The following is a 144,179-nucleotide window of genomic DNA, read 5'->3' as shown; positions in this document are numbered from 1 at the left end:
TATGGTCTGCTGATCATGGCCTCCCATGCTTAGGGTATTATATCAACATTCACTATAAAACAGGAAGACATAAATATATCTTAACATTCACCTCTAATCGGTAAACAGTGGCTATGATAAGGGGGTACAAACAGTAGAACTCTATATTATTGGTTAACTAAAGCAGATTTGGATTGACATGAGAAATAGAATAAAAACTATTATCAGACTGTATAGTCATCATACAAGTAGTGCAAATACACTCTTCCTGTCTAATTAGATGGGTCTATGTGTGTGGTAAAGTTGGACATTCTCTTCCGATATCAGCATATTCATATTCCCACGACATAACAGCCTAGGAACAAGAGATGCTACCCTCAACAAAGGGACAGAGAAGGTTCCAAAATCCTAAAATTTATAAGTGGTTACTTGTTTGTGTAACAATAAGAATCTAAGATTGTAAGGATCACTATAAATAATAGACAGAAATCTGGGGTTTTATACAAAATGTAACAATTTATATTGTAAAAATGTAACATATACAGATTAGAATAAAATCAAATACAATTTTGAGCTCATGCGGTTATATTTAAAATACTGAAAAAGCAAATTAAAAAGACATTAAATAAATACTTGCACAAAATATATGTTAAATGTGTATCGCACTGCAGTGGATATAATAAAGATAAGGTAAAAATATATGATACGACCTTAAAATAACCTTAAAATAAGGTGGTCACTAATATAGGCGGTTGATTGTCAAAAAGAGACAAGACTTGAAAGTGCCTTAAAAACACCTTATTTAAAAGTACCTTAAGAAGTAGTGGTTCTCAATACTACTTGGTAGAATCCATTTGAAGACAGTTGTATGGATATGCTATTAGTATTAGCTAAAAATCTTTGAAGTTTTTTGGAAGTTTCTTCGTGGGTTGCGGTTGTCTCAATACTATTTGTCAGTATGGACTACGGTTTGTTTGCAGGTATCTGGTTTCAGATAGAGGAGAGTTTCCTTAGCTGAGGGTCCTGGAAAAAACCTTGGAAATTTTGGTGTCCCAATACTCTCTATCAGTATGGACTTGTGTTCGCAGGTGAAGGAGAAATTCTTTGTGTTCCAATTGCAAGTTTTGCTCTGTTGCAAGGTACAGATCTCCTTATATTGTAATGTCCAATGGACTTCGTGGTAAGATGCAGAGATGAGAAATTCAGCAATGAGCAATCTCCAGTTTTAGCAATGTGCAGTCTCTAATTTCTTCTGTTAAGTGTGATCAGTCCACGGGTCATCATTACTTCTGGGATATTACTCCTCCCCAACAGGAAGTGCAAGAGGATTCACCCAGCAGAGCTGCATATAGCTCCTCCCCTCTACGTCACTCCCAGTCATTCTCTTGCACCCAACGACTAGATAGGATGTGTGAGAGGACTATGGTGATTATACTTAGTTTTATATCTTCAATCAAAAGTTTGTTATTTTAAAATAGCACCGGAGTGTGTTATTATCTCTCTGGCAGAGTTTGAAGAAGAATCTACCAGAGTTTTTGTTATGATTTTAGCCGGAGTAGTTAAGATCATATTGCTGTTTCTCGGCCATCTGAGGAGAGGTAAACTTCAGATCAGGGGACAGCGGGCAGATGAATCTGCATAGAGGTATGTAGCAGTTTTTATTTTCTGACAATGGAATTGATGAGAAAATCCTGCCATACCGATATAATGTCATGTATGTATACTTTACACTTCAGTATTCTGGGGAATGGTACTTCACTAGAATTACACTGTAAGAAATACATAAAGCTGTTTAATAACTAGAGATTATGTTTAACGTTTTTGCTGTAATGTAAAATCGTTTTCATTTACTGAGGTACTGAGTGAATAAATGTTTGGGCACTATTTTTCCACTTGGCAGTTGCTTAATCTGTTTTCTGACAGTTTCTGTTCTCCCTCACTGCTGTGTGTGAGGGGGAGGGGCCGTTTTTTGGCGCTTTTTCTACACATCAAATATTTCAGTCAGCAACTCATTGTATTCCCTGCATGATCCGGTTCATCTCTACAGAGCTCAGGGGTCTTCAAAACTTATTTTGAGGGAGGTAATTTCTCTCAGCAGAGCTGTGAGAATTATAGTTTGACTGAGATAAAAAACGTTTATTCTGTAATTTGTTTCCTGCTTTCAGAATTTGTTATCTTTGCTAATGGGATTAAACCTTTGCTAAAGTTGCGTTATTTACAAGGATTGAGGCTATAACTGTTTCAATTTATTAATTTTCAACTGTCATAGATCTTCTGTGCTCCTTAAAGGCACAGTACGTTTTAATATTATTCTAATTGAATTGTATTTCCAAGTTACAAGTTTATTTGCTAGTGTGTTAAACATGTCTGATTCAGAGGATGATACCTGTGTCATTTGTTGCAATGCCAAAGTGGAGCCCAATAGAAATTTATGTACTAACTGTATTGATGCTACTTTAAATAAAAGTCAATCTGTACAAATTGAACAAATTTCACCAAACAACGAGGGGAGAGTTATGCCGACTAACTCGCCTCACGTGTCAGTACCTACATCTCCCGCTCAGAGGGAGGTGCGTGATATTGTAGCGCCGAGTACATCTGGGCGGCCATTACAAATCACATTACAGGATATGGCTACTGTTATGACTGAGGTTTTGGCTAAATTACCAGAGCTAAGAGGTAAGCGTGATCACTCTGGGGTGAGAACAGAGTGCGCTGATAATATTAGGGCCATGTCAGACACTGCGTCACAGGTGGCAGAACATGAGGACGGAGAGCTTCATTCTGTGGGTGACGGTTCTGATCCAAACAGACTGGATTCAGATATTTCAAATTTTAAATTTAAACTGGAAAACCTCCGTGTATTACTAGGGGAGGTGTTAGCGGCTCTGAATGATTGTAACACAGTTGCAATACCAGAGAAAATGTGTAGGTTGGATAAATATTTTGCGGTACCGACGAGTACTGAGGTTTTTCCTATACCTAAGAGACTTACTGAAATTGTTACTAAGGAGTGGGATAGACCCGGTGTGCCGTTCTCACCCCCTCCGATATTTAGAAAAATGTTTCCAATAGACGCCACCACAAGGGACTTATGGCAAACGGTCCCTAAGGTGGAGGGAGCAGTTTCTACCTTAGCTAAGCGTACCACTATCCCGGTGGAGGATAGCTGTGCTTTTTCAGATCCAATGGATAAAAAATTAGAGGGTTACCTTAAGAAAATGTTTGTTCAACAAGGTTTTATATTGCAACCCCTTGCATGCATTGCGCCGATCACGGCTGCAGCGGCATTCTGGATTGAGTCTCTGGAAGAGAACATTGGTTCAGCTACTCTGGACGACATTACGGACAGGCTTAGAGTCCTTAAACTAGCTAATTCATTCATTTCGGAGGCCGTAGTACATCTTACTAAACTTACGGCGAAGAATTCAGGATTCGCCATTCAGGCACGCAGGGCGCTGTGGCTAAAATCCTGGTCAGCTGATGTTACTTCTAAGTCTAAATTGCTTAATATACCTTTCAAAGGGCAGACCTTATTCGGGCCCGGGTTGAAAGAGATTATCGCTGACATTACAGGAGGTAAAGGCCATGCCCTGCCTCAGGACAAAGCCAAAGCCAAGACTAGACAGTCTAATTTTCGTTCCTTTCGTAATTTCAAAGCAGGAGCAGCATCAACTTCCTCTGCACCAAAACAGGAAGGAGCTGTTGCTCGCTACAGACAAGGCTGGAAACCTAACCAGTCCTGGAACAAGGGCAAGCAGACTAGGAGACCTGCTGCTGCCCCTAAAACAGCATGAATTGAGGGCCCCCGATCCGGGATCGGATCTAGTGGGGGGCAGACTTTCTCTCTTCGCCCAGGCTTGGGCAAGAGATGTTCAGGATCCCTGGGCGCTAGAGATAATATCTCAGGGATACCTTCTGGACTTCAAATACTCTCCTCCAAGAGAGAGATTTCATCTGTCAAGATTGTCAACAATCCAGACAAAGAAAGAGGCGTTTCTACGCTGCGTACAAGAGCTCTTGTTAATGGGAGTAATCCATCCAGTTCCACGATCGGAACAGGGGTTTTACTCAAATCTGTTTGTGGTTCCCAAAAAAGAGGGAACTTTCAGACCAATCCTGGACTTAAAGATCCTAAACAAATTCCTAAGAGTTCCATCGTTCAAGATGGAGACTATTCGGACAATTTTACCTATGATCCAAGAGGGTCAGTACATGACCACTGTAGATTTAAAAGATGCTTACCTTCACATACCGATTCACAAAGATCATTATCGGTACCTAAGGTTTGCCTTCCTAGACAGGCATTACCAGTTTGTGGCTCTTCCATTCGGATTGGCTACAGCTCCAAGAATCTTCACAAAGGTTCTGGGTGCTCTTCTGGCGGTACTAAGACCGCGGGGAATCTCGGTAGCTCCATACCTAGACGACATTCTGATACAAGCTTCAAGCTTTCAAACTGCCAAGTCTCATGCAGAGTTAGTGCTGGCATTTCTAAGGTCACATGGATGGAAGGTGAACGAAAAGAAAAGTTCACTCGTTCCACTCACAAGAGTTCCCTTCCTGGGGACTCTTATAGATTCTGTAGAAATGAAGATTTACCTGACAGAGGACAGGCTAACAAGACTTCAAAGTGCTTGCCGCACCCTTCATTCCATTCAACACCCGTCAGTGGCTCAATGCATGGAGGTAATCGGCTTAATGGTAGCGGCAATGGACATAGTACCCTTTGCACGCTTACACCTCAGACCACTGCAACTGTGCATGCTAAGTCAGTGGAATGGGGATTACTCAGACTTATCCCCTTCTCTGAATCTGGATCAAGAGACCAGAAATTCTCTTCTATGGTGGCTTTCTCGGCCACATCTGTCCAGGGGGATGCCATTCAGCAGACCAGACTGGACAATTGTAACAACAGACGCCAGCCTTCTAGGTTGGGGTGCCGTCTGGAATTCTCTGAAGGCTCAGGGACAATGGAGTCAGGAGGAGAGTCTCCTGCCAATAAACATTCTGGAATTGAGAGCAGTTCTCAATGCCCTCCTGGCTTGGCCCCAGTTGACAACTCGGGGGTTCATCAGGTTTCAGTCGGACAACATCACGACTGTAGCTTACATCAACCATCAGGGAGGGACAAGAAGCTCCCTAGCTATGATGGAAGTATCAAAGATAATTCGCTGGGCAGAGTCTCACTCTTGCCACCTGTCAGCAATCCACATCCTGGGAGTGGAGAACTGGGAGGCGGATTTCTTAAGTCGTCAGACTTTTCATCCGGGGGAGTGGGAACTTCATCCGGAGGTCTTTGCCCAAATACTTCGACGTTGGGGCAAACCAGAGATAGATCTCATGGCGTCTCGACAGAACGCCAAGCTTCCTCGTTACGGGTCCAGATCCAGGGATCCAGGAGCAGTCCTGATAGATGCTCTGACAGCACCTTGGGACTTCAGGATGGCTTACGTGTTTCCACCCTTCCCGTTACTTCCTCGATTGATTGCCAGAATCAAACAAGAGAGAGCATCAGTGATTCTAATAGCACCTGCGTGGCCACGCAGGACTTGGTATGCAGACCTGGTGGACTTGTCATCCTGTCCACCTTGGTCTCTACCTCTGAAACAGGACCTTCTGATACAGGGTCCCTTCAAACATCAAAATCTAACTTCTCTGAAGCTGACTGCTTGGAAATTGAACGCTTGATTTTATCAAGACGTGGGTTTTCTGAGTCAGTTATTGATACCTTAATACAGGCTAGGAAACCTGTTACCAGAAAGATTTACCATAAGATATGGCGTAAATACCTATATTGGTGTGAATCCAAAGGTTACTCTTGGAGTAAGGTTAGGATTCCTAGGATATTGTCTTTTCTACAAGAAGGTTTAGAAAAGGGTTTATCTGCTAGTTCATTAAAGGGACAGATCTCAGCTCTGTCCATTCTGTTACACAAACGTCTGTCAGAAGTTCCTGACGTCCAGGCTTTTTGTCAGGCTTTGGCCAGGATTAAGCCTGTGTTTAAAACTGTTGCCCCACCATGGAGTTTAAATCTTGTTCTTAATGTTTTACAGGGCGTTCCGTTTGAACCCCTTCATTCTATTGATATAAAGTTGTTATCTTGGAAAGTTCTATTTTTAATGGCTATTTCCTCGGCTCGAAGAGTCTCTGAATTATCAGCCTTACATTGTGATTCTCCTTATTTGATTTTTCATTCGGATAAGGTAGTCCTGCGTACTAAACCTGGGTTCTTACCTAAGGTAGTTACTAACAGGAATATCAATCAAGAGATTGTTGTTCCTTCTTTATGCCCAAATCCTTCTTCAAAGAAGGAACGTCTACTGCACAACCTGGATGTAGTCCGTGCTCTAAAATTTTACTTACAGGCAACTAAGGAATTTCGACAAACGTCTTCTCTGTTTGTCATTTACTCTGGGCAGAGGAGAGGTCAAAAAGCTTCCGCTACCTCTCTTTCTTTTTGGCTTCGTAGCATAATTCGTTTAGCTTATGAGACTGCTGGACAGCAGCCTCCTGAAAGAATTACAGCTCATTCTACTAGAGCTGTGGCTTCCACTTGGGCCTTCAAGAATGAGGCCTCTGTTGAACAGATTTGCAAGGCTGCAACTTGGTCTTCGCTTCATACTTTTTCCAAATTTTACAAATTTGACACTTTTGCTTCATCGGAGGCTATTTTTGGGAGAAAGGTTCTTCAGGCAGTGGTTCCTTCTGTATAAAGAGCCTGCCTATCCCTCCCGTCATCCGTGTACTTTTGCTTTGGTATTGGTATCCCAGAAGTAATGATGACCCGTGGACTGATCACACTTAACAGAAGAAAACATAATTTATGCTTACCTGATAAATTCCTTTCTTCTGTAGTGTGATCAGTCCACGGCCCGCCCTGTTTTTAAGGCAGGTAAATATTTTTTAATTTATACTCCAGTCACCACTTCACCCTTGGCTTTTCCTTTCTCGTTGGTCCTTGGTCGAATGACTGGGAGTGACGTAGAGGGGAGGAGCTATATGCAGCTCTGCTGGGTGAATCCTCTTGCACTTCCTGTTGGGGAGGAGTAATATCCCAGAAGTAATGATGACCCGTGGACTGATCACACTACAGAAGAAAGGAATTTATCAGGTAAGCATAAATTATGTTTTTCGATCCTTTGCTAAACAAGTCTGGGCGATTTGTGTAGCGGCAGTTGGGTTCTACAGATCCGTTTGGCGGCAAAAGTAATTCAAAGTCTAGAGGACCGGCTTTTTTCAAACGAACCGGCTTTTTCAAAAGAACCAAAGAAAAAAGAAAGCAGCGCTTTACATACACCTTTACAATATTACCACAAGTCTTAGATACAGACTTCTCTTCTGTGGAGCAAAAAACGATACAGGTGATTCCACCCCCAATCAGTGTTCTAAGCCACTCGATCCTGATGCAGCCGCTCTCGTCCTGTGTCTCTCTCCCCACACTGGATATGGCGTGATCAAAAAATAGCTGTGAAGTAAGAACAGCGCAGGAGGACCGAGATTCAAGGTAGTAGTTTTATTGATACAAATACAAGACACACAACGATTCCTACTTACAAACGGTAGGTATTAAAAGAGCCTTTCACAATCTATGATGTGAACAATTCTTTAGTCCAGAAGCAAGGAAGACCACAGCCGGCAGGTATGTCTCACTTTTCGTCAAGTAGCTGCACACAGCTTAGGTCGCGGTGGGAAGCTTTTTTTCAATAACTTCTTTAAACCATATGGATAGCTCACAGCTATTTTCAAAAGAACCGGCTTTTTCAAAGTGACCGGCTTTTTTTCTCTTTAAATACACCCCAACATTCTACATTTTACTTAAAATCCACAAACACCTCACTAGACCCCCAGGCCGCCCCATCATATCAGGCATAGGATCACTCACATCCAACCTTTCCCAATATGTAGATTTCTTTTTACAAAATTATGTTTTATCCCTACCATCCTATCTTAAAGATTCAACTCAATTACTTAATATTTTAAAAAATCTGTCTTGGAAAGAAAACTATCTACTAGTCACTTGCGATGTCAATTCGCTATACACAAATATAGACCATCAAAAAGGATTAAGAGCAATAAAACATTACCTTGATAAAGATCCCCTTTTAAACTCAGATCAAAACCAATTTCTACTTGAATGCATAAACTTTATACTTCACAATAATTCTTTTCTCTTCAATGAAAATATATATCTGCAAGTCAAAGGAACAGCAATGGGCACAAGGTTCGCCCCCAGTTATGCCAACCTTTTTATGGGCCTCTTTGAAAACAATTTTATATATGAAGGACAATGAAGGGCGAACCTTGTGCACTACTACAGATACATAGATGATCTCTTCATCATTTGGAAGGGAGAACACGAACTTCTAGAACTATTCATAGAGGATATGAATACTAACCCAATGAATCTTAAATTTACACACGAATACAGCAGTAATTTAATTCATTTTTTGGACATAGAAATAGAAATCATTAACACAGAAATAAAGACAAGAACATATTTTAAAAAAACAGATGCAAATAATTATATTCACAATGACAGTTGCCACCTAACGAGATGGAAAACCAATATACCCAAAGGTCAATACTTAAGAATCCAAAAAAACTGTTCAGATATAAATCAATTTTCTAAACAGTCCGAAATTCTCACACAGAGATTTAAGGAAAAAGGTTATAACTCTCATATCATAGAAAAAGCTAAAAAAGAAGCTGAAGAAAAAAACAGAGAGTTAATATTAACTACATAATATCAGACAAAACATAAACAAAAACAGAGAACAGAAGACCCTTTTTTCATACCATTCATCACACAATATAGTTCTCAACACCATGAAATAAAAAAGATTCTCAATAAACATTGGCACTACATTAAACAAGATCATATATTAGGACCCAGAATAAAAAACCAGCCGGACATTATTTTTAAAAGAGAAAAAAATTTAAAAAACATTCTGTCACCCAGTGAATTTAAAAATAAAACAACTAACAACTTAGTAGATACAAATTTTGAAAAAGAAAAAATAGAAGGATTTTTTCCATGCATTTCATGCAAATCATGTAAACACAGTTCAAAAATCAAAACAATAAAATCAAATAATAATGAACAATACATAAATATAAAAGAAATCATACGCTGTTTAGATAAAAATGTAATCTATTGCATACAGTGTTCATGCGGCCTTCAATATTTTGGCCAAACGAGCCGCATGTTAAGAGATAGAATTAGAGAACACCTACACCATATAGAACACAAAGCTACCAATACCGAATTATACAAACATTTTACAGAATTTCACAATGGAAACACTAACAAATTAAAATACTGGGGAATTAAAAAAGTATTTCTTAGCCCCAGAGGAGGCAATATGGAACATTTTCTACTCAGAAAGGAAGCAGAATACATTTATGCATTTAAAACTCTTCATCCATATGGACTGAATATGGAATTTGACCTAAACTTCCTAATTTAAAATCAAATTAAAAGTCAAATTACAAGTAAAATCAAAAGTAAAATTAAAAATTAAAAGTAAATCAAAAGAAGATGCCCTCTATCAAAATATAACGATCCCCTAACAAAGTTCTCTAAATATAACTCTTCCTAATCGTCAAATCTAAACAAATAACAAAAAAATTTATACACAGCGATATCCACATTAGTTGATCAAACATACTAGTTTATTCTGCCCCCTCTCTTAATCTTAAGACTTATAAATAAACTACTTAGCAAGACCATCTCATGTTAAACGCAATAACTTTTAGAAATTAAAATTTGGTCTCTATTTCATAATTTAATAAAATAGTTTATTTTGCCCCTTTTTCACTTATCGCAAAAAATCTATTCCTTTAAAAAAACTAATATTTTGCATAGTGATCATAACATAAAGAATCACTATTCCTAAATAAAGATCAATATAAGATATGGAATAGTAATCAAGTACCTTATCTTTTAAAATTAAACCATTATCAAAATATTGTTTATTGTCTTAGGCAATATCTCTCAAATAAATGAGCATCTAGATCCATATTATCTTTTATTTATCCCCAAAAGATATATTCCACCACACTATTTATAGATAATCAGCTTTTTAATCACAAAGAAACCATATCCCTGTAATGTTCTTCAGACAATATCCCCTTTATTATTATATTTAATAACCAAATTATACACATCTTTTTCAGCACTAGCTTTACACCAATCTTGTTTACACAAATTGTAAATTTAATAACGGATCTGCCACATTGTTTTTTTTTTGTTTTTTTTTCTATGAACATTTCTATTGGTCAAAATTCATTTAGAAACACCCAATAGTAACATAGACTGCCCACCAATGATATCCAATAGCAATCAATCCTGCCCTTTATAAATGTCACACAGAGTGTTCATAGGCATCTTGATAAAGGCTACGGCCGAAACGCGTAGAGCTGCCTACACTCTGAACACTGTTTTAAGGAATAAAGGACCGACAGATACCTAACCTCAAACTCAGTCGGTATTTAAAGAGAAAAAAAGCCGGTCACTTTAAAAAAGCCGGTTCTTTTGAAAAAGTTGGTTCGTTTGAAAAAAGCCGGTCCTCTAGACTTTGAATTACTTTTGCCGCCAAACGGATCTGTAGAACCCAACTGCCGCTACACAAATCGCCCAGACTTGTTTAGCAAAGGATCGAAAATTAGAGACTGCACATTGCTAAAACTGGAGATTGCTCATTGCTGAATTTCTCATCTCTGCATCTTACCACAAAGTCCATTGGACATTACAATATAAGGAGATCTGTACCTTGCAACAGAGCAAAACTTGCAATTGGAACACAAAGAATTTCTCCTTCACCTGCGAACACAAGTCCATACTGATAGAGAGTATTGGGACACCAAAATTTCCAAGGTTTTTTCCAGGACCCTCAGCAAAGGAAACTCTCCTCTATCTGAAACCAGATACCTGCAAACAAACCGTAGTCCATACTGACAAAAAACTTCAAAGATTTTTAGCTATTACTAATAGCATATCCATACAACTGTCTTCAAACGGATTCTACCAAGTAGTATTGAGAGCCACTACTTCTTAAGGTACTTTTAAATAAGGTGTTTTTAAGGCACTTTCAAGTCTTGTCTCTTTTTGACAATCAACCGCCTATATTAGTGACCACCTTATTTTAAGGTTATTTTAAGGTCGTATCATATATTTTTACCTTATCTTTATTATATCCACTGCAGTGCGATACACATTTAACATATATTTTGTGCAAGTATTTATTTAATGTCTTTTTAATTTGCTTTTTCAGTATTTTAAATATAACCGCATGAGCTCAAAATTGTATTTGATTTTATTCTAATCTGTATATGTTACATTTTTACAATATAAATTGTTACTTTTGTATAAAACCCCAGATTTCTGTCTATTATTTATAGTGATCCTTACAATCTTAGGGCTAGATTTAGAGTTTGGCGGTAGCCGTGAAAACCAGCGTTAGAGGCTCCTAACGCTGGTTTTAGGCTACCGCCGGTATTTGGAGTCAGTGATTAAAGGGTCTAACGCTCACTTTTCAGCCGCGACTTTTCCATACCGCAGATCCCCTTACGTCAATTGCGTATCCTATCTTTTCAATGGGATCTTTCTAACGCCGGTATTTAGAGTCGTTTCTGAAGTGAGCGTTAGAGCTCTAACGACAAAACTCCAGCCGCCGTAAAAAAGCAGGAGTTAAGAGCTTTCTGGGCTAACGCCGGTTCATAAAGCTCTTAACTACTGTACTCTAAAGTACACTAACACCCATAAACTACCTATGTACCCCTAAACCGAGGTGCCCCCACATCGCCGCCACTCGATTAAAATTTTTTAACCCCTAATCTGCCGACCGCCACCTACGTTATACTTATGTACCCCTAATCTGCTGCCCCTAACCCCGCCGACCCCTGTATTACATTTATTAACCCCTAACCTGCCCCCCACAACGTCGCCGCCAGCTACTTACAATAATTAACCCCTAATCTGCCGACCGCAAAGCGCCACCACCTACGTTATCCTTATGTACCCCTAATCTGCTGCCCCTAACACCGCCGACCCCTATATTATATTTATTAACCCCTAATCTGCCCCCCTCAACGTCGCCGACACCTGCCTACACTTATTAACCCCTAATATGCCGAGCGGACCTGAGCGCTACTATAATAAAGTTATTAACCCCTAATCCGCCTCACTAACCCTATCATAAATAGTATTAACCCCTAATCTGCCCTCCCTAACATCGCCGACACCTAACTTCAATTATTAACCCCTAATCTGACGACCGGAGCTCACCGCTACTATAATAAATGGATTAACCCCTAAAGCTAAGTCTAACCCTAACACTAACACCCCCCTAAGTTAAATATAATTTAAATCTAACGAAATTAATTAACTCTTATTAAATAAATTATTCCTATTTAAAGCTAAATACTTACCTGTAAAATACATCCTAATATAGCTACAATATAAATTATAATTATATTGTAGCTATTTTAGGATTAATATTTATTTTACAGGCAACTTGGTAATTATTTTAACCAGGTACAATAGCTATTAAATAGTTAAGAACTATTTAATAGTTACCTAGTTAAAATAATTACAAAATTACCTGTAAAATAAGTCCTAACCTAAGTTATAATTAAACCTAACACTACCCTATCAATAAATTAATTAAATAAAATACCTACAATTACCTACAATTAACCTAACACTACACTATCAATAAATAAATTAAATACAATTGCTACAAATAACTACAATTACATAAACTAACTAAAGTACAAAAAATAAAAAAGAACTAAGTTACAAAAAATAAAAAAATATTTACAAACATAAGAAAAATATTACAACAATTTTAAACTAATTACACCTACTCTAAGCCCCCTAATAAAATAACAAAGACCCCCAAAATAAAAAATTCCCTACCCTATTCTAAATTAATAAATGTAAAAGCTCTTTTACCTTACCAGCCCTGAACAGGGCCCTTTGCGGGGCATGCCCCAAGAAAATCAGCTCTTTTGCCTGTAAAAAAAAACATACAATACCCCCCCCAACATTACAACCCACCACCCACATACCCCTAATCTAACCCAAACCCCCCTTAAATAAACCTAACACTAAGCCCCTGAAGATCTTCCTAACTTGTCTTCACCATCCAGGTATCACCGATCCGTCCTGGCATCCGGTGCTGAAGAGGTCCAGAAGAGGGTCCAAAGTCTTCCTCCTATCCGGCAAGAAGAGGACATCCGGACCGGCAAACATCTTCTCCAAGCGGCATCTTCGATCTTCTTCCATCCGGTGCGGAGCGGGTCCATCTTGAAGCAGCCGACGCGGATCCATCCTCTTCTTCCGGCGTCTCCCGACGAATGACGGTTCCTTTAAGGGACGTCATCCAAGATGGCGTCCCTCGAATTCCGATTGGCTGATAGGATTCTATCAGCCAATCGGAATTAAGGTAGGAATATTCTGATTGGTTGATGGAATCAGCCAATCAGAATCAAGTTCAATCCTATTGGCTGATCCAATCAGCCAATCAGATTGAGCTCGCATTCTATTGGCTGTTCCGATCAGAGGAGAGGTCAAAGAGCATCTGCTACCGCTCTCTCTTTTTGGCTTCGTAGCATAATACGTTTAGCCTATGAGACTGCTGGACAGCAGCCTCCTGAAAGAATTACAGCTCATTCTACGAGAGCTGTGGCTTCCACGTGGGCCTTTAAGAAGGAGGCCTCTGTTGAACAGATTTGCAAGGCTGCAACTTGGTCTTCTCTTCATACTTTTTCCAAATTTTACAAATTTGACACTTTTGCTTCTTCTGAGGCTGTTTTTGGGAGAAAGGTTCTTCAGGCAGTGGTTCCTTCTGTGTAAAGATCCTGCCTTTCCCTCCCGTCATCCGTGGTAGATCGGTGATACCTGGTGAGGTGAAGACAAGGTAGGATGATCTTCAGGGGCTTAGTGTTAGGTTTATTTAAGGGGGGTTTGGGTTAGATTAGGGGTATGTGGGTGGTGGGTTGTAATGTTGGAGGGGGTATTGTATGTTTTTTTTTACAGGAAAAAGAGCTGAACTTCTTGGGGCATGCCCCGCAAAGGGCCCTGTTCAGGGCTGGTAAGGTAAAAGAGCTTTGAACTTTAGTAATTTAGAATAGGGTAGGGCATTTTTTATTTTGGGGGTCTTTGTTATTTTATTAGGGGGCTTAGAGTAGGTGTAATTAGTTTAAAATTGTTGTAATATTTTTCTTATGTTTGTAAATATTTTTTTATTTTTTGTAACTTAGTTCTTTTTTATTTTTTGTACTTTAGTTAGTTTATTTCATTGTAGTTATTTGTAGATATTGTATTTAATTAATTTATTGATAGTGTAGTGTTAGGTTTAATTGTAGGTAATTGTAGGTATTTTATTTAATTAATTTAATGATAGTATAGTGTTAGGTTTAATTGTAACTTAGGTTAGGATTTATTTTACAGGTAATTTTGTAATTATTTTAACTAGGTAATTATTAAATAGTTCTTAACTATTTAATAGCTATTGTACATGGTCAAAATAATTACAAAGTTGCCTGTAAAATAAATATTAATCCTAAAATAGCTACAATATAATTATAATTTATATTGTAGCTATATTAGGATTTATTTTACAGGTAAGTATTTAGCTTTAAATAGGAATAATTTATTTAATAAGAGTTAATTAATTTCGTTAGATTAAAATTATATTTAATTTAGGGGGGTGTTAGTGTTAGGGTTAGAGTTAGCTTTAGGGGTTAATACATTTATTAGAATAGCGGTGAGCTCCGGTCGGCAGATTAGGGGTTAATGTTTGAAGTTAGGTGTCGGCGATGTTAGGGAGGGCAGATTAGGGGTTAATACTATTTATTATAGGGTTAGTGAGGCGGATTAGGGGTTAATAACTTTATTATAATAGTGGTGCGGTCCACTCGGCAGATTAGGGGTTAATAAGTGTAGGCAGGTGGAGGCGACGTTGTGGGTGGCAGATTAGGAGTTAATAAATATAATATAGGGGTCGGCGGTGTTAGGGGCAGCAGATTAGGGGTACATAGCTATAATGTAGGTGGCGGCGCTTTGCGGTCGGCAGATTAGGGGTTAATTATTGTAGGTAGTTGGCGGCGACGTTGTGGGGGGCAGATTAGGGGTTAATAAATATAATACAGGGGTCGGCGGTGTTAGGGGCAGCAGATTAGGGGTACATAAGTATAACGTAGGTGGCGGTCGTCAGATTAGGGGTTAAAAAATTTTAATCGAGTGGCGGCGATGTGGGGGGACCTCGGTTTAGGGGTACATAGGTAGTTTATGGGTGTTAGTGTACTTTAGAGCACAGTAGTTAAGAGCTTTATGAACCGGCGTTAGCCCAGAAAGCTCTTAACTACTGACTTTTTTCTGCGGCTGGAGTTTTGTCGTTAGAATTCTAACGCTCACTTCAGACACGACTCTAAATACCGGAGCTAGAAAGATCCCATTGAAAAGATACGCAATTGACGTAAGGCGATCTGCGGTATGGAAAAGTCGCGGCTGAAAAGTGAACGTTAGACCCTTTTTTGAGTGACTCCAAATACCGGAGGTAGCCTAAAACCAGCGTTAGGAGCCTCTAACGCTGGTTTTCACGGCTAACGCCAAACTCCAAATCTAGGCCTTAGTTAATAATAGAAATATTATTTAGATTTATTTAATTAATATTTAAGTTAGGGGGGTGTTAGGGTTAGTGTTAGACTTAGGTTTAGGGGTTAATAATTTTATTACAGTGGCGGCGGTGTAGTGGGGGGCAGGATAGGGGTTAATAAATTTATTATAGGTGGCGACGGTGTAGGGGGGCAGGATAGGGGTTAATAAATTTAATATAGGTTGCGGCAGGGTTAGGGAGCGGCGGTTTAGGGGTTAATAGGTATAGAGTAGCTTGCGGTGGGCTCCGGGAGCGGCGGTTTAGGGGTTAATACACTTATTATAGTTGCGGTGGGCTCCGGGAGCGGCGGTTTAGGGGTTAATATGTATAGAGTAGCTTGCGGTGAGCGGCGGTTTAGGGGTTAACATATTTATTATAGTGTTGGTGGGCTCCGGGAGTGGCGGTTTAGGGGGTAATAACTTTATTTAGTTGCGGCGGTGTAGGGGGGACAGATTAGGGGTATTTAGACTCGGGGTACATGTTAGGGTGTTAGGTGCAGACATCTCCCATAGAAATCAATGGGATGTCTGGCAGCAGCGAACTTGTACTTTCGCTATGGTCAGACTCCCATTGATTCCTATGGGATCCGCCGCCTCCAGGGTGGCGGATTGAAAACCAGGTACGCTGGGCCGTAAAAGTGCCGAGCGTACCTGCTAGTTTTTTGATAACTAGCAAAAGTAGTCATATTGTGCCGTACTTGTGTGCGGAACATCTGGAGTGACGTAAGAATCGATCTGTGTCTGACTGAGTCAGGCGGATCGAAGTTTACGTCACAAAATTCTACTTTTGCCGGTCTGTAGCCTTTGATAACTAAGGCGAATCAGCCTCGCCACAAATACGCTGCGGAATTCCAGCATATTTGAGGTTGACGGCTTGATAACTACCCCCCATGGTCTCATTTTTAAAAAAATGGGCGCCGCTCATAAAAACTCTACCACAACAGGAAAGGGATTATTTGATCTTCCCATTTAAAGACTCAGAGATCATCTTGTTAAACATATGGTAAAGAAGGTGGTAAGGATGCCTCCCCCCCCCATTTCCCCCTTCTTTTTTTTTTTTTTTCCTTCCTTCTCCTTCCCTTTGACCCTCCTGTGGGGGAGCTTGGGGGAGTGGGGTGACAACATGCCCAAGTTCTGGCTATTCATTAGTCTTATCGCTCATAAGTTCTCATTTTTGAAATTCACCAATTAGAGTGAATCAATAGAATGATTCAAGCAAATATTTGATTCTCCTTCTATTTATTGTTACTTTCTATTCTAGACAGAATTATTTTTGTGGGTCATGTAAAAGGGAGTTGTAAACTCTTAGTATAATTTGATAAGAAATATATCATAGGATGAAATTCTGACGTAAAAGAGGGGGGCACTAAGGCTAGTTTGTCACTGTTATTTGTTACCAAGAATTGTTGAGTGTAAAATATAAAAATTCCAAACGGTATACTAATACCACTTGAGGGAAAATGATTGAATTTTTAGTAGAATGTAATAGTCAGATTATTGGAATATGCATCTGATCAACATTGTTGTCTTTTTTTCTTTGGCCCTGCGTGGTACCATAACATGTAATCTGTTTTCTTGTATTCTTGTTTGGATATAAATAAATATTTAAAAAAAGAAAAAAAAGAAAACACACAAAGACATACACACACACAGAGACACCCACAGAAAGCACACAAAGACATACACACACAGAAAGACAACCACATAAAACACAGAAAAACATACATACACACACCCTCACTGAGACATCCACAGAAAACACATACCCTCACAGAGACATCCACAGAAAACACAGACATACATACATACACACACCCACACACACTCACAGAGACATCCACAGAAAACACAGAAATACACACCCACCCTCACAGAGGCATCCAGAAAAAATACACAAAGACAAACATACACAAACCCTCACAGAGACACCCATAGAAAAAGCTCAAATATATATGCACACACCCTCACAGACATCCACAGAAAATGCACAAAGACATGCACACCGACCCTCACAGAGAGACCCACAGAGAAAAAAATACATATACACTCATAGAGACACAAACCAAAACACAAAGACATAAACACAGACACCCACAGAAACACTCACAGGAGGAAACATTTATGCACCTTGCATCCCCTAAATCAACAGTGTGTGACATGCATGATAAAAAAAAATGCAGCAATTAAGAGATCACTTTTTAAAGAATCATATTTGTAAATGTGCAAACAAAAATAATTCTGTGAATTCAAAATTGAACATTAATGATCTGGGTAGATGGCTAGATGAAGAAAAGTACTTTAAAAGGTTGACATATGTTTGTTTGTTTTTTCCCCATTTTCCCCAACCAAGAGCACCACTTCAAATATAGTGTACAAATGTTCCCATCTGTCAGCTGTACTTATGGATTTTGAAAATACTGTACTCTATATGGTCTTGGTGGAACCATAAGCTGTGGTACTCATACCATTAGATCTGGTTAAATGCAGGATTTAGGCTTGTTGGTATGTATTTCAAAATTAAGTCAGTTGTAGTGTAAACTGAACAGTTTTAAGTTAACCTGTCTCATTTCAAACACTGAGCAATCTTAGTCTGAGAGTATAACATTTTATGCAGATGTAAAAATCTTAGATAAAATGCCTCCTTGCATCTGGAAAGTCCTTGCATAAAGGGGCAGTAAACTGGAATGTAATATATATATATATATATATATATATATATATATAAATGCATATCTGCCAAAAGGGCACCTACCATTTGTGTATTGAGGAGGAAACATTTCTGCATGGTTTTAAATATAGAATTTCTACAGCATTATCAAATCATCATAAATACACTGCTGCTAAAAAAAAATATTTTTATGGACCCCTGGCCCCACCATACAACTACTACCACACTGAAGTTACAATCCAAAATTGCACAAAGAAATAAAAAAACATTTGCTAAGTAAGTCCTTCCTCCTCTGCAAATGAAAGTTATCTACCGTCTTACTCAGGCACACACTGTACAAACAAAGTGCCAAGTCTCTCTCACACTGTGCATAGTGGTTTAGTGCACACTCAGAAATCCTCTCAAATGCTAATACTTTACTCCTTTTAATAACATTTCCCATGCTCAATTAGCACTCTGCTGTAGTACCCACTGGTGGCTGCCAAAATTTTAAATTTTTTTTTTTAGTTCTTGCCTCATGGGGCCCCCCTTGCTCATTGGGCCCCTGACAGGAGTCACCCCTGTCACCCCCTGATGGCGGCCCTGCCTAAAACTTACCTGTTGAAACGGCCAGTGAGCATTATCGGCCGAGAAACGCGTTGTATTTAGCTCCTAATAAATTCCCTTTTAATTATTTTTTCCTAACATTTTGTCCGCTGACTTCTTTTTTCCAGACTTGTGATGTTAAAATATTTTTTAGTTACTCATTTTTATTCTGTCACCAACAAATCAGAATAACAACTTGTATGCACTGTGTACGCTTTGAGCTTTCACTCAGCTCCAGGTGCATTATTTTGGTTTGTTTACGTCACATCTAGAGAATTTCCTCCCACCAGAGAACAGCTGAGCCACAGCCGTTGATCCAGTGCACACGCTGTGTGCAGAGGACAAGCCTAAGCCGATAACGGCTACAAACAATCAGCATACTGACTGCTGTATCAAGGTCAGCCTGCCTAAATGCACTACTTGCGAGTGCCAACTCCATTGTGAGTATACATCTTGCTGATACTGTGTCTTCTTCGTGTCCATCTGGGTTCAGACGATATTGCACCATTGTTTTTTTGTGTTTCCTTTCTATCATAACAGATCTCCGATACGATTTCCATACATTCAGCGTACTGACTGCTGTACAAAGGTCAGCCCGCCTGCATGCACTACTTGTGAGTGCCAATCTCTTTGTGAGTATTCACTTGGCAGATACTGTTTTTGTTTGTATCTATTTGGTCCCTGACGATATTACACCATTAGGCGCTCTCTCTTTTTGTGCTCTAAATTTTACAGATTACCCGACTTACCACCGGTTTGGAGTGGAGTAGCCTTCCAGAACTACAGATTCTGACAGCGTCTATTTCACTTATTTCCTATATACTCTGGACTTTACAGTGAATTCAAATTCGTTTGTATTTTTTATTTTTTATTTTAAATACTTAACATATTATCACCATTTTTTCACTTTTTCTTCATCATTTTTTGCACATTTAATTGGAAGTGTTTTTATTTTTCGAGTGCACTATATATCTTTGTGAGTATTTCATTTATTGATTTAGACATATTAGGTTTTTTTGAGTTACACAAAAGCACGTTTTTGCAAGGCTAAATTTTATTTTTTATTTTTCACAAAAGTGTCAACACAATGGTTTATATATTTTGTTCTGTCACAATTTGAACATTATATGACCACTAGCAGATTCACTACTTTTATTCATTTTTTGTAGACTTACAAGTATATAAAACACGTATTACTTTCATTGCATAATTTTGCGCACCCTATTGTATGATTTAATATCATACTTCTCTTTTATCAATAATAATAATGACCTCTAAAAATAATGGCACTTATCTATGCCTTAATTGTGCCAGCTGTAATTCTGTAATCAGAAGCAAGGAATTTGTCCACCCTCATACAGGTAAAAGATTTAAAATAAATGGCTTTTACACATGTGAATCCACACATGTAATATATTTAATAAAATGCCCATGTTCAAAAATATACTTAGGAGAGACGGTGAGAAAAATAAGAGACGGGCTTAGCCAACACAGGTCTAACATAAGGTGTGGTGATATGAAGGCCCCAGTGGCCTGTCATTTTCTTGAAGCTGGCCATAGTATATCACAGTTAAGGTGGCAAATTATTGACAGTGTGGGCAACCCTGAGAAGGGATGGCAATAGGGAACTCTTATTAAAGAGAAAGGAGTCCTTTTGGATTTATAAATTGGATATATTAGCCCCTAAGGGGATTAACAGGGAAATTGACATGTCAGTATTTCTGTGAGAAAAACTTGTAAAAGTTGAGTATTGAATATTGCAACATAAATTTCTCTGAAAAGGCTACATATAGCATGATTGTATCATATCATATAAGATAAATTTAAAGGTTATATGTATTAGCAGTTTTGTTTTTAACAGGGGGAATCAGTTTTTTGTATTAAACTGTGACCACTAGGTGGTAGTAAACTGTGTATTTTAACATATATTTTTTTAAATGGTTATGTAAGGGTTAAGGGATATGGTATTTAAGTAGCAGCATACAGGTGTCCTGTATTAGCATGATTAAGGGTGAACAACCGGAAACGTTGTTTTTTTGCTGCTGTGTGCCTACATGCTTTTTGTAAACTAAAAGTTAAATAAATGACATAAAGACAATAACTTTTCCTCGTTATTTGGTGTTGTGGACTCTTGCTGTTCTGTTTAATATACATGTATCTCACAAAAGTGAGTACACCCCTCACATTTTTGGAAATAGTTTATTATATCTTTTCATGTGACAACACTGAAGAAATGACACGATGTAAAGTAGTGAGTGTACAGCCTGTATAACAGTGTATATTTGCTGTTCCCTCAAAATAACTCATCACACAACCATTAATGTGTTGTCACATGAAAAGATATAATAAAATATTTACAAAAATGTGAGGGGTGTACTCACTTTTGTGAGATACTGTATATGCTTTTACCGTTGTCCTCTAATATAAGCTTTGTGGGCCGGTCAGGTAAATAATGGGTTGGAAGTAGAGTCAATGTTTATATTCAAATATTCAGGCAAAAAATTTGCTCTTGAGCAGGGGAGTGTTCAAAATAGCTTGGTTCGTAAGTCCATGATCTATCTCTCCTCCTGTCTTACACCCCATCTAAAAGAATAGAGATCATGGAATGATCTGACCAAACACAGGTGTGTATGTTGGAAGATAATAGTAGTGGCTGAAGTATCTGACTTATGTATATATAGTCTAATCTGCTGTATGTTTTATGAGCTGCTGAATAGTAGGTGGTATCAGATGTTATTCCATATAATGTTCTCCAGGTATCTATGAGAAAGTGGGGTACTAGGTGTTACTGTATTAGCTTAACTGTACAATTATGTCTCTGGGATTTTTTGGACACTTATTAAGTGTCGTTATAGGAGTCATGTTAATGTTAAAATCCCCCGCTAAGATAATTTTACTGTGGGATCATTGGGTCAGTAAGTGTGAGATGTGTCGAAAGAATATCTCTTGTTTCTCATTGGGAACATAGATGTTACAGAGGGTCACATCTGTGCTGTTAAGCTGTCCTCTCACTTTCAAATATCTGCCTTCATCGTGTGCTAATGTGGAATCCTAGGTAAAGTGACGAGTGGACCAATATAGATACCCCTCATTTCTTGGAGTGGGTTGTAACATGGTAGTGTTGTTGAAACAATCTGGACCAATACCTAGGGATTTGATCTTTAAGGAAGTGGGTCTCCTGTAAAAAGAGGATATTGGCATGTAATTGAGTGTATTGGGACATAGCCATTCGGTGCTTAAAAGGACAGTATACACCAATTTTCATATAACTGCATGTAATAGACACTACTATAAAGAATAATATGCAGAGATACTGATATAAAAATCCAGTATAAAACCGTTTAAAAACTTACGAGTTTTGCGGTATGAGTGAAAAAGCAGCGGTATGGCTCTTTTTCACTACCGCTGGTATTACGAGTCTTGCAGGTATATCTGTACCACACACTTTTTTGGTAAGGTGTTACACTGAGCGCCTGCTACTATGATGACCCTTAGCTCTAATAAATTGATCCCTAGCGGCCAAATAGAAGTGGAAAATCTGAAAAAATATATATCAAAGCGCCAAATAACAATGGCAGGGTCTGGAGAATATCAATTATGCAGTCAATTTTATTCAAACAGATGCATTTATATAAAAAATATTAAAACAATTTAACAATTAAAACAAATAATCAAGGATCCAAGATTTTACAAAAAGTTTAAAAGCCCAAATTCTTGGGAAATGACAAAGGTTCTCTTAAGATAAGATATAACTTGTGAGTAAAATGTCTTGCTATATTGTCAGTAAAAATAATCCTTGATAAAGGTCAGTGGATGACCGAAACGCGTCGACTGGTGAGTGACACTCTGGTAATATTATTCTTTTTAAACCATCTACACTATTATTTATTTTCTTTTTGGCAGAAGGAATTTTATCTGCAGCAAGTTGAATTTACTGCTTAGAAGACACATTGCACCCTAATTCTGGGAGGAAAACCACTACATATACATTATCTCAATCTGACATAACTCCTGGATATGTGACTGTTTCACACTATTCTGAACTAAATATTTTTCTTTTCTTTTCACTTGGATTTACTTTTATCTCTATCATTATGGATTATACTTCCTTTTTCTGAACACTGGATTGTATTTGTACAACTGTGAAGATCGCATTTCAACTGTTTAATAGTTATTAAGACAGATTGTTATCACATTATGCACTATTTTTGAATTTTTTATGTTTACACTGTTCTTTGCTTATCGTTTTAAAGTGCTGTTTTTTTACTATTTTTAAATTTTTGATTTTTGACACGCCATTGACTTTGACACAAATTATTTTTTACACAAAGTTTATTTTTCATTCAAACATCTTCACTTTTTCTCACACGCAATTTCTGTTGCAAACTTTTGGCAAAATATTTGGAGAAGACACACCAATTAATCACTTAGACATAAGGTTTAATTCAGAACAACAATTAAGACCACCGTCTCAACACGACCAAAGGTCCACACACTTTTTTGGCTGTCCAGGACCAGCGGCGACATCCAGCTCGTAACGGGACTTCCATAGCGCCGGTATTACGAGTTTGCCTGTCCGGCCAAAAAGTGAGCGGTACAGCCTACAACTACAAGATCCGTACCGTAAACTGAAAGTCAGTAGTTATGGGTTTTACGCTACAAAGCCGTAACATAAAACTCATAACTAAAGTGCTAAAAAGTACACTAACACCCATAAACTACCTATTAACCCCTAAACCGAGGCCCTCCCGCATCGCAAACACTAAAATAAAGTTATTAACCCCTAAACCCCCGCACTCCCGCATAGTAAACACTAGTTAAATATTATTAATCCCTAATCTGCTATCCCTATCATCGCTGCAACCTACATTACTGTTATGAACCCCTAATCTGCTGTCCCTAACATCGCCGCCACTATACTAAAGTTATTAACCCCTAAACTAGGGTTGCACCGATACCATTTTTTTAAGACCGAGTACAAGTACCGATACTTGTTTTCAAATATTCGCCGATACCAATTACCGATACTTTTTTATGTCATGTGATAGTTTACCAAGCACAATACAGACTAATTATTTAAGATTCCTTCTTTATAATTATGAAGGACTGTAGCTCAAAAGACATTATGAAATAATAAAACAGGTTTTATTTGTCACAAAGTTCACAGAACATGTTTATAAATAAAAATATTACAATAAAATATATTAATAACAACAATAAATAACAAAAATAAAATTGCAACCAACCAACAGTGCCATACAGTAAAAAATAGAACAGAATACTGTTTAATCATGGTGAACAACACTATGGGCTAGATTACATTTGACTGGTAAGCTTTACCAATGCTCTCATTACACGTCCTACTCCATTAAAGGCTATGGAGTTGGAAATGTGAACAGAGCATTGGTAAAGCTTACCAATCAAATGTAATCTAAATCTAGTCCTATAATTGCAGGATGAGTGTTCATTGGGATTAACTTAATTTTTCCTATGAGTACTCTTCCTGCAATTATATAAGCTAAGATGTTCCTCAGAGTACAGTATGTTTTGAACATAATTGTGCAAGATGAGAATTAGCAGTATAAAAGGCAATCTAGCAATTAGAATAATTTTTCAAAAGTTAGTGGCAAGTTCTTTTTAAGGAACAGAACAGAAGCATCTCTGCATGTTCAGCTATAAGTCTGTTTTTGCTATCAGTAAGGAGGTTCAACTTTCCACACTACTGCATGGGGCAGAAATATATTTTCGGGCCATTTTAGCCAGAGCTGAAAATCACAGTTTATTAACTGCCCAGTACGTCAGGGGTTTGTCTGAACACAGTACAGTGATCTCTTCTACAATAATACAAATAAGAGCAATTTGTATTGGCAGAACAGTAGTAAACAATTTTTAGTTTAGTCTCCACTCCAGCTTTAAATGAAATGGGAGCATGCAGTTTGAAAAAAAACACCACAAGATAGCATATGGGTAGTAAGTGGAGGTATCAGTTTAAGTATCGGTGCATTTGCACGAGTACAAGTACTCATGCAAGTACTTGGTATCGGTACCGATACTAGTATCGGTATTGGTGCAACCCTACCCTAAACCTAACCCTAAGTCTAACCCTAACACCCTTATCTTTAATATAATTAAAATAAATCTAAATAAAAATGACTATCCTTAACTAAATAATTCCTATTTAAAACTAAATACTTACCTGTAAAATAAACCCGAAGATAGCTACAATATAACTAATAGTTACATTGTATTTATCTTAGGTTTTATTTTTATTTCACAGGAGAGTTTGTATTTATTTTAACTAGGTAGACTAGTTAGTAAATAGTTATTAACTATTTACTAACTACCTAGCTAAAATAAATACAAATTTACCTGTAAAATAAAACCTAACCTGAGTTACTCTAACACCTAACCTTACACTACAATTAAATCAATTACATTAATTAAATACAATTAACTAAATTAAAAAAAACAAAAAAACACTAAATTACACAAAATAAAAAAGAAATTATCAAATATTTAAACTAATTACAACTAATCTAATAGCCCTATCAAAATAAAAAAGCCCCCCAAAATAGAAAGCCCTAGCCTAAACTAAACTGCCAATAGCTCTTAAAAGGCCCTTTTTCAGGGAATTGCCCCAAATAAATCAGCTCTCTTACCTGTAAAAAAAATAATACAAACAACCCCCCAACAGTAAAACCCACCAACCACACAACCAACCCCCCAAATAAAATCCTATCTAAATAAACCTAAGCTCCCCATTGCCCTGAAAAGGGCATTTGTATGGGCATTGCCCTTAAAAGGGCATTAAACTCTTTTTCTGCCCAAACCCTAAGCTAAAAGCGATCCATTCCGCACTCAAAAAATTACTTTTGAGTGCAGGAATTTCATACCGCTCTATTACAGGTTGTGCGGTCCGGCTAAAATGCTTGCGTTATAGTCTATACCACCCTGATCCATTCTGTGATCTGAAACCAGTAGTTATGGATGTAGCAAAACAAAAAAGTTTTACAAAACTCATAACTAAAATGTTACAAAGTACACTAACACCCATAAACTACCTATTAACCCCTAAACCTCCATCCTCCCGTATCGCAAATATTATATTAAACTAATTAACCCTTAATCTACCGCCCACCCACATAGCTAACACTATATAAAGCTATTAACCCCTAAACCGCTGGCTCCACACATCACTACTACTAAACTGAACCTATTTACCCCTAAACCCCCAGTCCTCACATCGCAAAAATAAAAATTACAAATTTATAAAATCCTAACATTACGAAAAAATAAATAAAATCTATCATTACCAAAAAATAAAAACGCTAAAATTAAGGAATATTAAAAAACACTAAGAATACAATAAATAATAAACAAAATTATCCAAAATAATAATAATTACACCTAATCTAATAGCTCTATAAAAACAAAAATCCACCCAAAAATAAAAACACCCCCTAACCTAACAATACACTACCAATAGCCCTTAAAAGGGCCTTTTGTAGGGCATTACCCTAAGTTAAACAGCTCTTTTACCTTAAAAAATTACTAAGTCCCCCTAAAAGTAAACCCCCCACCCAACCAACCCCCAAAATAAAAAAAACTAACTCTAAAAAATCCTAAGATAACCATTGCCCCTAAAGGGGCATTTGTATGGGCATTGGCCTTAAAAGGGCATTCAGCTCTTTGACTACCCATTAAAATAAAAAACCCTTAACTAAAAAATAAACCCACCCCCAAAAAAACTAACACTAACCCCAGGCAATCTACTCACAGTTCCTGAAGTCTGGACATCTATCTTCATCCAGGCGGCTACATCATCCTCCATCGTGGGGGCATCTTCTATCTTCATCCCGGGGGTGCGGAGCTGTGGGGGCCCGGAGCAGAGCTGTCCAGGACCAGCGGCGACATCCAGCTCAGACCGCCACACACTGAAGTTGGAATGCAAGGTACCCCTTTTATATTGGGGTACCATTGCATTCCTATTGGCTGAAAAATTCAAATCAGCCAATAGGATGAAAGCTGCTTAAATCCTATTGACTGATTTGAAAGAGCTGTTTAACTTAGGGCAATGCCCTACAAAAGGCCCTTTTAAGGGCTATTGGTAGTATATTGTTAGGTTTGGAGGTGTTTTTTGTTTTTATAGGGCTATTAGATTAGGTGTAATTTTTATTATTTTGGATAATTTTTTGTAATTTTAGTGTTTTTTTATTTTCTGTAATTTTAGCATTTTTATTTTTTGGTAATGTTAGGTTTTTTTTTTTTTTTTTGTAGCGTTAGGTGTTTTTAGATTTGTAATTTTTTTATTTTTCTTTCATAGTGTTAGTTTTTTTTAATCTTGTAATTTATTTATTTTTTATTTGTAGTTTATTTTATTTTCTTAAAATAGTTACGTTAGGTTTATTTATAGTTTAATCTTAGTTTTTTTATTTCACAGGTAAGATTTTATTTATTTTAAGATAGTTATATTGTAAATTCATTTTAAAGTTAAGGGGGTGTTAGGTTTAGGGGTTAATAGTTTAATTTAGTGTTTAGTGTAATTTAGGTTTAGTTTATTAGTAGCAATGTGGGGGGCCAGCGGTTTAGGGGTAATAGGTTTATTATAGTAGTAGTGATGTGGGGGCGGCGGTTTAGGGGTTAATAGGTTTACTATAGTGGTAGTGATGTGGGGGGCAGCGGTTTAGGGGTTAATAACTTTATTTAGTGTCTGCGATATCGGGGGGGCAGCGGATTAGGGTTATTTATACTAGTGGTGTTAGGGTGTTAGATTTTAACATAACTTTCTTTTCCCCATAGACATCAATGGGGATTGCGGTATTGCGATCACCATTCCGCAATCGCAGGTGTTAGTTTTTTTCTCATTGATGTCTATTGGGGAAAGCGTGCACGAGCATGTAAAGTCAGGCCTTGGGTTTTGTGCGGTATGGAGCTAATCGCACAAGAAGAGATTTTTTTGTAACTTGTAATTGCAGTGCTATGGAAAGTGTGATAACGCTTATTTTTTTACATTATTTACGCACCCGGTAAAGCGTAAAACTTGTAATCTTGGCGTGTGTGACCTGCTCACAAAAAATTATGGGATACCAGGGCTTCTTTATCTTTGGCATGAATATTGACTCTATGCTCAACAATGCAACCATGAACTCTACAGGTTGTCTCTCCTATGTAAATTTTACCACAAGGACTCTTGATAAGATAGATCACAAAATCTGTGTTACATGTAAAATACCCCTTAATCGGTTACTTCTTACCAGACATTGGATGAACAAAATGAGTCCCCTTAAAGGGACATATAAATGTTAGATAGAATGATGCATTTAACGAAAAGATTAGTCTGAGAATAACACATGTGTATATTTTTTTAAAGTTTCATTAGCTGTTTAAATGTTAACAAGTTATGAATAGGACAATCACTAGAGTGTGCAGCCAATGGCAGTGGGGAATATAACAGTGTTCTGCACTTTCATTTCTAACAGGATCTGAAAAGCTCACAATTTCAGAATGGAATTACAGAAAAAGGGGACAAAATAAATAATGAAGTATATTACAGAGGTTTTTTTTATATATACGATTTATCATTTTATATTACCATCTCAAAGTGTTTAAAGTCCCTTTAATGATACTACTATAGTTTACACAACCTAACACGGGATAACAACCCAAATTTTTCCTGTTTATATATCCTGTTCTATCTTTCAGCCAATATCTGCTCTAATAAAGTTATCTCTTAATGATGGCACACGTTTAGAAGCTATCATGGGAGTATCTTGAAAAGCATCAATACTAAGATTGCATTCTTTAACTATATACCATTCTTTTCTTATGATTTTAGTAATTAACTCACTCTGATATTGGGATATAAACAAAATAATTTTCGTATTTGTTTTTCTACTCTTAGATAGTGTCAATGTATCCCTCCTTTCCATCTTCAATACCTCCCACATATTGTCTCCACAAGCGTTTTGGGATAGCCCCTAGCTGTAAATTGGTTACCCAACTCTTCAAGCCTCATTTAAACCTTACTTTTATCTCATTCCATCCTTCAAACCCTAAGGCAAGTTTAATTTTGGCTTTTTTATCCCTTTTAGACATTTTATGCTGATGATGTGCAAATACAATGGCTTTAGGCAGATAGTTCTACCTTATAAGAGCAGGCTTTTAAAATAAGGTAATACTTTTTTATCCCTAAAATTATAAAATGTATCATTATGTTGTTAATGAGGGATGAGGAAATTAAACAGTTTTATTAAATCTGTGCAGTAAACGAGAAGTTTTTCAGGGCTGGCCTTTTGACTGCATCAGATTTTCTATTTAGCAGGATATTTAGTTTCATGAATATGAAAGAGTAAATAATCTACTGTCAAATAAGTGTGTCTCTAGCAGAGACTTTCGTGTTAGGATTGAGAAAAAATATAATGTAATGATAGCAGTATTAAATTATAGCCACTAGATGGCACAATAGACTATCATAGACAGTTCTATGTACAATGTCATATTTAACCCTTTAAGGACACAGCTTTCAGTTTGCTCAATTGTTTTATGACGGAAAATTCCGTCATATGTCCTTAAGAGGTTAAATATATTACATTTGAACACAAAGTACAAGCAAAGCAATTATTTTTACAGGGTAGATTGAGAGTATCCAAGATGTACAGTGTGATGAAGGTAACATATTAAATTAGCACTGACACTGTATGCGTAACCACTCGCACAATTAATAGTTGCAATCAAAAAATAAGGGTGCATTCTATTTACTGATGAATGTATTACAGGTTGCATGAACAGTAAAAGCCAACACAGAATTTTTTTTTTTTTTTTTATAAAGTAAATACATCAATCAAACAGAGAGGCGCCACATGTGCATATGAATCTACAAACACTGAGTGTGAATACTTCAGATGATGTCCCTATAAATATGCCTGATGAAATGGCTGTTTATAAGTCAAGAACGTTGCAAATGTATAGGGGTAGTCACATCACCCCTAGAGTGTACCTTTTTGGTTTTTAACCTTTTCTGGTTTTAATAAATTTCGGCTAGATTACGAGTTGTGCGTTAAGGTAAAAAAGCAGCGTTAAGAGGTTCTAACGCTGCTTTTTTACGCCTGCTGGTATTATGAGTCTTGAAGGTTTAGGGTCACCGCACACTTCTTTGGCCTTACCGCAAAACGACTAAGTAAACTTCGTAAAGTCTTTTTTCTATGGAACTTCCATAGCGCCGGTATAACAAGTCTGTCCTGGGAGGCCAAAAAGTGAGAGGTACACCCTACCCTGTCAAGAGTCCTAACGCATTTAAAAGTCAGTAGTTAAGAGTTTTATGGTAGAACGCCGTAACATAAAACTAAAGTGCTAAAAAGTACACTAACAACCATAAACTACCTATTAACCCCTAAACTGAGGCCCTCCCACATCGCAAACACTATAATACAATTTTTAACCCCTAATCTGCCGCTCCGGACACCGACGCCACCTACATTTATGAACCCCTAATCTGCTGCTCCCAATATCCATCGCCGACACCTACATTATATTTATCAACCCCTAATCTGCCGCCCCCAATGTCACCGCCACCTACCTACACTTATTAACCCCTAATCTGCCGCCCCCAACGTCGCTGCCACTATAATAAACATATTAACCCCTAAACCGCCACACTCTCACCTCCCAAACATTAGTTAAATATTATTAACCCCTTATCTGCCGTCTCTAACATAACCGCCACCTACCTACATTTATTAACCCCTAATCTGCCGCCCCCAACGTCGCCGCCACTATACTAAATGTATTAACCCCTAAACCTAAGTCTAACCCTAACCCTAACACCCCTAATTGAAATATAATTAAAATAAATCTAAATAAAATTACTATAATTAACTACATTATTCCTATTTAAAACTAAATACCTATAAAATAAACCCTAAGCTAGCTGCAATATAACTAATAGTTACATTGTAGCTAGCTTAGGGTTTATTTTTATTTTACAGGCAACTTTGTATTTATTTTAACTAGGTACAATAGTTATTAAATAGTTATTAACTATTTAATAACTACCTAGCTAAAATAAATACAAAAGTACCTGTAAAATAAAACCTAACCTAAGTTACACTAACACCTAACACTACACTATAATTAAATAAATTAACTAAATTAAATACAATTACCTAAATTAAATTAGCTAAAGTACAAAAAAGCAAACAAACACAAAATTACAGAAAATAATAAACAAATTACAAATTACACAATGTGAATTCCCAGCATGAGTCTAATAGCACACTAGGGTGCGTATTCCAAATGTGAGTACCCTGCATCATCTGAAGTATCCACACTCAGTGTTTGTAGATTGATACGCACATGTGGCACCTCTCTGTTTGATTGATGTATTTACAAAATGTGATTGCTATGAGTGAAAAGAAATGAGCAGCCGAAGAGTGACGGATAATAAGGATTATGTTAGCCCTGGTGACACTGTAGTCACAATTTTAAAAAAAGACAGGAGACGAGTATTTCTCCAACATTGGTGTGTCCGGTCCACGGCGTCATCCATAACTTGTGGGAATATTCTCTTCCCCAACAGGAAATGGCAAAGAGCACAGCAAAAGCTGTCCATATAGCCCCTCCCAGGCTCCGCCCCCCCAGTCATTCGCTTTGCCGCTCTGAACAAGTAGCATCTCCACGGAGATGGTGAAGAGTATGTGGTGTTTAGTTGTAGTTTTTTATTCTTCTATCAAGAGTTTGTTATTTTAAAATAGTGCTGGTATGTACTATTTACTCTGAAACAGAAAGAGATGAAGAGTTCTGTTTAAAAGAGGAGTATGATTTTAGCAGCAGTAACTAAAATCAATTGCTGTTCCCACGCAGGACTGTTGAGATGAGAGAACTTCAGTTGGGGGGAACAGTTTGCAGACTTTTCTGCTCAAGGTATGACTAGCCATTTTTCTAACAAGACTGTGTAATGCTGGAAGGCTGTCATATCTCCCCTCATGGGGATCGGTAAGCCATATTATTAGACTGAGAAAGTATAAAGGGCTTATTATGGGCTATTAACTGGTGGACACTCTTAAGGGCTAAATCGATTGTTTATTTGAGTTATATTTGAAAGTTTGAAGTAATTTTCACACTTTTATTGTTTGGGGGAACGTTTTTATCGCCAGGCACTAATTTAGACACCTTCCCAGTCAGGAAGGGCCTTCACTATAGTAGGCAGAGCCTCATTTTTGCGCCATTATTGCACAGTTACTTTTGAGTACAGTGCATGCAGCTGCATGTGTGAGGGTCTGGTATCCACTGAAAACGTTCCTAGAAGGCTTGAATTGGTATCGTATACCCCCCTGGGTTTGGTAAAGTCGCAACAAAGGCTATGGCTGGGACTGTAGTGGGGTTAAAATTACAAACGGCTCCGGTTTCCACATTTTAAGGGTTAACAACTTGAAATTTGGGGTGCAATACTTTGAATGCATTAAGACACTGTGGTGAAAATTTGGTAAAGATTGGATAATTCCTTCATAGTTTCTCACATATTCAGTAATAAAGTGTGCCCTGTTTAACATTTAAAGAGACAGTAACGGTTTTGTTTTAAAACGGTTTTTGTGCTTGATTAACCAGTTTAAGCCTGTTTAACATGTCTGTACCTTCAGATAGATCATGTTCTGTATGTATGGAGGCCAAGGTGGTCCCCCCTTCAGATGTATGTGATGATTGTGCCATAGCGTCCAAACAAAGTAAGGACAGTACTGTCACATTTAATAAGGTTGCCCAGGATGATTCCTCAGATGAAGGAAGTAAACATAGTTCTGCATCCTCTCCTTCTGTGTCTATACCAGTTAAGCCCATTCAGGCGTCCCCTAGTACTTCTAGTACGCCAATCCTTATTACTATGCAACAATTGACGGCAGTAATGGATAACTCCATAGCTAATATGTTATCTAAAATGCCAGGATTTCAGAGAAAGCGCGATTGCTCAGTTTTAAACACTGTAGAGCAGGAGGACGCTGATGATAATTTATCTGTCATACCCTCACACCAGTCTGAAGTGGCAGTGAGTGAGGGTTTGTCAGATGGAGAAATTTCTGATACAGGAAGAATTTCTCAGCAGGCAGAACCTGATGTTGTGACATTTAAATTTAAATTAGAGCATCTCCGGGCATTACTTAAGGAGGTGCTATCTACTCTGGATGATTGTGACAATCTGGTCATCCCAGAAAAATTGTGCAAGATGGACAAGTTCCTAGAGGTCCCGGTGCACCCTGATGCCTTTCCAATACCTAAAAGGGTGGCGGACATTGTAAATAAGGAGTGGGAGAAACCAGGCATACCCTTTGTCCCTCCTCCTATATTTAAGAAATTGTTCCCCATGGTCGACCCCAGGAAGGACACATGGCAAACAGTCCCTAAGGTCGAGGGGGCAGTTTCTACTCTAGCCAAACGCACAACCATTCCCATTGAGGTGCTTTTAAAGACCCTATGGATAAAAAATTGGAGGGTTTGCTTAAAAAGATTTTTGTACAGCAAGGATACCTTCTTCAACCTATTTCGTGCATTATTCCTGTCACTACAGCGGCGTGGTTCTGGTTCGAGGAACTGGAAAAGTCGCTCAGTAGAGAGTCTCCATATGAGGAGGTTATGGACAGAATTCACGCACTTAAGTTAGCTAATTCTTTTATTTTAGACGCCGCTTTGCAGTTAGCGAGATTAGCGGCGAAAAATTCAGGGTATTGCAATTGTGGCGCGTAGAGCGCTCTGGTTAAAATCTTGGTCGGCGGATGTATCTTCCAAGACAAAATTGCTTAATATCCCTTTCAAAGGTAAGACTCTTTTTGGGCCAGAATTGAAAGAAATTATTTCAGACATCACTGGGGGAAAGGGCCATGCCCTCCCACAAGATAGGCCTTTCAAGGCTAAGAATAAGTCCAATTTTCATTCCTTTCGCAATTTCAGGAACGGACCGGCTTCCAACTCGACAGCCTCTAGACAAGAGGGTAACGCTTCCCAGACTAAACCAGCCTGGAAACCAATGCAAGGCTGGAACAAGGGTAAACAGGCCAAGAAGCCTGCTGCTGCTACCAAAACAGCATGAAGGGGTAGCCCCCGATCCGGGACCGGATCTAGTAGGGGGCAGACTCTCTCTCTTTGCTCAGGCTTGGGCAAGAGATGTTCAGGATCCCTGGGCACTAGAAATAGTCTCTCAGGGTTATCTTCTAGAATTCAAGGAACTACCCCCAAGGGGAAGGTTCCACATGTCTCACTTATCTTCAAACCAAATAAAGAGACAGGCATTCTTACATTATGTAGAAGACCTGTTAAAGATGGGAGTGATACACCCAGTTCCAACTGTGGAACAAGGTCAGGGATTTTACTCAAATCTGTTTGTAGTTCCCAAAAAAGAGGGAACTTTCAGACCAATTCTGGATTTAAAAATTCTAAACAAATTTCTCAGAGTTCCATCGTTCAAAATGGAAACCATTCGAACAATTTTACCTACAATCCAGGAGGGTCAATATATGACTACCGTGGATTTAAAGGATGCGTACCTACATATTCCTATCCACAAAGATCATCATCAGTTCCTAAGGTTCGCCTTTCTGGACAAACATTACCAGTTCGTGGCTCTTCCATTCGGACTAGCCACTGCTCCCAGAATTTTCACAAAGGTGCTCGGGTCCCTTCTAGCGGTTCTAAGACCAAGGGGCATTGCTGTGGCACCTTATCTGGACGACATTCTAATTCAAGCGTCGTCCCTTTCCAAGGCAAAGGCTCATACAGACATTGCTCTAGCCTTTCTCAGATCTCACGGGTGGAAGGTGAACGTAGAAAAGAGTTCACTATCTCCATCGACAAGAGTTCCCTTTTTGGGGACAATAATAGATTCTTTAGAAATGAAGATCTTCTTGACAGAAGTCACAAAGTCAAAGCTTCTAAACGCTTGTCAAGTTCTTCTCTCTATTCTACAGCCTTCCATAGCTCAGTGCATGGAAGTAATAGGATTGATGGTTGCAGCAATGGACATAGTTCCTTTTGCTCGAATTCATCTAAGACCATTACAACTGTGCATGCTCAATCAGTGGAATGGGGACTATGCAGACTTGTCTCCTCAGATTCAAGTAGACCAGTTAACCAGGGACTCACTCCGTTGGTGGTTGACTCAGGATCACCTGTCACAGGGAATGAGTTTCCGCAGACCAGAATGGGTCATTGTCACGACCGACGCCAGTCTATTAGGCTGGGGTGCGGTCTGGGACTCCCTGAAAGCTCAGGGTCTATGGTCTTGGGAAGAGTCTCTTCTCCCGATAAACATCCTGGAACTGAGAGTGATATTCAATGCTCTCCAGGCTTGGCCTCAACTAGCGAAGGCCGGATTCATAAGATTCCAGTCGGACAACATGACGACTGTAGCTTACATCAATCATCACGGGGGAACAAAGAGTTCCTTGGCGATGACAGAGGCGATCATCAAATGGGCGGAGGATCACTCCTGCCACCTATCTGCAATTCACATCCCAGGAGTAGACAACTGGGAAGCGGATTATCTGAGTCGTCAGACTTTTCATCCGGGGGAGTGGGAACTCCACCCGGAGGTTTTTGCCCAGTTAACCCAATTATGGGGCATTCCAGACATGGATCTGATGGCGTCTCGTCAGAACTTCAAGGTTCCTTGTTACGGGTCCAGATCCAGGGATCCCAAGTCGACTCTAGTGGATGCATTAGTGGCGCCTTGGTCGTTCAACCTAGCTTATGCGTTTCCACCGTTCCCTCTCCTTCCTAGGCTCGTAGCCAGGATCAAACAGGAGAAGGCCTCTGTGATTCTGATAGCTCCTGCGTGGCCGCGCAGGACTTGGTATGCAGACCTGGTGAATATGTCATCGGCTCCACCATGGAAGCTACCTTTGAGACAGGATCTTCTAGTACAAGGTCCATTCGAACATCCAAATCTAGTTTCTCTGCAGCTGACTGCTTGGAAATTGAACGCTTGATTTTATCCAAGCGTGGGTTTTCAGATTCTGTGATAGATAATCTGGTCCAAGCCAGAAAACCTGTGACTAGAAAGATTTACCATAAGATACGGAAAAGATATATCTGCTGGTGTGAATCCAAGGGATTCTCCTGGAGTAAGATTAAAATTCCTAAGATCCTTTCCTTTCTCCAAGAAGGTTTGGATAAGGGATTGTCAGCGAGTTCTCTAAAAGGACAGATTTCTGCTTTATCTGTCTTGTTACACAAACGACTGGCAGCTGTGCCAGATGTACAAGCTTTTGTACAGGCTTTGGTCAGAATCAAGCCTGTTTACAGACCTTTGACTCCTCCCTGGAGTCTAAATTTAGTTCTTTCAGTTCTTCAAGGGGTTCCGTTTGAACCCCTGCATTCCATAGATATCAAGTTACTATCTTGGAAAGTTCTGTTTTTGGTTGCTATTTCTTCTGCTAGAAGAGTTTCTGAATTATCTGCTTTGCAGTGTGATCCACCCTATTTGGTATTCCATTTGGATAAGGTTGTTTTGCGTACCAAGCCTGGTTTTCTTCCAAAAGTTGTTTCCAACAAGAATATTAACCAGGAAATAGTTGTTCCTTCTTTGTGTCCGAACCCAGTTTCAAAGAAGGAACGTTTGTTACACAATTTAGATGTAGTCCGTGCTTTAAAGTTCTATTTAGAAGCAACAAAGGATTTCAGACAAACTTCTTCTTTGTTTGTCGTTTATTCTGGTAAGAGGAGAGGACAAAAAGCTACTGCTACCTCTCTTTCTTTCTGGCTGAAAAGCATCATCCGATTGGCTTATGAGACTGCCGGACAGCAGCCTCCTGAACGTATCACAGCTCACTCTACTAGGGCTGTGGCTTCCACATGGGCCTTCAAGAACGAGGCTTCTGTTGATCAGATATGTAAGGCAGCGACTTGGTCTTCTCTGCACACTTTTGCCAAATTCTACAAATTTGATACTTATGCTTCTTCGGAGGCTATTTTTGGGAGAAAGGTTTTGTAAGCCGTGGTGCCTTCTGTTTAGGTAACCTGATTTGCGCCCTCCCTTCATCCGTGTCCTAAAGCTTTGGTATTGGTTCCCACAAGTTATGGATGACGCCGTGGACCGGACACACCAATGTTGGAGAAAACAGAATTTATGCTTACCTGATAAATTACTTTCTCCAACGGTGTGTCCGGTCCACGGCCCGCCCTGGTTTTTTAATCAGGTTGAAAAACGTCTTTCTCTATACACTACAGTCACCACGGCACCCTATAGTTTCTCCTTTTTTCTCCTAACCGTCGGTCGAATGACTGGGGGGGCAGAGCCTGGGAGGGACTATATGGACAGCTTTTGCTGTGCTCTTTGCCATTTCCTGTTGGGGAAGAGAATATTCCCACAAGTTATGGATGACGCCGTGGACTGGACACACCGTTGGAGAAAGTAATTTATCAGGTAAGCATAAATTCTGTTTTTGCTTTAACTTCCTTTACTTCCTTAACTTCCTTTACTTAAACTCTCCAGCAGTAAAGAACATTGACAAGAGTAATAGAAACAATGAAATAAACTCTCAGCCACTCAGGGCTTAACATATAACTTAAGTTTATATTCTCCACTTTCTCTTCCTCTTTCTTTGCATAAACCAAACTGGAACCAAACAGAAAGAACTGGAACAATAAACTGGTGAATCAGCCAACAGTGATGAACAAACGTGTGGCGCCCCATCCAGGACAATAGGAACAACCATGAAGATCACAGAATTAACTAAAGCTAGTGACATAACCCATCTAATCCATCTAACCAGTGTTGGGGAATAAACCGATGGAAGGGTTGAACATAAGAAATAATAAGAGGTCCTGAAGAACCCCTTAAGGGTGTTGTACGTGATAAGTATTCTTTAAGACAAGATGCCTGACATAGTTGGGTATCTGTTTCTAGATAAGGATAACAGACCTCAGAAGAAAATGCGTTAGTCCCTCTATGCACAGAGAAATGCACTCCTTAAGAGGACCATCTTTATCTAAAAGTTGAATGTCAGAAACCCTGTGAAATTAAAGTAGGCAAGGAGGGTAGATAACTTTGCTGATAACTGTTTAAGGGACAATTGAGGGTTAGAATTTAAAAAAGTAAAAATTGAAGTGACGTCCCAACAAAGTTTATATCTAGACGAAGGAAGTCGTATGCCATGCATAAGATGACAAATCAAATGGTCCTTGCCTAAGGGAAAACCATTGACTGGCAAGTGGGCCATTGAAATGGCAGATTGGGAAAGGTTTATAGTCCTTACTCTGTTCATTTAAATGAGCCAGGAAATTAGCCATTATTACAGGAGGGGCTGAATAGGGATTAGAAGGTTCATCCATGCACCAGGCAAGTCAGACAGACCAGGCTGTAAGGTAAGTTTGTCTTGTTACTGGTGCTCAAGAGTCCCATAAGAGTCCATGAGCTGTTGGCGAAAGGCCTGAAGAGTCCCAGGAACCCCTAAAATCTTCCAGGCTAGAAGTTGAAGGCTGTTGTTCAACACAAGGGGTGAGGGGATCTGTGAGTTTCCAATAGGAGATCCAGAAAGGGATGAATTAACAGAGGCATCTGAACAGAAAGTTCATGGATTAAAAGTCGCATGAGGCCCCCAACCTAAAAGACTGGCGTCTGAATCTATGACAAAGTCTGGTAAGGAACCGAAAATGGCCCTGCCATTCCAGGCTTCCATATTGTGGGGCCATCATTAAATCTCTTGTTTGTAACAGGGTAATCATAGTTTGTAAGTGTAGGAGGAGGGTTCAGTCTTGCACAGGATAAGAATATCGTCAACATACAAAATGAGATGTATCCCTTTGGACCTGAGGAAAACTTGAGAAAGAGTGAATAATTCAGAATAGGAGGGATTGTGGTATAAGTGTGAATGTTTGAGCCATTGCATTGCTCTGTAATACAGGGGACCTAAAAATATGGCTTGGATAGATGACTATAAAAGACCTATAATTCTCACCAGTTGGCGTAAAGGGATGTGGGATTTCTTTAGAGTGGAAAAAAGAAAAAGCGTCCAGCACACAGTAATCCCAGAATGTGAGTACTCTCCAGGAGCAACTGCCAAACTCCCAAATGGCACTGTATACAAAGATGGAGATACTCCTCACAAGGTAAAAAGTTTAGTCTTTATTATAACACAGGATCAGACATAGAAAAACACGACGTTTCGGGGCCAATGCCCCTTAATCATGTGATAAAAAGCACACATACCCAATCTGTTTAAATAAGCTGCTAGACTAGGTATTAAACCCTTACAATCTAAACAATAAAGTCAATCATCTTAACAAATATCGCCCTCTTCAGGACATGTGTGAAATTATTCTGTATAAAAAGAGATACGAAGCCCCAAGGATATAGAGATGTTCAACGACACCTGTTTTTGCACAAAAATACATAGACTGTAGTAAAAAAAGGGGGGGGACAAGTACACAAAATAGCGCTGCTGGATAAGTAACAATGTTAAGAGTTAGCTCAAAATAGCAATATAACAGTTATAATATTGTTGCAAATAAAAACCTTATTAACAAAACCAAATAATGCTCTTACACAAACATTAATGTTAATAGCAGGTTATATCCAAAGGTAAAAGCTACAAAGAGTATCTTCATATGATGAAAGGAGATGGGAGAAAGGAGAGACTGCTTGAGTTGGAAAATTAACTATGTCTAATTGAAACCCCTGAACCATCTGGAGTACCCAGGAATCTGTTGTAATTTGTCTACAAGCATTGAAATAGAGAGCAAGTCTGCCTCCTAATTTGATAGGGAAAACAAATTGGGGAGAAATAGGACTCACCTTGATCATTTGATCTTTGTGTTTGTGTAGGTGGTTGTCTCTGAAGGAAAACAGTGGTCTGATTTGAGCCTCTAAAACTGGATCGGCTGGAGAGGCGACACTTAAACCTCCCAGCCCTGGCAAACCCCCCCCCCCCCCCCCCCCCTCCGTTATATAGAACCCTGTGACATTGGTTTGAGCCCTGTCTAGGGTGGTAAATGTAGCCACATATCCATGTAGTTCTCTAATAAATTGTTCCCCAAAAAGGAGACCCCCTAGCTGTTGAGCCCCCCTTAGATCGTGAAATATCTGCTAATTTTAGATCTATCTGAGATAGGGTTGCTCTGCAGCATTCCACAGACAATGCCACATTAGTATTACCTAATAAACAGATAGATCTCTGAATCCATTCCCGAACTTGTTGGGGATCTAAAGGTTGTGCAGTCAAGATTGTACTGTCGGCAGGTTGCAGGACATGTTAAAGGACCCACTAAGTCTAAAAGTTTATCTTGTGTGGCCTTTAAAGATTTAGCAAATGCCCCTTCTGGGGTCACAGCCATTTTTCGTCATTAAAGTTAAATTCTGGGATATTAGATTCTCTGTCTGGGAGGACAAGATGGGGACATTCAGAGTGTAATTTATTACATAACCATTGCTGTAGAAATGTTTCAATGTGCAGGGATGGAGACCACTCTGAAGATCTGGAATGCCTAATATGATCAGGGTTAAACATAGGTTGTCATATTGGGTCTAAAATAACATCTGCATCTAATTGTGTGTCTGGGATATAAGAAGGGTCTTCAATGTTGGCCTCGGGATCACAGTCCTCTGAGAGGTACCCTCCAGGATAAAAGTCTGTGGGTTGGACATTTGGGAGAGGTTTAGTTTAGGAGGTTGCCGGAGCCTGAGTAGAATGGCTCTCAAAAGAGGGTTCAACTTCCCTAATTATTACCCCAGGGGTGGGAGTTAAGGCAGGCTTTGATTTTTTGGAAGTGGGATTACACTCCAAATAATGTCTGGGTCCAGGGTTTTATGTATCATGTTTCTCCAACATTGGTGTGTCCGGTCCACGGCGTCATCCTTACTTGTGGGAATATCTCTTCCCCAACAGGAAATGGCAAAGAGTCCCAGCAAAGCTGGCCATATAGTCCCTCCTAGGCTCCGCCCACCCCAGTCATTCTCTTTGCCGTTGCACAGGCAACATCTCCACGGAGATGGTTAAGAGTTTGTGGTGTTTAGTTGTAGTTTTTTATTCTACTATCAAGAGTTTGTTATTTTAAAATAGTGCTGGTATGTACTATTTACTCTGAAACAGAAAAAGATGAAGAATTCTGTTTGTGAGAGGAAGATGATTTTAGCAGACAGTAACTAAAATCGATTGCTGTTTCCACATAGGACTGTTGAGATGAAGTAACTTCAGTTGGGGGAAACAGTTAGCAGACTTTTCTGCTTAAGGTATGACTAGCCATATTTCTAACAAGACTGTGTAATGCTGGAAGGCTGTCATTTCCCCTCATGGGGACCGGTAAGCCATTTTCTTAGTCTCAAACAGAATAAAGGGCTTAATATGGGCTATAAAACTGGTAGACACTTTTATGGGCTAAATCGATTGCTTTATTTGGACATTTTATACATGTTTATGCTGATAATTCACACTTATAAACTTGGGGAACGTTTTTTAACGTCAGGCACTATGTTAGACACCTTTTCCAGTCAGGAAGGGCCTTCCCAGTTGTAGGCTGAGCCTCAATTTCGCGCCATTACTGCGCAGTTGTTTTTGAGAGCAAGACATGCAGATGCATGTGTGAGGACCTGAAAGTAGTTGGAAAAGTTCCTAAAAGGCGTCATTTTGTATCGTATTCCCCTCTGGGCTTGGTAAAGTCACAGCAAAGGCTGTAGCTGGGACTGTATAGGGGTTATATCTGCTTTTAAGGGTTAAAGCTCTGAAAATTGGTGTGCAATACTTTTAATGCTTTAAGACACTGTGGTGAAATTTTGGTAAATTTTGAACAATTCCTTCATATTTTTTCACATATTCAGTAATAAAGTGTGCTCTGTTTAAAATTTAAAGAGACAGTAACGGTTTTGTTTTAAAACGGTTTTTGTGCTTTATTGACAAGTTTAAGCCTGTTTAACATGTCTGTGCCTTCAGATAAGCTATGTTCTATATGTATGAAAGCCAATGTGTCTCCCCCTTCAAAATTGTAAGGACAGTACTGCCACAGATAATGAAATTGCCCAAGATAATTCCTCAGATGAAGGGAGTAGACATGGTTCTACATCATCTCCTTCTGTGTCTACGCCAGTTTTGCCCACGCAGGAGGCCCCTAGTACTTCTAGCGCGCCAATGCTTATTACCATGCAACAATTGACGGCTGTAATGGATAACTCCATAGCAAATATTTTATCCAAAATGCCTGCATATCAGAGAAAGCGTGATTGCTCTGTTTTAAACACTGAAGAGCAGGAGGGCGCTGATGATAATTGTTCTGTCATACCCTCACACCAATCTGAAGGGGCCATGAGGGAGGTTTTGTCAGATGGGGAAATTTCAGATTCAGGAAAAATTTCCCAACAGGCTGAACCTGATGTTGTGACATTTAAATTTAAGTTAGAACATCTCCGCGCACTGCTTAAGGAGGTGTTATCTACTCTGGATGATTGTGACAACTTGGTCATTCCAGAAAAATTATGCAAGATGGACAAGTTCCTAGAGGTTCCGGTGCACCCCGACGCTTTTCCTATACCCAAGCGGGTGGCGGACATAGTGAATAAGGAGTGGGAGAAGCCCGGCATACCTTTTGTTCCCCCTCCTATATTTAAGAAATTATTTCCTATGGTCGACCCCAGAAAGGACTTATGGCAGACAGTCCCTAAGGTCGAGGGGGCAGTTTCTACTCTAAACAAGCGCACTACTATTCCTATCGAGGATAGTTGTGCTTTCACAGATCCTATGGATAAAAAATTGGAAGGTTTGCTTAAAAAGATTTTTGTACAGCAAGGTTACCTTCTACAACCCATTTCGTGCATTGTTCCTGTCACTTCAGCAGCGTGGTTCTGGTTCGAGGAACTAGAAAAGTCGCTCAGTAGAGAGACTCCATATGAGGAGGTTATGGACAGAGTTCACGCACTTAAGTTGGCTAACTCTTTTATTTTAGATGCTGCTTTGCAATTAGCTAGATTACCCGCGAAAAATTCAGGGTTTGCAATTGTGGCGCGCAGAGCGCTTTGGCTAAAGTCTTGGTCAGCGGATGTATCATCCAAGACAAAATTGCTTAACATCCCCATCAAGGCCAAGAATAAGTCTAATTTTCGTTCCTTTCGTAATTTCAGGAACGAACCGGACTCTAATTCTGCATCCTCTAAGCAAGAGGGTAATACCTCACAGTCCAAACCAGCCTGGAAACCGATGCAAGGCTGGAACAAGGGTAAGCAGGCCAAGAAGCCTGCCGCTGCTAACAAAACAGCATGAAGGAGTAGCCCCCGATCCGGGACCGGATCTAGTGGGGGGCAGACTCTCTCTTTGCTCAGGCTTGGGCAAGAGATGTTCAGGATCCCTGGACGCTAGAAATAGTTTCTCAGGGTTATCTTCTGGAATTCAAGGAACTACCCCCAAGGGGAAGGTTCCACATGTCTCACTTATCCTCAAACCAAATAAAGAGACAGGCGTTCTTACATTGTGTAGAAGACCTGTTAAAGATGGGAGTGATACACCCCGTTCCAATGACGGAACAAGGAATGGGATTTTACTCAAATCTGTTCGTAGTTCCCAAAAAAGAGGGAACCTTCAGACCAATTCTGGATTTAAAGATCCTAAACAAATTTCTCAGGGTACCATCGTTCAAAATGGAAACCATTCGAACGATTCTACCCACTATCCAGGAAGGTCAATTTATGACTACCGTGGATCTAAAGGATGCGTACCTACATATTCCTATCCACAAAGAACATCATCAGTTCCTAAGGTTCGCCTTTCTGGACAAACATTACCAGTTTGTGGCCCTCCCATTCGGATTAGTCACTGCTCCAAGGATTTTCACAAAGGTACTCGGGTCCCTTCTAGCGGTTCTAAGACCGAGGGGCATTGCAGTAGTACCATTCTTGGACGACATTCTAATACAAGCGTCGTCCCTTTCAAAATCAAAGGCTCATACAGACATTGTTCTGGCCTTTCTCAGATCTCACGGATGGAAGGTGAACATAGAAAAAAGTTCTCTGTCTCCGTCAACCAGAGTTCCCTTCTTGGGAACAATAATAGATTCCTTAGAAATGAAGATCTTTCTGACAGATGTCAGAAAGTCAAAACTTCTAAGCGCTTGTCAAGTTCTTCATTCTGTTCCACGTCCTTCCATAGCTCAGTGCATGGAAGTAGTAGGGTCGATGGTTGCGGCAATGGACATAGTTCCTTTTGCGCAAATTCATCTAAGACCATTACAACTGTGCATGCTGAAACAGTGGAATGGGGATTATACAGACTTGTCTCCAGTGATTCAAGTAGATCAGAAGACCAGAGACTCACTCCATTGGTGGCTAACCCAGGATCACCTATCCCAGGGAATGAGCTTCCGCAGTCCAGAGTGGGTCATCGTCACGACCGACGCCAGCCTAGTGGGTTGGGGCGCGGTCTGGGAATCCCTGAAAGCTCAGGGACTGTGGTCTCGGGAAGAGTCTCTTCTCCCGATAAACATTCTGGAACTAAGAGCGATATTCAATGCTCTCAGGGCTTGGCCTCAGCTTGCAAAGGCCAGATTCATAAGATTCCAATCAGACAACATGACGACTGTTGCGTATCTCAATCATCAGGGGGGAACAAGGAGTTCCCTGGCGATGAAAGAAGTGACCAAAATAATACAATGGGCGGAGAATCACTCCTGCCACCTATCTGCGATCCACATTCCAGGTGTGGAAAACTGGGAAGCGGATTATTTGAGTCGTCAGACATTCCATCCGGGGGAGTGGGAACTCCACCCGGAGATCTTTGCCCAGTTGACGCAACTATGGGGCATTCCAGACATGGATCTGATGGCGTCTCGTCAGAACTTCAAAGTTCCTTGCTACGGGTCCAGATCCAGGGATCCCAAGGCGACTCTAGTGGATGCACTAGTAGCGCCTTGGACCTTCAACCTAGCTTATGTTTTTCCACCGTTTCCTCTCATTCCCAGGCTGGTAGCCAGGATCAAACAGGAGAGGGCCTCAGTGATTTTGATAGCCCCTGTGTGGCCACGCAGGACTTGGTATGCAGACCTGGTGAATATGTCATCGGTTCCACCATGGAAGCTACCTTTGAGACAGGACCTTCTTGTTCAGGGTCCATTCGAACATCCAAATCTGGTCTCCCTCCAGCTGACGGCTTGGAGATTGAACGCTTGATTCTATCAAAGCGTGGGTTTTCAGATTCTGTGATTGATACTCAGGCCAGAAAACCAGTAACTAGAAAGATTTACCATAAGATATGGAAAAGATATATCTGCTGGTGTGAATCCAAGGGATTACCTTGGAATAAGATTAAAATTCCTAAGATTCTTTCCTTTCTGCAAGAAGGTTTGGATAAAGGATTATCTGCGAGTTCTCTAAAGGGACAGATTTCTGCTTTATCCGTCTTACTACACAAATGACTGCCAGCTATGCCAGATGTTCAAGCATTTGTTCAGGCTCTGGTTAGGATCAAGCCTGTTTACAGACCTTTGACTCCTCCCTGGAGTTTAAATTTAGTTCTTTCAGTTCTTCAAGGGGTTCCGTTTGAACCTCTACATTCCATAGATATTAAGTTGTTATCTTGGAAAGTTTTGTTTTTGGTTGCTATTTCTTCTGCTAGAAGAGTTTCAGAGTTATCTGCTCTGCAGTGTGCTCCGCCCTATCTGGTGTTCCATGCAGATAAGGTGGTTTTGCGTACTAAGCCTGGTTTTCTTCCAAAGGTTGTTTCTAACAAAAATATTAACCAGGAGATAGTTGTACCTTCTTTGTGTCTGAATCCAGTTTCAAAGAAGGAACGTTTGTTACACAATTTGGACGTAGTCCGTGCTCTAAAATTCTATTTAGAAGCTACAAAAGATTTCAGACAAACATCTTCTCTGTTTGTCGTCTATTCTGGTAAAAGGAGAGGTCAAAAAGCGACTTCTACCTCTCTTTCTCTTTGGCTTAAAAGCATCATCCGATTGGCTTACGAGACTGCCGGACGGCAGCCTCCTGAAAGAATCACAGCTCACTCCACTAGGGCTGTGGCTTCCACATGGGCCTTCAAGAACAAGGCTTCTGTTGATCAGATATGTAAGGCAGCGACTTGGTCCTCACTGCACACTTTTGCCAAATTTTACAAATTTGATACTTTTGCTTCTTCGGAGGCTATTTTTGGGAGAAAGGTTTTGCAAGCCGTGGTGCCTTCCGTTTAGGTGACCTGATTTGCTCCCTCCCTTCATCCGTGTCCTAAAGCTTTGGTATTGGTTCCCACAAGTAAGGATGACGCCGTGGACCGGACACACCAATGTTGGAGAAAACAGAATTTATGCTTACCTGATAAATTACTTTCTCCAACGGTGTGTCCGGTCCACGGCCCGCCCTGGTTTTTTAATCAGGTCTGATTAATTATTTTCTCTAACTACAGTCACCACGACACCCTATGGTTTCTCCTATTTTTTTCCTCCTGTACGTTGGTCGAATGACGGGTGGGCGGAGCCTAGGAGGGACTATATGGCCAGCTTTGCTGAGACTCTTTGCCATTTCCTGTTGGGGAAGAGATATTCCCACAAGTAAGGATGACGCCGTGGACCGGACACACTGTTGGAGAAAGTAATTTATCAGGTAAGCATAAATTCTGTTTTTTAACAAGTTGAGACATGTCTGCCATCATTGAGGTTACAGCCTTAGGCCACTGATGTTGCAATCAGGGATTGTAGATCAGGATTATCAGAGCTTTGCTCAGTATTAGACATTTTTGGAATATCTGATCTGTTGTTAAGAAAAGTTGATATATATATATAATGCCTTTCAGCTGCCGGGGTGCTATATACTTCATGCACTTATAAAAAACAATAAGCACTCTCTAGGATTGCAACATCTTGATATCTTTTAAAAAGAAAATGTTTTGTGTATGTATGTATGTGTGTGTATATATATATATACACAGGGAGTGCAGAATTATTAGGCAAATGAGTATTTTGACCACATCATCCTCTTTATGCATGTTGTCTTACTCCAAGCTGTATAAGCTCGAAAGCCTACTACCAATTAAGCATATTAGGTGATGTGCATCTCTGTAATGAGAATGGGTGTGGTCTAATGACATCAACACCCTATATCAGGTGTGCATAATTATTAGGCAACTTCCTTTCCTTTGGCAAAATGGGTCAAAAGAAGGACTTGACAGGCTCAGAAAAGTCAAAAATAGTGAGATATCTTGCAGAGGGATGCAGCACTCTTAAAATTGCAAAGCTTCTGAAGCGTGATCATCGAACAATCAAGCGTTTCATTCAAAATAGTCAACAGGGTCGCAAGAAGCGTGTGGAAAAACTAAGGCGCAAAATAAGTGCCCATGAACTGAGAAAAGTCAAGAGTGCAGCTGCCAAGATAACACTTGCCACCACTTTGCTCATATTTCAGAACTGCAACATCACTGGAGTGCCCAAAAGCACAAGGTGTGCAATACTCAGAGACATGGCCAAGGTAAGAAAGGCTGAAAGACGACCACCACTGAACAAGACACACAAGCTGAAATGTCAAGACTGGGCCAAGAAATATCTCAAGACTGATTTTTCTAAGGTTTTATGGACTGATGAAATGAGAGTGAGTCTTGATGGGCCAGATGGATGGGCCCGTGGCTGGATTGGTAAAGGGCAGAGAGCTCCAGTCCGACTCAGACGCCAGCAAGGTGGAGGTGGAGTACTGGTTTGGGCTGGTATCATCAAAGATGAGCTTGTGGGGCCTTTTCGGGTTGAGGATGGAGTCAAGCTCAACTCCCAGTCCTACTGCCAGTTTCTGGAAGACACCTTCTTCAAGCAGTGGTACAGGAAGAAGTCTGCATCCTTCAAGAAAAACATGATTTTCATGCAGGACAATGCTCCATCACACGCGTCCAAGTACTCCACAGCATGGCTGGCAAGAAAGGGTATAAAAGAAGAAAATCTAATGACATGGCCTCCTTGTTCACCTGATCTGAACCCCATTGAGAACCTGTGGTCTATCATCAAATGTGAGATTTACAAGGAGGGAAAACAGTACACCTCTCTGAACAGTGTCTGGGAGGCTGTGGTTGCTGCTGCACGCAATGTTGATGGTGAACAGATCAAAACACTGACAGAATCCATGGATGGCAGGCTTTTGAGTGTCCTTGCAAACAAAAGTGGCTATATTGGTCACTGATTTGTTTTTGTTTTGTTTTTGAATGTCAGAAATGTATATTTGTGAATGTTGAGATGTTATATTGGTTTCACTGGTAAAAATAAATAATTGAAATGGGTATATATTTGTTTTTTGTTAAGTTGCCTAATAATTATGCACAGTAATAGTCACCTGCACACACAGATATCCCCCTAAAATAGCTATAACTAAAAACAAACTAAAAACTACTTCCAAAACTATTCAGCTTTGATATTAATGAGTTTTTTGGGTTCATTGAGAACATGGTTGTTGTTCAATAATAAAATTAATCCTCAAAAATACAACTTGCCTAATAATTCTGCACTCCCTGTATACACATATATATATATATATATATATATATATATATATATATATATATATATATATATATACAGAGAGAAGTGCACTCACAGGAACGAACAACTGGCTCAATACCATTGTTAGCCTGTTCTATGGCGATTTACCACCTGGGTGCAACTTTTTAGCCCAGTAATGCTGTTCACAGAGTAGAACTTTCCTATAGTATATCAGTCTGATCCCGCCTATTACGGTCAGTCCAGCGCCAAAATACCAGGCAATTCTTCTCTGAACAAGGAACACAGCAACCCCAGACGATCATTTCTGCTTTCATTGGGCCTCGTCAGTGAGGTGTAGCCATATTCCTCTAATCACACTGAGCAAGGAGTCCACGTCTGGTTTCCCCTTTTTCCCCATAGGGAGACTAAATACATACAGAGAGAAGTGCACTCACAGGAACGAACAACTGGCTCAATATCATTGTTAGCCTGTTCTATGGCGATTTACTACCTGGGTGCAACTTTTTAGCCCAGTAATGCTGTTCACAGAGTAGAACTTTCCTATAGTATATCAGTCTGATCCCGCCTATTACGGTCAGTCCAGCGCCGAAATACCAGGCAATTCTTCTCTGAACAAGGAACACAGCAACCCCAGACGATCGTTTCATCCTTCATTGGGGCTCGTCAGTGAGGGGTAGCCATATTCCTCTAAGCACACTGAGCAATGAGTCCATGTCTGGTTTCCCCACGTCTGGTTTCTCTCTAGTCTCCCTATGTGAAAAAGGGTAACCCAGACGTGGACCCCTTTACTCAGTGTGCTTAGAGGAATACTGCTACACCTCACTGACGAGGCCCAATGAAGGCCGAAACGATTGTCTGGGGTTGCTGTGTTCCTTGTTCAGAGAGGAGTCGCCTGGTATTTCGGCGCTGGACTGGCCATAATGGGCAGGGTCAGGCTGATATACTACAGGAGAATTCTACTCTGTGAAAAGCATTCCTGGGCTAAAAGAAGTTGCACCCAGGTGGTGAATCGCCATAGAACAGGCTAACAATGATATTGAGCTGGTTGTTCGTTCCTGTGAGTGCATTTCTCTCTAGTCTCCCTATATATATATATATATATATATATATATATATATATATATACACACATATACATATACACACACATACAGTATATATATATATATATATATATATATATATGTCTCAATAGTATTTGTGGGAATAATTAGCCTGCAGCGGAGCTTTGATAGTACTGCAATATTATGTATAAAGTTTCTTAGAAAACAATATAAATGTAATAAAGGATATGAGGTATTCATTATCAATGTGATATATTTGCACAACAGTCAGGTAACAGGCACTTGAAGTTTTGATAATACCTGCCTCTGTACGCCAGTACAGGCTGTAAGTGTAACTACATGTTTGAGCTTGAAATATACTGAGCTATTAACACTTAATTTATCTACAGGGAGTGCAGAATTATTAGGCAAGTTGTATTTTTGAGGATTAATTTTATTATTGAACAACAACCATGTTCTCAATGAACCCAAAAAACTCATTAATATCAAAGCTGAATAGTTTTGGAAGTAGTTTTTAGTTTGTTTTTAGTTATAGCTATTTTAGGGGGATATCTGTGTGTGCAGGTGACTATTACTGTGCATAATTATTAGGCAACTTAACAAAAAACAAATATATACCCATTTCAATTATTTATTTTTACCAGTGAAACCAATATAACATCTCAACATTCACAAATATACATTTCTGACATTCAAAAACAAAACAAAAACAAATCAGTGACCAATATAGCCACCTTTCTTTGCAAGGACACTCAAAAGCCTGCCATCCATGGATTCTGTCAGTGTTTTGATCTGTTCACCATCAACATTGCGTGCAGCAGCAACCACAGCCTCCCAGACACTGTTCAGAGAGGTGTACTGTTTTCTCCAACATTGGTGTGTCCGGTCCACGGCGTCATCCTTACTTGTGGGAATATCTCTTCCCCAACAGGAAATGGCAAAGAGTCCCAGCAAAGCTGGCCATATAGTCCCTCCTAGGCTCCGCCCACCCCAGTCATTCTCTTTGCCGTTGCACAGGCAACATCTCCACGGAGATGGTTAAGAGTATGTGGTGTTTAGTTGTAGTTTTTTATTCTACTATCAAGAGTTTGTTATTTTAAAATGGTACTGGTATGTACTATTTACTCTGAAACAGAAAAAGATGAAGAATTCTGTTGTGAGAGGAAGATGATTTTAGCAGACAGTAACTAAAATCCTTTGCTGTTTCCACGAAGGACTGTTGAGATGAAGTAACTTCAGTTGGGGGAAACAGTTAGCAGACTTTTCTGCTTAAGGTATGACTAGCCATATTTCTAACAAGACTGTGTAATGCTGGAAGGCTGTCTTTTCCCCTCATGGGGACCGGTAAGCCATTTTCTTAGTCTCAAGCAGAATAAAGGGCTTAATATGGGCTATAAAACTGGTGGACACTTTTATGGGCAAAATCGATTGCTTTATTTGGGCATTTTATGCATGTTTATGCTGATATTTCACACTTATAAACTTGGGGAACGTTTTTTAACGTCAGGCACTATGTTAGATACCTTTTCCAGTCAGGAAGGGCCTTCCCAGTTGTAGGCTGAGCCTCATTTTCGCGCCATTATTGCGCAGTTGTTTTTGAGAGCAAGACATGCAGATGCATGTGTGAGGACCTGAAGATTGTTGGAAAAGTTCCTAGAAGGCGTCATTTGGTATCGTATTCCCCTCTGGGCTTGGTAAAGTCGCAGCAAAGGCTGTAGCTGGGACTGTAGAGGGGTTAAAACTGTAACCGGCTCCGGTTTCGTTATTTTAAGGGTTAAAGCTCTGAAAATTGGTGTGCAATACTTTTAATGCTTTAAGACACTGTGGTGAAATTTTGGTAAATTTTGAACAATTCCTTCATATTTTTTCACATATTCAGTAATAAAGAGTGCTCTGTTTAAAATTTAAAGAGACAGTAACGGTTTTGTTTTAAAACGGTTTTTGTGTTTTACTGACAAGTTTAAGCCTGTTTAACATGTCTGTGCCTTCAGATAAGCTATGTTCTATATGTATGAAAGTCAATGTGTCTCCCCCTTCTAAATTATGTGATAATTGTGCCAAAGCGTCCAAACAAAGTAAGGACAGTACTGTAACAGATAATGAAGTTGCCCAAGATGATTCATCAGATGAAGGGAGTAGACATGGTTCTACATCATCTCCTTCTGTGTCTACACCAGTTTTGCCCACGCAGGAGGCCCCTGGTACTTCTAGCGCGCCAATGCTTATTACCATGCAACAATTGACAGCTGTAATGGATAACTCCATAGCAAATATTTTATCCAAAATGCCTGCATATCAGAGAAAGCGCGATTGCTCTGTTTTAAACACTGAAGAGCAGGAGGGCGCTGATGATAATTGTTCTGTCATATCCTCACACCAATCTGAAGGGGCCATGAGGGAGGTTTTGTCAGATGGGGAAATTTCAGATTCAGGAAAAATTTCCCAACAGGCTGAACCTGATGTTGTGACATTTAAATTTAAATTAGAACATCTCCGCGCACTGCTTAAGGAGGTGTTATCTACTCTGGATGATTGTGACAACCTGGTCATTCCAGAAAAATTATGCAAGATGGACAAGTTCCTAGAGGTTCCGGTGCACCCCGACGCTTTTCCTATACCCAAGCGGGTGGCGGACATAGTGAATAAGGAATGGGAGAAGCCCGGCATACCTTTTGTTCCCCCTCCTATATTTAAGAAATTATTTCCTATGGTCGACCCCAGAAAGGACTTATGGCAGACAGTCCCTAAGGTCGAGGGGGCAGTTTCTACTCTAAACAAGAGCACTACTATTCCTATCGAGGATAATTGTGCTTTCAAAGATCCTATGGATAAAAAATTATAGGGTTTGCTTAAAAAAAAATTTGTACAGCAAGGTTACCTTCTTCAACCCATTTCGTGCATTGTTCCTGTCACTACAGCAGCGTGGTTCTGGTTCGAGGAACTAGAAAAGTCGCTCAGTAGAGAGACTCCGTATGAGGAGGTTATGGACAGAGTTCACGCACTTAAGTTGGCTAACTCTTTTATTTTAGATGCCGCTTTGCAAATAGCTAGATTAGCAGCGAAAAATTCAGGGTTTGTAATTGTGGCACGCAGAGCGCTTTGGCTAAAGTCTTGGTCAGCGGATATATCATCCAAGACAAATTGCTTAATATACCCTTCAAGGGTAAAACTCTCTTTGGGCCAGAATTGAAAGAGATTATCTCAGACATCACTGGGGGAAAGGGCCACGCCCTCCCACAAGATAGGCCTTTCAAAGCCAAGAATAAGTCTAATTTTCGTTCCTTTCGTAATTTCAGGAACGGACCGGGCTCTAATTCTGCATCCTCTAAGCAAGAGGGTAATACTTCACAGACCAAACCAGTCTGGAAACCGATGCAAGGCCGCCGCTGCTAACAAAACAGCATGAAGGAGTAGCCCCCGATCCGGGACTGGATCTAGTGGGGGGCAGACTCTCTCTCTTTGCTCAGGCTTGGGCAAGAGATGTTCAGGATCCCTAGACGCTAGAAATAGTTTCTCAGGGTTATCTTCTGGAATTCAAGGAACTACCCCCAAGGGGAAGGTTCCACATGTCTCACTTATCCTCAAACCAAATAAAGAGACAGGCATTCTTACATTGTGTAGAAGACCTGTTAAAGATGGGAGTGATACACCCAGTTCCAACGGCGGAACAAGGAATGGGATTTTACTCAAATCTGTTTGTAGTTCCCAAAAAAGAGGGAACTTTCAGACCAATCCTGGATTTAAAGATCCTAAACAAATTTCTCAGAGTACCATCGTTCAAGATGGAAACCATTCGAACGATTCTACCCACAATTCAGGAAGGTCAATTTATGACTACCGTGGATCTAAAGGATGCGTATCTACATATCCCTATCCACAAAGAACATCATCAGTTCCTAAGGTTCGCCTTTCTGGACAAACATTACCAGTTTGTGGCCCTCCCATTCGGGTTAGCCACTGCTCCAAGGATTTTCACAAAGGTACTCGGATCCCTTCTAGCGGTTCTAAGACCAAGGGGCATTGCAGTAGTACCGTACTTGGACGACATTCTAATACAAGCGTCGTCTCTTTCAAAGGCAAAGGCTCACTCAGACATCGTTCTGGCCTTTCTCAGATCTCACGGATGGAAGGTGAACATAGAAAAAAGTTCCCTGTCTCCGTCGACAAGAGTTCCCTTCTTGGGAACAATAATAGATTCCTTAGAAATGAGGATTTTCTTGACAGAAGTCAGAAAGTCAAAACTTCTAAACGCTTGTCAAGTTCTTCATTCTATTCCTCGTCCTTCCGTAGCTCAGTGCATGGAAGTAGTAGGATTGATGGTTGCTGCAATGGACATAGTTCCTTTTGCGCGAATTCATCTAAGACCATTACAACTGTGCATGCTGAAACAGTGGAATGGGGACTATACAGACTTGTCTCCAGTGATTCAAGTAGATCAGAAGACCAGAGACTCACTCCGTTGGTGGCTAACCCAGGATCACCTATCCCAGGGAATGAGCTTCCGCGGTCCAGAGTGGGTCATCGTCACGACCGACGCCAGCCTAGTGGGCTGGGGCGCGGTCTGGGAATCCCTGAAAGCTCAGGGACTGTGGTCTCGGGAAGAGTCTCTTCTCCCGATAAACATTCTGGAACTAAGAGCGATATTCAATGCTCTCAGGGCTTGGCCTCAGCTAGCAAAGGCAAGATTCATAAGATTCCAATCAGACAACATGACGACTGTTGCGTATCTCAATCATCAGGGGGGAACAAGGAGTTCCCTGGCGATGAAAGAAGTGACCAAAATAATACAATGGGCGGAGAATCACTCCTGCCACCTATCTGAAATCCACATTCCAGGTGTGGAAAACTGGGAAGCGGATTATTTGAGTCGTCAGACATTCCATCCGGGGGAGTGGGAACTCCACCCGGAGATCTTTGCCCAGTTGACGCAACTATGGGGCATTCCAGATATGGATCTGATGGCGTCTCGTCAGAACTTCAAGGTTCCTTGCTACGGGTCCAGATCCAGGGATCCCAAGGCGACTCTAGTGGATGCACTAGTCGCGCCTTGGACCTTCAACCTAGCTTATGTGTTTCCACCGTTTCCTCTCATCCCCAGGCTGGTAGCCAGGATCAAACAGGAGAGGGCCTCGGTGATCTTGATAGCTCCTGCGTGGCCACGCAGGACTTGGTATGCAGACCTGGTGAATATGTCATCGGTTCCACCATGGAAGCTACCTTTGAGACAGGACCTTCTTGTTCAGGGTCCATTCGAACATCCAAATCTGGTCTCCCTCCAGCTGACGGCTTGGAGATTGAACGCTTGATTCTATCAAAGCGTGGGTTTTCAGATTCCGTGATAGATACTCTGGTTCAAGCCAGAAAACCGGTAACTAGAAAGATTTACCATAAAATATGGAAAAGATATGTCTGCTGGTGTGAATCCAAGGGATTCCCATGGAATAAGATAAAGATTCCTAGGATTCTTTCCTTTCTACAAGAAGGTTTGGATAAAGGATTATCTGCGAGTTCTCTAAAGGGACAGATTTCTGCTTTATCTGTCCTACTACACAAATGACTGGCAGTTGTGCCAGATGTTCAAGCATTTGTTCAGGCTTTGGTTAGGATCAAGCCTGTTTACAGACCTTTGACTCCTCCCTGGAGTTTAAATCTAGTTCTTTCAGTTCTTCAAGGGGTTCCGTTTGAACCTTTACATTCCATAGATATTAAGTTGTTATCTTGGAAAGTTTTGTTTTTGGTTGCTATTTCTTCTGCTAGAAGAGTTTGAGTTATCTGCTCTACAGTGTACTCCAGCCTATCTGGTGTTCCATTCAGATAAGGTTGTTTTGCGTACTAAGCCTGGTTTTCTACCAAAGGTTGTCTCCAACAAAAATATTAATCAGGAGATAGTTGTACCTTCTTTGTGTCCGAATCCAGTTTAAATTACTTTCTCCAACGGTGTGTCCGGTCCACGGCCCGCCCTGGTTTTTTAATCAGGTCCGATGAATTATTTTCTATAACTACAGTCACCACGACACCCTATGGTTTCTCCTATTTTTTCCTCCTGTCCGTCGGTCGAATGACTGGGGTGGGCGGAGCCTAGGAGGGACTATATGGCCAGCGTTGCTGGGACACTTTGCCATTTCCTGTTGGGGAAGAGATATTCCCACAAGTAAGGATGACGCCGTGGACCGGACACACCGTTGGAGAAAGTAATTTATCAGGTAAGCATAAATTCTGTTTTCCCTCCTTGTAAATCTCAGATTTGATGATGGACCACAGGTTCTCAATGGGGTTCAGATCAGGTAAACAAGGAGGCCATGTCATTAGATTTTCTTCTTTTATACCCTTTCTTGCCAGCCACGCTGTGGAGTACTTGGACGCGTGTGATGGAGCATTGTCCTGCATGAAAATCATGTTTTTCTTGAAGGATGCAGACTTCTTCCTGTACCACTGCTTGAAGAAGGTGTCTTCCAGAAACTGGCAGTAGGACTGGGAGTTGAGCTTGACTCCATCCTCAACCCGAAATGGCCCCACAAGCTCATCTTTGATGATACCAGCCCAAACCAGTACTCCACCTCCACCTTGCTGGCGTCTGAGTCGGACTGGAGCTCTCTGCCCTTTACCAATCCAGCCACGGGCCCATCCATCTGGCCCATCAAGACTCACTCTCATTTCATCAGTCCATAAAACCTTAGAAAAATCAGTCTTGAGATATTTCTTGGCCCAGTCTTGACGTTTCAGCTTGTGTGTCTTGTTCAGTGGTGGTCGTCTTTCAGCCTTTCTTACCTTGGCCATGTCTCTGAGTATTGCACACCTTGTGCTTTTGGGCACTCCAGCTCTCAAACTGGTGGCAAGTGGCATCTTGGCAGCTGCACGCTTGACTTTTCTCAGTTCATGGGCAGTTATTTTGCGCCTTGGTTTTTCCACACGCTTCTTGCGACCCTGTTGACTATTTTGAATGAAACGCTTGATTGTTCGATGATCACGCTTCAGAAGCTTTGCAATTTTAAGAGTGCTGCATCCCTCTTCAAGATAGCTCACTATATTTTACTTTTCTGAGCCTGTCAAGTCCTTCTTTTGACCCATTTTGCCAAAGGAAAGGAAGTTGCCTAATAATTATGCACACCTGATAAAGGGTGTTGATGTCATTAGACCACACCCCTTCTCATTACAGAGATGCACATCACCTAATATGCATAATTGGTAGTAGGCTTTCGAGCCTATACAGCTTGGAGTAAGACAACATGCATAAAGAGGATGATGTGGTCAAAATACTAATTTGCCTAATAATTCTGCACTCCCTGTATACAGTATTACCCATGGTTATAGTTTAGTACACAGATTGCCATACTTCCTGCTCTATAGTTAGTAGTCAGGAACTCAATATTATGAACTGTGGCTATGCATTTTGTAAAACCCTTCTATAGAACTACCCCAGCTCTGCACAAACTGTACGTGGTACAGGTGTTCCCTTTACAGCATCAGCATTGACCACCACTATTGATCACCCTGTATAGCAGCAGTAGACAGGAATTCATAACACTGTATAACAGCAGCAGCAGACAGGCATTGAAGACCACTAGAGCTATCCGGTCTCACTCAGCAGCCGCTAGCGTTTGCCCCAGCTCTGTCACCTTTCTGGTCAGTAAAAGCAAGCGGAGGCAAGTGGACCACACTCATTCTACATTCTTCCACCAGCTTAATGTCAGCCATCCTTGAGAAGGAAACTACCACTTCGTCACTGGGGTAGTAAACTGTGATATACAACCCCTGCTGGATAGTGAAGTAACTGCAGTAGATTTTATGGAAAGTGAAGTTGGTTCTTTATATTTACACACTGGGACAATCCGGGACAGCTTATCTTAGCACTTGGGGACAAACTGCCCAAATTCAGGACTGTCCCTAAAAAATAGGGACGTCTGGTCACCTTAACTTTATACAGCAGTAAATGATCATTGTTTAATGGCACTTTCCCTGAACTGCCGGGCTCCTCTGTTGCTGTTTCTTCACATTCTTTGATATGTCTTTGAAACATTATTTTCCTATTGAGGGATAAAATAGATAATCCCTTTATTACCCATTCCCCAGTTTTGCATAACCAACACAGTTATATTAATACACTTTTTACCTCTGTGATTACCTTGTATCTAAGTCTCTGTGAAAAGAACTGAAATAAGGGGCAGTTTGCAGACTTGCATTTTAGCCAATCAGTGCTGACTCCTAGGTAACTCTCGGTGTGTGAGCTCAATGTTATCTATATGGTACACGTGAACTAACGCCCTCTAGTGGTGAAAAAATGTCAAAATGTATTTAGATAAGAGGGCTGGCCTTCAAGGTCTAAGAAATTAGCAAATGAGCCTCCTAGGTTTAGTTTTCAACTAAGAATACCAAGAGAACAAAGCAAAATTGGTGATAAAAGTAAATTGGAAGGTTGTTAAAAATCACATACCCTATCTGAATCATGAAAGATTTTTTGGACTAGACTGTCCCTTTAAAGAGACACTGAACCCAATTTTTTTCTTTTGTGATTCAGATAGAGCATGCAATTTTAAGCAACTTTCTAATTTACTCCTATTATCAATTTTTCTTTGTTCACTTGCAATCTTTATTTGAAAAAGAAGGCATCTAAGCTTTTTGGTTCAGTACTCTGGGCAGCACTTTTATACTGGTAGATGAATGTATCCACCAATCAGCAAGAATAACCCAGGTTATTCACCAAAAATGGGCCGGCATCTAAACTTACATTCTTGCATTTCAAATAAAGATACCAAGAGAATGAAGAAATTTTGATAATAGGAGTAAATTAGAAAGTTGCATGCTCTATCTAAATCACTTAAGACAAAATTTTGGTTCAGTGTCCCTTTAACTATTTTTCCCTACTTCTCAAATGTTTAATGTAAACTGACAATGTGAAAATTTCTTAAGTCAAAAGCCTAAATAACAATCAATTGCCATGAAAATCTGCACAACCAAAGTTTCTCTGTCAAGTATATTGTTGAAGTTTCATGAGTTTTGGATTCCCACACTGCAAATAAGAAATATTAAACAGGCCAAAAAAATGTGCTTAATGTGATTTAACAAACACAAATGTCCTTTAATATCACTCAATTGACAATATATTTTTAACAATAAAATATTCCAAAAACACACGTGCACAGAAAATTTCACACCTTTAGGTGAAACACACTCAAAATGATACACATAAAACTATTTTTCCCACTTCTGAAAAAGCGCATAATGAGCGAAAAATTTCTAAACATTAATCAATTGTCTCAAATCTTTTGCAGATTTTCGTGGAAATTGATTGTTATTTAGGCATTTTTTGGCTCATTATGTGCTTTTTCATTATGTACTTTTTCAGAATTGGGAAAAATAGTTCAATGTGTACAATTTTGAGGTGTTTCACCTAAAGGTCTGAAATTTTCTGTGCACATGTGTATTATTATTATCAGGTATTTGTAGAGAGCCAACAGATTCCGCAGCTCTAATAGAATATTGTATTGTTTAAAATATGTTGTCAATTGAGTGATATTAAAGGTCATTTGTGTATGTTAAACATTAAAGGGACAGTCTAGGCCAAAATATACTTTTATGATTCAGATAGGGCATGTAATTTTAAACAATTTTCCAATTTACTTTTATCACCAATTTTGCTTTGTTCTCTTGGTATTCTTAGTTGAAAGCTTAACCTAGGAGGTTCATATGCTAATTTCTTAGACCTTGAAGACCACCTCTTTTCAGAATGCATTTTAACAGTTTTTCACCACTAGAGGGTGTTAGTTCACATATTTCATATAGATAATACTGTTCTTGTGCAAGTGAGGTTATCTGGGAGCAGGCACTGATTGGCTAAACTGCAAGTCTGTCAAAAGAACTGAAATAAAGGGGAAGTTTGCAGAGGCTTAGATGCAAGATAATCACAGAGGTTAAAAGTATATTAATATAACTGCGTTGGTTATGCAAAACTGGGGAATGGGTAATAAAGGGATTATCTATCTTTTAAAACAATAAAAATTCTGGTGTAGACCGTCCCTTTAAGCAACACGAAACAAAAAGCTTAATGGGATTTATTTTCAGTGTGGGAATTGAAGACTCATGGATATTTCTAGAATAGGCTTGGGCAGGAATGAACTTTGCTTAGCAGGATTTTCGTGGGAGTTGATTGTTATTTAGGCATTTTTGGTTCATTAAAGCTAGGATTGACTATTGAAACATATAAAGGGGACTTTCATTCATTAAGTATAAGATACTACAGCAGCCCACGGCAAAAAAAAAAAAAATTGCTAAAAAGGTGACGTTTTCACCTCTTAGCCAATAGTCGTGTGGCAAATCCAGCTCCCAAGAGCGCCAAGCCGGATTTGCCGCACAGATATTGGCTAACGGGTGAAAACGTCACCCCTTACCAAAAAAGCTGTGGGCTGCTTTAGCCGCTAAGAATGGCGATCGATTGAAACAAATAAAGGAGCTTTCTACATGAAGTATCTTATACTTTATTAATGAAAGTCCCCTTTATTTCTTTAAATAGTCAGTCCTAGCGTTTGTACAACGCTAGGATTGACTTTCACTTTGAGCGCTTGCGCTTTCACATTAAACATTTTAGAATTGGCAAAATGAGTTAAATGTGTATAATTGTGATTGTGTTTCAGCTTTTTGTATGTTAAGCAACACTAAGCAGCCCATAAAATGTGCTTAACGCAATTTATTTGCAGTGTGGGAATCCAAAACTCAAGAAACTTCTAGAATACGCTTGGGCAGGGATAAACTTTGATTGTGCAAAGTTTTGTGGCAATTGATTAATCTTTAGGCACATGTTCGCAGGTTAAGCAACATAAAGCAATTTCCACATTAAACATTTTAGGAAGCCTGCATAGATTTTAATGTACTTCTTTGTTATTCTAACCATATACATTTACAACATGAAAGTGATCTATACTTAAGCGTGGCCGGACTTTTAGCTGACAGACATTTGGCCGACGGACATTTGGCCGAAACACAAGTGGCTGTCAGATAACAGTCCGGCCACGAGATAGATAGATTTGATAGATACATAGATTAGATAGATCAATAGATAAATTTGATAGATAGATAGATAATTTCCCAGACAGAGAATTACAAGACGTGCGGGCTGGGACCCATGGTAAGGTTCCCAGAGGCAGTTGCGGCGCCCGAGGCTCTGATTAGAACAGAGCACTCTGGAACGTATCTGCCCTCGGCCGAAATCGGAACATTCTTCGGCATTCTGTCCGTCGGCCAAATGTCCTTCTGCATTTTGTCAGAGCACCATACTTAAGTCAGTAGAGACAAAATATGTTCTAAAAAACAGGACTTAAACAATTTCCCCTTCTTTATTGAGGTTACAAATAGCCCAATTAAGGCAATTTATACAGTTTTAATACAAAACATTATTTATTTTTGTTAATATCGCACTCAATAGTAAAAATGTCTTACTCCTCTGGGATTAGTGGAAGTTGAATAATATATCTGGGATTGGTTGATGGCTGTCACATGATATAGGGATCAGGTAAATCAAAATCAACTTTGCAATTTATCATTAAAAAAAAAAACTGCTCGTTTGAGATTCAGCGTGTTATGTACAAGATGTGTTCATTTCTACAGCCTAGAGCAGTTGGTATCCACTTCTAGCTGGTCGGCAGGAGACTATACAGATGCTTATTAAACCAAGTAACTGCAAGAAAAAACAAAAACAGAGTAGATTAATAGATTTATTACGTATGGTCATTTGTGAAAGTGACAGAATAAAATTAAATATCCCTTTAAATCACAAACGCTATGTAAACTCTGTGTATGAGGTTTGTTTTACCTTGAACAAAATCTAGACAGAGCCAAATTATCTATATGTCACTGAATGGGACATGAAAAACCTAGCCAGCAAAAAAAAAGGAGCGCACTTTTACATTAAAGGGACATGAAATCCAAAAAAATATCTATTGATTTAGATAGAGCATACAATTTTAAACAACTTCCCAAATTACTTCATTCACTTGGTATTTTTTGTTGAAGGAGCAGCAATGCACTACTGGGAGCTAGCTGAACACATTCAGTAAGCCAATGAGAAGAGGCATATATGTGCCACCACCAATCAGTACCTAGCTCCCAGTAGTTAATTGCTGCTACTAAGTCTACCTAGGTGTGCTTTTCATCAAAGGATACCAAGATAATGAAGCAAATTAGATAAAGAACTACATTGGAAAGTTGTTTAAAATTGAATGAATTGCACATCTGAATAATGAAAGAAAAAATGTGGGTTTCATTTCCTTTTAAATATTGCGACCAATACAAATCAGATTACACAGTATCTTACAATCGCCTCTATTTTCATATGCATGGTTTTCTATTAGGCTAATAAGTATTTTGCGTATTTTGATACAATTTTTCATTCTGTTAGTTTGTGAGATAAAACAGGGAGATCTGCAGGGGAAATGTTTAGAAAATATGCTGAAACCTGTCAGATCTACGCCCATTGAATGCCCCTGTTCAGCTCACTATCAGAGGTGGGGAAACTTATTTTACTATAAGAAAAACAATGCACTATGTACATAGAAGTTTGAATTTCACTCCTTTTTTTGCCTCTGCAGTGTAGTTTTATTATGATTTCTACTGTTTGCATGAAAACATTTTCCTGCATAATTTCAATACAAATTTTATTTTTCCTATAAAATACGGTATTTGCAGAACAATTTTGTTGTGATTTTTATTGCAGTTTTACAATACTGTTGTTTGTTGCATATTTTATTTCAATACCTCTTTTATGCATTCCATACTATTTTTAAATAAAAATAAAAATTGTGAGCCCTGTTGTAATATATATGCATTATCTTCACGTACTTAAATATACTAAAGCTAATTTTCCAAATTGTGCAGTCTTTTTGTGAGGAACTCGTTCCTACTGAGCATGTGCAAGAGTTCACAGTATAAATGGATGCGTCTGTGATTGGCTGATGGCCGTCACATGACACAGGGGCAAGCAAATTGCCAGAAAAAAAACTTACTAAATTTAAGATTCAAAGTAAGTGATATTGCATTGCATTTTATTATGCATTGTACTATAATTAATGGTACTTTAAAAGGCAAGGAACAATAAGTTGCAAGTGCTAGGGAATTCATAGTATTGACAACATTCTTTAGAAAATATTACGAGCCCAGGAACCTTTAAATAATTGAGCCCCAAGCATGAAAAACATCAAGGCATAAACATTGCTACATGTAAAGACTTAAGGCATTAAAGAGGTTAAATAAACATTTATTTTAAAACGTTTAATCTCATCACCTGGGGGGGGGGGATTACCCATAATCTCAATCACAAATCTGAATCAGCAAGAGAGAGACCTCACAAAGGACATTTTAGCTAAAATTGTAATCCACATGGATACATTTCAGTTTTGGATAGGGGCGTTTTTTGTAATATACATCTACTAGCAAAAATGCTTCTAATAAAAGCTATAGCTGTTTCAAAAGTGTATTTAACCAGCATTTTAAACACAGCACTTGCTCAGAGAGTCTAAAGGTGCTTGTACCATCATAATGTTAATTATTGACATGATACAAGCCCCACTGGTGCTCTGAGCAGCTGCAGTATTTAAAATGTTGCTGCACTGAGAATATCTAGTTATGCGTCACATGCACAGAAAAATGTTAACACTAAAACAGTGATAACTTTTACTAGAAGCATTTTTGCCATTACATGGATATTGTAAATATGTTTATATTCACAGATGTTATTCATCTATGTGCATTTAAATTTTGACTAGAGTTTACCTTTAACTCTGCCTCCTTTCTATCTAGAGGGGCCTCTCCCAGTAATATGAGAATGAAACAGACATTAAACACCGAGATTGTACTATAAAATGTTTGATTATATGTAGTAAAACAACTTCTGTAGGATTTCCAATGCTTGCTAAAGGTGAAAGACTTAGCACTGCCCCAAACTGACCTCATGAAAGAAGGATATAGATGTTACAACATGGTTGCTTTATGGACAAACTATTTTGTAATATTTACACCTCTGCATATTATACTGTCTCAGTCCTATCTAGCATTTAGTTAGTGTTGTATGTCCTTATAAATGTGCTTTTAGGTAGTCAGTGGAGCTGTATATAGAATTCTTTAATACAAACCTCAATGATAGCAAATGCCAACACGACAAGCAGCGCATAGCTTAGTACTCTCTGTATTATGGTCTCCAACTTTGTGCCGCAACCCTTGGGACAAAAGAAATGATCAAATTACTGTGAAACATTCTCATTACACACATTCTACTTTACAGTGTTACAACTTAACATATTTAAACAAATAACAGCGTTACCTCTTTGTTAATTTCCTTCAGATCTTTGAAGTCCACATTACACTGTGTGCTTGTGCTGTTCTTCATGCAGCAGCTGACAGGCACAGAAGTATTACTTTTCTGTCTCCATGCCCAGGTGTTATTCATCCAATCAGTGTAATTGCTAACTCCGCAGCATTGTATCTGTAGAGACAGAATACCGTGTAGGTTACTCCCATCTCTTGATAGGCTCAGTTTAGCCATTCGTTCCAGTTTAGGAATTAAAGGGACAGTAAAGTCAAAATTAAACTTTCATTTTTCAGGTATAGCATGCAATTGTAAACAAATGACCAATTTACTTCTATCATCAAATGTGCTTTGTTCTCTTTATATCCTTTATTGAAGACTAAACCTAGGTAGGCTGATAGGAACGTGCATGTGTCTTAAGCAGTCTATGGCAGCAATGTTTGCAACTATGTAGAACATTACTATAAACAATGTTGCAAACACTGCTACCAGATGTCTTAAGACACGTGCATGCTCCTTATCTCACTAGGATTACTCTTTAAGAAAGGATAGCAAGTAAACTAAGCAAAATTGATAATATCAGTACATTGGAAAGTTGTTTAAAACATCATTATCTATCCAATAAATTTAAGTTTAATTTTGACTTTACTCTCCCTTTAAGGCAGTATTTTTCAAGACTCTTGTCTGTACTATGAGGTTCGGCCAATAATTTTATTAAGGTACTTTTTAGCGTGAGAGCAGTGTCTCTTGCTATGCAGGGCTCTGGATATGGAGGAGAGATACCTACACTACAATATAATGCTTTAAAAAAAAATAAAAAAAAAATAGAATATTTTGTGTAATTTCTCTCCATGTCGGCGATTCTAGGGCCCCCTAGTCTGTAATGACTTATCTACAGGTCCCTCTCTAGAAAGGGAAGAAAGCCAAGGGATATGAACAATAGCAAAGATATAAGAGTCAGAACAAAAACTATAGCGGCCCAGCAGCTTAAAGGTTAAAATAGTGTGATAGGACAATTGTTGGGGGGGGGGGGGGGAATATTGTTTTGTTTTTTATTCTTTTTGTATTCCCGCGCTAGACATTGTGCTCGAGTAAACTACCTGTTCTTTATTATAACGCTCACAAAATGATCACATGGACCTTCCTTGTTATCAGTTAAATTAATAATTTGGCCCAACCCATTTTTTTAGGGTTCTAAGAAATGTAATAAGTTGATGTTCTATATAGGCACTGACAAGATAAATATAAAGACAAGCATTGTCTAATGTAGACTCCCATTATGCATTGCTTGGATAAATGTCACTTTTTATTCAGTTCCAGAATGACCCCTTCACTTGGCACTCACAAGATAAATATACACTGTGTATGTAATCTATATTGTGACTATAACCCATACCATGCATGCACTACTACTTGGGTAAATGTCTCTTCCAGTTTCTAGTATATCCATTTCCAAAGCACTCACTTTTTTGGGGAATCCATTAATTTTGTTTGATTGATAATAAACTACTTTGTTTGTGGTAGTGCAGTGTAAACTGTTATAATAAATAGCTCAAGACACAATAACATTAACCAACTGTAATGGGTGCACAAATATACAATCATTTTGGGGTGTTAATTTCACTTATCACTAATGCTACCGTTTTTTATTTTTTATAACAGAATGTCTCAGATAAGCCAGAGCACATCCTGCATACTTGAGAACCCTGACTCCAACCAAGTAATCCCTGTATCGAATGTTAGTGTATAAGCTCATTTATATCTGTCTGTAATAGGCTAGAGCAGAGGAGAGAATATAAACAATCAAAAAGCCTTTTAAGGGGTGTGTCCATTCACTGTAAAATAATGCACATTTTGCTAACAAAGAAAGAATAGGGATTTTAAATGTATGTACCAATAACTATGGAACCACAGAACTATTCACAAAGCAACTACATTTGTGCAACAGAATAGTTTTCCTGAAGAGGTTCTGTGATAGCCCTGAATGTTTAAGGCTAACAAGAGTTTAGCTGATGATACATTATTGCCCTCTTTGGCATTTAAATGGTTAAACTATTTATCAATACTACATGTTAAAACCCAATCAGACTGCAAACATTACACAGATTATCATGGAAAACCCCAGAGTAGTGTTCCATATTCTTATGAAAAAGGTGCCTCACATAATACACAAAGGTTGGCTATACATAAATAATTATAATCCATTACCTCTTTTTGCAAAAAATCAACAGCTGTACTTTCTAATCCCTTCCCATCATCCTTCTGGAAAAGGACCTGCATGTTTGCTTGCAACGTAGGATTTAGCTGGAAATAAAATGCAGAATGTGAAAAAAAGTACAATAAAAAAAATGAAATTAAATCCTTCATTCTTATAATTAACTTTTAGGATTATGAAAGGGAATTAAATATCTAGTTATCCACATGAATTAATTCTGCATAAGCTTATAAGACATAAATACACAAAAAATAAAGGCTCTCATGTGCATTTTATTATTACACAAGCAATAATGTTACTCCTGCAAACTGAACGTGAGCTCCAGAGCATCAGTGCAGTGCTGGGAGCTAGCTGATCTGGTGAGCCAATGACAAGACACAAATGTGTGTAGCCACCAAATCAGCAGTGTATAATGTCCCTTTAAGTAAAAAGAAAAAAATATTTCCATATATTTAAATCATACAAGTGCAAACCACACTATATCCTATACATGTATGTGCAAGTATTCATGTTACCATTTGGAGTATGTTGACATTAAAATAAATAAGCCGGTACTAATTACACTTCATGATCTAATTGTATTAAATTTTTAACCCCAATGACTCGCCTATTCAGAGCTGCAGAATATTGCGGCACTTTACAAATAATAAGAAACAACATATATACATACAGTGATTAACTCCCAGATTCTTAAAGTGAATGTAAACTTTCACGAATAAGTGACCGTTTTTTTAAAATACTATTAAAAACAGGGGCACTTTCATTCATGAAAGTTTAAATTTCAACGGTTTTGTTAAAATACTTACCGTTGCTTCTTGCAAGCCAGAGCAGTGATTCCACCCCGCCCCGCCGCTCGTCTCTTCATACGTCAGCAATGAAGAATCTGGCTGATTGGAGGAAGCCGGATTCATCATTGCTGACGTATGAAAACCGGTGAAATGTAAACTTTCATGAATGTAAGTGCCCCTGTTTTTAATAGTATTTTTACTTTACTTCACTTTAACTACTAACATTTCAAGGCTTCTACACTTTTAAAGATTTTTCCAACCTTAAAAAGGGTTTTTAAACTCTAAATTTAAATTCCCTAAAACAAATTCTAATTAAGAAAAACAAAAAACAAAGTGTTGCTATATACATTATTTATTCTACCATCTAGGGCTCCATTAGAAATGCGGTGTTGCCCCCAAAAGCCGGCAATGCTGGTTTTTACGTGGTTTTGTTATCCTATATACAGTGCTGCCGCAAGTTTTACTCCCATAAGCTAACATGGGGCCGCATCGCAAATTGGTATCCAATATTCAGCGCAAGGACTTACGTGGCTAAAATGGAGAAATCTAACTCCATTTTCACCTCTCCACAAAAGGCAGCCGCAGCAAGCCTTGCTCTTAGTATGGGAGCACTGTAACTCCCAAAAATGCCTTAAAAAATAAACACCTAACGCATGCGCAATATCTATCTACCTGTCAACCGCAATCCCCCACCGCAATAATTAATAAAATGTATTAGCCCATATATCTGCCCTCAAACCCACATCAGAACTAATAAAAGTATTAACCCATAAACCGACAACCCCCCACAACGCAATATGCCTAATTAAACTATTAACCCCTATATCCGCCATCAAACCCACACCACAAGTAATAACTAAATTATTAACCCCTAAATCCGCCAACATCGCAAACTACCTATTAAAAACTATTAACCCCTAATCCGCCAATAACCCACAACGCAAACTACCTATCAAAGTATTAACCCCTAAACCGCCGAACCCCACAACGCAATAAACCTATCAAAGTATTAACCGCCAAAGCCCACGACGCAAATAAATAATTAAATTACTAAGCCCTCTAACCTAACACCCATTACATTAACCTAAATTACAAAATACTAAAGTTACTATTAAAATAAAAAAACTAACACTACTTTAACCCCTTAATGACCACAGAACTTTTCCATTTTCTGTCCGTTTGGGACCAAGGCTATTTTTACATTTTTGCGATGTTTGAGTTTAGCTGTAATTTTCCTCTTACCGATTTACTGTACCCACACATATTATATAAAGTTTTTCTCTCATTAAATGGACTTTCTAAAGATACCATTATTTTCGTCATATCTTACAATTTACTATAACAAAAATATAAAATATGAGGAAAAAATTGAAAAAACACACTTTTTCTAACTTTGACCCCCAAAATCTGTTACACATCTACAACCACCAAAAAACACCCATGCTAAATAATTTCTAAATTTTGTCCTGAGTTTAGAAATACCCAATTTTTACATGTTCTTTGCTTTTTTGCAAGTTATAGGGCAATAAATACAAGTAGCACTTTGCTATTTCCAAACCACTTTTTTTCAAAATTAGCGCTAGTTACATTGGAACACTGATATCTTTCAGGAATCCCTGAATATTCCTTGACATGTATATATTTTTTTAGAAGACATCCCAAAGTATTGATCTAGGCCCATTTTGGTATATTTCATGCCACCATTTCACTGCAAAATGCGATCAAATAAAAAAAAATTGTTCACTATTTCACAATTTTTTACACAAACTTTAGGTTTCTCATGGAAATTGTTCACAAACAACTTGTGCAATTATGGCTTAAATGGTTGTAAATGCTTCTCTGGGGTCCCCTTTGTTCAGAAACAGTAGACATATGGCTTTGGCGTTGCTTTTTGGTAATTAGAAGGCCACTAAATGCCGCTGCGCACTACGCGTGTATTATGCCCAGCAGTGAAGGGGTTAATTAGGGAGCTTGTAGGGTTAATTTTAGCTTTTGTGTAGTAGACAACCCAAAGTATTGATCTAGGCCTATTTTGGTATATTTCATGCCACCATTTCACCGCCAAATGCGATCAAATAAAAAAAATCATTCACTTTTTCACAAACTTTAGGTTTCTCACTGAATTATTTTTACAAACAGCTTGTGCAATTATGGCACAAATGTTTGTAAATGCTTCTCTGGGATCCCCTTTGTTCAGAAATAGCAGACATATATAGCTTTGGCGTTGCTTTTTGGTAATTAGAAGGCCGCTGCACATCACATGTGTATTATGTCTAGCAATGAAGGGGTTAATTAGGTAGCTTGTAGGGAGCTTGCAGGGTTAATTTTAGCTTTAGTGTAGAGATCAGCCTCCCGCGTGACACATCACACCCCCCTGATCCCTCCCAAACAGCTCTCTTCCCTCCCCCACCCCACAATTGTCCCCGCCATCTTAAGTACTGGCAGAAAGTCTGCCAGTTCTAAAATAAAAGTTTTTATTTTTTTTAAATAATAATTCTACTGTGTAGGATCCCCCCTTAGCCCCCAACCTCCCTGATCCCCCCCCCCAAAACAGCTCTCTAACCCCCCTCTGCCTTATTGCGTGCCATATTGGGTACTAGCAGCTGTCTGCCAGTACCCAGTTTGAAATCAAATATGTTTTTTTTTTTTTTTTAAAACACGATTTTCTGTAGTGTAGCTGCCCCTTCAACACCCAACCCCCCACCCTCTCCCAGATCGCTTAATATTTTTTATTCCCACCCTCTCTCCCACCGAGTCCCACCTTGTCCCTCCTTAAACTTGTTCCATAGTGTAGGGTTCCCACACGCACGCACGCGCAGGCTCCAGTGCACGCACGCGCACCTGCGCATGCACCCACACGCGATCCAGCCACCCTCCTCCACCGATGGACGCCCACCCGCCTCCCTGGATCATCTCTCAACCACCAACGAACATAGCCATCGATGGGTGATGCAGAGAGGGCCACAAAATGTCTCTCTCTGCATCGGACTGCTAAAAAGTGTTATTGCAGGATGCCTCAATATAGAGGCATCACTGCAATAACAGGAAAGCGCCTGGAAGCGATCAGGATCGCTTCCACCGCTTTCAAAGACCAACAGCGTACAATTTAAAAAAAAAAACTAAGTCTAACTCCCAGGTTGATACTCACCATTCCTGAAGTCCGGCGGAGAAGGTCCTGTTCCATGCGGTGAAGTCTTCTTCCAAGCGGCGACCTCTTCTTCCAGGAACAATTCAGTGTGGAGGACGGAGCTGAAGACCGGCGATCCTGGAGCCATGGAGCATGGAGGATCCTCTTCGTACGATCGGTGCCGTACACTGGATAGTGAATTCAAGGTATGCGATTAAAAATGGCGTCCCTTGAATTCCTATTGGCTGATTTGATTCTTCAAATTCAAATCAGCCAATAGGATGAAAGCTACTCAAATCCTATTGGCTGTTGATTTGAATAGCCAATAGAATTTCAGTAGCTCTCATCCTATTGGCTGATTTGAACAGCCAATAGGATTTGAGTAGCTTTCATCCTATTGGCTGATTTGAATTTTTTATTCCCACCCTCACTGCGCGCCGGTTTGTTCCTAGAAGAAGAGGTCGCCGCTTGGGAGAAGACTTCACCGCATGGGATAGGACCTTCTCCGCCGGACTTCAGGAATGGTGAGTATCAACCTGTGGGTTAGAATTGGGTTTTAAAAAAAAATATATTTTTTTTTTTATTTAGATTAGGGTGGGCAAATTGCAAAAGAGCTAAATGCCCTTTTAAAGGACAATGCTCAACAAATGCCCTTTTCAGGGCAATGGGTAGTTTAGGTTTTTTAGTGTTAGGTCCTTTAATTTTGGGGGGTTTGGTGGGTGGGGGGTTTATTTTTAGGGGGGACTTTGTGTATTTTGATGTAAAAAAGAGCTGATTATCTTGGGGCAATGCCCTGCAAAAAGCCCCTGTAAGGGCTACTGGTAGTTTATTCTTAGAGTAGCGCATTTTTATTTTGGGGGGGCTTTTTTATTTTCATAAGGATTAGGTACAATTAATAAAAATTTGGTAATTTTGTTTTTTATTTTATGTAATCTTAGATTTTTTTATTTTCTGTAAGTGTAGCTTAAATGGACAGTCTACACCAGAATTTTAATTTTGACTAGACTGTCCCTTTAAAAATAAAAATAAACTAAGTATAAATTAAAGAAGTGAAGCTTTTTTATTTTAATAGTAACTTTAGTATTTTGTAATTTGGGTTAATTTAATGGGTGTTAGGTTAAGGGGCTTAGAAATTTAATTATTTATTTGCGTTGTGGGCTTTGGCGGTTTAGGGGTTAATACTTTAATAGGTAGTTTGCGATGTTGGGGTTGGCAGATTTAGGGGTTAATAATTTAGTTATTACTTGCGGTGTGGGTTTGAAGGTGGATATAGGGGTTAATAGTTTAATTAGGCGTTAGACATTGCGTTGTAGGGGGTTGTCGGTTTAGGGGTTAATACATTTATTATTATTTGTGAAGGGGGATTGTGGATATAGGGGTTTTACGTGTCCGGCTTATTTTTGGAAGGCGTGTTAGTCTTTTACGGTAGATTAGATGTTTTTTTTTTTTTTTTTTTACTTTTCTTAGGTGCCGGCAGTTTCTAAAGTGCCGTAAGTCACTAGCGACTCCAGAAATTTGTATTTACGCTCATTTCTAAGCATCGCTAGTTTATCAGACTTACGGCACTTAATGAACTGCCGGCGCCATATATGCGATTCCCCGATGTGGGAGGTAAAATTACGGGGGCGGCGTAGGTTGCAGTGCTTGCTCTGAAGCCTGCGCCGTATATGTAATCTCGCCCCTAGTGCTCTTGCTAATATATAGCATTGCTGCAAAACTGCTGCCATATAGTGCTGCAGGCACGTGCACACTCCAGACCTTACCTTCTTGCTTTTCAACAAAGGATAATTTCAGTCTAGATGTCTTAGATCAGGTCACAAGCTCATTTACATATGTCCCTAATTAGCAACATGAAAGGAGACCAGGCAAATTAATTCTACCAGGCTTTTCAGGAGGTTTATCCTTGAACTACTCTTGATTTGACAAACTTGTAAATTGTACTAACAAAATTCTAAAACTGTTTTGCAATCCAGGGTTAAATTGAGGATATTTGCTATGAGTTTACTGTCACTCATTACATAATATCATAGGAGCATTTCTGATTTTAAATAAAACTCAACCTTTATTAGTTCTTCTTAAGGGGTCATTAAATCACACCTATTATTTTTTCCATTTAAAAAGTTAGCTTTTTCCCCATGATCCCCAGAGAGGCCAAAAAGCAAAATCTGTGACCTTGGTTTTCAAAATGATGCAAATTGCCTAAACCATCTGCAGTATTTGTAGGATACAGAATTAGTTTTTTGGCCTCTTCACACACTCTAATACATCTGTCAGCAAAGGACACAATGAACATGGATTCCACTAGGTTTTTAAGTGAACCTTGTGAATTTTTATCTTTATCTAAATTTGATCTATGATATGCGTTAACCCCTTGCGCCAATTGGACGTAGGTACAATGTTACATAGTACTTTGCCCAGTGTATTGTATTTATGTAGTACCTACGTCCAAAACAGAGGCACGTGCTGCGGTCCCCACTGTCGGCTTAGACAGCAGAGACAACATCTGGGAGCAGAAGAGATCTGCCTTCATATGGTAAGGGAGCAGAGATGAAGGCAGATCACCAGATCATTACAGAGAGGGACATGCATGTCTGCGGTTTCCGAACAAAGGGGATCCCAGGGGAGCTTTTACAACCATTTGACTTCTGACTGCAGTAGATGTGTGTAAATAATTTCAGTAGAGAAACAAATAGTGGCATCAAATATACCAAAGTGGGCCTAGATCAACACCTTGGGTTGTCTACTGTGAAAATAAATAGTGTTTCTGTGTAAGGAGTAATAGCAAATATGCTAAACTTACTTCGACAATTTGGGCAATTTTTTCTTTAGTAGCAAAGCGGTTAACATCAATTTAAAAAAAAAAAAAATCACAGAGATCATATATCACGTGGTGTAAAATTAAAGTTGGTGTAAGTGATAAAAATCAGGGATGGAGCAGTTTTGGTGGCACTATACATAGATGTGTGCAGATTGTGTACAATACTAATGCAGGGGATAATTTTATTAGTGTAGGTTGTCTATATATCCTCAAAATCATTATACTACTGAGTTAGCTGGGGGTGGGAATGCTTTATGGCCCTCTGTTAAGTAGGTCTGTCCACTACTGATACAAATGTTTTAATTAAGTCTCTATTCAATACTGTGATACTTAAAGGTATATGAAACCCAAAAAAAATTATTTTGTGATTCAGACATACAATTTAAAAAAAGTTTCCAATTTACTTCTATAATCAACTTTGCTTCCTTCCCATGACATTCTGTTGAAATTGTGCTGCCATCTAGTGCTCTTGCAAATGGATAATATTATTGCAAAACTGCTGCCATCTAGTGCTCTTGCAAATGGATAATATTATTGCAAAACTGCTGCCATCTAGTGCTCTTGCAAATGGATAATATTATTGCAAAACTGCTGCCATCTAGTGCTCTTGCAAATGGATAATATTATTGCAAAACTGCTGCCATCTAGTGCTCTTGCAAATGGATAACATTCTTACAAAACTGCTGCCATCTAGTGCTCTTGCAAATGGATAACATTCTTACAAAACTGCTGCCATCTAGTGCTCTTGCAAATGGATAACATTCTGCAAAACTGCTGCCATCTAGTGCTCTTGCAAATGGATAACATTCTTACAAAACTGCTGCCATCTAGTGCTCTTGCAAATGGATAACATTCTTACAAAACTGCTGCCATCTAGTGCTCTTGCAAATGGATAAGATTCTAGCAAAACTGCTGCCATCTAGTGCTCTTGCAAATGGATAACATTCTTACAAAACTGCTGCCATCTAGTGCTCTTGCAAATGGATAACATTCTTGTAAAACTGCTGCCATCTAGTGCTCTTGCAAATGGATAATATTATTGCAAAACTGCTGCCATCTAGTGCTCTTGCAAATGGATAATATTATTGCAAAACTGCTGCCATCTAGTGATCTTGCAAATGGATAACATTCTTGCACAACTGCTGCCATCTAGTGCTCTTGCAAATGGATAACATTCTTGCACAACTGCTGCCATCTAGTGCTCTTGCAAATGGATAACATTCTTACAAAACTGCTGCCATCTAGTGCTCTTGCAAATGGATAACATTCTTACAAAACTGCTGCCATCTAGTGCTCTTGCAAATGGATAACATTCTGCAAAACTGCTGCCATCTAGTGCTCTTGCAAATGGATAACATTCTTACAAAACTGCTGCCATCTAGTGCTCTTGCAAATGAATAACATTCTTACAAAACTGCTGCCATCTAGTGCTCTTGCAAATGGATAACATTCTTACAAAACTGCTGCCATCTAGTGCTCTTGCAAATGGATAACATTCTTACAAAACTGCTGCCATCTAGTGCTCTTGCAAATGGATAATATTATTACAAAACTGCTGCCATCTAGTGCTCTTGCAAATGGATAACATTCTTACAAAACTGCTGCCATCTAGTGCTCTTGCAAATGGATAATATTATTACAAAACTGCTGCCATCTAGTGATCTTGCAAATGGATAACATTCTTACAAAACTGCTGCCCTCTAGTGCTCTTGCAAATGGATAACATTCTTACAAAACTGCTGCCCTCTAGTGCTCTTGCAAATGGATAACCTTCTTACAAAACTGCTGCCATCTAGTGATCTTGCAAATGGATAACATTCTTACAAAACTGCTGCCCTCTAGTGCTCTTGCAAATGGATAATATTATTACAAAACTGCTGCCATCTAGTGCTCTTGCAAATGGATAATATTATTACAAAACTGCTGCCATCTAGTGCTCTTGCAAATGGATAATATTATTACAAAACTGCTGCCATCTAGTGCTCCAAAAATGGGCCAGTTCCTGAACTTATGTGCCTGCTTTTCAACAAAAGATACCAAGAGAACTCTGATGGTATAAAATCATAATTAATCTTGATTATCGTCTCTGAGGTTGGAATTTAGTAGTGGCTACTTTCAATTAATATTATTTTATTTTTTTGTCTTGAGGAGTATTCCAAATGTATTTTTTAGCATAGTATCAACAACCAGAACGCATTCCTCTAGCGCCATTTAAGAAATGTAATGCTTATTTTTAAATTAATTTAACTAAACTTTAGATGCAGTGCACATGCGTGTTACAAAATAAGTGTCATTATAGGAAATAAGAGAACAAATATATACTTTGCACTTATATATTTACAATTGGCGGTTTCTTTAATTTTGCCTTCCTTAATCTTAAAACGGAGCAATGTAACACACTCACCTTGTCTTTGTACACAAGTCCCAAAACTAAGGCGGCTACTGCTGCTGCAAATATTATGGAGATCAAACCTAGGAACTGAAAGTTGTAATAAAACAAAACAATAGATTAAACGTGATTAGTCAATTTGTTACATGCTTACTAAAAATAACTAAAATAATATTTAAAAAAAAATAAATAGCAAATTATATGATCAAGCCAACCTCCCTTACAAAGTTCAGAAAGGACCTCAAAACCGGGCTCTTCGACTGAATGCCCATCCCCTCCCCCCTCCTATCCGCTCCCCTTAACGCCTTGAGACACTCACGGGTGATTAGTTCTCGCTCTAAAAGTACCCAATAGATAGACCTGTCTGTAAGAGCAGTTAATTTCTATATACCTTATAAAAACATCCCATTTATTATATAACCATTAACTAGCACCTTTATCAAATTGATATATTTGATATTTTTTCTCCACAAATGTCATAGTTTTAATGCTATGTTTTATTAAAGGGACACTAAACCCAATTTTTTTCTTTCATGATTCAGATAGAGCATGCAATTTTAAGCAACTTTCTAATTTACTCCTACTATCAATTTTTCTTTGTTCTCTTGCTATCTTTATTTAAAAAGCAGGAGTTTAAAGCTTAGGAGCCGGCCCATTTTAGGTTCAGCACCCTGTATAGTGCTTGCTTATTGGTGGCTACATTTAGCAAACCAATAAGCAAGCATAACCCAGGTTCTCAGCCAAAAATGGTCCGGATCTTAAGCTTTGCTGCTCTATGTGAATCATTAAAGAAAAAAATTTGGGTTTAGTGTCATTTTAACCTTTTTTTAATCCAGTGTGTGAGTTTATATATTTTTGATATTTTGTTATTTAGCACACTGGTGATTATCCAATGGTTATAGTGAGTGCACATCCTGTCACTGTATTTAAAAGAAAGTATTGAATGTGAATGAGCATTTAAAAAAAGAAATGGAAAAACGTCATGCTATAATACGCATAGGGTGAAACCTTCAAATTGACTTAAAATTGTAAGAAAGAAAGTTAAAAACAGGAAGTTAATACTAAGTGAGACAACAATGTGCAAAAGCCCTTTTAGAGTGGGAGAGTTCCAGTTCACAAGAAAATAAACTGTGTACATGCAATACAAAAATGTAATCAACCCTATCACCCATCTGATTGACAGCTGTGATGCCACCATTCAACAACACACATACAATAAACAGTTTTCTAATATCTGTCAAATCAGTTTTAAAATATATCAGAGTTAGTTTCATATTTTCAGATCATCAACAGTGTTTTGCTTGTGATTAGGTAAAATCAAAGGATTTAAGTTGGCTTCAATTCAAGGAAATTATAACCAGAGGACGACTGCCTGGTATTTTTAGCAGGGGCCATTGGTTTTAGGTGGGATCAGACTTATATATATATATATATATATATATAGCACAAATGGGCTAAAAGAGGCTGGTGGTTCTCCAAAGAACAAGCTACTGAGCCATTGTTTGTTCCTGGTTGAGTGATTCCTGTAGTGTATTATGACCCTGGAAAATGTCTTTCTAAGGGTGAGGGAGAAAATGACTGCACCTCAATGACGAGGCTCACAGGAGACCAAAATCAATCATCTGAGGGTGCCATGTTCCTCAATAAGGAGGAGGATTTTCTGGAATTTTTGGTCTGGACCATCATTTTTACGCAAGATCAGACTAATATTCTTCAGGAAAGTACTTCAGGAAAAGTCCAATTGGGCTAAAAGAAACTGCTCCCAGGTGCTGACTTGCCAAAAAACAAGTTACTGAACCGTCGATCAGTCTTGGTTAAGAGTGCTTCTTTCTTTCTGTATAATGGAAACTTATAGTGAATGAAAAATGATTAGATTCTAAAAATGTGATATATTGTTGTAGCCTATGTAACGGCAGATTCATTTGAAGAATTTAAAGCTATTTGGTTCCATCGAGAGGGGGTTTAAACAAAATACTCTTTTTATATAAAATGTATTTATGTAAACTACACAAGAATATATAGCATACACACAACATTATACATATCTCTCAAACACAAACCATCTTTTATTCACAAATACACATTTTTTATAACTGCAATGCTTAGGAAACACGTTTGTAGAAGAATTTAAATGTTTGTAATGGTAAAATATTGATGTCTGTTTTATTATGGTAAATAAATCTCACTAGATAGAATTAAAGCTCCAGGGTGTTCTATAGTTGTGTGTATTTTATACCTAAGCTGAATATTGCGCTTGAGAAAATATAAATTATGCTTACCCAATATCTTCTTTTCCATCAAGGAGAGGAGAGTCCACGGCTTCATTCATTACTATTGGAAATTAAGAACCTGGCCACCAGGAGGAGGCAAAGACACCCCAGCCAAAGACTTAAATACCTCCCCCACTTACCTCATCCCCCAGTCATTCTGCCGAGGGAACTAGGAACAGTAGGAGAAATAGAGTATAAAAAGGTGCCAGAAGATAAATACATTTAGGTCCGCCCCACAGAGATACGAACAGGAGCTGTGGACTCTCCTCCCCTCGATGGAAATGAAATTATCAGGTAAGCATAATTTATGTTTTCGATCTAAAGAGGAGGAGAGTCCACGGCTTCATTCATTACTATTGGGAACATATACCCAAGCTCTATAGGACACTGAATGAAACCGGGAGGGTAAAAGGCGGACCCTAATCTGAGGGCACTACAGCCTGCAAAACCTTTCTCCCAAAAACAGCTTTCGCAGAAGCAAAAATGTAAAATTTGTAAAACTTTGTTAAAAAGTGTGTAAGGAGGACCAGGTAGCCACCTTACAAATTTGTTTCATAGAGGCCTCATTCTTGAAGGCCCAAGACGAAGCCACAACTCTAGTTGAATGAGCTGTGATCCTCTGAGTGGGCTTATGACCCGCCGTCTCATAAGCCAAACGAATCAAACTCCTCAAACAAAAAGACAAAGAAGAAGCAGAGGCCCTTTGTCCCTTGCGCTTCCCAGAATACACCACAAAAAGAAATGTAGACTGTCTGAAATCCTTTGTAGCCTGAAAATAGAACTTCAAGGCACGAACGACATCCAGGTTATGAAGTAACCTCTCCTTTGAAGAAGAAGGGTTCGGACAAAAAGGAGGAACAACTGTTTCCTGATTGATGTTACGGTTAGACACCACCTTGGGGAGAAACCCCAGCCCAGTGCGAAGTACAGCCTTATCCGCATGAAACATCAGATAAGGAGGATCACATTGCAAGGCAGCTAGTTCAGATACTCTGCCTGCCGATGCAATAGCCAACAGGAAGAGAACCTTCCAGGACAGAATCTTAATGTCAATGGAATGCATAGGTTCAAACGGAACCCTCTGCAAAACCTTAAGGGCTAAGTTTAAGCTCCAAGGCGGAGCCGACTGTCTAAAGACAGGCCTGATTCTAGACAGAGCCTGAACAAAAGATTGGATGTCAGGGAGCTCAGCGAGTTTCCTATGCAACAAAACTGATAATGCCAAAATCTGTACCTTTAAAAAACTAGCGGCAAGACCCTTCTCCAAACCATCTTGGAGAAAGGCCAGAATCCTGGATACCTTCACTTTATGCAAAGGATATCCATGCTTCTCACACCAGGACAAGCATGTTCTCCACACCTTATGGTAGATGCAACGAGCGACTGGCTTCCTTGCCTGAATTAGAGTATCAATCACACTTTCAGAAAAGCATCTCTTGGCTAAGACTAGGCGTTCAATCTCCACGCAGTCAGCCTCCACTTCATGGCCGTGGAGGCTCCACGGCCTCCACGGCGGAGAGGATGACATCCCCACCAGATCCGCAAACCACGTCCTCCATGGCCATGAAGGAGCAATCAGAATGGCAGAGGCCCGCTCCTGTTTGATGCGTGCCACTACTCGAGGCAGAAGTGGAAGCGGTGGAAAAATATAAGCTAGGCTGAATCCCCAAGGAACCACTAAGGCATCTATCAGCTCTGGCTGGGGATCCCTGGATCTCGACCCATATTGAGGTAGCTTGCAATTGTGTCTGGACGCCATGAGATCTATCTCTGGCGTTCCCCATTTGTGACAAATCTCCGCAAAACACCTCTGAGTGAAGAGATCATTCCCCTAGATGGAAGAATTGTCTGCTGAGGAAGTCTGCTTCCCAGTTGTCCACACCTGGAATGTGAATCGCTTAGAGTGAGCAGTCGTGGGACTCCACCCACTCCAGAGTCCGAGACACCTCCCTCATTGTGAGGAAACTCCTTGTACCCCCCTGATGGTTGATGTAAGTCACCGAGGTAATGTTGTCGGTCTGGAATCTGATGAAACTGACTGACTCCAGAGAAGGCCAAGCTTTCAGAGCATTGTAAATCGCTCATAGTTCTAGGATGTTGATCAGAAGGAGAGACTCCTCCCTGGACCACTTTCCTTGTGCCATCCTAGCACCCCAAAAAGCTCCACATCCAGTCAGACTGGCATTCGTGGTCACAATCTCCCAGGACAGTCTCAAGAAGCATGTCCCCATGGACAGTTGCTCCGGATGGATCCACCAAGAGAGGGAGTTCCGAGTCCGAGCATCCATGGATATCATTTGTGATAGATCTGAATGATCGCTGTTCCACTGTCTCAACATGCACAATTGAAGAGGTCTGAGATGGAACCTGGCAAATGGGATGACATCTATGCTTGACACCATGAGACCTATCACCTCCATACATTGAGTCACCGACGGGCTTGTGGAGGACTGAAGGGCAAGACATGAGGACGCGAGTTTCCGGTGCCGCTGGTCCGTGAGAATTATCTTCTCCACCCCTTCTATTAACAAAAATCTATGCTATTTCCCTCCTGTAACAGAGGAAGAAGTCTCTGCACTCCTATCCTCGGCTCATCTCACAACCTGCCCACTTGACCCTATTCCTTCACGACTTATTCCCCTTCTCTCTGCTTCACTAACCCCTACCCTAACTTATCTCTTTAACCAATCCCTCACTGCTGGCACATTTCCTGACACATTCAAGCATGCGACAATCATACCAATCCTAAAAAAGCCCTCGCTTGACCCCTCCACGCCTTCTAACTATCGACCAGTCTCCTTACTTCCCTTTGCTTCAAAATTATTGGAACGACTAGTCTATAATCGGCTAACTCAATTTCTCACAACTAACTCCTTACTTGATCCACTACAATCTGGTTTCCGCCCTAAACACTCAACAGAAACCGCTCTTGCTAAAGTAACAAATGACCTGTTATCAGCCAAAGCAAAAGGCCATTACTCATTACTAATTCTTCTTGACCTGTCCGCAGCTTTTGACACAGTTGACCATCCTCTCCTCCTAAAAATACTACATTCATTTGGCATCCGAGACACAGCCCTCTCCTGGTTTGCATCATATCTTTCAAACTGCTCGTTTTCAGTTTCCTTTAACAACACATCTTGTGATCCTATGCCTCTCTCAGTTGGAGTACCGCAAGGCTCTGTCTTGGGTCCCTTGCTTTTCTCTCTTTATACATCCTGCCTTGGAAAACTTATAGCCTCCTTTGGATTCCAGTACCACCTATATGCTGATGATACCCAAATCTATCTTTCCTCTCCTGATATCTCTCCCTCTTTACTCAACCAGATTTCTGACTGCCTCTCTGCAATTTTCTCTTGGATGTCTTCACACTACCTCCAACTCAATCTGTCCAAAACTGAGCTGCTTCTTATTCCCCCCTCTTCGAGACATCCGATACCTGAGATTTCTCTGATGGTTGGAGACTCTATTCTCAACACCTCACCCCAGTTCCGCTGCTTTGGGGTCACACTAGACTCAGAACTCACATTCAACCCACATATACAAACGCTTACCAAATCCTGCCGTTCACACCTACGCAACATTTCCAGAATTCGTCCCTTCCTTACTCAAAACACTACAAAAATACTTATTCATTCCCTCATCCTGTCACGCATTGATTATTGCAATCTACTCTTAAATGGCCTTCCAAAACACCGCCTCTCCTCCCTCCAATCTATTATGAATGCTTCTGCTAGACTCATCCACCTAAGTCGACGATCTACATCAGCTGCTCCGCTCTGCCAGTCTCTACACTGGCTCCCCATACACTCCAGAATACAGTTTAAAGTATTAACCCTAACTTACAAAGCACTCAACAGTCTAACTCCCAACTATATCTCCTCTCTCATCGTGAAATACTCCCCATCCCGTCCTCTTCGATCAAACTCTGACCTACGTCTCTACACTCCTGTTATCTCTACATCCCACTCCCGCCTCCAAGACTTCGCACGTGCTGCTCCTGTCCTCTGGAACTCTCTACCCCGCTCCATCAGACTGTCTCCAACCTTGTATAGCTTCAGAAGATCCCACCTATTCAGAGAGGCTTACCATCTCTCCTCCATCCCGCATCCGAACCAAGCTAATACATGTACATGAACTGCCTGACTCACTGCTGCAAATACAACCGATGTAACAAGCTACCCCAACCTTATGTCTCTGCACCCTAAACCTATAGACTGTGAGCTCTCCGGAGCAGGGCCCTCTTCATCCTGTGCTAGATTTGTTTAGTCTTGTTATGTTTTGTATTGTATCACAGATCTTTGTCATTGTATACCCCCATCATTGTACCCAGCGCTATGGAATTTGGCGGCGCTATACAAATAAATGATAATAATAATAGAGTCTATTATTGTGCCCAGGAACTTAACCCTGTTGCTGGGAACCAGGGAACTCTTTCCTAAGTTGATCTTCCAACCGTGAGATTGAAGCAAAAGAAGAAGAGCCCTCGAATGATCCTCTGTGAGGCTGAGCGACGGGGCCTGAATTAGGATGTCGTCCAGGTAAGGCTCCACCACAATGCCCCTGGATCTGGCCACTGCAAGCAGCGCCCCCAGAACCTTCGTGAAGACTTTTGGGGCCGTAGCCAGACCAAAAGGAAGGGCCACAAACTGGAAGTGTTGGTCCAGAAATGCAAATCTTAGGAACTTGAAGTGAATTGGCACATGAAGGTAAGCATCCTTCATGTCTATACTCGTCATGAACTGTCCCTCTTGAACTAGGGGCAGAATAGATCTGATTGTTTCCATTTTGAATGATGGAACACTCAGAAACTTGTTTAAAAACATTTTAGGTCCAGAATCATGCGGAAAGTGCCCTCCTTCTTTGGAACCACAAAAAGGTTGGAATAGTACCCTAGACCCCGTTCTGCTAGGGGTACTGGTATGATAACCCCGAGAGAGGCGAGATCTCACACACTCTAGGAAAGCCTCTCTCTTCTCTGGTCTTGAAGACAGGTTTGACAGGAGGAATCTGCCCTCGGGCGGATGGGATCTGAACCTTATCCTGTAAGACAATTTCTAGAACCCAAGGGTCCTGAACGTCCTGCAACCATGTGTCTGAGAAGAGAGATAATCTGCCCCCTACGTGATCCGGAGAACGGTCGGGGGCCGCCCCTACATGCCGATTTAGTGTCAGCGGGCCAAGATTGAGCCAGCTTCCAAGAACCTTTGGACTGATCCGCTTTTGTGGAGGCCTGCTGGCGCTGGGCCTTGTCCGCACGAAAGGGACAAAAAGTAGATCCCTTGGGCTTAGCCTTCTTATCCTGCGGTAAGAAAGCTCCCTTGCCTCCCATAACCGTGGATATGATCGAATCCAATCCTGGACTAAACAGGATCTTTCCTTGAAAGGGCAGAGACAACAGCCTCGACTTGGAGGTCATGTCCGCAAACCAAGATTTTAGCCACAAAGTCTTGCGCGTTAAAACAGAAAAACCTGACACCTTAGCATTCAGGCAAATCATTAGCATATTGGCATCACAGATGAAAGAATTGACAACCTTCAGCACCTCAATCTTCTCCTGTATCTCGTCGATGGATGTCTCCCCTTCGACCATTTCACACAGGGAGTCACACCAATATGTCTCAGCTCTGGTGACCATCACAATGGCCGCTGCTGGCTGAAAAAACAAACCCTGTGTGCTGAAACATCTTTCTCAACATGTTTACCAGCTTTTTATCCAAGGGCTCTTTAAACAACAAACTATCTTCAAGGGGAATAGTTGTCCGCTTTGCGAGCATAGAGATAGCCCCATCCACCTTGGGAATGGTCCCCCACAGCTCAAGCTTAGAGTCCGCAATGGGGAACAGTTTTTTAAAAGAAGAAGGGGAAAAGGATGAAGCCAAACGCTCCCATTCATTCTTAAAAGGACCAGTCAATACAGTAGATTTGCATAATCAACAAATGCATGATAAGAAGACAATGGAATAGCACTTAGTCTGAACTTCAAATGAGAAGTAGATTTTTGTTAAATAAATTATGTCTATTTCCACTCCCCCTGTATCATTTGACAGCCATCAGCCAATCACAAATGCATATACGCATATGCTGTGAATTCTTGCACATGCTCAGTAGGAGTTGCTGACTCAAAAAGTGTAAATATAAAAAGACTGTGCACATTTTGTTAATGGAAGTAAATTGGAAAGTTGTTTAAATTTGCATGCTCTATCTGAATAATGAAGTTTAATTTTGACCTGAGTGTCCCTTTAATAATATTTGCCATCTTAAAGGGACACTCATGTTTTATTAAATTTTCATTATTCAGATACAGCATGTAATTTTAAACAACTTTCCAATTTACTTCCATTAAAAAAAATATGCACAGTCTTTTATATTTACACTTTTTTTGAGTCACCAGCTCCTACTGAGCATGTGCAAGAACTCAGACTATACGTATATGCATTTGTGATTGGCTGATTGCTATCACATGGTACAGGGGGAGTGGAAATATACATAACTTTGAAATGTGTTAGAAAAGAATCTACTACACATTTGAAATTCAGAGTAAATGCTATTGTATTGTCTTGCATTTATTGATTATGCAAATCTACTGTGTTTACTGGTCCTTTAACGGGAACCGGGAAAGTCTGAGGCACTACCCTGTCCTCGTATACCTTGTAGCAGGTTCCTCCAGGATCTTAGGTTCCGGAACCTCCAGAGTAGCAAACACGTGCCACAGCAGAAAATGCAAATTTTCCATCCTAAACCTATAACCAGGCTCCTCCGCAGCCGGAGGTTTAGATGACACGGACTCCGACCCAGAAGGGGCCTCCTCCAAAGAGTCGCAGTGGGCCTCGTCATCGTATAGAACCTCTGGATAAACCATTGGCGAAGACAAACCCTGGGCCGGGCCGCCATGATACACATTACGCTTGCGCTTAGCAGAACGTGGTAAGGCATGGATCACTTTTGAAACCGCCGATTCCAGTTGGTCCACAAAGTCTGACGGCCAACGAATCTCTCCCGAAGGAGTAACTGTTGGACCCAAGGCACTGCATGTGCAATCAGAGATTAATGCAGGGAATGCACCTCACGGGATGAAGAACCCTCAGAGATGGACGGCTCAGTAGTACTAGACATCCGTTTACATTTAGATGTTGTGACTTTATCAAGGCATGTGGAACATAGTTGAGCAGGTTGATCTACCAGAACCTCCTCACAATAAACACAGGAATGAGACTTTGTTAAAGAGGGAGAGCCCTCTAACACATCAGAGTCCTCCATAGCTTGCGCTGTTGATAGACTAACTTAATTTACAAAAGGTCACCCTTATACCGCCAATGGCCGGGGCACTCACCACCTCCTAGGAACCGGACTCCAGAAACCGTTCCGTCTCCTTGCGTCACATTTCAACAGAAGAGAGATAGCCACACCCAGTCACATGGCGTGCCTTGCAGGACCGCCCCTGCACTAGGGAAAACGTGCCAAAAAATGGCCATGTAAATTTCCCGCCAGTAACCCGAAAGTTCCACACATTGCCTGAGCCTCATCTCGCACATAACGCAGCAATGATACAATAAACAATATCATGTATAAACCCCTCCCCTGTTCAATAATCCCCTTACCAGGAATATTAACCATTGATTCTGTAAAGATAAAAAGGGGCCACACTGTGACCCTGTCTTCTATGTTATCATATTAATAGAAAATGAAACAATCTTACCAGAATCTATGCCGTGGAACAGGAACACGGCCCTTCAAGTGTGACAGGTTAGTAGCCTCGCTCCTGACATGGACTCGAGTGTAGAAAGCAGGCAGCGAAACTAGTCAACGCTGATTGCTTGTGAAGCTGTTAATATGAGTCGGGATGGTTTTGCAGAAAGACTCTCCCCCTGCATCTCCCAAGGCTCTCACTTAAAGGCTGACAAGACTATTTAAAACTCTGATCCCAATGCGAAGAGTACTACCCTGCATAAGAGACTACTCCGAAACTCCGGCACTTCTCTGCCATCCTCCTGTGACGAAAGGCAACAAATGACTGGGGGATGAGGGAAGTGGGGGAGGTATTTAAGCCTTTGGCTGGGGTGTCTTTGCCTCCTCCTGGTGGCCAGGTTCTTAATTCCCAATAGTAATGAATTAAGCCGTGGACTCTCCTCCCCTTTAGATTGAAATCTCGTCTCACAGTTCTGTCTCGCTATTTCAAAGCTGATAAAGTTGCCTCATTTTTACTTTTTTATTTGTCTTTAACCATTTTCAAGAATGGTTTTATCAAGGGAGTGTTTTTTTTTTTTTAAATTACTTTGTTCTGTGACATTTTGAAAGTTTTTTTGATGTTGGTTTTCCCTCAGAGTGAAATGTGCAGAATTGAACGGTTACCAGGCAGCTGCTGCTCCATTCATAAAAATGTAGAGTGCAAGTTGCGGATGTGTAAAGGGGCATGTACAAATCTTTATGAATTTTGCAAATTTTTATGTTGTGTCCTTGCAGTGAGATATTAGTTTCACAGGTTTTATTGAATCTAGGAAGGAAGTGATACAATAAGCCATAGGAAAGATTAAAAAGGTTAGAAGAGAGAGTGATTGTTAGGTGCTGATCATCATATGGGGAGAATATTGTAAAGCATCGCCTGAATATTTGAAAAGTAGGTGAGAAAAGGGAGCAGTGTTTTCAAACGTTCTACACGCGCACAAAATCATCAAAAAGAAGACAGCACTGTGATCATGATCAGCCAATCATATTTATTTACAGATGTTTCACGCTGTACATTTTAGCTTTTTGTAGTACGTTATAGCTTAGGGCAGGCACAAGTAGTTTTTTTAATGTTTTTAGAAGACCCATTGGGGGGTGTATGTATTTGCTTTACTATATATATATATATATATATCTCTCAAATCATGTCCCCCCCTACATCGCTAAATGCCGACAGCATTGCACAAGCATTTCTAGTGAAATGCTAGAGAACCCTGAATGAAAACCTTGAAGTAAGGGTTCGTGACCCCATGTAGACCAAGTGGAGGGGTCATCTTAAGACCAGTAGGCTGGAATACATGAAAATAGGTTGAGGAGGAGAGCGGAAGTGAGGTACATTTCAAGACCGGAATGTGCAAGGAGAAGCTCCCGCCATTCCTCCCCTTTTTTCTTTTCTAGGGTTTGTTTAATGTCGCAGCTTGGGGGTGCTGGCAGGGGAGCTTGCCTATTTTCTGGTGGCTTTGATGAGAATGGGGATTGTTGGTACCTCCTGATTGATTGGTAGGGGAGAATTTGGATTAAGGGGCGTGCTCTTCTCAGTAGTATGGAAGGATACGTTTTGTGGCTGGGCAAGCACCCTGGGGTTTTATGGAAATGTTTAATGGTTTATTATTTGGCAATTATATGGCTATTTTATTTATTGTGTTCAATAAAGAAAGCTGCAGACTTTATAACCCATATTCTTGTGTCACGTATTTATTTAAGCAGAACGTAGTGCCTAATATGGGGGTTATGTGCAATGCCGTCCCCTGCACATTTGCGGCCAATCAGCCGCTAGCTGGGGGTGTCAATCATCCTAATCATATCTGATCGGGATGATTGCAGTCCGCCACCTCAAGAGGTGGTGGATGAGTTAAGGAGCAGCGGTCTTAAGACCGCTTGCTTCTTAACTCCTGTTTCCGGCGAGCCCGAAGAATCGCATGGAATAAACAGCATCCGCTGCTTAATAAATCAGCACCTTTGTATTTAGTAAAATTGTACACATAACAATCCAGTTGTTTTCCTAATAAGTAGAAAATAATAATTATACAAAATGCCCACCTATTCATTTGTGAAGCGCAATCTTCACTTCATTTGTGAAGCGAAATCTTTGATGACCGAATTTTCTAAGGCTGCCAGAGGATTCCCGAGATAACTCAATGATTTCTTCCAACGCATCATCCTCACATGACTAAACCCTACATAATACTGTTAGGTCATAAATAAATATTTTATAAGAAAAGTTGTTTTTTTGTTTGTTTTTTAGCTTAAAAGAAATGGCAATGACAGTTTTTGTAAATTGTACAAACTCCTTCTGTAAAACTCAGATGTCTTAATCCAACCTTTCCCAAAAACAGCTTATCTGTATAATAGTGCCGGTCATTAAAACCTAATCTGAGCTAAAGAATCGGATGAATAAGGAACTTGGGTACCGCCTGTTTGTTTGATGCAACCTGTAACTTGGACACAACACATCACATGAGAGTCCCAAAAGCAAGTCATGTGATCATCAGAAGACACCTGTGCTCGTGCATTAGTACAGCTTCAGACAGAATACTCACACATCCCATGCCAAAGCAGGATTCCTTAAGGGTGGCACAGCAGCCAAGGATCCCAATAATGAAAGTAACAGCAGCTACTCCTAGAATAATCACTGCAGGTAGCATCACATACGTGTTCGACAGGAAGTCTTCATAGCTTCTGTAAGTTGCAATAAGAGTTGCACCAACATAGCACAATGCAGCAGCAGCAGCCTGAAAAACAAATATGTGCATCAACATATTAATCAATAGCAACAAACGTAATGACGAATTATGTGCATTTACTAGTTTACCGTGGAGTTAAATAGCGGTTTATGGCTAAAAGCAGTTTGTTCCTCTTCTTTAAATATATTTAGTTACATTTGAAAACCAACGTAGAGAAAAAAAAAAAAAAATTTGTTGTGTCCCTTTTGTAACTTTCACCTAGATTACGAGTTTTGAGCACTATAGGGAAAATAAGGAACGCAACAAAAGTGGAGTTATTTAACCCCGTATAGCGCTGCCATTACAAGTTTTGAAAAACACTGCTTGCGCATGCAATATGGAGATTGTAAGCTCCATACCGCACACAAAACAAGCACTGTGTTTGACGTGCTCGTGAACGCTTTCCCCATAGACATCAATGGGGAGAGCCGACAAAAAAAAAAGTCTAACACCTGCGATCGCAGAAACAAAAGCTCCGTAACGCAGCCCCATTGATGTCTATGGGAAAAAAGAAGAGACAGTTTAAACCTAACACCCTAACATAAACCCCGAGTCTAAACACCCCTAATGTGCTGCCCCTGACATCGCCTGCCAACAGTTATTAACCTCTAATCTGCCGATCCCGATATTGCCGCCACCTAAATAAAGGTATTAACCCCTAATCTGCCACCACTATACTAAAGTTATTAACCCCTTATCCGCTGCACCCGAACATCTCTGCAACGATATTAAAGTTATTAACCCCTATTCTGCCACTCCCAATATCGCCGCCACCTAAATAAAGATATTAACCCCTAAACCTCTGACCTCCCACATCACTACCACTAAATAAAACTATTAACCCCCACATTGCAAAACAACCTAAATTAAACTATTAACCCCTAACATTAACGTAACCCTAACACCCCCTAACTTTAACATAATTAAAATAGATCTAAATTAAACTTACAATTATTAACTAAATAAACCTATTAACCCCTAAACCACCAGCCCCCCACATCGCAACAACCTAAATTAAACTATATTAATCCCTAACCCTAACACCCTCTAACACAAACATAATGAAATTAGATCTAAATTAAAAGTTACTATTATTAACTAAATAATACCCATTTAAACTAAATACATACCTGTGAAATAAAGCCTAAGCTAGCTACAATATAACTAATAGTTACATTGTAGCTAGTTTAGGTTTTATTTTTATTTCACAGGCAAGTTTGTATTTATTTTAACTAGGTAGACTAGTTAGTAAATAGTTATTAACTATTTACTAACTACCTAGCTAAAATAAATACAAACTTACCTGTGAAATAAAACCTAAGCTACCTTACACTAAAACCTAACATTACAAAAATAAAAAAAAAACACTAAAATCACAAAAAAATAAAAAAACGAAATTATCCAAAAAAAAAATAAAGATTATTACTATTCTAATGCCCTTTATAAAAAAAAAAGCCTAATCTAGAATAAACTACCAAGGGCCCTTAAAAGGAAATTTGTGGATGTAGATTGACCTTTGAAAAACAGTTGCAGCAAACAAGATGCAGGTTCTGCTGATAAGTTAATCTTTTAAAGTTCTACAGACACATTTAGCTTTGTCACACACTGAGTCATATGACTCCCAGCATATATTGTCACATATTTCCTGTTTTAATGTCTAAGGGTAGTTAACAGGTCAGAAGGGATTATTTTTCACTATTGGAAGATACAAATCAAGGATACATTGAGGAAGGGTTGGGGGAAGTCACGTAAGAATGTTTGGTAAGGGAGGGGGTACAAAATCATAGTGTGGAATTCTGTACAAACTGTCAGTACAAGAGGGGAAGCACATCAATGTGGATGTAGATTGACCTTTGAAAAACAGTTGCAGCAAACAAGATGCAGGTTCTGCTGATAAGTTAATCTTTTAAAGTTCTACAGACACATTTAGCTTTGTCACACACTGAGTCATATGACTCCCAGCATATATTGTCACATATTTCCTGTTTTAATGTCTAAGGGTAGTTAACAGGTCAGAAGGGATTATTTTTCACTATTGGAAGATACAAATCAAGGATACATTGAGGAAGGGTTGGGGGAAGTCACGTAAGAATGTTTGGTAAGGGAGGGGGTACAAAATCATAGTGTGGAATTCTGTACAAACTGTCAGTACAAGAGGGGAAGCACATCAATAAAGCATAAAATGTGTAGACTAAATAATATATGATTTATCTCTACTAGAAAACAAAACCATTCAGCCTTTGAAGAAGGGAAAATAAAATAATGTACTACTTACTTTTAAAGAAAATCTGACAAACACCCCAAAAAATATAAACACAAGCTTAAATAACCCATATAATATATAAAACGAATGTAAAACAGTATCGTGGATCCGACCAAATATGGCTCACAAAACTCCCCCCCGTGGTTCCAGATACTCACAAGCGGAGCGGCACGAGTTGCGTGCCTCTATCAGCAGATCGGGACTGTTCTGAGTCGCCCGACAGACACGCTAGGGCTGGTATACATCACACGGTGACCTCCAATCGGCAGCGGGTAGTTCCGTTAGGCTCCGACTAGCAAAAATCCGCTGTGGGTACTGGTGGCAGAAATCGAAGTAGGAAACAGGATTTCCCACTGCACTGTCAGATCCCGGGCTTTTAGCAGCCGTCGTCTACCTAAAGGAAGCGTAGTCAAAACTCGTTCGCTTCCTTTAGGTAGACGGCGGCTGCTAAAAGCCCGGGGTCTGACAGTGCAGTGGGAAATCCTGTTTCCTACTTTGATTTCTGCCACCAGTACCGACAGCGGATTTTTGCTAGTCAGAGCCTAACGGAACTACCCGCTGCCGATTGGAGGTCACCGTGTGACATGTACCAGCCCTGGTGTGTCTGTTGGGCGACTCAGAACAGTCCCGATCTGCTGATAGAGGCACGCAACTCGTGCCGCTCCGCTTGTATCTGGAACCACGGGGGGGGGGGGGGGGGAGTTTTGTGAGCCATATTTGGTCGGATCCACGATACTGTTTTATGTTTGGTGCCTCTCTCTTTTCTCCCTTCTCTACAGCCAAGAATCCATCTGGATTACTTTCGGGAGTGCTGCCATCAAGTTCGGCGTCTCAGAACTGTATTTAATATCTAAGCACCAGCGCACCCTCTGGGGATTGTTGATCCTATTTTTCATAAAACGAATGTAGCAGAACAAAATTGCAGTGATCAATCATTATTTGTTTTGCAATATCAAAGTCCTGACAATTTTGCATGCTTTTGTGGGAAGATTTTGTGCAGTGAAGTACTTAAAGGAATATTTTTCTGTCATGATTCAGACAGAACATATCATTTTCCATTTTACTTCTATTATCAAATGTGTTTAATTCTCTAGGTATCCTTTATTGAAGGAGCAGCAATGCACTACTGGGAGCTAGCTGAACACATTTGGTGAACCAATAACAAGAATCATATATATGCAGCCAACAATTAGCAGCTAACTCCCAGTAGTGCATTGCTGTTTCTGAGCCTACCTGGGTATGCTTTTCAACAAAGGATACCAAAAGAACAAAGAAAATAAGATAATGAAAGTAAAATTTAAAAAAAAAAACTGTTGAAAATTATCTGAGTCATGAACGTTTAATTTTGACTTTACTGGCCTTTAAAATGGGAATACTATGCTAACAGAATATCAAGAATAAATGTAAACATTTCAGTTCCTAGTACAAATAAACCATGGCACAAGATAAGTGACTAGGTGTGAGCATGAAAAGTAACATTATGCTTTGTCTAAGCCAACATGCTTCAGGTACAGTGAGATGTCAGGGCCCAAATAAACCCATATACCTGCAACATCTAGAACCCACCAGGCACCAGCCTGCTCACACACAACACTGGGAAGTTGTCTATGCCTTTTTGAACCAAACTATGATCTTCAACAAAAAATACTAAGAGAACAAAGCAAACAATAGATAAAAAGTAGTAAAATGGAAAGTTGTTTAAAATAAAAGTGAAAAAATGTGTTGGGTTTCACATCCCTTTAAGTTTTACCTTATTTATGTAACAAAACTATATACTTTCTGTGTGATACTCTTAACTCCTGTATTGGCTTCTTTGAAGGCCGCCTCTTATCTTAATGCATTTCATAGTTTTTTTACAGCTAGAGGGCATTAGTTCATGTGTAACATAGAAAACATTGTGCTCATGCCCGTGGAGTTATTTATGAGAGGGCACTGATTGAATAAAATGCAAGTCTGTCAAAAGAACTGAAATAAGGGGGTAGTCTGCAGAGGCTTAGATACAAAGTAATCACAGAGGTAAAAAGTGTATTAATATAACCTTGTTGGTTATGCAAAACTGGAGATTGGGCAATAAAAGGATTATCTAACCCTTTAAAAAATAAAAATTCTGGAGTAGACTGTCCCTTTAACTTGGTGGGTTTGTCTTGATTAAAGGCACATAACAGTAAACATTAAAATGTGCATGAATGCATTTGAGGTTTGAACACAAACATGTTTGCAATATACAGTATATTTGCATTAACAAAAACATTTCTACAGTAAAAGATTTTAATGGTTCAGGGGCATATGCACATTTCCAGTCAACATTACTGGCACCCTTGAATATTTTGTACAATATCTTTAGAAATAATTTAAATGTATCTACTTTGTATTATAAAAATGCATTAATTGGATTTTCAAAGCTATTCAACAAAAAAAGAAGATGCTTTTTCAACTAACATGTCTTGGTTCTTTTGTGAAATCTCTACATGGCCTGGACATCATTTAAAGGCACCCTCCCCGGACATTTGGTTGTACAACCCATGGCAACAACAACAGCCTCCAAATATTTCTTACAGCCATCTAGGGTTGCCACCTTTTCCTCAAAAAAGTACCGGCCATGGGTGAGCGCGGAGCCACTAAAGGGCGGAGCCAAAAAAAGATCACTTAATGTGCACACTTTTTTTAGGCATCAGCTCCTACTTAGCAGCTTTTTTTTTTCAAATTGCATCCTCTTGGTACTATGGGATTCTCCAGGACTCAGTGTGCAGTAGGCAGTGAGATATGTAATAAAGAGTCAGTAGGAGCTGCAGTACAGGGTAATAGGATTTCTATAGGAGCACTATATAGGGTATAGCAAGATTAGTAATAGTCAGTAGCAGCTGCAGGACAGGGTAATAGGATTTCTATAGGAGCACTACCCAAGGATTGGCGTAAAGCTAATGTGGTGCCACTCTTCAAAAAGGGAAGTAGGGATGATCCAGGAAGCTATAGACCAGTTAGTCTGACATCAATAGTGGGGAAGATATTTGAAGGGATTATAAAGGATTATATTGATGAGCATATTCGTGTAAACAAGATTAGGAGTTCTAATCAGCATGGTTTTATGAGAAATAGATCATGTCAAACTGATCTAATTAGATTCTATGAGGAAGTAAGTAAAAATATAGATAAAGGGGAAGCAGTTGATGTGATATACTTAGATTTTGCAAAGGCATTTGATACAGTGCCACATGAGAGATTAATGCACAAAATTAAGGGACTGGGAGTAGCTGAAAATGTTAGTTTGTGGATAAATAACTGGATAAAAGATAGGGAGCAACGAGTAGTAGTAAATGGATCATACTCCAATTGGACAAAGGTAATCAGTGGAGTACCCCAGGGATCAGTGCTGGGCCCTATTGTTTTTAATATTTTTATAAATGACTTGGAGCTAGGATTAAATAGCGACATCTCTATTTTTGCAGATGATACTAAGTTAAGTAAGGTCATTAGATCAGAGTAGGATAAACTTTCGTTACAAAGGGACCTGCAAAACTTAGAAGTAAGGGCAAGTAAATGGAAAATGAGATTTAATACGGGAAAATGCAAGGTTCTACATTTTGGAAGTAAAAATAAGCAGGCAACGTATTATTTAAATGGGACAAGACTTAGCCAAACACAGGAGGAAAGGGATTAAGGGGTAGTAATAGATAATAAGCTAAAGATGGGTGCACAATGCAGGGCAGCAGCTTCAAAGGCTAATAAGATACTAGCATGTATTAAAAGAGGCATTGATTCAAGGGAGGAAAATAACACCCTACAGCCGCCAATTTTAGCCACCAAAAACTACTAAGTGCAGTTACTTTATTACAAAATAAAGATGCGACTATCTTTATTTTTTAATAAAGTATATTACACTTGATTTTGGGGGCATTTGGTGGACATTTTTTAAAATTAAGCAGGAGATCTGATCTCTGGTTAATTTTATCAGCACTAATTGCTACCACGAGTTCCAAGTAGCAATAACCAGCCACTTGCAAATTTGCCCGTTTGTGGGAGCACAACAAATTAGCGCTACACTTGTGATCTAGGCCAATATAGAGAAGTAGTCAATTGTTGACATCTCAGTACTATTACTTTCACATTGATACACAGCCAAATTAGTTCCTCTAGTTGCACAAAACAAGAAAAAGGGAAACAAATCCATTTTGTCCTTTATAGCAACAACTACAAGAATATCTCGAAGTCTAAAAAGGGAACATCTGACAGTAAATGAGCACGATATAGAAAATCTGCAGGGAGGTGGTCCAGTTTGTGTCCCTATTGCTTATGCCAGGGTCACCAAGTTACATTTATCAAAGGCAAATGTAATATACTTGGTGATTATTTTGGATTATCCAGTACAGACACAAAGTTTACTGCACGGATCGCATGGAACTTCATGACTATTGTGCATGTAGCAAAGAAATGGCCACCTGCTGTTTTGTTTCTTTTTTCTCTTTTATAAAAAAAAAACAGTGATATGGGTAAAGGCCCCATGCTTAGGTACCCATGCCAGCGAGAGTTGCCAACCCTCACGTTTTTCCCAGGTTATCCTGTAAATGTACCCATATTTTTTGTATTTATTTGCTATAATTTGACGTTTCTCCCAAGTCCCGGCATGACGCTCAGACTGATTGACTAAGTTGTTTTTTTAAGCCTCTTCCTTCTCTCTCCTGAGTTCCCACTCTGAATACCTAAGGATTTCCTGCAAGGCTATTGGCTAAGAGGTGTAAATGTCACCTCTCAGCCAAATATCGAAGATAGCGTTCTGCCGGTGGGCAGACTTAGCAGCTCAGTGCAGGGATTGCTTGGAATAAATGAAGGACGGAGCTTTCAGCATGAAGTACTTTATACTTCATGAATGAAAGTCCCCTTTATTTGTTCCAATGGTAAATCCTAGCATTTCAAAAACGCTAGGATTTACCATCACTTTAAGTGGTTGCGAAGATTGCCCATAACTTTTAACTACATTGTACAATAGATTTTTCGTTGCATAAATGTTTTGTAGATGATCCATTTATATTGCCCATCAGAGGGTTTTTATAAAAAATGTATAGTTTTGCTTATTTTTAAATAACATTGCACTGATGTTCAGACTCCTAACCAAGCCCCAAAGCTTTGGATGTATAATGAAGTCTACAGACTCCTTGTTGTGTATTGGGTCTTTTTGTATGCAGGGCAGGGGGGGGGGGGTAACTGCTCTTTTTGCTTTGCCAGCCCCTTTTAGTGGGTGTCCCAGCCTAACCTCATCAGCAATGCTAAACTGGGAGCTTCTAAGTAAGTTTTTAAAAGGTTTTATACTGGATTTTTAGATCAGTATCTGTGCATATTATTCTTTATAGTAGTGTCTATAACAGCAGATAAGTTACAATTGGTGTATACTGTCCCTTTAAGCTGCCTGCCATTGCATTATATAGTTTATATTTGCAAACTTTAGGGGAATTTGTGACTGCTTTTAAATATTTTGCAGTGCCTTTTTGTAGGTAGAGGAGGGTCACTCAGTAGTCAGTATGTAAAACATATTTATTCTTGTGTAGTCAAACTTGTAACAACACTGTGGGACTGATATATGAAAAACAAAGTTTTTCTTTCATGATTCAAAGCATGAAATTGTAAACAACTTTACAATTTACCTCTTATCAAATTTGCTTTGTTCTTTTTCTATTCTTTGTTGCAATACCTAGATAGGTTAAGGAGAAGTAAGCATTACTGGGAGCTAGCTGCACATATATCTCTTGTCATTGGCTCATAGACCCCAGTATTACACGGCTCCTCTGGAGCAAACTTTGACTATGTGTTGCTGGTAAAAGTGCAATGATAAAATTGATTGATTGTGAATTGCAGAAGATTATGTAGATTTCACTTAGAAATTTTATCTGATCTTCTTGTCTTATAATAGAAAAAAACAAGCAAAGAAAACTGAAGTTTTTCTGTGCATTGGTCGGATCGCATCCTACGATTCTAAATGTTATCAAAGTACGGATTCCAGAGCAGCTTAGGTGGATTATACCGTCATGCTCTGCAGAAGCTCTATCTGGTACATTTCAGGTAAGAGAAAGTTCAGTGGTTTCTAATTGTTTGTTTGCTGCATCACAGAATATGAAAAAACAACTCAGATGTTGCCAAAGTCATGGCCAAAAATATGTACCCCTGCACCACTTTGCGCTTGCAATTACAAATGTTTACGCTTCTCATGTTGATTTCTTTTGTTTGTATTGAAATGACACAAAAAAAGTGGAGAAAAAAAGCCAAATCTGACACATTCCACGCAAAACTCAAAAAATGGACTTGACAAAATTATTGGCACCTTCTCAAAATTGTAAGAAATAATTACATTCTAAGTTTGTGATGATCCTGTAATTTGTAATTAAACTCACCTGTATCAATTAACAGGCGCTGACAATATAGAAATCACAAATGTTCCAGCGGGTGCAAAAAAGACCTTTTATTGTGCAAACAGGGATATGATAAAGCAACGTTTCAGGCTTGAGAAAGGGCCAATTGTGGGCCTGAAACGTTGCTTTATCATATCCCTGTTTGCACAATAAAAGGTCTTTTTTGCACCCGCTGGAACATTTCTGTTTTCTTCATACTGATGCTGGGTTTGGTGAACCTGTTCCTGGCTGTGCAGTGAGTGCTGTGTTTCATACTACATTGTTGCAATATAGAAATCACACCGGCAACCAGTTAAAATGGTGAAAAATGTACTCAACCTTTCTGTTGTTTGTCTCTGTGTGCCACGCCTGAGCATGGAGAAGAGAAAGAGCAGCAAAGAATTGTCTGAGGATTTAAGAACAAAAATTGTAGAAAAGCATGGATAATCTCAAGGTTACAAGTCCATCTCCAGAGATCTTGATGTTCCTGTGTCCACAACGTTGTCAAGAAGTTTGTAGCTCATGGCACTGTAGCTAATCTCCCTGAACGCGGACGAAAGAGAAAAATTGATCATAGATTGCATGGAAGGATTGTTCGAATGGTGGATAAAGAACCTTGATTAACTTTCAGACACATTCAAGCTGACCTTCAGACACAGGGTACAAATGTGTCAGCTCGCACTATACATAGAACTTGCAAGTCCTGAACTGGCCAGCAATGAGTCCAGGGGTTATATTTATAAAAGCATTAATCTCAGTGCATTCGGCGGCGTCAATACGCTCGCCAGACATCGCTGACGCGGATCTGAATACAATACCCTTATTTATCAAAAAAGCCGTCAAAAACACGTGCGTCAAGTACGGTGCGAAAAGCATCGCACTGTTGTTCACTAACAGTCATCAATGTTGCGGTTATTCAGTTTTTTCCCAACTTTATTTATACCATTTCATTACTGTCCATGAACAAGCACATTTCTCTAAAGCTAATCTTATTTTTCCACTGTTAATGTCCAAGAAATAGCTACATTTATACCTCAACAAACAATATCTCATGGAAACTTATTTTTATACTTATTTGTTATACAAAAAAAATCTGTTATATGATACTTTCACATAAATTAATGTGTATTTGTATTTCTAGAAGTCATGATATGCTTTTATTTTATAAATGATTATTAATACTTGAATTTGTACATATATCTTTGCACGTGTGTGAGTTTGTGAGTGAGTGAGTGAGTGAGTGAGAGAGAGAACCTTTACAAAAAAAAGGAGAAAAAGTGTATGTGTACCTATCTATCAAAGTGTAAAGATACTTATTGGTGGGTTGGACCAGTGTAGTCTAATAAATACAAAATAAAATGCTTCATCTGCAATTGTGAATTCAGTATTGTACATGGTGGAAAAATGAATGTGAACAAAATTCGCAAACTGCAGTTAAAATATTAGTTATACATTTGTTTATGTGAGAGACACATGCTATAATTTGTTTTTTTAATTATAAGTTTAACTAAAAGTGACAGTCTACACCTTGGTTATTGTCACAAAAGGCTCACTAGGTCGGTGGATTCAACAGAGTGCCTAGATGCAGCCCAGATCGTGATGTCATCAGTGGGAGGAGCTTTGCAGCCATTTTAATGTGGCTAGAACTATATTCCTTTTAAAATAAACTTTTTACTGTTCCTGCTGCATAATATAGAAAGGGGTACCGTACAGGGGCTATTTGCAGCTTAATCTAAGGTAAGACTTTAAAATGACTAAGTTGAAGACTGTAATCGTCTCTTTGATTTCTTTTAGGTCACAAGACCAAAGAGCAGGACGCCAAAAATTCACCTACAATCTACAATCTTAAATTTTTTCCATTCTCCTAAACCAGGGCTGGCTCAAGACATTGTGCTGCCTGGGTCCAATAATAAAATGTTGCCTCCCAGCTCTCTACACACTACAGTCTAAACCCAACCAAATGCAGTTGTATCATAGATTAAAGTTCAGCAGATTAAAAATTAACATGAAGCCAAGCAGTTGGACACTATATCAATTTAATGTCTCTTTAAAAAACACTAATATCCAGAATATGCTTTCCCCATGTGCTGCCCCTGACATGTGCTGCCTGGGATCCATTGTCCCATCTGGTCCAATTATAGAGCCAGCCATACTCCTAACTTTAAAGGGACACCGTACCCAAACATTTTCTTTCGCGATTCAGATTGAGCATGAAAGTTTAAGCAACTTTCTAATTTACTCCTATTATCGAATTTTCTTCATTCTCTTGGTATCTTTATTTGAAATGCAAGAATGTAAGTTTAAATGCCGGCCCATTTTTGGTGAACAACCTGGGTTGTCCTTGCTGATTGGTGGATAAATTCATCCACCAATAAAAAAGTGCTGTCCAGAGTACTGAAACAAAAAAAAAAAGCTTAGATGCCTTCTTTTTCAAATAATGATAGCAAGAGAACAAAGAAAAATTGATAATAGGAGTAAATGAGAAAGTTGCTTAAAATTGCATGCTCTTTCTGAATTACAAAAGAAAAAATTTGGGTACAGTGTCCCTTTAATATAAATAGCATAGAAAGGAAGGCTGTAGCTGGAGAGCTTGCACTTGTTTGCCTACTGTGAAACATAACCTAAGCTATAGCACCATGGAATGTGGCATTAAACTTTCAAAGGGGATGTCTGGCGACTGATGCTTCTAAAAGATGTCTTGTGGGCAAACAAAACCAAAATTATAGTAAAGAATGTTTTGGCACAAAGGAGTGTAAAAGATTGTGTTTGCATTTTAAAGGGACATTGAAGCCAAAAAATATTTTTTTCGTACATCAGATAGAGCATGCAATTTTAAGCAACTTTCTAATTTACTCCTATTATCAGATTTTCTTCGTTCTCTTGCTTTTTTTATTTGAAAGAGAAGGCATCTAAGTTATTTTTTGGGTTCAGAAATATGGAAAGCACTTTTTTATTGGTGGATGAATTTATCCACCAATCAGCAAGAACAACCCTGGTTGTTCACCAAAAATGGGCCGGCATCTAAACTTACATTCTTGCATTTCAAATAAAGATACCAAGAGAATGAAGACAATTTGATAATAAGAGTAAATTAGAAAGTTGTTTAAAATTGCATGCTCTATTTGAATCCCAAAAGAAAAAAATTGGGTTCAGTGTCCCTTTAAGTAATCCCCTTAAAAATTGTATACTTTTCTTTAGCACTAGATTCTTTCAATCACAAAAATAGAAAAATGTTTCCAATTGTAATAAGATACTTTGACCTTGACCACTTCAATGGAATCCAAAACAAATTGTTGGATTTTATTGAACAGGAAAATGAAACTGCAAAAGGTGTCCATAGTTTGTTACAAATTCACACAATTTGAGTATAAAGAATAAATCTGCATAGTGCGCCGATAGTGCTAATGTGAATTATGTATGGGAAGCATTGTCCTGTTATGAAACTGCTCAATGATAGCAATGAAAGAATTCTTCAGGCCAATTGTTAAAATCTTGTTATTCATAATGCCATAAAACATGAATGTGAAGTTTTAGATATAGATATTGAAGTGTTGGTACTGAAATCGTATATCCATTTTTCAGTTTCTGCTAAAAGAAGACAGAGAATGTAACTTTTTGAATTTGTTGATGTGGAATGGACTGAAATTCTTCTGCATGTGCCTACAATATGGTTCTCTCTAACGCCAGCTGTAGAAAGGCTCTTAAAAAACTGGGATTAAAAAGCTAATTTTAAGAGTATAGATGATTGTCCAAAATATTTAAAAAAATATTTGTGTGATGAAAATTTACAAATGGAAATTACAATTGAGGCATATCTTAGCTTTTTTAATGTAAACCTGTCCTGGCAACATGTCATATGTATTAAACTAACTAAAATAAATTGTTACCGATTGTTGTTTAATGCAGTGTACATGTGTATTTTATTTTTGGCTAATGTCATTTTAACTTGTGGAACTTATGTGACAAAACATAAAATATTGAATAAAGCGGGTTTTATTAACTAATTCAGTTACAGGTAGATTACGAGTTGTGCATTCGTCTTTTAACGCTGAAAATATAGCCATTTTAGCGTTAAAACAGCAACACAGCCATTACGAGTCTTGTCAGTATAGCTGTACCGCAAGCCTTTTAGCCTGTAAAGCAACGTCAGTCCCGCATTCGTAAAAATTACATTTTTTCATGGGACTTCCATAGCGCTGACATTATGAGTTTTGCGATGAGGCTAAAAAAAACTTGCGTTACACCCTATAACGACACGATCCGTACTGCCATCTGAGAGCAGTAGTTATGAGTTTTACGCAACAAAACTGTTACATAAAAGTTTTCATAACTAAAGTGTTACAAAGTACACTAACACCCATAAACTACCTATTAACCCCTAAACCGAGGCCCTCCCGTATCACAAACACTATATTAAAGTTATTAACCCCTAATCTGCCGCACCCAACATCGCCGCCACTAATAAAATGTATTAACCCCTATTCTGCCGCTCCCCGACATTGTCACCACTATAATAAAGTTATTAACTCCTAAACCGCCGCCCTTCCATATCACAAACACAATTTAAATATTATTAACCCCTAATCTGCCGTCCACCCACATCGCCCCACTATACTAAAGTTATTAACCCCTACACCACCACCACTATAATAAACCTATTAACCCCTAAACCACAAGCCCCCTCAATGAAATATACTAAATTAAACTATTAACCCCTAAACTGAAAGCCCCCCACATCACAATAAACTAATTTAAACTAGTAACCCCTAAACCTAACGCCCCCTAACTTTAGATTAAAATTACAATTTCCCGATCTTAAATTAAATCTTACCTGTCAAATTAAAAAAAACTAAGTTTAAAACCAACAATTAAACTAATATAACTATTAAACTAAAATTAAACTACCAATAAAAGAAAACTAAAATACACATTAAAAAAATCCTAACGCTACTATAAAAATTACAAAGTATTTAATTACAAAAAATAAAAAATACTAAATTACAAAAAATAAATGAAATTATCACAAAAAAAAAAGAATTACACCTAATCTAATAGCCCTATAAAAATAAAAAGCGCACCCAAAATAAAATTAAAACCCTAGCCTACAATAAACAACCAATAGCCCTTAAAAACGGGCCTTTTGTAGGTCATTGCCCTAAGTTAAACAGCTCTTTTACCTGTAAAAAAAAAAAAATACAAAGACCCCCCCAACAGTAAAACCCACCACCCAACCAACCCCCCAAATTAAAAAAAACCTAACAAAAACCTAAACTACCCATTGCCCTGAAAAGGGCATTTGTATGAACTGCTGGTGCAATGACAAATGCTGACAGCGTATGCTGTCGGCATTTATCGATGTACGGCAGACATGATCCACTATTTCAGATCATGTCCGTCCGCACATTAATAAATGGACCCCACATAGTTAAACTGAAGAAGAAAAAACTCGGCAACTTTAGACTTTAAGTGGCTCAGGGCTAACTTGATGAAAAGGGATATGAAACCCACATTTTTCTTTAATGATTCAGATAGGCAACTTTCTAATTTACTCCTATTATCATTTTTTTTTTTCGGTTTCTTCGTATTTTTATTGAAAAAGCAGGAATGCAAGTTTAGGTAGTTCAGCACCCTGGGTAGAGCTTGCTGATTGGTGGCTACATTAAGCTTACATTTCTGCTTTTTTAAATAAAAATACCAAGAGAACAAAGAAAAATTGATAACAGGAGTAAATTAGAAAGTTGCTTAAAATTGCATGCTCTATCTGAATCATGAAAGAAAAAAAACTATTTGGGTTTCATATCCCTTTAAGCTGCAATCTACTCAGTGATTGGTTAGATCAGGAGGAAAGCTCATGTACTCAACACTAACTGGCCACAACAAAAGTAACCAAGCAGGTTTTTCAGGGAGTAGATCACTCAATTGGCCTTGATTTACAAAACTTTGTAACTGGTGCTGACAAACAAATAGTGTTGAATTATTTTATAACACTTTTGCAATGCAGTGCTTTGTACTTTGGAACTACAGGCCAGTCTTTGTGATCAGAAAGGGGCTTGATGTGCACTATATTTATCTGATCTCAGTCTGATTACCTTCCTGTATAACATCACTGTTTGCTTCCCATTGTCAATACATTGCTAACTTTCATTACAAAAGGACCCTATAGAGCGGGCTCATTAATTCTAAATAAAACACCTTTGATCAGGTAAGGAGATCCTAAACATTTGCACAGTCACAGTGCTCTGAGCACAGGTTCATTGCTTCAATCAGAAATGGCATATTAAAAAGGGACAACCCAATTTTTTTTTCTTTCATGGATTCAGATATACAGCATGTAATTTTAAACAAATCTATTTAAATTTGCTTTGTTCTCTTGATATTCTTTGTAAAAAAAAAAGCATACCTAGTAGGCTTAGGAGCGGCAATAAACTACTGGGAGCTAGCTGCTTATTGGTGGCTGACCATATTTGCCAATTGTCATTACTTCACCAACTGTGATCAGCTAGCTCCCAGTAGTGCATTGCTGCTCATTGAACAAATGATACCAAGAAAATGAAGCAAGTTTGTTAATAGAAGTAAATTTGAAAGCGGTTTAAAATGATATGTTCTATTTGAATCACAAAAGAAAAATGTTGTGTTTCATGTTCCATTAAAAGGGACACTGAACCCAAATGTTTTCTTTCATGATTTAGATAGAGCATGCAATTTCTTCTGTTAAGTGTGATCAGTCCACGGGTCATCATTACTTGTGGGATATTAACTGCTCCCCTACAGGAAGTGCAAGAGGATTCACCCAGCAGAGTTGCTATATAGCTCCTCCCCTCTACGTCACCTCCAGTCATTCTCTTGCACCCAACGACTAGATAGGATGTGTGAGAGGACTATGGTGATATATTTAGTTTTTATATCTTCAATCAAAAGTTTGTTATTTTATAATAGCACCGGAGTGTGTTATTCCTTCTCTGGTAGAATTTGAAGAAGAATCTACCTGAGTTTTTCTATGATTTTAGCCGGAGTAGTTAAGATCATATTGCTGTTTCTCGGCCATCTGAGGAGAGGTAAACTTCAGATCAGGGGACAGCAGGCAGATTAATCTGCAAAGAGGTATGTAGCAGTTTATTATTTTCTGACATGGAATTGATGAGAAAATCCTGCCATACCGTTATAATGTAAACTCAGCCTTGAATGCAGTAGATGTAGCTGATATCAGGCTGTCATGTATGTATATTTTACACTTCAGTTTTCTGGGAAATGGTACTTCTCTGGCTTTTAAACTGTATACATAGACTTAACCTATTTTGCAGGGACTTGCAATAGGTTTTAAATGACAATTAATTATTGAGGTAAAACGTTTTTTTGCTGGCATGTAAAAACGTTTTTTTCTCTGAGGTACTGGGTGAAAAAATGTTTTGGGCACTTTTTTTCCACTTGGCAATAGTTTTGATTTAAATTAGAGCAGTTCACTGATCCCTCTCACTGTTATGTGTGTGGGGGAGGGGCCATTTTTGGCACTTTTACTATGCATCAGAAAAACTCAGTCAGAGGTTCATTTTCTTCCTGCATGATCCGGTTCATCTCTACAGAGTTCAGGGATCTCAAGAGTCTTTTTTGAGGGAAGTAATCATTACAGCAGAGCTGTGCTGATTGTATTGACTGTGATATAAAAAACGTTTATTTGTGTATTTTTTTCTGCTGCCTGGGTTAGTTATCATTTGCTGAGGGGAACAATCCTTTGCTAAAACTGTATATTCTGACAAAGATTGATGCTATAACTTAATTATTTTATCTGTTATAATATTTTCTGTGCTTCTTAAAGGCACAGTTCGTTTTCATATTATTTGTAAATTACTTTGAAAAGTATTTCCAAGTTGCTGTTTATTTGCTAGTGTGTTAAACATGTCTGATTCAGAGGAATATCTCTGTGCTATATGTGTTAATGCCAAAGTGGAGCCCAATAGAAATTTATGTACTAAATGTATTGATGCTACTTTAAAAAATAGTCAATCTGTACAAATTGAACATATTTCACCAAACAACGAGGGGAGAGTTATGCCGACTAACTCGCCTCACGTGTCAGTACCTGCATCTCCCGCTCAGGAGGTGCGTGATATTGTAGCGCCGAGTGCATCTGGGCGGCCATTACAAATCACATTACAAGATATGGCTACTGTTATGACTGAAGTTTTGGCTAAACTACCAGAACTAAGAGGTAAACGTGATCACTCTGGGATGAGAACAGAGTGCGCTGATAATGCAAGGGCCATGTCTGATACTGCGTCACAGTTTGCAGAACGTGAAGACGGAGAGCTTCATTCTGTGGGTGACGGTTCTGATCCAAATAAACTGGACTCAGACATTTCAAATTTTAAATTTAAGCTTGAGAACCTCCGTGTGTTACTAGGGGAGGTATTAGCGGCTCTGAATGATTGTAACACAGTTGCAATCCCAGAAAAAATGTGTAGGTTGGATAAATATTTTGCGGTACCGACGAGTACTGACGTTTTCCTATACCTAAGAGACTTACTGACATTGTTACTAAGGAGTGGGATAGACCCGGTGTGCCTTTCTCACCCCCTCCTATATTCAGAAAAATGTTTCCAATAGACGCCGCCACACGGGACTTATGGCAAATGGTCCCTAAGGTGGAGGGAGCAGTTTCTACTTTAGCTAAGCGTACCACTATCCCAGTGGAGGATAGCTGTGCTTTTTCAGATCCAATGGATAAAAAATTAGAGGGTTACCTTAAGAAAATGTTTGTTCAACAAGGGTTTATATTGCAACCTCTTGCATGTATTGCGCCTGTCACGGCTGCAGCAGCATTTTGGTTTGAGTCTCTGGAAGAGACACTTCAATCATCCACACTAGATGACATCACACACAAACTTAAATTCCTTAAGTTAGCTAATTCATTTATTTCAGATGCCGTAGTACATTTAACTAAACTTGCGGCTAAAAATTCAGGATTCGCCATTCAGGCACGCAGAGCTCTGTGGCTAAAATCCTGGTCAGCTGATGTTACGTCTAAATCTAAATTGCTTAATATTCCTTTCAAAGGGCAGACCTTATTCGGGCCCGGCTTGAAAGAGATTATTGATGACATTACAGGAGGTAAAGGTCATGCCCTGCCTCAGGACAAGGCCAAAGCCAAGGCTAGACAGTCCAATTTTCGTTCCTTTCGTAATTTCAAAGCAGGAGCAGCATCAACTTCCTCTGCACCAAAACAGGAAGGAGCTGTTGCTCGCTACAGACAAGGCTGGAAACCTAACCAGTCCTGGAACAGGGGCAAACAGGCCAGAAAACCTGCTGCTCCTAAGACAGCATGAATTGAGGGCCCCCGATCCGGGACCGGATCTAGTGGGGGGCAGACTTTCCCTCTTCGCCCAGGCTTGGGCAAGAGATGTTCAGGATCCCTGGGCGTTAGAGATCATATCTCAGGGATACCTTCTGGACTTCAAATCCTCTCCCCCAAGAGGGAGATTTCATCTGTCAAGGTTGTCAACAAACCTAACAAAGAAGGAAGCGTTTCTACGCTGCGTACAAGATCTTTTATTAATGGGAGTGATCCATCCAGTTCCGCGGTTGGAACAAGGACAAGGGTTTTACTCAAATCTGTTTGTAGTTCCCAAAAAAGAGGGAACCTTCAGGCCAATCTTGGATTTAAAGATCCTAAACAAATTCCTAAGAGTTCCATCGTTCAAGATGGAAACTATTCGAACAATTTTGCCCATGATCCAAGAGGGTCAGTACTTGACCACAGTGGATTTAAAGGATGCTTACCTTCACATACCGATTCACAGAAGTCATTACCGGTATCTAAGGTTTGCCTTTTTAGACAGGCATTACCAGTTTGTAGCTCTTCCATTCGGACTGGCTACGGCTCCAAGAATCTTCACAAAGGTTCTGGGCACTCTTCTGGCGGTACTAAGACCGTGAGGAATTTCAGTAGCTCCGTACTTAGACGACATACTGATACAAGCTTCAAGCTTTCAAACTGCCAAATCTCATACAGAGATAGTACTGGCATTTCTAAGGTCGCATGGATGGAAAGTGAACGAAGAGAAAAGTTCTCTCTTTCCACTCACAAGAGTTCCCTTCCTGGGGACTCTGATAGATTCTGTAGAAATGAAGATTTACCTGACAGAGGACAGGTTAACAAAACTTCAAAATGCATGCCGTGTCCTTCATTCCATTCAAGAGACCAGAAATTCTCTTCTATGGTGGCTTTATCGGCCACATCTGTCCAGGGGAATGCCATTCAGCAGGCCAGACTGGTCAATTGTAACAACAGACGCCAGCCTACTAGGTTGGGGCGCTGTCTGGAATTCTCTGAAGGCTCAGGGACTATGGAATCAGGAGGAGAGTCTTCTTCCAATAAACATTCTGGAATTGAGAGCAGTCCTCAATGCTCTTCTGGCTTGGCCCCAGTTAGCAACTCGGGGGTTCATCAGGTTCCAGTCGGACAACATCACGACTGTAGCTTATATCAACCATCAGGGAGGGACAAGAAGCTCCCTAGCAATGATGGAAGTATCGAAGATAATTCGCTGGGCAGAGTCTCACTCTTGCCACCTGTCTGCAATCCACATCCCGTGGAGAACTGGGAGGCGGATTTCTTAAATCGTCAGACTTTTCATCCGGGGGAGTGGGAACTTCATCCAGAGGTCTTTGCCCAAATACTTCCACGTTGGGGCAAACCAGAGATAGATCTCATGGCGTCTCGACAGAACGCCAAGCTTCCGCGCTACGGGTCCAGATCCAGGGATCCGGGAGCGGTCCTGATAGATGCCTTGACAGCACCATGGACCTTCAGGATGGCTTATGTGTTTCCACCTTTCCCGATGCTTCCTCGATTGATTGCCAGAATCAAACAGGAGAAAGCATCAGTGATTCTAATAGCGCCTGCATGGCCACGCAGGACTTGGTATACAGATCTGGTGGACATGTCATTCTGTCCACCTTGGTCGTTACCTCTGAAACAGGACCTTCTGATTCAGGGTCCTTTCAAACATCAAAATCTAACTTCTCTGAAGCTGACTGCTTGGAAATTGAACGCTTGATCTTATCAAAGCGTGGTTTTTCTGAGTCAGTTATTGATACCTTAATACAGGCTAGGAAGCCTGTCACCAGAAAGATTTACCATAAAATATGGCATAAATACCTATATTGGTGCGAATCCAAAGGTTACTCTTGGAGTAAGGTTAGGATTCCTAGGATATTGTCTTTTCTACAAGAAGGTTTAGAAAAGGGGTTATCCGCTAGTTCCTTAAAGGGACAGATCTCAGCTCTGTCCATTCTGTTACACAAGCGTCTGTCAGAAGTTCCAGACGTTCAGGCTTTTTGTCAGGCTTTGGCCAGGATTAAACCTGTGTTTAAAGCTGTGGCTCCACCATGGAGTTTAAACCTTGTTCTTAACGTTTTACAGGGTGTTCCGTTTGAACCCCTTCATTCCATTGATATAAAGTTGTTATCTTGGAAAGTTCTATTTTTAATGGCTATTTCCTCGGCTCGAAGAGTCTCTGAGTTATCAGCCTTACATTGTGATTCTCCTTATTTGATTTTTCACTCGGATAAGGTAGTTCTGCGTACTAAGCCTGGGTTCTTACCTAAGGTAGTCACTAACAGGAATATCAATCAGGAGATTGTTGTTCCATCCTTGTGCCCAAATCCTTCTTCGAGGAAGGAACGTCTTTTGCACAATCTGGATGTAGTTCGTGCCCTTAAATTTTATTTACAGGCAACTAAAGATTTTCGACAAACGTCTTCCCTGTTTGTCGTTTACTCTGGTCAGAGGAGAGGTCAAAAAGCTTCTGCTACCTCTCTCTCTTTTTGGCTTCGTAGCATAATTCGTTTAGCTTATGAGACTGCTGGACAGCAGCCTCCTGAAAGAATTACAGCTCATTCCACTAGAGCTGTGGCTTCCACTTGGGCCTTTAAGAATGAGGCCTCTGTTGAACAGATTTGCAAGGCTGCAACTTGGTCTTCGCTTCATACTTTTTCCAAATTTTACACTTTTGCTTCCTCGGAGGCTATTTTTGGGAGAAAGGATCATCAGGCAGTGGTTCCTTCTGTATAAAGAGCCTGCCTATCCCTCCCGTCATCCGTGTACTTTTGCTTTGGTATTGGTATCCCACAAGTAATGATGACCCGTGGACTGATCACACTTAACAGAAGAAAACATAATTTATGCTTACCTGATAAATTCCTTTCTTCTGTAGTGTGATCAGTCCACGGCCCGCCCTGTTTTTTAAGGCAGGTAAATATTTTTTAAATTATACTCCAGTCACCACTACACCCTTGGCTTCTCCTTTCTCGTTGGTCCTTGGTCGAATGACTGGAGGTGACGTAGAGGGGAGGAGCTATATAGCAACTCTGCTGGGTGAATCCTCTTGCACTTCCTGTAGGGGAGCAGTTAATATCCCACAAGTAATGATGACCCGTGGACTGATCACACTACAGAAGAAAGGAATTTATCAGGTAAGCATAAATTATGTTTTTAAGCAACTTTCCTCCTATTATCAAATTGTCTTCTTTCTCTTGGTATCTTTATTTGAAAAAAAAAAATGTAAGTTTAGATGCCGGACCATTTTTGGTGAACAACCTGGGTTGTTCTTGCTGATTGGTGGATACATTCACCCACCAATAAACTGTCCAGGGTTCTATACCAAAAAATAGCTTAGATGCCTTATTTTTTAAATAAAGATAGCAAGAGAACAAAGAAAAATTGATAATAGTCAAAGAATAAATTAGAAAGTTGCTTAAAATTGCATGCACTATATGAATCACGAAAGAAAAAAAATTGGGTTCTGTGTCACTTTAATTTAAGAATCACTTTAAGAGAGCTGATGTAGAATTTATTTCAGAACCGCATAGCTGAAGTGCTTTTTATAGTTTTACCATTGTTTATATCTGTTACGTTCATCGTCATCTGTAAAAATGTAAAAGAAATTCACAATATAAATCTATGTATCCATCTTCTATTGGCATAACACTCTTTTTAGCTTTAGTTAATATTCTTCAATTTTTCTCCAAATTATTTTAGCAAAAACAAGACCAGTGTGCTTTTCACAGAGGAAAACTTTCCTGAAGTATATCAGTCTGATCCCGCCAAGTAAGGTCAGTCCATCCCCGAAATACCAGGCAATTCTCCTCTGAACAAGGAACATGACAACCTCAGACGATCGTTTCTGCCTCCTATGGGCCTTGTCAGTAAGGTGCAGCCACATTACTCTAAGCACACTGGGCAAGGAGTCCACGTTGGGTTTCCCCATCACCCATAGGGAGACTTCCCCAGGGTCATATTAATTTGAATAATGACCCTTGGGAAGTAGAGCGCTTCTCTCTTTGTATGCATATTAATATGACCCTGGGGAAGTCTCCCTTTGGGTGATGGGGGAAACCAGACGTGGACTCCTTGCCCAGTGTGCTTAGAGGAATATGGCTGAACCTCACTGACGAGACCCATAGGAGGCAGGATTTGTATTAACTTACTTGGCGGGATCAGACTGATATACTTCAGGAAAGTTTTCCTCTGTGAAAAGCACACTAGTCTAAAAGAGGCTGTTCCTGGGTGGTAAATCACCATAGATCTATATATATACATACATACATACATACATATATATATATATATATATATATATACACATATATATATATACACACACATACATACACAGGTGGCCCTCGTTTTACAACGGTTCAATTTACACCGTTTCAGAATAACAACCTTTTTTTCCAGTAATGTGACTGCTATTGAAAAGCATTGAGAAGCAGTGCATTTATTAAAATAGCCAGTAGGTGAAGCTGTCTGCTTGTGTTGCAGCAAAGCCAAGCAAGCTGAAATTAATCAGTTTAACCAGACCTGAGCTATTGAGCAGATTTCAAAGGAACAAGATCTTCCTGTCTATAACTCAGTCCAGATTGGAATGCAAAGAAAGAACTGTTTTCAGAAAAATGCAAGTGAAGTCTGTGTTGTGTAATTATTTTATTAGGTTTTTAATGCTGTTTAGCAAATGTTTTTGTTCATTTAACTTAGTTTAATTATATATTCTGTGTTGTGTGATTATTTTATTAGGTTTATAATGCTGTCTAGCATTTAATGTCTTCATTTCAAAGCTTTAAAAATAATGTATTAGGTGTTACTTATGACAATTTTGAGAGGGGCCTGGAACCTAACTCCCTCACTTCCCATTGACTTACATTATAAACTGGGTTTCAATTTACAACCATTCCTTCTGGAACCTAACCCCGGCATAAACTGAGGACTACATACATACATATATATATATATATATATATATATATATATATATATATATATATATATATATATATATATATATATATAAAATATACACACACACACACACACATAGAGGAATAAAGAGAGGCACTTGATATTTAATAATCCATGTGACGTTTCGGGGACACACTTCCCTTCCTCAGACACACATACACAAATATGCATGCACCTGCCTTTATTTAACAAGATACAAATCCTGCTTTATGAAGCTCTGTTGTACCTAAGGTTTGACTGCATATGGCCAGTCAGGGAAAACTTCCTTCTCTCTAGCAGATTTATATCAAATGATCCGTTCTTGTCTTTAGTGTTCATGTACAGCTTGTTACTACGGTTTTCTTTTGCATCACAAGTGACAACCCTTAGCAGCAATGATCACTCACAGTATAAGCAGAGATTTCATAATTCAACCCCTTCTAGCATTATTGAAACTTCTTAAAACCTTGCATCTTATAATACTTCCCTTTAAGTATACACTAAGTTTTTCCATTACAATTTTACTTTCTGTTTTTATCTGACACACAGATATTATTTACCATGTACTCTTATTTAATGCTTTAAATTGCAGAAGGAAAACTTAAAGTTCCTTCCCCATTCCAGACTATCTGTGGGTGCTACTTGCAACTCTGGTCATGAAGCAATATACTGATGCTGAAGATTCCTAAAATAAGTTCCTTTGTATCATTGCTTCTTAATATGGGGTCCCTTACAAAAATGTTTGGGGGTCCCTACAAAATTCGATAATGTATTGTGCATAGGGAAACAGAAGAATAGCAGAGGTCCCTGGTACCAAGGATGGCTACGGTGCAATTACTAAGCAAACAACAGCACTGAAGAAATGAAGCAGAAAGCTATAGGAGGTTGCCCTCCACTTGTTCCTCAAAAGGACATTTTGTTTGGCTAAATGTCACAATACACATTCATGCCCTGTGCTGTTTGTTTGATTTGTTGGATCTTGATGAATTTACTAATAAAGGGATTCAAGCTAACATTTTCTTTTTTGTATATAAAAGAAAGTATTTAAAAATTATGTTAAAACAGATGTTTGTGAGCCAAAAAAAAGCAGTTTTTATGTGGGGCATAGAGCTCTTTTAAATGCACGATTTAAATTTAATATTCGTTTAAATATCTATATGGAACTTTTGCCTGTGCCAGCAAATAATCCCACCCCTCCCAAGTATAAATACATAAATGACAGAGCCCTCTTGCAGGTTGCTGGCTAGAGAGATCTCTGTTCTACTCTCCCTCTGTCATCTCCTCCCCCTGTACATATTTAGGGGGGGAGGGGTCTTGTTTTTTTCCACTCTCCCACAATGCACCACAGTGACAGTCTTTGTACTGTATGATTCCCCCTCCCCCTACCTGAGTCTCACAATCTAGGAATAAAATATAGAAATGTTGGGAAGATATCGTCTGTGTCTTTACAGCTAGTAATATCTGCTCCATATGAGTCTATAAATCACGTTCTAGTCCTTTTATTTCTAAATCTCACACTTCATTCTGTATTATCCATCAATACAGGGTTGTTGTTTTTTTAGTCTCCTCACAACCGCTGTCTGCCAGCACAGTCCATTCATTTTATAGTTGGGGCAGTGAAATGTTTCTATATGGAAGGCTGGCCTCTAATGGCAGAATCAGTTGGGTCACAGATATTACACTCACACTAATGCTAAAGAATAAAATTACATTAGAATCACATTTTAATTGGGTAAAGGGTAATTAATCAATATAATGGAATTTAAACATACAACCTTTTAAAATCCACTAAAAAAGTTGGTACAAATTACATATACTTTAATTTTATAAATAAAGTACTAACACAAGACACTCACAAAAAAGTAGCAGATGAGGCTGGCACCAAACACCTGGCAGGGTGCTAACATAAGCTTAGGAGCCAGTTCAGCATCTCACCTGGCGATAAGTTTTCTGCAATGCATTAAAGTATTTAGTGTCCCTTTAAAGGACATTGTACACTAGCTTTGTCTTTGCATAAATGTTTTGTAGATAATCAATTTATATGGCCCATCTGGGAGTGTTTTTTGTAACAGTGTATATTTGTGCTTATTTTTTAATAACATTGTGATGATTTTCAGACTCCTAACCAAGCCCCACAGTGTCAGATGTATACACGCGTTTACAGACTCCTGCTGGCTCCTGTTTATGTTATCCGTCTTTTCATATGCAGGGAAGGGGGGGGGAGTCTACTCTTATTGTTTTCCCAGCCCCTTTCACTGGGTGTCCCAGCCTAACCTCATCAACAGTGCTAAACTAAGAGCTTCTAAGTAAGTTTTGTAAAAGGTTTTAAACTGGATTTTTAGATCAGTATCTGTGCATATTCTTCTTTATAGTAGTGTCTATTACATGCAGTTATGTGAAAATTGATGTACGCTGTCCCTTTAAGTATGCAGCAGAAAAAGCATACATAAAGAGGTAAATTACAGGAAAATCCGACAATATCTACATTGTACTATTTTTTCTTAATGTGCCTAAACATTTTTTGAGGGATTTAATTTTTATTGTCCTTTAACACAATATCTGTCATCATATGATTTGTTAAAGGGACATTATAGGGTAAAATAAAAACTTCCTTTTTTTCCTCTAATCATTTAACTCATGCATACATGGTTACATATATGGTAAAAGATATGCCCCATGACACTCCTGATGAGAAAACAGCTGGTAAGCAAGTAAGAAGCAGACATATGTGCATATGCTCAAATCACTGGCTGTATCCTCACCTGCAGCAGAATGGGAGTGTTCCAGGAGTGCAGCCTTGACTACATTTTTAACACTTTTGGTGGAGTTAAACACAATAAATTAAGGACATTCATTTAAAAAATAAAATGATATAACAAAATATTTATTTTTACACCAGCTAGCTGTATTCTGTATAAAAGAAATAAAAATGGCAAAGCGAAACCAAGATTGTGTGTGTATGTTTTATTGCTTGGTTGTAGAGTGAGATCTATGGCAAGCACATAGTCAAAAAATACAATTTTAAAATACAAAAGTATTTTTTTTTATATTTACAATTATGACCTTGTAACATTGTGTAAGGATTGTATACCAAATATGGTACCTGTACCAACGATCTTAGTAATATATGTATCAGGAATTTGTCAAATTGTAGCTCAAATTGTAGCTCATTAAATTCTACTTGTATCCAATGTAAATCATTTTTACTTGTACTTTATGTTAGTGCATCTTACAATATAGGCTGATATCAAGTGTTGTTTCTAATTGCATCCAACAACTATAAGGTTTTCTGGTGTAGCAGATGGCACTCAATATAAAACACATGGTCTCTGTATACTGTAACCTTTCCCAGAACAGGCTCAGAAAGAGCAGAAGTTTTTTTTTCTTTAAGTTAGAAAAGTATTTCTTTACAAAAGAGGTTTGAATAACAACTAAAGTCAGCATTTTTTTCTATTTCTGGTACACACAAATCCATCCTGAATTCCATTCTTTAGCTCAAATACCACCTACATCATTTATATACCTACACGCATTTAGAAAAATTTAAGAATCAGAGTAATTTATCAAAACAAATAAATAATAATAAATTGATGAGTTTTACCTAAGCATGACCTGGTAACATCTACACCTAATAACTAAATGTTATCAATACAACTAACTTGCTACTAATACTTACATATGGAGTAAAATGATTACATTCTATTTACCTAAACCCACCATTTCCTTACTAAACAACAATATTATGATTACACAGATTTTACTAAACATGCACTAAACAAAGACAACTGATAAATTCAGGCACTTACCAGGAATACTAAGCTAAGCAGGAGCAGGAAGGTTTTTGAAGTGAAAACTAACAGCCCCATGTTCCTATGATTTTTTTTCAGAGAAGTTTTAGATTTTGCTATAAACTTCCTTCAAACCGACCAAGAGCTTCTGTGACCTGCTGAAGGCTGGACTTTTCTCTGACAACACTATCCCCCTCCCTGTAGTCACATGCAACACTCTCAGCTAATTACTCTGAAGAAGGCATTGGGTAATCTTAAAGGGACAGTCAACTCAATTGTTTTTATTGTTTAAAAAGATAGATAATCCCATTATTACCCATTCCCCATTTTGCACAGAAAACACACTACACTTTTTATCTATGTGATTACCTTGTATCTAAGCATCTTCTGACAGCCCCCTGATCTCATGACTTTTTATTTATTATCTATTGACTTGCATTTAACCTTTTAACGTCGTTAGGGTGTTGTATTTTGCTGGGCTTTAGCGCCGGACGGAATACAACATCCTAACCGATTGGCTTTCCTGAAGTCACTGGCTCTTCCCTGATGGGGTCACGGTCTGGAGGGCGTGCCTAGCATCATAGGGATGCCCCCTGACGCGATCCCATAATTGAAATCTTGTGATCACGTGCACGATCGCGAGATTTCAAATTCTTTACATCGGAACAATTGTTCCGATGAAGACACGTTAACCCGGCACGAAAAGGTTAAGTCAATTAGTGCTGTGTTGTTAGAATCCACGGGAGTGAGCACAATGTTATCTATATGGCTCACATGAACTAGTATTCCCCTGTTGTGAAAAGCTAATAAAAAAGGATGTGATCATGGGACTGTCTATAGTGACTTAGAAACAGACAGAAATGTAGAGGTTTAAAGTTGTAAAGTATATTAATCTAACAATGTCGGTTGTGCAAAGCTGGGGAATGGGTACTGAAGGCATTTTTTTTAAACAATAACAATTTTTGTGTTGACTGTCCCTTCTGTTTTTCCTGTCATTTAACTCATTGTGTCATCTCCACTGCTCACAGAGTGAATCCCACAATTTTCATTTCTTTAACACTGCAGCATTCTAGACATTGTTGATTAAACAAATGTCAGTTTTAAATGCTTAATAAACATTTATGTTGTATTCGGATTATTGCTACATGGGGCTTTGCTGCTATACCATATACATAGAAATGAATTTAATAAAGGTTTTGTTCCATCTCAGATCTGACACCTGCAGGTTGTCCCTCGCGAGCTAACACTCCATGCGCAAAAAACTAAATTCAAATATCGCGATCACGATAACGTATTTTCTCATAGCCTTCAATGGACAGTGAAAAGTGTGGGGGGAACCCAACACCCTACTTGTGCTTAAACCCGATACGTTTAACAAACTGCGATAACCCGACATGAAATATTAATATTTCACATTCCAATGTTACTCACATAGCAAAGTTTGTTCTATTTATTTATAAATACATATTTTTTTATATATATATATATATATATATATATATATATATATCTCCTATAATATAGAAGGCCAAGTGTGTTTGTCCGAAGCTGTCATGCGCAGTAGAGACAGCACGAGGACAAACGCACCTGGCCTTACCTGACATGCTGTTTGCTGCGGTGGGACGAAAGTGGACATGACCAGGTGGGAGCGTGGGCGTGGCCGGCATGGTCGGGCGTGACGGGGGTGTGGTCGGTGCGAGAGAGAGGGGAGAGAAATAGAAAGAGAGGGGGAGAGACAAAAAGAAAGGAAAGAGCTAAAGAGAGGGGGAAGAGCAGAAGACAGGGGGAAGAGCAGAAAAAGGGGGGAGAGAGAGCAAAATAGAGGGGAAAGCAAAAGAGAGGGGAAAGAGCAAAATAGAGGGAAGAGAGAGAAAAAGAGATGGGGGAGAGAGAGCAAAAGAAAGGGCGAGAGAGAAAATAAGAGGGGGAAGAGAGAGAGCAAAAGAGAGGGGAAGAGAGAGAGCAAAAGAGAGGGGGGAGAGAGAGCAAAAGAGAGGGGAAGAGAGAGAGCAAAAGAGAGGGGGAGAGAGAGGTATAGAGAGGGGAGGAGAGAGAGCAAAAGAGAGGGATGGAGAGAGAGCAAAAGAGAGGGGAAGAGCAAAACAGAGGGGTAGAGAGCAAAAGAGAGGGGGGAGAGAGAGCAATAGAGAGGGGGAGAGAGAGAAAAAGAGAGGGGAAGAGAGAGCAAAAGAGAGGGGGAGAGAGAGAGCAAAAGAGAGGGATGGAGAGAGAGAGAGCAAAAGAGAGGTATGGAGAGAGAGAGCAAAAGAGAGGGGGGAGAGAGAGAGAGCAACAGAGAGGGTGGAGAGAGAGAGCAAAAGAGAGGGATGGAGAGAAAGAGCAAAAGAGAGGGATTAGCAAAAAAAGGGGAGAGAGACTGAGCAAAAGAGAGGTGGGAGAGAGAGAGCGCAAAAGAGAGGGGGGAGAGAGCGCAAAAGAGAGGGGGAGAGAGAGCACAAAAGAGAGGGGGAGAGAGCACAAAAGAGAGGGGGAGAGAGAGCACAAAAGAGAGTGGGAGAGAGAGCACAAAAGAGAGGGGGAGATAGAGCTAAAGAGAGGGGGTGAGAGAGCACGCAAAAGAGGGTGGGAGAGAGAGCGCAAAAGAGAGAGAGAAGGCAAAAGAGAGGGGGGAGAGAGAGCGTAAAAGAGAGGGGGAGAGAGCGCAAAAGAGAGGGGGAGAGAAAGCAAAAGGGAGGGGGAGAGAAAGCAAAAGAGAGGGGGAGAGAGGGAGCAAAAGAGAGGGGGGAGAGAGAGAGCAAAAGAGAGGTGGAGCGAGAGAGAGCGTAAAAGAGAGGGAGAGAGAGCAAAAGAGAGGGGGGAGAGAGAGAGCAAAAGAGAGGGGGAGAGAGAGAGCAAAAGAGAGGTGGAGCGAGAGCGCAAAAGAGAGGGGGAGAGAGTGCAAAAGAGAGGGAGAGAGAGAGCACAAAAGAGAGGGGGAGAGAGAGAGCAAGGGGTGGGACCGCTGTGCTGCAAAAAATGGCCTCTGTAAACAGGCTTTAGGACTAGTATATATATATATATATATATATATATATATATATATATACAGTATATATATACAGGTAGCCCTCAGTTAACGCCGGGGTTAGGTTCCAGAAGGAATGGTTGTAAATCGAAACTGTTGTAAATTGAAACCCAGTTTATAATGTAAGTCAATGGGAAGTGAGGGAGTTAGGTTCCAGGCCCCTCTCAAAATTGTCATGAGTAACACCTAAACATTATTTTTAAAGCTTTGAAATAAAGACTTTAAATGCTAAACAGCATTATGACCTAATAAAATAATCACACAACACCGAATATATAATTAAACTAAGTTAAATGAACAAAAACATTTGCTAAACAGCATTATAAACCTAATATAATAATCACACAACACAGAATTTACTTGCATTTTTCTGCAAACAGTTCTTTCTATGCATTTCAATCTGGACTGATTTATAGACAGGAAGATCTTATTCCTTTGAAAACTGCTCGATAGCTCAGGTCTAGTTACACAAATTAATTTCAGCTTGCTTGGCTTGCATATCTTTGCTGCAACACAAGTGGACAGCTCCACCTACTGGCTATTTTAATCAATGCACTGCTTATCAATGCTTTTCAATAGCAGTCACATGACTGAAAAAAAGGTTGTTATTCTGAAACGGCTTAAATTGAACCGTTGTAAACTGAGGGCCACCTGTATATATATATATATATTCGCTTTTATCTGAGGAAACGACCCAGTTAGGGTTGAGAAACGCGTCATATTAAAGCTTTTATTATTAAGAAGTTGTCTATGCTTTGTGGTATTCCAATACCATACAACAACACGCCAAGTCCTATATTCCAATTGAAATTACCAGTATTAAGAAAAGGTTGCCTAGGGGGTACCAGAAAAGACTCCAAGGAACGCTATCCCTCCAGTGTACTAGCCACTGTTAAGTGCTAGCAAGCTATCACGCACTGGTCATAGTACAGTGCCTCTTGTTCTGGTAAGCACACTACTTGTCTATATATTGTTGCTAACAATACCAGACAATATTACACTTGCACTAGTATATTCCCCACTCTCTGGGACCAAGAGGAGCTGCCTGCATTTACGCTACCGTTGCATCTTAGAAGAAAAATATCTACCATCGTTTTTTCCAGAAGGAAGGGAAAAAAATATTGAAACAAACTCACAGGAATCTTCCTTTTTTCAAGGACATATTCAGTAGCCGGTTTACGGTAGAGTTACACACTGACTTTGTTTGTTAACATATTTATATTATATGTTTTGTACTTGTTTTTCAGCGCGCTTTCTTTATCCCCACCTGGGATAATTCATATATATATATATATATATATATTCAAAGGTGGATACAGCGCCTATATGTCCAATATACTGATGTGGTATGTGAGGAATAAAGGATGGGAAAAAGCAAATAAGAACATAGAAAATAAAAGAAAAAATAAAAGAAAAATATATATATATTAAAATAAAATAACAATAAAAAGTCCAGCTAAAAATAGCATATAAAATATATGAACTCTGAAACGATGTTCATATGAGTCCTAGAAGTAATATAAATCGTAGTGAATCTCCAGATGTAGTGGTTGTATAGATATAGTTGGTATATAATACCCTTACCAGATATTACCTCAATCGAATGAGGTAAGTATGCCGCACTGGGGGTATATATAGATGATTGGGTTTCCTCCTTGTATCCTGCTTGTGGTGTTCGTTGACCTCTTGGAGTATGCAGGGATATGCCTCTGATGATGAATAGATCCCTTATACTTCCTATGGATTCGTGGTTGGCCTCTTGGAGTGCTCTTTCTGCTCTGGTATTAACTTTCTGCCTATTGATTTCCACAAGCACGCCTATTCATCATCAGAGGCATATCCCTGCATACTCCAAGAGGTCAACGAACACCACAAGCAGGATACAAGGAGGAAACCCAATCATCTATATATACCCCCAGTGCGGCATACTTACCTCATTCGATTGAGGTAATATCTGGTAAGGGTATTATATACCAACTATATCTATACAACCACTACATCTGGAGATTCACTACGATTTATATTACTTCTAGGACTCATATGAACATCGTTTCAGAGTTCATATATTTTATATGCTATTTTTAGCTGGACTTTTTATTGTTATTTTATTTTAATATATATATATTTTTCTTTTATTTTTTCTTTTATTTTCTATGTTCTTATTTGCTTTTTCCCATCCTTTATTCCTCACATACCACATCAGTATATTGGACATATAGGCGCTGTATCCACCTTTGAATATATATTCTCTTTTACTGTCTAGGGCTTCACAACCCTCCCAGTATATGTCCTATACAGCTGCCACTATTTCCTATACACCTTTTGACCAGCGCCCACAACAGAGTATCACTTGTGTCAACTCAGTACACTGAGGAGACACATTTTACTTATTTCTACATATATATATATATATATATATATATATATATATATATATAAAACGTTTTTTTGCTGAAATATATATCTATATATATATATATATATATATATATATATATGTATAGATGATTATATATAATGTAAATATAGATATATATAGATATATATAGGAATATATATTTAAAAATACAAAGAACACATTCCCCTATGTGAAGAACATTAGAGTGTGAAATATTTATTCTATATACATAGTTAAACACTCTATTATATATGAACATTGCCTAAAAATGATTTTATATGTTTTCAGCTCCAATGCACTTATATATATATGTCCAGATATGTATACATATGTTTTTTATGTGTTTACATATGTTTAACTGTATATTTACTGTACATATTTCACATTCCAATGTTCTTCACTTACAGATAATGTCCTTTTTATTCGTAAATACATTTTCTATATATATGTGTATATACCTAGACCCAGTGGCGTATTTAGGTTTTGTGCTGTCCTAGTCACCCAAAATTCCAGGTTTTAGGCCTTTTTTGGCCATAATGTTTTTTGGTGAGGATGTAACGCCACTTTTTTTCCTTCCATGGCATTTACAAAGAAAATGTTCATGTTCAAGTGCACATGTTTTTATGTGTGTGTAGTGCAGTGTGTGTAGTGCAGTGTGTGTAGTCCAGTGTGTAGTGCAGTGTGTGGTGTGCAGTGTGTGTGGTGCAGTGTGTGTGTAGTGCAGTGTGTAGTGCAATGTGTGGTGTTCAGTGTGTGGTGCAGTGTGTGTGGTGCAGTGTGTGGTGCAGTGTGTGTAGTGCAATGTGTGTAGTGTAGTGTGTATTAAGTGTGTGTAGTGCAGTGTGTGTAGTGCAGTGTGTAGTAAGTGTGTGTAGTATAGTGCAGTGTGTGTAGTGCAGTGTGTAGTAAGAGTGTGTAGTGCAGTGTGTAGTAAGTGTGTGTAGTGTAGTGTGTGTAGTAAGTGTGTAGTGCAGTGTAGTAAGTGTGTGTAGTGCAGTGTGTAGGCAGTGTGTGTAGTGCAGTGTGTAGTGTGTGTGTAGTGTAGTGCAGTGTGTAGTGTGTAGTGCAGTGTGTGTAGTGCAGTGTGTAGTAAGTGTGTGTAGTGTAGTGCAGTGTGTAGTAAGTGTGTGTAGTGCAGTGTGTGTAGTGTAGTGTAGTGTGTAGTAAGTGTGTGTAGTGCAGTGTTTAGTAAGTGTGTGTAGTGCAGTGTTTAGTGCAATGTGTAGTAAGTGTGTGTAGTGCAGTGTGTAGTGCAGTGTATAGTAAGTGTTTGTAGTGCAGTGTGTAGTAAATGTGTGTAATGCAGTGTGTAGTAAGTGTGTGTAGTGCGTGTATCGCAGTGTGTAGTAAGTGTGTGTAGTGCAGTGCGTAGTAAGTGTGTGTAGTGCAGTGTGTAGTGCAGTGTGTAGTAAGTGTGTGTAATGCAGTGTGTAGTGCAGTGTGTGTAATGCAGTGTGTAGCCAAAATATGCCCCTGGTGCCCACCTCAGGTTTTAGGCCTTTTTTTCCATATTATTTTTGGTCATATTTATCTGGAATGTTTGAATTATATCACCTGATGCCCGGGACATTAAGTTAAGTTATCCTGCATGAGCCTTATACACACACAATTCTGCAAGCTTGCTTTTATATCAATTACATTATTATAAATGTTATACATATAACAGTGTTTCATTGATATAAAAGAAAACTTGCAGAATTGTGTGTGTATAAGGGTCATGTCTATATTAAGCATTTATAATATATATATATATATATATATATATATATATTTATAAAGTGTTATGTGTTTAATTAAATTATTACAGCCTGCACACAGAGTTATTTATATTAATGTATGTAGTCAGAGACTCTATTCGCTGTATATCAAACAGCTCAATATTCACTGATTTGAGATTAGTACTGCCTCTCTGTCATAAACTGTACTTCTGAACAGTACAATGTTTTCTGATCACATTGTTTATTAAAACATTTGTGAGTGTGATTTTGCGCCGTAAACGTTTGCCCCTGTCCCAGTCCCTGAAGCTGCAGCTGTGCCACTGCCAGTGCCCCTAACAAGTTCCAATCAATCTAATTGTCAGTCGTCCACTCACTCCGACCACAACGACAACACCGGTCCGGTCCACAAGCAACCACTGAGTCTGTAACTACGTGTCACTTGTCAGTGGTGCTACCGCTGTTATGGCCGTCCTTCCCCCTCTGTCTGCCCCCAGTCCCAGACTGCGCCCTCCTACCTCTTCTCTCAGACACAAGACATTGACAGTGCACGTGCGGTGTGTCTGTCTTCTCTAGACTGAGTTTCTGTACTCTACAGCCAGGCCTACTCCGGGTGGTGGGCATGGCCGGGTGGTGGGCGTGACATGTGCTGCTGGCAAACTACTTGACGGCTAGCAGAGCAGTTACTACGATCTTTAGAAGAAGCTGCATAAGGAGGTCTATAGGTGCAAAATGGGAAATGTAGTTTACCGCAACCTCTGAAGGAGCGGCAGCTGAAATAACTTTCTAGTAGTACTCATATAACAACTAATAGAAAGTTAAGTCAGCTGCCACTCCTTCAGTGGTTGCAAAAAGTGCCGCCCTTCCTCAATCTGTCGACCTAGGCACCGGCCTTGTTGGCCTAGGCAGTAATACGCCCCTGCCTAGACCTGCATATCTATTGCTATAGATATATAGGTATAGATACGTATTTTACATGAACAATATCAGATATATATAGAAATATATATTTAATAATAAAAAATACATTATTTTCTAGTTGAAGAACATAAGCATGTGTGCATTGTGTTTCTCAATTTATATCTTAACGTGGTCGGGTTAGCTCACATGAGAACTTAGGATTCTTAAGGCACGTTATTTTAATATTACATATAAAATATTACAAAAATAATAAAAATACTGTAAAATATTTTAAATAATCCATAGATTATAGCTATATATTTTATTGTATGTTTATTAATTTTTAATTATTTATATTAATTTTGTGTTTTATAATGCTGCGACAAAAGAGAGTCACTTTCCGATTGTTTGGGGCATCTGGAAAAAACCTTGTCCAGAGAAGAAAAGGTGAGTGCTACCATCAGTCCTGTGTCATGCCAACAGTAAAGCATCCTGAGGCCATTCATGTGTAAGGTTGCTTCTCAGCAAAGAACACAGCCATGAATAAAGAATGGTACAAAAACATCCTCCAAGAGCAACTTCTCCCAACCATTCAAGAACAGTTTGGTGACGAACAAAGCCTTTTCCAGCACGATGGAGCACCTTGCCATTAGGCAAAAGTGATAACTAAGTGGCTTGGGGAACAAAACATCAAAATTTTGGGTCCATGGTCAGGAAACTCATTGAGAACTTGTGGTCAATCCTCAAAGGCGGGTGAACAAAAAACCCAGCACAAATTCTTACAAACTCCAAGCATTGATTATGCAAGAATGGGCTGCCATCAGTCAGGATGTGGCCCAGAAGTTGATTGACAGCATGCCAGGGTGAATTGCAGAGGTTTTGAAAAAGGGTCAACACTATAAATATTTACTCTTTGTAATTGTCAATAAAAGTCTTTGACACTTATGAAATGCTTGTAATTATACTTCAGTATACCATAGTAACATCTGACAAAAAGATCCAAAAACACTGATGCAGCAGACTTTGTGAAAATGTATATAGGTGTCATTCTCAAAACTTTTGGCCAGGACTGTACGTGCTATTAAAATATGCACATTTTTCCATTGTCACATATGCTGTAACATAACACAGACCAGACACCTGGTCTACCTATTTATCATGGACGACGAAAACAAGCACATAAATGAGAAAGGCAGTGCATTGTTATCACAGCTTTCTGTACATGTGATTTCCCTATAAATCTTGGCCGTCCTTCAAAAGAAATTGTAAAACTCTAAAGACCGAGAGATTAAACACAAACAATTCTGCTGTGTATATTAAAGGGCAGCATTTAAATGCGTTAAAATATTTGTGTATAAGAAAGTTAACGGGACAGTAAAGTCAAAATTAAACTTTCATGATTTAGGTAGAACATACAATTTTAAACAACTTTCCAATTTACTTATATTATCCAATTTGCTTCATTCTCTTGGTATCCCTTGTTGAAAAGCAAGTAGGTAGCTCAGGAGCGTGCATGTATCTGGAGCATTATATAGCAGAAGCATTACAAAAATAAACTGCCATGTAGTGCTTTGGACACATGCACACTACCTAACTGGGAGTGTTCTTCAGCAAAGAATATCACGAGGAGGAAAAAAATTGATAAAATAAATAAACTAGAAACTTTTTTTTTAAATTGTATGCTCTGTCTTAAAGGGACAGTATACTATAAAATTGTTTTTCCCTTAATCTGTTTCCAATTACTTTTTTTTTTTACCAGCTGCAGTGTATAAAATGTATGAGATTTGCTTTTTAAGGCTTATTTGTGTATATAAATTAGCTGATTTTGTGTTTTGAAGCCACAACCTAATAGAATGGGTTGAGCTTGTAGGTATAATCAGATCTCATTACTTTATCACATTGTGTACATATATCTGCGTCTTTATTTTATATCTGTCCATTAACCAATCACCAATACTTGGAGAGAACAATGAAAAAAATTAACATTTTATTACCTTATCTCTTCTATAAGCCACTATGAGTGTAATTTCTTCTACTGGCTGTGTTAACACAGCTTGGCCTTGGGGCCAAAAACTTTCAAGATGGATGGGGATACCACAGGCTAAATAAACTATTTCAAATTCCAATATAAGGGTAATGGAAATACAGCAGGTAAAGTGGATCATTGGGAACAAATTAAAGGGGAGAAAATTTTTGAGTAAACTGTCCCTTTAAGCATGAAAGAAATATTTTATGTCAGTTGTGCTGAACCAGATGTTTGGATGTAATTTTGTAATTGAAGTGATATATGTTGGTTGTTATTATTTCATGTTTATTTTATATGTGGGAAACTATCATATGTTTTTTTGGTTATATTTATTTTGCATATATATCATTTATGTGTATATATATATATATATATATGTGTGTGTGTGTGCGTGTGTGTTCTCCACAGAAATGTTTGCCAGCTGGGGGGGCAATAGGAAGTAAGCGAATGGGGCTAGTATAATACTATTCAATATTATAACATTATCTTTTGTTTATAAATGTTATTAAGCTATCCAAAGCACAAATTAATAGCATAATTTAACATAAATAGATTAAATGATAATTTGACCAACAAACATTGAAAACTTTTAACATTAACTAATGTTAGCTTAATATTGGCTTAAATTTTAGCCAGGTGGTCAGTAAAATCAGCTGGTTAGTGCACCCACTAAAAAGGCCCTGGGGAGACCACTGTATATAATGTTGCTCTACAGCCATTATCAATAACATTACATAATAAGTGACATTACATTACCAACTGACATTACATGATCTCATCTAGATTGCAAGAAAAATAACCCCTCTCATGAACAGGTTGAAGTGACATAAAACGATTTGAGAGTGTAAAATTTATTGCAACATGGCATAAACAGACATCCCAAGTCTCCCTGAAGTTCAGGGAGTCTCCCTGATTGTAATAGCGGATCCCTGATGCCAGCAAATGGAGTGCAATCTCCCTGAAACTCCAATTACTATAATCCAATGTGGCCCAAATCCGGAAAAGTGTTTCTTTAAGAAATGCCTTTAGTTGCTGGGACGTTACAGAACCCTCAAAGCATCAGTAATCAAAATGCCCTCACTGATTTTAATAAAACACAAATACTACCTTATTTACTGCACGTAATTAAACTTTGTATTCTAAAATATTTGAGCATTCAACAAGCGTACGATCACTGGAAAATAGGTTTGTTGTATGTGGTTGTGCAATAAAGCTACTTTTTTAATGTGACTTTAGTGGGAAGCTACTTTAATGATAAGTCTATCTTATTTAGGGTTTCAAGGTGTCCAATATATAACTGGGAGGGGAAGGGGGGTCTGCACAGTAGCGGGAGAAACCACCTCCCTGAAATTAGTTTTTGCAGGTTGGGATGTCTGCATAAACATTTTGCGATTACAAGGCAGTGACGTGCAGTAATAGGAGGCAGGGGAGGCAGTGCCTCCCCTGTCCAATGAGGGAAAAAAGATTTAAAATAATATTTATTAAAAAAAAATAAAGTGTTTTTTATTTTATTTTATTTTTGGCCACGTCCACCCTCGCCCCGGGTACCAGCCCCCACCCCCCATGGCTATTACTATTACCACTGTGCGCCGTGCGCTACTGTGCTTGCGCTGCAAAAGTCACCAGGCATCAACATAATCCATTGTTGCGCAATTAGGAGGCAGTGAGCCGGTCCGCTGCCCTCCACTAATTGCGCAACATGGATTCTAACTAAGTGTGTTGACAACTTGACTGCTCTAAGTGAGCAGCGCCACCCACTGGTGACTCGCCGGGCCCATACAAGCTCCAATGGAGGCGGTTCTCCAACCGCCTCCATGATGAGCTAGTTCACTGAGCCAATCATCATTCAGCAGCACTGCGGGGAGGCGTGCCTGCTGGGCTGCTGAATGACAGGTGTGGGTCATGTGACCGTTTGTGATGTCACGGGCGCGCCGAGAGAGAGAGACAGACTGGCGGGAAGACTAGAGTGTGGAGGGAGTTGCTGAGCATTAGTCTGCGTGCCCAACCGTGCTGCGGCTGCCTAGAAGTGTGCCTAACTGCCTACCTAATTGTGGCTGTCTGGAGGAGGTCTTGCCCTGGACTGTGCTGCGGCTGCCTGGAGGGGACTGAGGGACTCAGGGTCTCAGAGTCAGAGGGACAGGAGGAGAAGGACGGTGGTGCCGGTGGATGGAGGAGCAGAGCCCCAGCGTCTGAAGTTCTGTCACTGTGACAGAGTCAGTGACAGTGTGACACCGGATTCTTTCTCAGGTAAGGAGAGGACCATCAGACCACTTAACCGTTAAAAATGTTGTTGATGAGGATGTTCTAGTGCAGCGAGATACACAAAACTCTAGGACATGAAGGGAAATTGTTAAAAGCCAAACTCCCAGCCACTACCTGGAAATAGTTTGCTGAAGCTGGTTAGACTTGTAACATGGATTTAAATTAAAGTTTTTAAAACTATCTAAATTCAGTCAATTTTGATTTGCTTTCCAAGGGAGCTGTTTAAAATCTGATCTAATTATTTTTTAAACAAAATTTTCCCTGAGTTTTTAAAAAAAAAAATCTGCAGCACACACAGTACTATTAAAAAGCAACAAGATCACCTTAAAATTAATACTGACTGTCAGTGGATCTGGGGATAAATTAAACCTGCTGGAGTTACTATAAAGTAATGGGCCCTGTCATGTTGAAACCTAGGCTTCCCCTTTTCTATCTCTTCTGTTGTGGACAATTAGTGACAGCTATAAAACAAAATCAGTAGAGTGTCTACACAGCCTTGTTTGCACATTCCCTTTTATTGCCTGCTTTATATCTGCCCTGAAGTGTCCTCAGCAGAAGAGATAAGTTAGGGAAAACGTGGGTTTCACCATGGCAGTGCCCGTTAAAACTCATTGGAATTTAAAAAAAAAAAACAAGCAAACAATTTTCATTGTTAACCTCTTAAGGACATATGACGGAATTTTTCCGTCATAAAACAATTGAGCAAACTGAAAGCTGTGTCCTTAAAGGGTTAAATTACAGGAAAAAATTGACTACATAAATAAGGAAAGTATATAGCACAGTTTGTTTACTAAACATAATAAAATATTGTGCTTTTAAATGGACATTATACACTCGTTTTTTCCTCTCTCTCCCATCTGTCTCTCTCTCTCCCCCTCTGTCTCTCCCCCTCTGTCTCTCTCCCCTCTGTCTCTCTCTAGCCCCTCTGTCTCTCTCTCTCTCTATCCCCTCTGTCTCTCTCTCTCTATCCCCTCTGTCTCTCTCTATCCCCTCTGTCTCTCTCTCTCTCCCCCCTCTGTGTCTCTCTCTCTCTCTCTCTCTCCCCTCTGTGTCTCTCTCTCTCTCTCTCTCTCTCTCTCTCCCCTCTGTGTCTCTCTCTCTCCTCTCTGTCTCTCTCTCTCCCCTCTGTCTCTCTCTCTGTCTCTCTCTCTCTCCCCTCTGTCTCTCTATCTCTCCCCTCTGTCTCTCTCTCTATCTCTCCCCTCTGTCTCTCTCTCTATCTCTCCCCTCTGTCTCTCTCTCTCTCCCCTCTCTCTCTGTCTCTCTCTCTCTCTCTCTCTCTCTCCCCTCTGTCTCTCTCTCTCCCCTCTGTCTCTCTCTCCCCTCTGTCTCTCTCTCTCTCTCTCTCTCTCTCCCCTCTGTCTCTCTCTCTCTCCCCTCTGTCTCTCTCTCTCCCCTCTGTCTCTCTCTCTCTCTCTCTCTCTCCCCTCTGTCTCTCTCTCTCTCCCCTCTGTCTCTCTCTCTATCTCTCCCCTCTGTCTCTTTCTCTCTCTGTCTCTCTCTATCTCTCCCCTCTGTCTCTCTCTCTCTGTCTCTCTGTCTCTCTCTCTCTCTCTCTCCCCCCCCTCTCTCTCTGTCTCTCTCTGTCTCTCTCTCTCTCCCCTCTGTCTCTCTATCTCTCCCCTCTGTCTCTCTCTCTATCTCTCCCCTCTGTCTCTCTCTCTATCTCTCCCCTCTGTCTCTCTCTCTCTCCCCTCTCTCTCTGTCTCTCTCTCTCTCTCTCTCCCCCCTCTCTCTGTCTCTCTCTCTCTCTCCCCTCTGTCTCTTTCTCTCTCTGTCTCTCTCTATCTCTCCTCTCTGTCTCTCTCTCTGTCTCTCTGTCTCTCTCTCTCTCTCTCCCCCCCCTCTCTCTCTGTCTCTCTCTCTCTCTCTCTCCCCTCTGTCTCTCTCTCTCTCCCCTCTGTCTCTCTCTCTCTCTCCCCTCTGTCTCTCTCTCTCTCCCCTCTGTCTCTCTCTCTCTCCCCTCTGTCTCTCTCTCTCTCCACTCTGTCTCTCTCTCTCCACTCTGTCTCTCTCTCTCCACTCTGTTTCTCTCTCCCCTCTGTCTCTCTCTCTCTCTCTCTCTCCCCTCTGTCTCTCTCCCCTCTGTCTGTCTCTCTCTCTCCTCTGTGTCTCTCTCTCCTCTGTGTCTCTCTCTCTCTCTCTCCTCTGTGTCTCTCTCTCCTCTGTGTCTCTCTCTCTCTCCTCTGTGTGTGTCTCTCTCTCCTCTGTGTGTGTCTCTCTCTCTCTCTCCTCTGTGTCTCTCTCTCTCCCCTCTGTCTCTCTCCCCTTTGTCTCTCTGTCTCTCTCCCCTCTGTCTCTCTGTCTTTCTCCCCTCTGTCTCTCTCCCCTCTGTCTCTCTGTCTCTCTCCCCTCTGTGTGTATCTCTATCCATCTCTCTTTCTCTATCCATCTCTCTCTATCCATCTCTCTCTATCCATCTCTCTCTATCCATCTCGCCCACTCCCTCTGTCTCTCTCCTTATGTGTCGTTCTCCCCATGGTCTCTTTCTCTCTTCCTCCCCCTCTGACTCTCTAATCCCTTATGTGTCTCTCTAACCCTCTGTGTTATTGTGTCTCTCTCTCTTTCTCTCTAACCCTCTGTGTCTCTCTCTCCCTCTCCCTCCATCTCTCTATTCCTCTCCCCCCGAGTGCTTTTCTGTGTTTCGGTATACCTTTTATTTATTTAATTAATGAATTGGTGGTGCCATCTGCGGATGAGGCTTTATTTAAAGGGGGTCAAGCGCCCCACCATCTTTAAATTTCACCAGCTGCCACTGGATCAAGACATTTTTATATTTACTGAATAATGAAGGAATCTATAAGCATAATTTGCAGCATTAAAGTAAAAAGTATGTTTTAAACATATATTAATGGGCCAGGATTTCTAGATCTCATAATCAGAGCAAGCATTTTGTTATCTGGCAAGAGTTTCTGTTACAATCCTTTAGACTAAAATCAGATGTTTACTAAGTTGACCAGTTTTCCAAGACACTATTTAAAAGGACATGAAACCCACATGTTTTCTTTCATGATTTAGAAACAGCATGCAATTTTAAATAACTTTCCAATTTACATCTAATATCTAATTTTCTTCATTCTTTTGATATCCTTTGTTGAAAATCATATCTAAATATGCTCAGTAGCTGCTGATTGGTGGCTGCACATAGATACCTCATGCGATTGGCTCACCCATATGCATTGCTATTTCAACAAAGGATATCTAAAGAATGAAGGCGTATCCTAGCCACTGCCTCACCAGCCTTTGACGTCACCGCACGTCACTGTTACAAGGTGTTTTCTATCCCTTTGAAGTAAAAACTATATTTCAACTAAAACTTACAGGAAATCATTGTTTGTGCACATCTGAAAATGGTCGAGAGGGAAAACGACAACTCTATTGGAAAAAAAAAATCTAATTCCCACATGGAACAACTGTTTTTCCAAACAAGCAACACACAAAAGACTATTCAACTTCTGAAAGTTCTCTCTTTTTAAAACAACAAAGAATTGTCCCTTTACAGTTCTTTTTTTCCCCCCTTACAGATCGTATCAAACATGCTCCAGGCATTTTCTGGTAACACACATAACCATTGTAATGCTTGTGATAACGAAGTATATATCAACAGCACTGTTTAACTTGTTTGCTATCTAAAACCTTTATACTGCTCTTATAATAAGTTAAACAATTGCAATAAGAATGATATGTGCTGTCATTTATTATTCTGGTATGAGTAGGCAGAGATGAATGACATAATAACACGTGTTTTATAATGAGCTGTAATAACTAGTATGTTTTAGTCACATTGCGGTTTATTGTGACACAAAGTGTATGACTGGGCAAAGGGCAAGTAATCATATCTCGGAAAGAATTTCTTTGTGGGTTACAACCTGGTCTAAACTATAGTTTCTTTATGTTCTGTAATATGGAAAAATGATAATATCAGTTAAAAAGACATGAAACCCAAAAACTTTATTTTATGATTTAGACAGAGGATACAATTTTAACCCCTTAAGGACAAGGCCATTTTTCAATGTCTTTACCTTAAGGACTAGGGCTATTTTTACATTTCTGCAGTGTTTGTGTTTAGCTGCAATTTTCCTCTTACTCATTTACTGTACCCACACATATTATATACTGTTTTTCTCGCCATTAAATGGACTTTCTAAAGATACCCTTATTTTCATAATATCTTATAATTTACTATAAAAAAAATTATAAAATATGAGGAAAAAAATTGAAAAAAAACACACTTTTTCTAAATTTGACCCCCAAAATCTGCTACACATCTAAAACCACCAAAAAACACCCATGCTAAATAGTTTATACATTTTGTCCAGAGTTTAGAAATACCCAATGTTTACATGTTCTTTGCTTTTTTGCAAGTTATAGTGCAATAAATACAAGTAGCACTTTGCTATTTCCAAACCCCTTTTTTTCAAAATTGTCTATACAGGTGGCCCTCGGTTCAATTTGCACCGTTTCAGAATAACAACCTTTTTTTTCAGTCATGTGACTGCTATTGAAAAGCATTGAGAAGCAGTGCATTGATTAAAATAGCCAGTAGGTGGAGCTGTCCGCTTGTGTTGCAGCAAATATATGCAAGCCAAGCACACAAGCAGGCTGAAATTAATTAGTGTAGCTAGCTAGACCTGAGCTATCAAGCAGCTTTCAAAGGAACAATATCTTCCTGTCTATAAATCAGTCCAGATTGGAATGCATAGAGAGAACTGTTTGCAAAAAAATGCAAGTAAAGTCTGTGTTGTGTGATTGTTTTATTAGGTTTATAATGCTGTTTAGCAAATGTTTTTTGTTCATTTAACTTAGTTTAATTATATATTCTGTGTTGTGTGATTATTTTATTAGGTTTATAATGCTGTTTAGCATTTAAAGTCCTCATTGTTACTTATGATAATTTTGAAAGGGGCCTGGAACCTAACTCCTTCACTTCCCATTGACTTACATTATAAACTGGGTTTCAATTTACAATGGTTTTGATTTACAACCATTCCTTCTGGAACCTAACCCCGGCATAAACTGAGGGCTACCTGTAGTTACATTGGAACACGGATATCTGTCTGGAATCCTTGAATATCCCTTGACATGTATATATATTTTTTTAGAAGACAACCTAAAGTATTGATCTAGGCCCATTTTGCTATATTTCATGCCACTATTTCACTGCCAAATGCGATAAAATAAAAAAAGAATTGTTCACTTTTCACAAATGTTTTCCCAAACTTTAGGTTTCTCACTGAAATTATTTACAAACAGCTTGTGCAATTATGGCATAACTGGTTGTAAATGTTTCTCTGGGATTTCCTTTGTTCAGAAATAGCAGACTTATATGGCTTTGGTATTGCTTTATGGTAATAAGGCAGCTAAATGCCACTGCGCACCACACGTGTATTATGCCCAGCAGTGAAGGGGTTAATTAGTGAGCTTGTAGGGTTAATTTTAGCTTTAGTGTAGTGTAGTAGACAACCCAAAGTTTTGATCTAGGCCCATTTTGGTAAATTTCATGCCATCATTTCACCGCCAAATGCAATCAAATAAAAAAAAAACTAACTTTTTCACTCATTTTAGGTTTCTCACTGAAATGATTTACAAACAGCTTGTGCAATTATGGCACACATGGTTGTAAATGCTTCTCTGGGATCCCCTTTGTTCAGAAATAGCAGACATATATGGCTTTATCATTGCTTTTGGTAATTAGAAGGCCGCTAAATGCCACTGCGCACCACACGTGTATTATACCCAGCAGTGAAGGGGTTAATTAGGTAGCTTGTAGGGAGCTTGAAGGGTTAATTTTAGCTTAAGTGTAGAGATCAGCCTCCTACCTGACATATTCCACCCCCAGCTCTTTACCCTCCCCCACCCCACAATTGTCCCGCCATCTTAAGTACTGGCAGAAAGTCTGCCAGTATAAAAAAAAAAGTTTGTGTTTGTTTTTTTAATTTATTTTTTGAAATGTATATATTTTCTGCAGTGTAGGATCCCCCCTTACCACCCAACCTCCCTTAGCCCCCCTTAACAGCTCTCTAACCCTCCCCCCTCTCACTATTTGGTGCCATCTTGGGTACTGGCAGCTGTCTGCCAGTACCCACTTTTCAAAATAATATGCATTTTTGTAATTTTTTGTAATTTTTTTTTCTGTAGTGTAGCTGGCCCCCCCTCCTCCCCCTCCTCCCCCTGATCCCTTTCTTAAACCTTATTTCCCACTTCCACCAACACCTCCCGCTCCCACCAACACCACAACCACATATAGTGTTGCACTGCTGATCGCGGGGACTAATCCAACGGAAGCGATGGGCTGCTGGCTGCTCCCACCCACCAGCGATCGGCACCATCGCTGGTATTGCAGTGATGCCTCAATATCGAGGCATCACGCCAATACCTTGAAAGCGGTTGGAAGCGATCAGGATCGCTTCCAACCGCTTTAAACCCCTAATGTCGTACAGGGTACTTCACTGGTCTTTAAAGACCAGCTTGTGTAAGACGTACCCTGTATGACATGTGTCGTTAAGGGGTTAAACAACTTTCCAATTTACTTCTATTATTTCATTTGCTTCCTTTTCTTTTTTATCTTTTGCTGAAATGTTTATCTAGGTAAGCTCAGGAGCAGCAAATAACCTAGGTTCTAGCTGCTGATTGGTGGCTGCATATATACACTGATTGTCATTGGCTCACCCATTTGTTCAGCTAGAAACCAGTAGTGAATTGCTGTTCTTTCAACAAATGATATCAAGAGAATTAAGCAAAATTGATCATAGAAGTAAATTGGAAAGTTGTTTAAAATGGTATGTTCTACCTAAATCATGAAATCATTTTTTGGGGTTTCATATCCCTTTAAGTAATGAATTCATTAAATAGAATTCCCTTTTCAAATGGGGTGCTCATTTCAAAATTAATGTTTTTTTTTAATTTAAAGATGACTTTTTTTTATAATTGTTTTGTGATTTTTGAAAGTGAAAACGATTAAAGAACTAAATGAAAGAATATTGCAATTAAATAAAACCACATAGACTGAAAGGCAGTTGATTAATCCTAGCTAGTGTAAACTTAGGTGGTATCTCATGTAAAAGGATAGGATATATTATTTTTAGCAATATGAGCACTCAGAGATAAGTACATATAGGGCCAGATTTAAGAAAGTAAAATGGACATCGGCGTACATCTTTGCCCAGTCCACCCGGCAGTGACACGCTGCCTGTATTTACCATTGCACACTGTGCAATACTGCCCCCTGCTCGCACGCAGCCAATCGTGCATGATCAAGGGCTGTCAATCTCCCCAGTCAGAAAGGTCCGGGGACTATTGACTTATCCACATAACAGGTAGAAAAGTGCATTAAGAAAAATGGGCCGATTTATCATAGTGCGAGCGGACATGATCCGCTATAGCGGATCATGTCAGCCGCACATCGATAAATGTCAACAGCGTATATCACTGCACAAGCATTTCTTGTTAAATGCTTGTGCAATGACGCCCCCTGCACATTCGCAGCCAATCGGTCGCTAGCAGGGGGTGTCAATCAACCCGATCTTATCCATTCGGGCAGATTGCTGTCCGTCGCCTCAGAGGTGGCGGACGAGTTAAGGAGCAGCGCTGCCTCTTAACTCCTGTTTCCGGTGAGCCTTAAGGGTCGCGCGGAAACAGGTGCACACGGGACATGATAAATCGGCCCCTCTGTATTATAATATATATATATATTAGTTATCAAGAAATAGGATAAACACAGACTTTATACAACTTTATGCATATTGGCAAAGTAATCCTAGAAAAAGTTCAGATGGTCCTTGGTTGTTTTTATACATTTTTAGTAACACCGATATTATGGGTGGCTATGCATCACATACTAACTGGTCAGTCTATACACTGTGTGCCCACAGAATAAGAAGTTCGGGGAAACCCTAGGGCAGTTATGGCTAACCTTGACATTCCTGATGTTTCAGAACTACATTTCTCATGATGCTTAGGCAATCTGCAGTTTGCTTGAGCATCATGGGAAATGTAATTCTGAAACATCAGAGATGCCAAGGTTATCCTTACCGCCCTAGGGGGATGCACTTCTATCTTGGCATAAAACGAATGTTAACAGCAACAGTAGTCAGACAAAAAATAATACGACAAGCAGTGTATCACTGAATAAAATGTGGGATTCTCCTCTTCTAATATTCTGGGCAACATATTTCATTAAACTCTATCAATGAAAAAAGGAGAAGGGATCCACATAGTGTAATACTATAGGTAAAACATTGTTGTATTCCCAGTAACCAGCTAATATCATTGTTATAATATATGTGCTGCTGTCGCTTTGACACCAATAATTATTGTGCAATTGGTTTTTGTTTTTTTTTACTATAAAACCATATTATTAAAACAAACAAAAAACTTTTTTTTAAATCTTATTAAAAAATTCCTTTTAAAAACTCGAGTTATTAAAGGTCTGTTCACAATCTATAATTTGATCATTACTGGTGTGGTAGCAGCTGCAGATGAGCCCTTTTTGATGTTTATACGTTTACACTCGTTTTCATGGTTTAGCTGTATCATTCTTTCATTATCAGATGTAAAAATTGCCCTATATTTAACATGTGCCAGTCCTGTTTGATCTAAGCATAAAACAAAAGGAAGAAGGCGCTCCAATGGTGCAGTGAAATAAAGTAAAAGTGATTCTTTCCCAGAAAAACCCCTTAACTGTGAGTGGGTACTCACAAAAGGAGCGCACTATGATGCAGTGCTATTCACGCAGGCTGGATTGATCAGAGCCCACCAGCTAGCTCCCACAGGATTCAAAAAGACCTCAAATCTGGAATGCAGGGAAAGAAAACAGGGGAAGGGAGCAGAAAAACTCCAATAGTGCAGATGGTTGCTAAAGTATTCTGGCACCCAAAGATAAAATCCCACTATAAATGGATACTCACATAGGCAACGCACTATAATGCAGTGCAAGTTGTGCAGGCTGGTATATCAGAGTTCACCAGCTAACTCACTCCAGTAAGCAGGATCCACAATCCACCAGAGGAAAAGGTTCCCTCAAAAGAAAAAAGCTCACGAACCAAATAATCTTGAATTAAAATATCCCAAGATTTGAGATATAATTTATTAAAAAATAATGTATTAAAAACATACAAAAGATCCTGAGAGCTCCAAGCAGAAGCTTTAACAATCCGCCGATTGTTACCTTTACACGGCTAGACTAAACACAGAATATATAAAGGTTTCACAGTACTGTAAACTGTGACCCATATTATCAATCTTAGTCGTGTCGATGACGCTGGAGATCCAGTTTGGAAATTAAAGGCCTAAGGCGGCGGCCTATTGATAGGTATTCACCTCCCCCCGGGAAGAGCCGGGTAATCAGTGCTGCTAAGTAAACTAGCTTACTGAACCTCTTCACCACCCACTATTCTCCAGTTACCAAGCTATATGACTACATTTTATATCTGAATAGTTCCTGAACCCCTGAAGTGGGTGAGAGACAGCCTTATTCAGCAGAGCACGCTAAACATGGCAGAAGGGAGAAACATGACACGTCAAGAGGAACTATTTGCGCAACTTGAACTCACCATGCTTAGATTAATAGAGAGAGCACCGTATGATCATCTACTAAAATGCTTAAGTCCTGAAAACAAGACATATCTAACGGACTCACAAGAAAGTCAGGTGAACAAGAAAACCATAACGGATAGTACTACACACAAAATGGAGGATCCGCGTGGCTTGGGGAGTGATCTCCCGGCCACTGTTACGCAGAATGAAGCATACAAAGCAGACCCGCACCCGGTATCACAGGAGCTCTTTTCTCTTTGCTGGCAGAGGATGCCAGAGTCTGCAGAACTGGTCATAATCGCTCTGGGGGAATCCCAAATTACAGAGGCTGAGATGAGGAGCCGAGCACTGGCTAATGCCCGATCTGAGAAGCAGATGAGAAGCAGAGGAAGGGGAAGAATTTGACACTTACAATTCTAGCACAGAAGCTTGAAGGGACCCACCCGAGCGAGCCACAACCAACATTGGCCAAACCCCTCACCTGCAACCACAGCGGAGATGACACCCGCAAAATCAGCGAAGCGCCAATTATGCCACAGATCAACTTTGCGTGTTGCAGATCCTACTTTCAGGGTGGCACTCATATACCGAAAAGAGGAGAGGGGTAGCTCCCAGACACATCTCACTGAAGATAAGCGGCTGGCTCCGACGCTAGAGCCGATATAATAACATCCAGCTAATGTTACTTCACAAGGACTCTGGTAACTTGGCAATGTTTTAGTTTAACATCAAAATGTGTGTTATTGACTGGTTTGAAGCATATATATAAGTTGTGCAAACACACTGTATTTACGTATAACTCCATGTTATGAATCGTTAAACTATCTGTAGTTTCCCCTAAGTTAAGCAAACACTGATTATCTCTCCCTTATTAATTCCCTTATATGTCGATATTATTATAGATGTAATAAGCTCACTTTTGGACAAAGCTTTGTATAGCTCCCTGCTCCTAACGCTTTCCCCCATCTTTATGTAACCCCAACAATGAGCATCAGTGAATCTGTCACAGACCCAAGAGTGGCCCGAATGGTTAGAATATGGGGATCAAAAGTATTATACTGAGATGGTTATATTAAATTTTCCTTACTTTCTTTGCCCATTGCTTCTTCCCTTTCCTCCATGTAGAAATGTATTAAGCTCACTCTTGGGCATAGCATACTATAGTTCTTTCGAATTTACAAGCTTCATACTATGTGTTGCATAAGGGACAGGAAGATTTACTGTTAATAATAATGCTAATTTATTCCACATAAAATATACTCAGTCTACAACAAGCTTCCTCTCTTGCTTATATGTCCCAGTTTTAATTTTTATAGGCCCAATATTATCTGAAAATGTAGATGTACAGCGCTCCCTACTATACCAAAACTGTCATATTTGTATTCTTTGCCTCTCTTGCCTACGTCTCTCTCCCCCGCCTCTATATATCTCTAATATTGATTTTCAGTGTATCTGTTACAGACCCAAGAGCGGTCTATATGGCTCTGTTATATTTGAATTATTTGTTTTCCCTGTACTTTGCCTTCCCCCCCCCCATGTCCATATATTCCCAATACTGTTCATATATAAATATATATATCAATCACAAACCCAAGAGCGGTCTATATATTTAGAAAATTGGGGTCCATTCCCTATCCTAAAAATGTTTGGAAAGCAATAACAAGCTCAACGACCATACTTGCAATAAAAATAAACAAGGACAAGTATGAGACTCTAACATGACTTTTATCTCACTGTTTAATTCAACACTGTGCTCACTACAACAGATCAATAAGAGCAACCTGTTACAACAATGTACATGTCTGTTAATACCTATATGTAAGCTTTTGATTTTCAGTGTTATGTATAACTCATCTTGTCACTAATAAAGCTTGTTTTTAAAAAAAAAAAAAAAAAAAACATACAAAAATCTTTTCTGCTACGCGTTTCAAGGTGCTAATGGCACCCTTTCATCAGTCAGTGATAAGTGAGCTATACAAAATACAAACTATTGTATCACCTTGAAACGCGTAGCAGAAAAGATTTTTGTATGTTTTTTTTTTATTTTATTTTTTTATTTTTTATTGAGAAATTTCAATGTGAACATCTCAAAATACGACATTCCATAGGCAAGTTACACATAGAATAACACATATGAGTCAGTACATATTATTTTAGGCATATCAGAATTATAAAATTACAGCTTCAATTACAGTCTAACCAAACATAGAAAAGAAAAACACATTGAATTATATAATGCAGATGAGTATTATATCTGGTTAACACTCAAAGCCTTTAACATCCTCGTTTTTATTTATATTTATAGTAGGGATAGGAATGTCTTTAACCACTATATTATAACCAATATAAAAGAAGTAACAGGGAAATTTCTGTGGAATCTACGTTCCATTGTTTATCTAGTAAACAAAAACTAAGGGAGAGCGGAGCCAAAATAATATAAATTATAATCATATGACGATAGGGGTATGAAATCCTATTTGTGGTTCTTAGCGATATGCTGTCCAAACGTATTCTATATCTCAGCTCTATAACTAGGGGGAACACATATAAAACAATAGAACTAACTAAAGCTGCTGCATCTCCATGCTGTGGACATAAAAAGCAAGTATCTGGGCATAGTCTAATTATATTATGAAGTAGGATTGTTAAGATATATATCAAATAAAATCCAGCCAATCCATAGATATATTATCTGTCTCACTTTATCTTGGGGGGTAAAAGGAGCCTAATTTGTGAACAAGGTGTCAGTTCATGTGCTACCCCCAATATATCAAAAGTATACATGCAGATGGGTTAACCTGGCGCCTATAGTAACCCTATGGATAGCTTTATACTTACTCCTGTTAAATATACAATAGATCAGCTTGGAGAGGTAAGTACCTACCTATGCTATTCCCATCATCACACAAATACCCACTGCCTTCAAGAGAATCTCTGATAAACCAGTAGTTTATAATCTAGCAAAGCACATTAAACATTAACTATATATAGTATAATCTGTCATACCACATATCACTAAGTACATAGAAACAGTTGTCATCGAAAAAGGTATTAGAAGTGAAATATTTTATAGTTTGAACATTACAAACCGAATGTGAGTGGAACTATATCTGCAGATAGAATAGGGAAGTTCTTAACATATTTTGTACAATAATGCAACCTGTATTACATGAGCATAAACAGCTATTAGTACAATCACACACCCAAATGCAGCCTGATTCATTGTGCACAACAAACAAGCAGTAGAGAAATACATTCCCAAATATAATATAAGCTGCTTCCTCTATTTCAAATATCTTAAGTACATGGGGCAACACCACTCAAGTCCTCTCTCTATACACAGACATCTGACTGGCTTGTAAACCCAATCTTATGTTATGAACAATATATCTAAAGGGTATTGGATTTGGGTTAATTTGTCTAGAAGTGAGGATGGCTCCAATCTAAGTTGTATATAGATGCATATCAGCCCATTGCATACAGCTGATTTAAGTATTTAAATGGTGCAAATAAAGCAGCTCGTCATGATAATATAAACCTAAAAGTAAGAAAACATCAAGTTTAAATAATGTAAACAGCCCTAACATTTTTTTCATTATTGGTGGACAGTACTGGGATTAGACAGTATCACAATAAATACAGAATATCCTGGTCAGATAGAAATAATATACAGTATGTCTTATAACTAAGTACAGAAATAATGACATAATGTGACTAACAGTGCAACTATCCCTCAAAGAGAGGTACAAGGAATGTAGTATTAAAGTCCATGGATATTATTAAAGCCTTAAGCAAAAACTAGGGGTGACTGTATACTAACAGCATATATGAAGATCAAAGGTCCCCATATAAAAGTCTCAAGTAAATCAAGACATATTCTCGGGGGGAAAAAACAACAACAAAAAAACGTCATGCTAAATTGAAACACATGAGTCTTGCAAATATAGATCTGGCCCACTTGCAGAGACTTGATAAGCAGTCATGTTAACGTTTTTTTATCCTATGCCAAGTCTGCTCCGTATGGTTACCTCAGTCAGTGATCTTGCTTCACTTAACATAGATACCCTGTGCCAGTATGTCCCTGAAATGAAACAATCTCTCTCAAGCCCAGGTAGCTTTTGTCTCCAAGCTTTTCCAACAGATTTATTCCAGACTACCAAGAGCCCAGCTCCGCAACTTGTCACAGAAGCATACCGGCTATTGCCCTGCTGTAAATCCCTATATGAGGCGACCAGGGTTTTTGTAGACAGCTCCGGTCTTAAACTTAGCACATTCAGATTACCCAATGCCTCTTCCCAAACGGTGCTTCTGCTATATCGATCTCCAACGGGTCCTCCCAAAAGTAGCACTGTAGATTTAAAGTCTGCTCCTGGGGTTCGGCCGCATACCCCAAGGAGCATTCAAGCGGGAGGAAATGAGAGGTCTCTAAGCAGTGAAGGGTTGGTGTCAAATCTGTCATGCCCTCCAGTATATATGGATAATGATCAGAAAATACTTCAGGGCTTAGAGTGCTTGGAGGCTGGTCACCTTTCAGGGCCTCCAGCGCCATAATATGTTCTAAGCTGGTGCATTTCAAAGCATAATCAATCTCCTTTAGCAACGTTTTCTCAAAGTCTTCCAGGAGGGTATATAGTATTGTAGGGATCTCATCCATTGGCAAACTAAGCTTAGCAACTTCCGTAAGAATAGGTGAGGGGATCAGCCACTTAGGGTCTAAAGTTAGCTAGGTTATACCAGAAGAAATGCCGTGGATGCATTAATGGCGTAGTAAATATATCTCCTCGTGGCTACCGTGGATAGAGTAAGTGAGGAGCGAAATTACAGCAAGAGCTCATGAACTTAGTAAATAAATCCCTGGACCTAAGTAGTCTCAGTGAATAGCTTTTTTTTTTTTTCCTCCCAGAAATATATAATTATATATTATTAAACTAGAAATATTGGAGGAGCTCCTGCAACTCACGTCCTGCCGATCCAGAGGTTGGCTCCGCCCCCGATTTTTGTATGTTTTTAATACATTATTTGTTAATAAATTTTATCTCAAATCTTGGGATATTTTAATTCAAGATTATTTGGTTTGTGAGCTTTTTTCTTTTGAGGGAATCTTTTCCTCTGGTGGATTGTGGATCCTGCTTACTGGAGTGAGTTAGCTGGTGAACTCTGATATACCAGCCTGCACAACTTGCACTGCATTATAGTGCGCTGCCTATGTGAGTATCCATTTATAGTGGGATTTTATCTTTGGGTGCCAGAATACTTTAGTGACCATCTGCACTATTGGAGTTTTTCTGCTCCCTCCCGTTTTCTTTCCCTGCATTCCAGATTTGAGGTCTCTTTGAATCCTATGGGAGCTAGCTAGTGGGCTCTGATCAATCCAGCCTGCGTGAATAGCACTGCATCATAATGCTCTCCTTTTGTGAGTACCCACTTACAGTTAAGGGGTTTTTCTGGGAAAGAATCGCTTTTATTTTATTTCACTGCACCATTGGAGCGCCTTCTTCCTTTTGTTTTATGCTTAGATCGTCCATCTGTTTTTAAGAAGAGCTGACCCTGGTGATCGTCTACCTTCAGCGACAGCCTGCGGAGGGCGCCTTTGTTCTTGGATACCATCCTTTGGATAGCTTCAATTTGGTGACTTTTGCAGTCCTGTTTGGTTAATCACAATCAAAATTCTCGATACTTAAAGGGGACAGTCTTGTCAAAAATAAACTTTCATGATTCATATAAGGCATGCAATTTTAAACAACATTCAAATTTTCCATTTATCATCAAATTTACTTTGTTGTCTTGGTATTCTTTTTTGAAAGCTAAACTTAGGTAGACTCATATGCTTATTCCTAAGCACTTGAAGGCTGCCTCTTATCTCAGTGCATTTTGACAGTTTTTCACAGATAGCGCTAGTTCATGTGTGTCACATTAGATTAAATTGTGCTCATTCCGTGGAGTAATTTATGAGTCAGCACTGATTGGCTAAAATGCAAGTCTTTCAAAAGAACTGCAGAGGATTTGATACAAGGTAATCACAGAGGTAAAAAGTGTATTAATATATCTGTGTTAGTTATGCAAAACTGGGGAATAGGTAATAAAGAGATGATCTATCTATCTTTTTAAACAATAAAAATTCTGGAGTAGACTGTCCCCTTAATGCCACATATGTAAGGCCAGTATTCACATATCAAATTCCACAGCTGAAAAAACTTGATAAACCAAGACAAGACTTTTTACTTATTACTGCGTATCCCCAAAAATCTGTAAATGTAACACTGGTTTTAAACGTACTGAAATTGCATTAGGAAGCAACATCAGCAAACAAATGCAAACACCACATGCTCAATCATTTAAAGCTAGAAACGAATAAAAAGCACTTTTCAATAATTAAAGTTAGCAAAATTAATCAGTTTTGTGTCTTTTCAGGAAGTAAAAAATGCAAGCTTTGGATCAAGATTCAGAAATCATTATCTGCCATAAACAAGCTCAAGATTATAATAAACCGCATAAATTAATCAAAGGGACACTTAACCCAATTTTTTTATTTTGTGATTCAGATAGAGCATGACATTTTAAGCAACTTTCTAATTTACTCTTAAATTGTCTTCATTCTTTTGGTATCTTTATTTGAAATGCAAGAATGTAAGTTTAGATGCCGGCCCATTTTTGGTGAACAACCTGGGTTGTTCTTGCTGATTGGTGGATAAATTCATCCACCAATAAAAAAAAGTGCTGCCCAGAGTCTCAACCAAAAAAAAAGCTTTGATGCCTTCTTTTTCAAATAAAGATAGCAAGAGAACAAAGAAAATTTGATAATAGGAGTAAATTAGAAAGTTGCTTAAAATTGCATGCTCCATCTGAATCACTAAAGAAAAAATTTGGGTTCAGTGTCCCTTTAATTTAATTCTAAATTCAGTCCACTAGGTGTCAGTGTATCCAGCTCAAAAATTAATTTGCTTTCCAATTTCAAAAGCTCTGTATGCACAGGAAACTCAGATATTCTCTTTCATGATTCAAACAGAGCGTGTCATTTTACACAACTCTCCAATTTCTTTCTAGCATCACATTTTCTTTGTTTTCTTGATATCCTTTGTTAAAAAACAGGAAGCGTGCACGTGTCTACAGCACTATAAGGCAGCAGTTTTGTAAGAATGATATACATTTACAAGAACACTATTTCCTGCCATGTAGTTCCAGATATGCGCACACTACCTTCCTAGCTACAGTATCTCTCCAATAAAGAATACCATGAGAATGAAACAAATTTGATAATAGAAGTCATTTGGAAATATTTAAAAAATTGTATGTTCTGTCTGAATAACAAAAGAAAAACCTTGTGTTTCATGTGTCTTTAATCACTCTCCATTTATTTAGTAAATTGGCTATTCACGTACATTTAAAACATTTTGAATTACGACAATAACAATCTAAAAAATGCTCTGGAACTGGTAAATATTTATTTATTTCTTCCTCCACATTTTCTATAGAAATGATGAGCTCGCTTATGTGTTCTCTTACAATTCTTTTCAATTCACCACTATATTGTTTCATATTCTATTAAAGAGATACTAAACCCAATTTTTTCTTTTCTCATTCAGAAAGGTCATTTTAAGCAACTTTCTAATTGACTCCTATTATCATTTTTTCTTCATTCTCTTGGTTTCTTTATTTGAAAAAGCAGGAATGAAAGCTTAGGAACTGGCCCATTTTTGGTTCAGCACCCCGGATAACGCTTGCTTATTGGCTGCAACATTTAGTCACCAATCAGCAAGTGCTGATCCTAAAATACTAAGTTTTACACTCTTGCTTTTCAAATAAAGATACCCAGAAAACAAAGAAATATTGATAATAGGAGTAAATAAGAAAGTTGATCAAAATGGCATGGTCTATACGAATCATGAAAGA

General features: G+C 39.2%; 1 protein-coding gene across 1 annotated transcript; it reads right to left on the bottom strand.

Moving 5' to 3' along the window:
- Positions 1 to 60,692: 60,692 nt before the first annotated feature.
- Positions 60,693 to 114,599, bottom strand: LOC128648444 (tetraspanin-36). The gene is made up of 7 exons (XM_053701105.1): positions 114,448 to 114,599; positions 87,547 to 87,738; positions 75,027 to 75,101; positions 65,883 to 65,978; positions 63,690 to 63,851; positions 63,502 to 63,585; positions 60,693 to 61,052 (listed from the first exon to the last, which is right to left on the bottom strand). Exons 1-7 carry the CDS (start codon positions 114,505 to 114,507, stop codon positions 60,984 to 60,986), a joined length of 738 nt encoding a protein of 245 aa, XP_053557080.1. The 5' UTR covers positions 114,508 to 114,599; the 3' UTR covers positions 60,693 to 60,983.
- Positions 114,600 to 144,179: the final 29,580 nt, after the last annotated feature.

This window comes from Bombina bombina, chromosome 2, assembly GCF_027579735.1.
Source record: "Bombina bombina isolate aBomBom1 chromosome 2, aBomBom1.pri, whole genome shotgun sequence".
Taxonomy (NCBI): Eukaryota; Metazoa; Chordata; class Amphibia; order Anura; family Bombinatoridae; genus Bombina; species Bombina bombina.
The sequence above is the reverse complement of the archived record's forward strand: the minus strand, read 5'-3'. Positions and strand labels throughout refer to the sequence as shown.

Excerpts from the sequence above, each read along its gene's own strand:
- LOC128648444 (XM_053701105.1), bottom strand. The coding sequence starts at position 114,507 with ATGGGGCTGTTAGTTTTCACTTCAAAAACCTTCCTGCTCCTGCTTAGC. Across the intron at positions 87,739-114,447 it reads TGCTTAGCTTAGTATTCCTG|GCTGCTGCTGCTGCATTGTG; the intron begins GTAAGTGCCTGA and ends TTTGTTTTTCAG. Across the intron at positions 75,102-87,546 it reads CCTGCTTTGGCATGGGATGT|TTCCTAGGTTTGATCTCCAT; the intron begins GTGAGTATTCTG and ends TACAACTTTCAG.